At 43.8% G+C, this 144179-nt stretch overlaps 3 protein-coding genes and 1 non-coding gene across 7 annotated transcripts; all 4 read left to right on the top strand.

Moving 5' to 3' along the window:
* Positions 1–7345: 7345 nt before the first annotated feature.
* Positions 7346–16777, top strand: RPL38 (ribosomal protein L38). Of its 2 annotated transcripts, none has more exons than XM_048491121.1 (5): positions 7346–7446; positions 7649–7676; positions 9001–9061; positions 14592–14714; positions 16695–16777. In XM_048491121.1, exons 2-5 carry the CDS (start codon positions 7674–7676, stop codon positions 16718–16720), a joined length of 213 nt encoding a protein of 70 aa, XP_048347078.1. In that variant the 5' UTR covers positions 7346–7446; positions 7649–7673; the 3' UTR covers positions 16721–16777. The 2 variants fall into 2 exon arrangements, with proteins under 2 accessions (XP_048347078.1, XP_048347077.1); XM_048491120.1 differs by having other exon boundaries at positions 7372–7446; positions 7653–7676.
* A 15594-nt stretch (positions 16778–32371) lies between these two features.
* TTYH2 (tweety family member 2) lies at positions 32372–103599 on the top strand. 3 transcript variants are annotated; one of them, XM_048490584.1, is made up of 14 exons: positions 32375–32588; positions 64872–65044; positions 74656–74767; positions 78763–78983; positions 83051–83146; positions 83487–83559; positions 85410–85479; positions 86807–86862; positions 87432–87524; positions 89371–89463; positions 89550–89692; positions 91212–91397; positions 94999–95077; positions 101203–103599. In XM_048490584.1, exons 1-14 carry the CDS (start codon positions 32457–32459, stop codon positions 101281–101283), a joined length of 1608 nt encoding a protein of 535 aa, XP_048346541.1. In that variant the 5' UTR covers positions 32375–32456; the 3' UTR covers positions 101284–103599. The 3 variants fall into 3 exon arrangements, with proteins under 3 accessions (XP_048346542.1, XP_048346541.1, XP_048346543.1); XM_048490586.1 differs by lacking the exon at positions 32375–32588 and adding an exon at positions 71330–71577 and having other exon boundaries at positions 64913–65044; XM_048490585.1 differs by lacking the exon at positions 94999–95077 and having other exon boundaries at positions 32372–32588.
* An 8305-nt stretch (positions 103600–111904) lies between these two features.
* On the top strand, positions 111905–137638 carry DNAI2 (dynein axonemal intermediate chain 2). Its single transcript, XM_048490546.1, has 14 exons — positions 111905–111965; positions 115219–115409; positions 119517–119678; positions 119821–119942; positions 120241–120383; positions 120994–121107; positions 124613–124752; positions 125888–126010; positions 129705–129928; positions 130825–130960; positions 132421–132567; positions 134530–134757; positions 135391–135435; positions 137514–137638. Exons 2-14 carry the CDS (start codon positions 115227–115229, stop codon positions 137532–137534), a joined length of 1788 nt encoding a protein of 595 aa, XP_048346503.1. The 5' UTR covers positions 111905–111965; positions 115219–115226; the 3' UTR covers positions 137535–137638.
* Positions 135797–135871, top strand: TRNAA-GGC. Its single transcript has one exon. It is a non-coding gene; the product is annotated as a tRNA-Ala (tRNA).
* Positions 137639–144179: the final 6541 nt, after the last annotated feature.

Raw genomic sequence — 144179 nt, 5'->3', positions numbered from 1 at the left:
TTCCTGACTGTGATCACGCGTTTCCTGCAAAATTCTTTTATTTCAAGGAGTGAAAAGAAGTATAAGTAACGTTGTAAAACAGCAAGAGAAAAAGTGCCAGGAGCTGTGAGTCATGTTTTATTTTATTTTCTTAAACAACAAGAAATGCAGCAAAATGGCTTGATGGAAAGCTGAAAAGGACAGCAGGGGACAAAGCTAGAATGTGGCTGAGCATGACTAGCTTTTCAAAGAGCAGCCCAGAGATCTCTTGAGGACCAACTTTGGCTTCCACACTCCTTTAATGTGACTAGGCAATAGAAGATGACCTGCTGACATGGCAAGGTTTTGCCATCAACTAGACACAGCAAGGACACAGGATAGAACCTCGAGATTCTGTTGGGAGTATAAAAGGAAGCAAACAGCAGACTAATTGGCACCAACTCATGAGTTCGTTAGATACTTTTGGTGATCTTTTTTTTTATTATTTGTACCCTATCTTTCTCCCCAATGGAGACCCAAGGTGGCTTGCATCATTCTCCTATCCTTCATTTTATCCTCACGTGAGGTAGGCTAAGCAGAGAGACTGCGACGGGCAGTTGCGTAGCTATAATGGGGACATCTGGGGACAAACATCCCAGGCGCCCCCTGATGAGTCATGTGCGGGGGGCAGAAAATCGCCTCCCAAACTTCTGTCCCACCCACCACACACACACCCTGGCAGCCCTCGGCCGTATGGGCCGAGTGAGAGGGGGCAGGCTGGCTGAGTCATTGGCTGACCTGGAGGCTGGAGCCTGGGCTGCATGGAACAGCCAGCCGCCCAGGCCCCGCCCCCGCCCCTCCGGCTAGAGCCTGGGCTGCACATCAGTTGGAGCTTGGGCTGCGCGGTGCTGGCTCAGGTAAGTGAATGCAGGGGCGAGGTTACCATGGGGCGCAGGGGGTGCCATTTTGCCCCACTATGCCTCTGATGATGGGCCCAAGGACACCCAGTGAGCTTCCGTGGCACAAGTGGGCATTTGAACTAGCGTCTTTACCCAGTGGTAGGATTCAGCCAGTTCGCACCAGTTCTACCTAATTTTTGTTGAGTTTGGTGAATTGGTTGTTAAAAGCGGCTTTCTGAGCCCCGGAGCAGCCAGGTGCCTTCTCACCCGGCTGCTTTGAGGCACTAAAAGCTCAGTTGTTCCCTCTTCCAGGGGAGGGGGAGCGAGGGGGCTTTCAGAGCCCTGGAGCAGCCAGGCACCTTTCCGCCCAGCTAAAAGGTGCTAAAAGGTCCATCGTTCCCACTCCTAGGGGAGCGAGGGGCCTTTCAGAGCAGCGGCAGCAAGGCCCCGTTGCCCCCCTCCACCCCCACAAGAAGTTCCTCTGCAGCAGGTAAGTAGGCAGCGGGGGGGGGGCACTCGGCAGGGGGGCAAACCGGTTGTTAAATTATTAGAATCCCACCACTGTCTTTGCCCCCTTTTCACCTGCAGAATAATGCACTTTCAATCCACTTTCACAATTATTTGCAAGTGAATTTTGCTATTCCGCACAGTAAAATCTAGCTGCAAAGTACATTGAAAGTGGATTGAAAATGCATTATTCTGCAGGTGCAGAAGGGCCCCTAGGTATTAGCCCAACACTCGTAATGACTACATCACACTGAGTTTATAGTGGCATCTGAACACAGCCTATGTTGCCACTCCCATGGAGCAGCAGGTTCAATTTCCAGAACAGAAACCACAAACAAGAGAATTGCCTGGACATGAAATAATTTTGTCAGACTTCCTTAAATGTTCAAATCAATACAGAAATGGTAAAATTAATCCTTATTGCTCAGTTATTTAAACTTTTAATGCTTTACATCCCTATGTTGAAGGAGTTTCTCAGACTTATTTTATATGGATAACACTGAAAAGCTCGGTCAGTGGTGTACCTAGGGCAGTGATGGCGAACCTTTTTGAGACCGAGTGCCCAAATTGCAACCCAAACCCCACTTATTTATCGCAAAGTGCCAACCCGGCAATTTAACCTGAATGCTGGGGGTTTCGTTTAGAAAAAAACGGTTGGCTCTCTCTTCCTCCGCCCCACCTGCTCGAGCAGGGGTCAGCCTGCTCTAGCCTCCAGCAAGTCCCACGCGCACCGCTCTGTGCCTCTCTAGCATCTCTGCCTCCTCTGCGCCCACCCCCCCAGGCAGCAGCCACCCAGAGCACAGGCACCAGGCCCGCCAGCCAAGTTCTCCTTGCTCACTGCGGTGTGTGCACGTTGTGCTCAGTTGCCCAGGTCAGTCTAGATGTGTGTGGGGGTGTGTGTGTGATTTTTCCGCCCCCCCCCCCACATGAGGAACTCTGTGTGCGTGTGCCCACAGAGAGGGCTCCGAGTGTCACCTCTGGCATCCGTGCCATAGGTTCGCCATCACTGACCTAGGGGGACAGCTAGGGCATACAACCCAGGCACCATTTGCCTGGGACACATGGGGGGACATTTTGGCCCCCTCCCTCTGCCCCCTCCCTCTCCCCTCGCCCCAAGGCCAGGCAAACTTTTCTTCAGATGCCTCGAGGCCACCAACACACATGGTATGGGGGCAGGGACAAGAGAGAGAACACTCCCTCCCTGGCCTTGTCTCCACCCCCAATGTGTTGCTTGCCTCAGCGCCATTCACACAGAGGAAAGTAAGGTGAATTCCTCTGTCCGAGTGGCACCAAGGCCAGCTACACACAGGAAATGGGGACAAGGCCAGGGAAGGAGCGGGGGGGGGGTGGCGGCAGTGGGGGAGTTTGGCTGGCAGCTGGGGGCTGGGCACCAGGGTGGGGTGTCATAGAATTTGCCATACAAAGCATCTGTTTTCTCCTGGGGAATTGCTCTCTATAGTCTGAAGATGAGCTCTAATTCCAGCGGATCCCCAAGTCACACCTGGAAGTTGGCATCCCCATACCAGCGACTTGCCTCACCTCTAGATGAAGAAACAGCACTTAGTAATCTGGAACTGAAATAGCTAGTCTCTGCTTAGTGGCAAATCTAGGTTTGGTCTCAGTCTTCTCTCTTGAGTTTTTGTCACTGGCAAAGATAATTTTGGTGGCTTGTCCTTGGTGATTTATATGGTGCCATCCCTATATAAAGCAGGCTTTCATTTGCAGCCAACTGCGATAAAAAAGGGTCTTTTTAATCTCCTCACCTTGGGGACTGCAGCAGTGCTCCAGTAATTACTTTTAGAATATATGGCCATTGCTTTAATTGCTCGGTCCTGTTGCCTGGATCTGATGCAATACAGTGAAGACATCAGTCACTTTATCTCTTTCTGGTTTTTCTCCATTAAGAGGTATGAAAGTAGACAGTCTAGCCACAACAGGACAAACAAGAAGGCCAAAAAGATCAGCTGTGGAGAAGTCAACTAATTAGAGTACCTTTTAATGATTAACTTTAAATGCTTACATCAATGTGAACAGTTCACCAGAAAAACCTCTCTGTTGGGCTCCATGAAGGCTCCTGCATATGGCCCATAGAATGCATACGGCCCATGTTCACTTTTGCTTTTCAGTTCTGTTGTACTGCCTATTTAAGAGCTTCAAAAACATATTAACAACTCTTGCACATACCCAGAGAACTTTATCCTGCCTTTGTCATGATTGTGGCTTGCCAGGCAATCAAAAGTCAAGGCTGGCCCTTGAGGGGATCTTCTGATTTTTCCACATAGTAGGACTTCCCTTGTCCTTTTTTTCAGTGCCCTTTGCAACTAAGCTACCAGGGAGGTCAAAGGTTCTTTCCCGTCAATTTACAGTTCTGCGCGTCCATTCTATGTGACCCTAGTGGCTAACTTCCTACCCTTGCAAAAACAAACCCCTCCCCTTATAGATTCCTATTGTTTAGGTTTTATTTCTCAGGCAAAGTAATTTGGAAAAGTTAAGTATAATTTGCATGGTTTATTCCAGGCACACAGTGTGGGTTTTCACGGTACAGACTTCTTTTATTTTGGGCACAAAGTTCCTTGCTTATGCTTTTGTAAACCATTTCAGATTGTTTTAGATTTCTGTTCATTCTGTGGTCAGCTGTAATCATCCAACAGAACGGGGGAGAGTCTGTATCCGTTGGCTCAGAACTCTAGCCTGGAGCCACTGATCCAAAAATAGAGTTTTTCATTGAAAGGTATCAACACATAATGTCTGAGGCCATGGCGGGGGCACTAATGCCAACTATTTTTTAAATTTAAAGGGACTGTACTGTCAGTAACTCATTTTGGATTTTGTGCAGGTCATTATGATTTATAGTATTTAATTTCCCCCAATATTTGCATTCTTCCTGCCTTCCACAACAGTCTGTCAGATGTTTATCTCTTCCTGCCCACTTTTTTTTTTAATTTGAAACATCCATCTGGCAATTGCCATGACTGGAGAGTTTGCAATACTGAATGCATTAATGGTCTGACAGCTTTATCGATTTCCTCTCCACCACCACATAATGCAAGATATATACAAGCCGATAGGCTGGCCTCCTGTCCCTTACTCTCGGAAGGGCTGGTACACTTCTCTGTGGCTAATGTTCCCTTTCTCCATCACATTTTGATAGATTGGGAAATGCCATCTTTGTGAGACCGAAGATGGATGCTTCCCTGCTCCAAAATCATTTTCCCAGACTTGTGGAAATGTCCTCATTTCCTTTGCTGTGGCAGATAAGGCTCGGGTGGTTCAGAGCTGTGGAAGCTTGGAAGATGAGAGATACTCCTGCTGTCTTCTAGCCGGAACTCTGGAATCTTTCCCATTTAGATTAAAGCATTTTAAGGTTTTATCTTAATTTAAAAGGTTAGAACAGATCAAATGCTTCCCCCCCTCCCCTCCGCCCAGAGACGATTTCACTGATAACATCTTTTTTTACTTCACGGAGATAGGCATGTGCAAAGTTGCATGCACCTTTTTACTTGGGCATGAGCCACTGATGACTTTGAGTGTTTTGCAAAAAATAAACATTAATATCTTGTTTTGCATTGCATTATGATGGGGTGGCCCCAGGTTTTTGTGCGCCTCTCACCAACATAATGCCATAGGATGGGCCCCCTCCCAAATTCTGCCTACTGAGTTTCCCATGCACACAAACATCCCAGAAGCAACACTAATAGCTGGCCCACCAATAGGATTTTCTGACCTGTACCTCAGATTGGGTGAATCACATAGATACCAAAGAGCACATTCTTACTATGTTCAGGCCGCAGCAAAAATGGCTATAATCCTGCCACAGAACTATGTTCCTGCTTCAGATATTTCAATAATTCAGTGGTAAAAGATCTATTGTTCGAGCAGACAATTGTTCATAGCAATCATCAAGCCTTTTTTTATCTTCCTGGCAGCTTATCATAACCAGGGAATTGCCAAAGAAGGGCTACGTGACATCAGTGAATGTCAGTCAGTGCTGTCTGCAACTGATCTTAATTCCATTAAAAAAGAATTATGTCCCCATCCAACACCTACGGACATAGGTTTTTCACAGTTCTTTAAGACAGAATAGCAGATAGCTAATTGGCCTGCTTTCTAAACAGAACTGTGCAATTATGCTTACTTTTGCTGTGGATTTTTTTAAAATCAAGTTTTACAGTTTATTTTAAAAACTATAATCAAAGTGCCCTCTTGTGTCACACTGGTATCACTGCAAAAGGAGTAAGTGTTGCAGGACAGTTTGCTCTAAAGGCAATTAAGAATGGCTACAAGGGCAGATAAATGAGTCAAGGCATGAACAGAGAATTTGTTCAGTTCCTCTTTTTGCTGTAGAAAGGAAGACTGAAATGACCATTAAAACACTATGGAGCCTTTCAAGTGTATGAATATTGAACACAACCCCATTCCAGCAACGGAGACTGACACACACAAAGTTTTCTGCTATGAATGCTCATCTGGATTCTTACACCATCCACATTATGTTCACTTGTACCCTAATGAGTTGGCTGAATCCACCTTTTGATGCGAACGGAGAAGCACATTCCTATCTAGTTGTTACATGTAGCCGTTACTCCATGATTAGAGTTACGTTAGAGCCTATATTTTAACATTACAGGCCTATTTTACAGGGCTTTTGTATTTTAGTAGTGCAGGCCTGTTCTATAGGGCTTTTGTAGGGTTAACATACGTGAACCACATTGAATACTGAAGTGTGGTATGCAGTGTGCCTAGTTTGAAATGCTGTCCTGATTTATTCTCTCAAGACCAAGATTTTGTTACAGTAGCCTGACTGCCTATTGTGGCTCAAGCTGTGGTTGGGAAAGCAGCATAAATACACCACTGTAGCACATCCACGACATGTCTTCCTAATTTTGTCCCCTTTTAGAGTTGGAGGTAGCCAGAGTTGGCCCTCAGAAATGGCTTTAATCTACATAGCCTCACTCCAGTATGTAGCAGGGTAGTTAATCTTTAGAAGAATGAAATTAAGATTGGCTTCAGAGCAGATCCAAAGAGAAAACAGGATGGGGGAGCACAGTGCCTCCTCAGAAGTGATATTCCTATTCTGTATAAAAATCAGTCAAACACACTTTTGTTTGTCACAAAATCCTAATCAAAACAAAAAATCCTGAAATGAGTTGGAAAAAGGGACATTCTGAAACAGTATTGTTTATACCCCATGAAACAGATGGAGCAAAAAGGCTGGCTGCTTAATGTCAGGTGTTGCAGAACGTGAAGCAATGTTCAGGAGTGGCAGCAAAATGAAGTGTGCTGTATTCGCCAAACCCACCCTGGAGGAAAAACCACCAATCTGTTAATCACTTAGAGTGTTTAGAGTCCACTCCCCACATTGCATTCCTAATCTGTGTATTTCACGCATAAATACATGCATCGGATTCGGCACATTTTATATTTATCCAGCAGAAAGATGCGACTGGCCAAGGCTGTCAGCCCCTGTACACGTGTGATGAACAGGTCATCAAAATATATGTTTGTCTCTGGAAATATGTGAAGTAGCTTCGTAGAATCTCATCATGGGCACCCACTGGTCTGTTACGGCAGTGCCTTTCTGGTGCTCAGCGGTACCCCAGTCTGCTCATTTGAAAGCTCTACTTTGAACTTTGCCTGTCCCACAGAAGTTCATTGCTCTGATCATTCTGACTCGAAAGCTGCCCCACTAATTTCAAAGGCGTCTGTTTCCAAATGAGAAAGCACAATTCCCTACCACCAACAACGGTGGCAGAACTAACGACTGGGCATTACTAATTTGCAAAAAAAAAAACGCCGAATAAACTCTGGAACTGCTCGTATTGACTAAGATATGTTACCAATCCAATATAACACTGACTGCATTCATCATTACTAATTATGCATTAATTTTACTTGTTTGCGGGAATAAAATTCAAAATCTTTCCAAGCTACAATAAGCCGACCCGATGCCATTTCGCGAAAGACAATTTTTGTCCCTCTCTAACTTCCGTAGCTCAACCCCTAGCCGGGTTTAATTACCCGGATGCGGAAGTACTTTCTCTTTTCTGTTTCAGGTCCTTCGGCCGGGGAGGCGAGGGTTTGGGTGAGTGACGTTTGAGATCTGGTGCCATCCGTGGCGGGGTTGGTCAGAGGAAGCTGGCTGGGGGGTGGCGGTCGCAGAGGGGTTTGCCAGCAATGTAGTGGGGGAGATTTGGGGGAGGCTGGGGGGAAAGTGCCCGTAGAGCGGCTCTCTCCTTCTCGTGAATCCACAGTTGATCTCGGCCATTTTGATTTTTCTCCTGCAGGCAGCAGTCGCCAGAAGCCGTCGCCATGGTGAGTGCCCGGGGAGGGGCTGAGGGGGTTGACTAGGAAGCCACTTGGGTATACCTTTTTCAGTTGAGATGTGGATTTTCTATTATATGGGTCGGAAGAGGTAATGGAAGTCGCGTTTTTTTTTTAACAGGCTTAGGTTAGTGCAGGGGTCTGCAACCTGCGGCTCTCCAGATGTCCATTACTATAATTCCCATCAGCCCCTGCCAGCATGGCCAATTGTAGTCCATGAACATTTGGAGAGCCGCAGGTTGCAGACCCCTGGGTTAGTGGAAACCTTTTCTGCGCAGCATTTCGGTAGGAGCACGTGTACGCGATTAGGGCGACGAGAAAGAGCATTAATGTAGTTTTATGCCTTAGCTGGTTCCATCATATCGGCAGGGTTCTAAGTTTCTAACAGTTATGAGTTCATTGTTGCTCTTGCACTGTCGTCTGTTGTTTTTTTTTAAGCCTGCTGCAAGAGTTTGTGAGCAACTGTTAGTTATGAGATCTAGAAGAATCCTGCTGGATGGGACCAAGACTACACCTGGTCTATCTTCAGAATCTCATAGTATTCCAATAGGTGTTTCCAGGAAGTCCCTAAGAAGGCCATGAAATTAAGAACTTTTTCTTGTTTGTTCTCCCAGCAATTGGTACTCGGAATACATTGTATCCTTGTTCCCTTACCAAGGCCATTGATAGTTTTCTCTGTTTCATTACCAAGTCTCCTGAACAAGTAGCTACCATCACAATTTGTGGTAATGAATTATGGATAATTATACCCAGTGGGAAGTGTGTTCTTTGTCTTGAATCTACTGCTAGCTGACTTCATTGACTGATCTTGATGTTAAATGATATATGAGGTGGAAAATATTGTCTTTATTAGTATACCCATATATAATTTTATACATTTTAGCATGTCCTTCATCCCCTTCTCCGGTCCTTTTAGGCAAAATCAAACAAAAAACCTTGAAATGGTATAAACCAGAACAGTACACAATATTCCAAATGTGGTTTCACTGTAAATTTATGTAAAGGTAGTATTTCAGTAACAGTTTGCTTTTGCTTTAACATTGTTGTCAGTCGAGGCCCTTTCAGAATTCATATTTATAGGACTTAAATTGTCCCTTTCTCTGAAGACTAAAAATACTCTCTTCATTTGTTGTTATTCCTATTAGTAATTATTAGTATTAGGTGTTAATAACAAAACGAGGTTTTACAGCTTGCAAACATTGTATTGTTGGTATCTGGAAGCTAGGTTCAGCATAGAAGGGAAAGTTGGTTGAGCTGCAAAATTCAGTTACCCTAACCTAAGACATTCAAAGCCCTGATTCTTTACTGATTACAGCCTCGCAAAATTGAAGAGATCAAAGACTTCCTGTTGACAGCCAGGAGAAAAGATGCAAAATGTAAGTCATGATGGCTGACTTTGTGAAATTCATATGACTTATTTTCTCCAAAGGACTTTCATTCGTAGGTAACTTTGTATTCTTTAAATATTTCTGATGCTGCAAGTGTAGCACTGTTTTTGTGTACTGCTTAAAAGTAAACTGAGTACTGCACAGAGAATTGAGAAAAACACCTTTGTTCTTGAAGGTCTATGATTCAGGTACTATTATTACATAAAAAGCAGGTATTAAAAAGCACTAGAATGCTATGATTATATATTATAAACCAGTACTCTCCACAAAATTATTCTGCCACAAAGAGTGCTGAGTGACCTTGAACCACATCTTCTAAACCTATCATAGGGTGGTTATGACAGTAACATGCAGATGCAAAGAACAATATGTTCTGCCCTGATTTTTTTGGTAGAAGGACGGGAAAATGTGCTAAATAAATAATAGGTCAGAACATCTTTATTGCAAGTTTGAATCTGTTCAAGAGGAAGCTTTTCATTTCTAATCTTGTTCACATCTGTCATGTATTCACAAGGTAAACTCTAAGCTAGTAGATATTAATGTCCCAAGATTTTCCATTTTGGGGTGATTTAATGTGAATGCATAGGAAGAAAAGTATACATACGACTGTAAGACCCACTCCTGAGATCACCTTGTACAGAAATTGTATGTGTAGGTATTAAGTGCTGTCAAGTCACTTCAGCGTAGGGTGATCCTATGAATTAATGACCTCCAAAACACCCTGTTCCCAACAGCCCTGCTCATATCTTGCAAACTGAGGTCCATGATTTCCTTACAGAATCAGTCCATCTCATGTTGGGTCTTCCTCTTTTCCTGCTGCCTTCAATGTTTCCTATTACCTTTTCCAGTGATTCTTGTCAGAAGTGATAGAGGAGAGAAAAATATCTGAAGGAGGGCACATTAATCTTTTCAAAGAACTACCATTAAGCCTATACTCTGTGATTGATTTTAAGTGTAGAACGTGCATGGATTTGCCCCCACACACACACACCCCATCACAATGAACACACATCTCTTTTTTGGTATTAGATCTAATGCAAATTTCAAACAACTTCTAGCACTGTAAGCACACATATGTATTTTACAAATAAAACACGACCTATTTCAATTGTCCCTACTACTACCCTTAGGATTGCCAGCCCCCCCCCCCCCAGCCACTAGCAGGCAATGGGGGGAGACTATTAGATCCAGGTTGGGAAACGTCTGGAGATGTGGAGATGGAACCTGTAGAGCAGTGGTTCTCAACCTTCCTAATGCCACGACCCTTTAATACAGTTCCTCATGTTGTGGTGACCCCCAACCCTAACATTTATCTATTTTACAGATGGAGAACACTGATGCAGAGAGTCTTAGGCGACCCCTGTGAAAGGGTTGGCAGGTTGAAAACCACTGCTGTAGAGGACAGGGATATAATGCCATTATCATACAATGCCCCCCCCCCAATCACAATGAACATACATCTCTTTTTTGGTAGTAGATCTACTGCAAATTCATAACGTCTTCCAGCACTGTAAGCACACATATATATTTTACAAATAAAACACGACCTAGTACAAATAAACCAATTTATTGAGCTGTTTTAGCAATATGAAAGGGTATTCTTGCATCTCGCCTGTTACGTCTTCTCAGTTTTAATGGGTTGGATGTGCTTGGTGCAGGGATATCAGCTTCTCAACATCAGGCTGCAAAGCACGAAGAAGTTTTAGACCCCCACATTCAGTAATTTCCAGGTTTTTTCTCTGCTTGGAAAGAAACTGAGTGACTGCACTGAAGACCCTGCTTTACTAAATATGATGTTGAAAAGTCAATTTTGAATTTGTTCTACATTGCTGAGTAGCAATCAGGAAGGTCTTTTTGAGACACACACACACACCCACTACACAAGAGTTCTGCTTTTCCTTTAACAAAATCTTGCCTTACAAAGCGACCATGATGAGGCTCTTTGCCTTATCGCCCTGCCCTGCCCCCCTACACAGTGAGAAGAGTGCTGTTGTTTAAAAAACCATCTTGCCTTGCAAAGCAGTAGCATCGGGAGCATTTGCCTTGACTTCCCTTCCCCTCTCTCCTGGACTACACAGCGAGGAGAGTGCGGCTGCTTTTCCTTTTTGTTAAAGAAAACCTTGCCTTTCAAAGCAGCAGCAAAGCGGCTCTTTGCCTTGGCTCCCCTCCCACCAGGCTACACAGCAAAGAGAGTGCTGTTGTTAAAAAAAAACACTTGCTGACAGGACTTTACCTTGGCTTCCCTCCACCCCCACTCCAGGCTACATAGGGAGGAGAGGGCTGCTGCTTTTCCTTTCAAACTTGCCAGTCACCAGGATGGAAACACAAGACCTTTTCCCCACCAGTTGGCCCAGGAATCCCTGGGCCACGTCCCTACTGCCCCAAAATCCTCTGCCACACCCTACTGCCTCAAAAATTTTCACCACCCTCCTTGATGTTTCCACTGCCCTAAGGGGGGGGTAGTACCCCACACCTCGGGAATCTATCTCGAGTAACTTTCAAGATCAAATCAGAGATGCAAACTAGAGGGGGGAAGTTTAAGATGCGGTGTTGTTTAGTATACTGTCTATGCAAGATGAAGTTATGTTTTCTTCCTAAGAAACGTGCACCTTTGGGGATCGTGATGTAGGTTAGAAATGAGATGTTTTGCAAAACTGAAATTCACAGGGTTCTTTGTAGGAAAACTCATGGGCAGTTAAATGAATTTAAATTGGTAATAGACATATTCCTTGAGTATTTCCAGGATGTGATTTTTAAAAAGCTCCTGTGGTATTTAAAAAGCTTCTTTAGAAATCAGGCCTGCTTTATACATGATCCAGATATTATAATCTATTAAGTCTGTTTGGTTTTTCTTTTCTGGGGCTACCCAAGATTTCTAGGACTGATACCAAGACTTAAATGACTCTGCTGAGAGATGCAATGTTTAAAATGACAAGTTGTAAATGTTGTTTGCTTCTTATCTGAATAAGAGAAGAGTTTTCTCTGCCGCACCAGATTGATGCACAAAGTCTGTTTTATTCATGTATTTTCTTATAATGCGGCTTTTAAGTACATAGTTTGATATTTATATTTTACCCAGAGCCAAGTTCAAGGTTTTCCCCTTTGTGTCAGAAATGTAAAGCAGTAGAAGGAAATTGTTCTCTGCAGTGTTCAGCAGAACATGTTGCTTTGAATGCTATAGCGGTAGAGCTGAAACTTCTCACCTGTAGCAATTTGCTATTATGTATTTGGAACAAAGCATTTCATTGTGTGTTTGAAAAGTGGCGAAGAACAATTTTCCTTTCTAATCGTGTAACATTAGGTTTTAAACGTGGGTGTTGATTGTTTGACATGAGAGCAACGAAAGTGGTGACTACTACACTGTTAGAATTTCACCTTTTGTGCACATTAATGGTTGCTCTATGTAGATAGATTTTTTTTTGCTGTTGAAGAATGGTTTGAGTTTGGCATGGAACAAAACCCCTTCTGATGAGTATGCATTGTGTACTGTATCTTAAGAGCCAGGTGGGAGAATAGGTAAAAGCTCTGATACGTTGATGGTATTCTTTGGAAAAATATCTGAAGATATTTCTGAAGATATTTCACTACCTGTATTTCTTGACAGTGAAGCTGACCTTCAATTCTTGTTCTCGTAGTCTCAAAACAGCCTACATCTAGTTTTGTATTCAGCACAATTTGGTCCTGCACAACAAAGAGATGTGAGTGACCTTGAACATCTCAGGATTTCTAAAACACTACAGGTGTTTTGCTTCTGGGACAAAAAGTGCTATTATAACAGACACTGTTATTAGAGAAAGCATACAGTTTGTGATCCATAAATTGTGGGTGGTATTATCTAAGTTGTACTCTTGGAATAATAGCAGGCAACTGAATAGCTCCTTAAATAATGAAACAGAAAGCCTTGGAACTGTCTTGATTAGTATCACTTAGAGACATTCATTCAGACACCTTTTGGCTTTGTGGCAAAGCATCTTCTAGTACAGGGGTAGGGAACCTGCGGCTCGAGAGCCGCATGCGGCTCTTCTGCCCTTGCACTGCGGCTCCACGAGCCGAGCCCCCAGCCCCATCCTTGCCCGCCCTGCAGGCAGCAGGGCAGGCGCACCAACTGCCCACGGCTGGCTGGGCTGCATCGCGGGCTTCCCCTCTCGCCCGCCCCGTTCGAGCGGGGTGGGCGCTTTCCCGGCAGTTGGCGAGGCCGCGCCACGGGCTTCCCCTCTCGCCCGCCCTGTTGGAGCGGGGCGGACGCTTTCCTGGCAGCCGGCGAGGCCGAGCTGCAGGCAGCAGGGCGGATGCATCCATGCGCTTCTCAGAATGAGCGGAGTAAAAGGTAAAAAAACCCAATATATACAGTGTTATCTTCATTTTAAATGTCAAAAATTATTTGCGGCTCCAAGTGTTTCTTTTCCCATGGAAAACGGGTCCAAATGGCTCTTTGAGTGTTAAAGGTTCCCTACCCCTGTTCTAGTAGCTCACAGTTTCACTTATTGTTTCGGATATCTTTGCCATCCACTGAACGTGCCTCGAGGGAAATTTCTGTTCATATTTAAATCTGAGAAGGAAATTTTGTTTCCTTCCCGTTTTCCAAGGAATTCATGGTGGCATTCATGGCCCCCACCCCATTTTGCCCTCAACAGCCCTAAGAAGAGAGAGCTTCTTATCTGTTAAAATATGCAGACTTTTCTTGTGGCTCAAGGCAGCTTACAACTCGCAGTGAAAAGACTGTAATTTAAAACTGGAGATCTCCCCTGCTCCCAAGACGCCTACCATTTATTCCCTATTCAGGGCACTGGCTAATAAAATGACCTTGCAGTGCTGCACTCATCTCCTCAAGTCAACTAGATTCTGACAATAAATGGGGCTGCTACATTTTAAACCAGGTGTAGTTTCTGGATTCATTGTAGGACAGCTCATTGTAAAGGACTTAATCATCCAACCATGAGGATACAAAAACATAGATCAACAACACAAACACATGGCCAGGTTGGCTGAATCTTAATAAAGGAGAGAGTTGGCCAACTAAATGCAGGTGATAGAAGTCACTCTTGACCACAATGCCAGTCTGCTTTTTAAACAGCAAAAACTGGGTTCGTGAGCAGCCCCAGGTTCTAAACTTGCCCTACAGATCCCACTAGGCATTTTTGTCTTCTTTGCTGAAGAAGTACAGATGTCTTGTGAAGATATCGGTATGCAGAAAAACAAATGGGGGAGGAACAGTCAGGGTTGTATTTGGTCAGCCACAGTGGGACAAGCCAGTCCCCAGTGCTTCTGCTAGGACCTTTTTAGTGGATCCTCTCAGCCCCTCCTGATGGCTGTGTGGTCCTGGGAGGCCCTGATAAGACATACAGTTGCCTTCTGTCCCAGTGGCTTGGTTGGAGACCTGGTCCGAGTGGTAAAGAAAATGTGTTTGAGCCAGAGATTGCCTAACCTTATACTAAGCTCTTGTTGTAGTGTTTCTTGAGTCAGCCTGTTGCTTGAATGTTGTGGATGCAGCACTAACATTAGTGTTCTTGCCTTGCAGCTGTCAAAATTAAAAAAAACAAGGATAATGTGAAGTTCAAGGTGCGATGCAGCCGATATCTGTATACACTCGTCATCACAGACAAGGAAAAGGCTGAAAAGTTGAAGCAGTCTTTACCACCAGGTAATTGAATGTGAGGATTGTTATGGGGAAAGGCTCTAGTAACCTGAGCCGGGGGTGGGGGGTGTTATTCAATTGTCCCACCCTGTACCTGACTAAAATAAGTATAGCACCGAATCAGTTTAAGGAACTTCGGTGACTCCCCTTTTTTTGTTTCATTTGTTTGATCTTAGAGATTATCATACTAAAACCTTTTCAAAGTTCACCCATAGAACATTAGAATTTTATTACTTAGGGGAATAGATAAAGGTGAGGAGAAGGAAAGGAGCAGACCTATATACAAATATTAAGATGTTCAGGTGGCATTTGGCTATTTGGTAAGATTTCAGTTTCTTTCATGTTTCTGAATTCTTTGAAATAAGATAGATTTTCTGGTTGTTATACAACTTTTGACTCAAACTTACACTTAGAGGTTCATTTGTAAACTCTGCTACACAAAACCTAGATGGAATGGAATATTCACCCAACTCCTTTTTAGACTTCCCCAAACTGTGGGATCACTTCAGAGCTTTTGAAGGAAATCAGCCTCAGAATTAATTGTATTTATTTATTTATTTATAAATAAATAAAGAAAGAATTAAGGGTGGGAATTCTTGTCCCCCACAAAGTTTAAATTCTACTCCTGGCTAGAGATCTCGCCATCTCTCTACCTCTATTTTATATACACTGTTCAAGAGACAAATTAGCTGTTTCTTGAACCTGGGGAAGGAATTCTTTTCCTAGAAGTTTATTCCCCTCTTTGACTAGACTGAGGTTCTTTTTCTCCAAATATTCTTTCCCTGCCAACACCAGAAGTCTATACACAGACACTAAACATATCTGAACCCTCTGGCTCCAAGAGTTCCAACCAACAATCCTGTCAGCAGTTCTGAGTTTTAAACTACTGACTCCCAGCATGTCACTTGCACACACAGGCTCTATGAGGAATTAACTCTTCACAGTCAGGTTTTTCTGTCTCTGCATACTTTGAAGTAGCATTATTTAGAATTGAGTTTTTAATACAGTATGTTACTTATGTCTGGTACATCATGTATTAAGGGATGCAGTTATCTGGAGGGCATAGTGAGTGAGAGTTTTGGAAGCAACTAAGGGAAACTAGACACACAATCAGTAGTTTAGAACCAAAACTAACATCTCATAACCATCAAACCACATCAGACTCATGCCATTGGGTTTCTACATCAAGTAAACAATAAAGGTACATCCTAAGCAAAATTGAGCGTGGACCTAACTCACTGATGTCAATGACAACTATAGTTTTTGTTTGATTGTGGCCAAAATATCTGTGCTGCTTGCTTGAGAAGTAACAAATATTGTTCTCCATGGTTCATTTGTAAGTGTAAAGTGTCAACATTGTAAAATCTGGCCTCTAAAAATAGACATTTGTATTAAAAGAGAAAAAAGTCTTATTTGAAGCTGTCCATTTGTTGGCCTCGATGCAACTTAAACAAATGCTATCCTGTAAAGCAATAGCATGGATGAAAACATTTATATTATGAACTGAGCAGAATGAGAAGCAAATGACATGTAATACTATTCTTCAGTTAAGCAGTACATCAAAGAGTTGCCAGGAGGGGAAGTTCTCTTGCAGAAAAAGTCGTACCAGTGTCAACTGAATAAGATTAGCCTTTAAAACCTTTTGTCTAAATGTCACTTTCTTAGGAGGGGAACTACCAGACACCACGAAGGTGTGTCAGCTTGAGCAGTGACAGAAGCACTTGCCATGTAAAATGTCACTGAAATCTAGCCACAGTAGCAGTACATGTCTGAAAAGCCCTGTGAGCGTTCAGGCCACCTGGTTCACAAGCCGGCAAGTCATGCTGCCAGGCACACTCACTGAGTTCTGCTAACCAGTCCCAGCAGCTGAAGTCTTGGCTGTAGTGAACAATCTCTGAGGGGCTGCCAACCTGACAAACAGAAATAATGATGGCAGAATCTCTCTCTCTGTGTGACTCAGCATCTTTATTTCTTCCTTCTCTTCAGGTTTGGCCGTGAAAGAGCTGAAGTGAATCTCCGTCGTTCCTGCAGTTTGACCCTCGTGTATTGTAATAAAGGAATGAATGGTTCTTCCTACTCAAGTGTTATCTTTCCCGGGGTACCTTAGGGAGCAGCAGCTATGCATGGGTTCTGGTCTGCAGTTCTGAAGAGCTACACAAACTGTGCATCCTCTGGGATGTAATGAACTTGGGTCTGCCTTTTGATCCTATCAGTGGTGTTTTCCTCAGTCTCTTGAATCCAAGCAATAGTAAAATGAATGGTGTGCTTTCAATCTGGAGTGGAGACCTTCTAATCGTTCTTATAAAATACTAATAATAGGGCTCTGTGCTGCAGGCAGGCAGGGCATGGTCAGGCCCAGTCTTGCCGGGCAGAACAGGTGGCAGTAGAAGGCAGCTTCATGTGTTCACCGAATGCACAAAAACCTTGGGCTAATGGTTCAGATGGTGTACTTTTTACCACAGCCTAATTTGTGGTAAGGCTGTGGTTAAGGGGCCAAAAAGAAGAAAACCAAAGCTTCTACTACTCATGGAAAGGATTCAGGGGCAGGATCATAGGACTTCCTCTGGCCTTGCAGAAACACAGGTGCAGGCCTAAGAATTCAGGAACTTCATGTCACCATGTTCAGGTGCCTATCAGTACAACGTCAGTGAATAGATCAAGCTGCACAGATTCAGTAACACTAAGTGCACCTTCTGCCTGAGGCGCACATAGGGGGTCACCTCCAGGGTGTCACCACATCTGGAAGATCCGCTGTCATGTGGTGTTGCACATCATCCAACAGACTCAGAGTAATATGTCAACCCCATCCTTCTGCTCGGCATCATTTCCAAAGACAAGGCAAATGGAGAGGTGGTGTATCACCTTCAGAACATATGAGCAATACAAGGTCCATGTATGTCAGCAGTGTAAGGCAGTTTACTCGCTTCTCTTTCATGGTACAAGGAAAGTTCAGAGGGTGGAAGAACAATTTTACTCAAAAACCCCTCAACAGGTGAACAAGAGTAGATTGCATATGGAAGTATGTTCACTCCATAATTCAAACTAGTCACCTCAGCTCCCACCTGACCTCCTTGAGGGATGCTTGCCTCCATAGACCACCCTCCCAGGCAGTTTATTCCATCTTGTGGGGCATCACAGCTTTTCACTATGGGGTCCTACCCCATGATCATTCCCTCCACAGGTATTTACCAATCTGCTAACCCTAGGGCCCATTGGCATTAAGGGGGACTCAGATCTATCTGTGTACAACGAGAGTCAAACCCAGACCCTGGCAGCTACTCTTAACATTCCACTCGAGCTGCAATATAGTCCTCAACACATTTTGGAGAGCATGGGGATAACGTACAAAGTCATTTTTCTGTACACCTAAGTAATCCCCTGAGTCACTAGAGGCCCCTACCTTGAGAGTGACCTGCTTTTGCTGTTTGAATCATCTAGGACCAGTTTACTATTATGCTAACAGTGCGATAAACTTAAATTGCTCGCTATAACCTCTAATAAAATGGTAAAGAGATTAATGGTTAAAACGTGGAAAGGAACACAGAAAACAGCAACAAGAACCAGTCTGGAAATGAATTTGACCATCAACGTGAAATTATAACAGAAGACTTAGATGTTCAGTTTGACCAAAATCAGACACTGGAGATGTGATTTTCTAATAGATAACTTTACGACTGCTAGATCAGGGGTCCCTAACACGATGCTTGTGGACACCATGACACACGCCAAGTGATGTTAGAAAGTGGGCAGAACAAGGTTGGCCTTTTGCCCAGCCAGGCCTCTGACTGATAGTTGGAAATTTGGTAGGCTGCACAGATTTTTTTAAAAATTTATTTGGCAGCAACTAACTACAGCACACGAATCTTCACACTGTGACTGAACGTAAGCTGCAGCAGCCATTTTGTCATTTGCTTCGATCCCTGTGGCAGCCATGGTGTAGCTGTACCTACCACAGTGTTAGAATTTGAAAGGTTCAAAAAAGTTGGGAGGCCCTATGCTAGATTATATGGATCTGATTATATAATTTTTTAGCAGAAAAGTCTTAAGCATCTGGGTTGGGTGCAATCTAAATTTGTAACAGTTGCATGAACTTTTCTGCCTTTTTCCCTCCCACTGCAGCCCAATGATTTACATGAAAAAATTTACTAACCTCCAAGTGGGTTGTGGATGTTTCCTGGAATTACAAGTCATCTCCAGACTACAGATATCAGTTCCCTTGGAGACCATGGCAACTTTGGAGGATAGGCTATGTGGCATTGAAGCCCACTGAGGTCCTCTTCCAAAAACCCTGCCCTCCCTAGGCTCTACCCCCAAATCTCCAGGAATTCCCAAACTCACCCCAAATACAAAGCTACTCCTGGAAGGATAGGGGATGGGTGGAAAGGGGAGATTGGTGGAAACTGCTGTTCAGTAAACCTGTTAGTAATGTGTTGTATCAAATTAGAAAATATTGAAATTATTTTTAGTCAATTGGCAGCTGCAACAAACACCTAAATATTGTAGGCAGGCTCCTCCAGTATGTCTTTGGTTTGGTGAAAATGTGACTAACGTAATAGAGTTGGCTTCTAAAACCGGATTACAGTATGGTGTGACAACTGTTGTTGTTGAACAGTCATCTTCCAACAATGACTTGTACCTTTTATATTTTAAAAACTATATTTAAAAAGCCCAAAATGCACACTTGCTAGCTAAAGGTTAATATTTAGAACTTTCTTCTTATATCTTATGCTGAAACAGTTAATTCAGTTCTTTCTTTCTAAAAATGTGTGCATGTATACCCTCAGGTGTTCAAAGTAGCCAGCCTGACAAATTGAAGCCTTTCTCTAACATAAACAGATCACGTCGATAACAAGTCACTTGTGCAATTATATATTGTACAGGCAAACTGAATACTGTTCAGAATCCTGCCTCTAGGTGTTGCTGTATGTTTAAAAATATCAATTATATGTTAGCAATAAGAAAACAGAAAAGACTTAGTTGCATGAAATCACAGAATGTGAGCTGGGAATGCATCCAAAGATCTCCGCCAACCTCCCCTGCTGCCCTATGGCAGAGTTCTCTGTACATGAAATGCTCAGGTTGGAGAAAGTGTCATACAGTTACAGCCACCTTGTGGTGTAAGTCAACCCTGTGGGCTTGTCAAGGCAAGAGATTTTCAGGGGTGGTTTGTTATTGCTTGCCTCTATGTGGAGCAGGGGTCTGCAACCATGCTGGCAGGGGCTGATGGGAATTGTAGTCCATGAATATCTGGAGAGCCGCAGGTTGCAGACTCCTGATGTAGAGGGTCTGGACTTCTTTGGTGATCTCCCATCTAAATACTGCTAACCAAAACTGACCCTGCTTAGTTTCTAAGATCTGACAAGATCAGGTTAGTATGGACCAGTGGCGTAGCGCCAATGGGGCCGAGGGAAACGCGACGCCCTGGGCATGCACGTGTGCAGGGGCGTGGCCAGAGTGTGGAGGGGCATGTCAGGGGCATCCGTGCCCTGGGTACAGTTCCCCCTTGTTCCGCCCCTGGCATGAACCATCCAGATCAGGACTTGAATCTACACAGAAATGCTAATAATCTTAATTATACTAAGAAAGCCACATTTGATTTTCATCATATTCTAGCTGGGCACTTGCAATGCATTAAGAAACACAAGTCAGACAAGTTGATTGCTAACAACTAAGCAGGTCTGATTAGGCACAACATATTTGCTGCGTGGTGGGGGCAAATGTCAGTTGTAGCCAGATTTCTTGTGCAGATGTCTTTCTTCAAGCCCCACTTTCACTTTTCATTCTCTCCAGAGCAAACAAGACCACTTCTAACATGATTTTAATTTTGCTTTGCTGCCAGAGCTGGCAGACTTGCAATTAAATACAACTTTGCCCTGGACATCTTCCCTCTGCCCACAGCCAGCCTTCCCACTCACTTCCACTGCCCTCTACACCTTCCCCTTCATGCTCCCCCTTCCATGTTGCTTGGTCCTTCAAGTAAAAAAAAGAAGCTCACTCACACAGGGTTAGTCAAAACACACACACCTCTGCATTCTATTGATCTATCAAGATATCGACATAAAAGAGAGTGCTTGGAAATAACAAGGGCTTTGGGCTCACACCACCTTTTCAGTGGTACCTTTTCAGTGGTACAATGGAGGCTTTCTGGTGGCAGAGAGGCTTTTCCGTGTTTTCTGCCTCCCATGCCACCCTTGAAAATGATGGGGTGGAGCAGCAGCAGCACTGCATCTGGGCACCTGGCACTTCAGATGGGGCTGTCCACCTTCTTCTTGGAGGACCTGAAACAAAAAATGGGCAGTACCTCTTCCGCCACTTTTTTACCATTAGTTCGTACTATTGACCCATACCAGTTTACTTTCATGCCTAGAAATGTTAGATAAGGGGAAGCTGTATATTGGTAGAAATTATAGGTAAGGAACATGGTTGACCAGGTCAAGGGTCCGTCTTATAAGCTTGGCTTAGTTCGTAGTAAGTCTGTTTTGAAGGTTCATTAACTTGCTTCTTCAATAATAAAGCTGGATCCACTATTATCCTTTAATTGAGTTAGCAAAGGTCAGTTGAACTCTACAAAAAGTGGGGAGAACAATGTCCTATAAGACTTCCTCCTTCCCAACCAGTACTTTTTTAGGGTTTAGGTTCAGTTTGTTCACTTTAAGCCAGGTAACCACCATGGCCAGGCAGTGGTTCAGGGCCTCTACCATATCACCATGATATATACAGCTTAGAACTGTCAGCATGTTAAAGACAACCTACCCCAAACCTATCAATGATTTGTCCCAAGGGCTTTACATAGAGATTGAAATGCTTCGGGAATAGAATTGTGCCCTGTGGAATCCTATAAGATAGGTCCCTCATCAATGATAATTAATTTCCAATAGCAACGCTTTGAACCAGATCCATGAGAAATGATTTGAACCAGTTCAGTGCACACCCCTTGATATTTACTTCTGCTTCCAGGTATCTCAACAAGATGGCATGATTTACTGTATTGGAAGCTGCAGATAAACCCAATTAGAGCAACAGTGAAGCTCGGTCTTTGTCTACACTCAGATGGAGGTTGTCAATTAACGCTAACAGAGTTGGCCTGAAGCCAGACTGGAAAGGGTCTCAGGTAAATGCCTTATCCAAGAAGACTTGAACTGGGTTTGTTACTTCCCTCTCAATCACTTTGCCCAAAAAGGGCAGACTGGGAGATAATTGGTCACATCAATGTATTGTCGAAGACTTTCACGGCCGGAATCACTGGGGTGCTGTGTGGTTTCCGGGCTGTATGGCTGTGTTCTAGCAGCATTCTCTCCTGACGTTTCGCCTGTATCTGTGGCTGGCATCTTCAGATCCTCTCATCATCCATCAGATCCTCTGAAAATGCCAGCCACAGATGCAGGCGAAACGTCAGGAGAGAATGCTGCTAGAACACGGCCATACAGCCCGGAAACCACACAGCACCCCAACTGGTCACATCGTTTTTCGGTAGGATTTTTTTTTAAAGTAGACCAATAACTGCCTCTTTGAGGTGATTGGGAAGATGCCCTGAGTAATGACTGATTTATAATAGATGCCAAGGATTTGGTCTTTATGGTATGGGCAAGGATCCAGGGTATAAGCAGTGGCTTTTATAGATCCAAGGATCTTGTCCATATCCAACACAGAAACTGGGTCAAAATGATGCACAAATATCCTAGACCAGTGGTTCTCAACCTGGGGATCGAGACCCCTTTGGGGGTCAAACGACCTTTTCACAGAGGTCGCCTAAGACCATCGGAAAATGGTCTTTTTATATTTTATATGTACCAATTTTATGGTTGGGGGTCACCACAACATGAGGAACTGTATTAAAGGGTCGTGGCATAAGGAAGTTTGAGAACCACTGTCCTAGACAGTGTACAAGGCCTTTCTCTGGTGTACCTATGTAATAACAGATATTTAGATCAGAGTGTAGTTTTAATATTTTATCAGCAAACAACTTGGCAAAAAATATCACAGCTAATTATCTGTTCCTGGGACATTAGAGACTCAGATTCAGGCATCAGCAATTTGAATGAGAAGTGGAATGAAAAGCTATGGAGCCAAATCGATTCTGATTGGCACATCTTTCTGCCTTGTTGAAATTGGGAAGGGGACCTCTGTTATTTAAGCTCCAGGCGAAACATAAATATTGATGCTAATGTTTTAAAAGCAGTCTGAGCACAAAGAGAAGATTCTACAGTGAGACACTGGTCTGCAGCTGTGATATTGGGGCAAAAAAGTTCTTTCCCTAAAGTGTTATTGCTCTTAAACTCATGGATCTCAGGTTAGAAACCATATCAGTCATCTTCTTAACTATAGAAAAAGCAAATTGTATTGGTGTCAACTCACTTTTTAAAGAGCTGCGAGGTGCCCAATGGAGGAGGTAGGCCGCACTGACCCGGGTGCATTCTATAACATAAAATAGGCGGGGCCCATCAACTGCTGCCGTTTACAATTCAGGCAAGCCGAATTAGCAACAACTCAGTTTTCTAGACCCTGCTGTATTTTTTCACACAAGGGACTTTACTGCTAGTAATGTATAAAATCTCAATAAAATTATTGTGTTTGGTGCTTAATTATATGTATTTCTAGATATGAAAAAATTAACTGCAAAGAATGCTTAGTGTTAGATTCAGTGCTCCATCAGCTGCTCTCTCTCTCTCTCTCACACACACACACACACACACACACACACACCCTGCTATCCCTTCCAACCCTGGGGGGTTTGTGTCCCATGGTTGCAGGACCTGTAGCAGTGCATATTGAGAGGCTGCAATGAGAAGCAATGAAATCACCCCTTTCTCACATTTCCGCTACACAACCCACCACTGACCGATATGACAACCCGTGACCTTGAGAATCAGCCCATAAAGAAGTTAATTGTGGGTATTGCTTCCCTGTTGCTCAATAAGACCATGTATTGTTCAACAGAACAGCAATAGGGAAGAAAGGGAAAAACATTTGAAGCTTTCATTTAAACTGTCTACCCTTTAGCAGTACATGTTTGAATCTAATAATAAGCACCAAGCTGTTCTTTCTGTCACTGCTGTAGCTCTTCACACTGCAAACTAAAAAAATGTTTCTCAGATAAGACGTTTTAATAAGTCTGCAGGAAACCATGATGATTGGCTTCTGTTTGCTATTTTAGTTGCATGGGAGATTGGCAAACTACTTTTCAAAGGGCATCAGCAAATAATGTTTTGGAAGAAAGGGGAAAATGGCAAGTCAGCCTGGTTTTTTTATCAGAATTGCGGTATAAGATTTTTGTCTGAAAGTGAACTTTGATTCCTGTTTCCCCTTTCAATGCTGTCTGAGTCACCGCCTTGAAAACTTATCTCCCAAATGTGTTTTGTGTTCTGAAGTGTATTGTGGTATTCTTTGCTATCCTTATTGCAAAATCAAGCCGAAAGAGCCTGACACTCACTTTAAATCACTGCTGTCAGATGATTGGGGGAATAACTTCTGGAGAAATGATTTTCCTTGCAATGGGAAATGGATGGACTTGTAATTATTCTTGAAAGCAGGTTAAGTCTACACCATAGAATAACTAATTCTCAATAATGATAGACTTGGAATATTAAAGTTTTCCTTTTTTGCCACCTCCCCATCAGAGCAATTTTGGTTTACTGTTCCACCTCTTATCAGAAGTTAGCATTATGCATGGCAACAAACGCATAGTTCTAACTCTCTGCAGCTGCTTTTCCAGTGTTTTCAAACGAACAAACATTGGAACTAAATAAACAAAAAAGTCCCCTCAAAATCATCACAAATATTACTGCAATAAGCTTACATATGGTTGTAAATAATCACTAGGATCCCCAAATGCTTCTTGTAGGAGCGGCATGCATTTTTATTTGACAAAGGTGGGCTGGTGGCCACCAGCCTTGGTAGATCTTCACTTCATCTGCATCCCTTTGTCCATATTCTTCACTCAGGAGTGATTTAGGGAGAGAAAAGCATTATTTAGGAGAAGCTGCCATTTTCATACTTTCTGAATCCAAGGTTATTAAATCAATAAGCGAAATTATTTCATTGGCGCATATGGCCGCTTTGAGGACTCTGTTCTGCATATGTCATGAATATAAAATCATTTTTAGGAAATCAGGTCCTATTCTGGTAACCTTTTGGAGAACTGCATAGATTCATGTTTATAACATCTAGCATGGACATATGTTTCTTGGATTCTGCCAGTATTTAGCTGTATTCCCACACCTTGGAAGGCATTCCATAACAAGCAGAGGCATAAACACAGGGAAACAACATAGTACCTGATGAAGGATTTGTGATAGCAGCACAAGGCACACAAAAAGGTAATTCATTTATCAACAGACAGATCCTTTTGAATATGACCGTATATAATATAAATGGTATCATTAAGATCAAAAGTGACTAACAGTGTCTTCCTAAGCAAAGTAAGCAGAGGCATAAACACAGGGAAACAACATAGTACCTGATGAAGGATTTGTGATAGCAGCACAAGGCACACAAAAAGGTAATTCATTTATCAACAGACAGATCCTTTTGAATATGACCGTATATAATATAAATGGTATCATTAAGATCAAAAGTGACTAACAGTGTCTTCCTAAGCAAAGTTTATTGGAGTCAGTTGGCTCAGAATGGTGTAACTTTGTGTAGGCTGGTGCCGTAAATGCATCTCTTATAAAGACTGTTGCATCTTTATGCCATTTTCATGACACAGAGTCATGGAGTCAGAAAGAGAGAGAAAGCACCAATCTTACTAATTCTCACTCCCTAGAAAGGAGCTGTGAGTTGGCAGGGCGTGAAAGATTCATTGCATCAGGCTGGAGGCCATAGCATCAGCTGCAAAAGCTATGGGATTTATACACTCTGTTAACCAAAGGCACGGGAAGAGACAAATACGCAGCCAACTACTATGATTCACAGAGGCCGCAAAGCAGAATGGTCCATTAGAAGCCTGGCTAATTTCATGCAGGTCCGCTGAGTAACCATTTCCCCACAAAAGGAAGGTTTTTCAAGAGTTTTTCTCAGAAGTTTATTTTTAAGCAAACGTTTAAATGCCAGTGAAATTTCAGTTCTCCGGTGCTGGGCTAGGAAAATGGAGCAAGCTGGTAAGAACAACAGCAAGCAAAACAACCCAAGGAAGTGAAAATAGAGACTCAAATAGAGAGAAGCAGAAGGAGATGTGATGTGACAAGAACTATGGAGAAATCCTTAAGAATAATATTAGACAAGGTCACAACTAGGCATGAAAAGATATCAGGCAATACACACTAGTGTTAAAGTATTGCAAACATTTAAAAACTCATTTTAATTAATCTTTTACATTTGTTACATAGCCAGAAATCAGTAAAAAGGCACAGCTGTTACAAGTATCCATCTCTATTCTTAACATAGATTAATGGATATATATATTTTAGATTTTGCCAGTATCTACTGGTAGCTATATTCCCACACCGTGGAAGGCATTCTGTAACAAACAGAAGCATATACACAGGGAAACAACATAGCACAAAATCTATACACAGTGTATAAAGCAAACTGAAGTACGCTTTGTCTGCATCAAATGTTAAGAGAAGTAATTCACACACACGCTTACCCCCACGGGTTATAAGTTAGTCCTTTAGAGTCCAAAAATATATTTCCTTTAGTATAAAAATAGAAGGGTGTATTGTTGTGGCACAGCAACATTAGCTAAAGTTTTTCTTTTTTAAATGAGATACAGTCTTCCTTGAATTTTCTCTTCAGGACTCTCTTAGGATTTTTTTCTCTTAAGGACTCAGGCAGAGGCGTACCTGCCAAAGGCATATGGGGTAACCCCTTGTCCCAAGGCGCCACCTATCTGGTCACGTGGGGGGGGGGCAAAATCACCCCCCACAGACTGAAGCCTTCCACGGGTCTGCCTGGTGCCCCTCAGCCCGACCCCACAAGAGGAAGAGGCCTAAGACCAGGAACCGGCCTGCATGGAGGCCGGGGGCAGGGCTCGGCTGTGGGTGGCTGCCCCCCAGTCGTACCATGCCTGCTCCCTGCAGGTGCTGCCAAGTCCACCCCTGGCCTCCCTGCAGGGAGGCCGAGGGAGGAAGGGGCTTGGCAGCAGGCTGGCCCAGGAGCCAGGGAGCCGGCTTGCCGCTGTGGTGCCCCCCCCCTCGAGCCGCTCCCTCCCTCGGCCTCCCTGCTGGCTTCTATAAGTGGGGCACAGTGGGCGCGAGGAGCTGGGCGGGGGGACGCAGGAAGCCGGTCATGCCCCTGGGCACCATTTAGGCCCGTTACGCCACTGGACTCAGGAAAACCTTAACCACAACTGAGACGTGATTGGGTAGCAAAATGGGAAGAGACTTGTAAAAGAGGGGCATTGAAGGGACTGTAGTGTCTCTGAATAACAGAAAAAGAAAAAATATATATGTAACTTCCTTCCCTCAGAATGTGTTTGTGTTACAATAAGCTCGCAAGGAAAGGGCGTCCTAAAAATGTAGTAAAACAAATAAGATGTTAAATGGCTTTAATTTGTTCCATTTGATTAGCCAATGAAATTTAATTTCATTCATGTATTTTCTCTTTGACTCACTACAGGACTCGCTCTTTCTTTACACCTATTCTTGGATGGATAAAATTGTAATACACAACTGGAAGTTTTTCCAGATTCCCTGGGGAATCCGGTAAACTGTCAAACTGAAGTGCTACATAGCAAAGTGCTGAGAAGTGCTAGGTAGACTTAGCCTATATCCTTTTGAATGAAGAATAGCCTCTGCTTTTGCTCCTACAACTGTCTTATCCTGATGTCAGAAACAAATGCTACAGAGGAGGAAAGAGGACTGAAGGTAGCTGAATTAACCACTCCTGCCTTCCTCAGATAAAGGTTCCCACTATCTTGGGTTCTTGTGATATCTCCATCTGTTGTTTCTGCTGATTAGTGGATCTTGGTGGAGGGCAGGATGAGGAATATTGCTTCATCACAGAAGATGAGTTCAACATCCTTTCCTCATTCTTCCTCCCACCCCTCCACCCTTCTCAGGCAGATATTTGTGAACTGCTTGTACACTCATTTTCTGAAGAAATTCTGATTTCCCTCTCTGCAGGGCCTAATGAACTACAACCAAGGGTATTAAAAGAACTAGCAGAAGTAATCTCAGAACCACTTTGAGAATTCCTGGAGAACAGGAGAAGTCCCAGCAGACTGGAAGCGAGCTAATGTTGTCCCCATCTTCAAAAAGGGGGACCCAAACAATTACCAGTCTGACATCAATACCAGGAAGGATTCTAGAACAGATCATTAAACAGATAGTCTGTAAGCACTTAGAAGCAAATCCCGTGATCACTAAAAGTCAACATGGGTTTCTCAAAAACAAGTCATCCCAGACTAATCTTATGTACTTTTTTTGATAGAGTGACAAGCTAGGTAGATAAAGAGAATGCTATGGATGTAGCATACCTTGACTTCAATGAGGCCTCTGACAAGGTGTCCCATGACATTCTGGTAAAATGGCAAGCTGGTAAAATGTGGGCTAGACAATGCTACTGTTAGATGGATTTGTAATTGGTTGACTGACCTAACCCAAGGAGTGCTCACAAATGGCTTATCATCATCCTGGAGAGAAGTGAGTAGGGGGATGCCACAGGGTTCTGTCTTGGGCCCAGTGCTATTCAATATTTTTATCAATGACTTGGATGATGGAATAGAGGGTATGCTAATCAAATTTACAGATGACACCAAATTAGGAGTAGCTAATACTCCAGAGGACAGGGTCAGAATTCAAAATGACTTAGAAAGCGAGGCCAAAAATAACAAAATGACCTTCAACGGAGATAAATGTAAGATACTATAATTAGGCAGAAAAAATGAAATGCACAGATATAGGTTGGGTGACACCAGGCTTGACAACAGTACAAGTGAAAGGGATCTGGGAGTCTTAGTAGACCACAAACTGAATGTGAGTCAGCAGTGGGATGTGGCACCCAAGAAAGTCAATGCAATTTGGGGCTGCCTCAATAGGAGTATAATGTCTAGAATGAGGGATGTAATAGTATCTCTCTATTCTGCATTGGTCAGACCTCACATGGAATACAGTTTGGGGGGCTGCAATTCAAGAAGGATATTGACAAGCTGGAACGGGTCCAGAGGAGGGCAACCAAAATGGTAAAAGGTCTGGATTCCACACCCTATGTCAGTAGCTTAGGGAGTTAGGTATGTTTAGTTTAGAGAAGAGGTGGTTAAGGGGTGACATGATAGCCATGTTTAAATATTTGAAGGGATGACATGTTGAAGATGGAGGAAGCTTGTTTTCTGCTGCTCCAGAGATTAGGGCAAGGAGTAATGGATTCAAGGTTCAGGAAAAGAGATTCCACCTAAACATTAAGAACTTTCTGACAATAAGGGCTGTTTGACAGTGGAATGTGCTGTCTCGGAGGGTGGTGGAGTCTTCTTTTGAGAACTTTAGACAAAGGCTAGATGGTCATCTGTCAAGGGTGCTTTGATTGTGTATTCCTGCATGGCAGAAGGTTGGACTTGATGGTCCTTAGGGTCTCTTCCAACTCTGTGATTCTAACTGCCAGTTCTAACATATCATGCTCCTGGCTCTTTCCTACCCACCCTGGGCTGGTTCATGGTTGTGCCACAAGTGGACAGCAGGCAAGAGCAGTAGTAGCAGCTTTTCCACACATCCAGCCCTTTACACTCCTTTCTGTTCAGCTACTGGCATAATGAGACTGGGCTTATTTATATTCTGTCCTTAAATAAGATTATAGAGCTTCATTTTGGAAACAGTATGTTTCTCACAAGAATGTACGTTCAAATAACAATTTCACACTCACACTTTGTGAAAATGAAAGCAGCACAACTTCTGCTTAGCACCTCATATATCATCCATCGCTATTTTATTGTGGCATTTTTGTAACACCTTAGTTGAAAGGATAAAGGTTTGCTCTTTTGAAATCTTCCTGAAGGTTTCTTCTTACAGCTCCTAACCTACTTACTATGTTCTCAGCCCAACACTAAAGAGCAGGACTTTGTTTTTACACAGTTTCTCCCTGGGTGCTCCCAGCCTACTCAATCATATGTGCACCCAGGGTCCCATCCTGAAAACTCAATTTCCAAATAAAGGTATCCTCAATTTGGATTAGGACTATAGCACACAAGGAGGACATCAGCCCACCCCACCCTGAAGTCCCATGCTATCTTCCTGAACATAGGTGAACCCCTTGGGCTGCTCATTTGCCTTGTGCAAAATACCTACACATACCCATCAGTACACATGCAGTTCCCAAATAATATTGCCAGTTATGATGCAATATAAATAACACTGTTAACAAGCAGGTCTGGATTGGGTTGATAAAAGTAAGAGGGTGTAAATGGTGAAATCTTTTGGCTAAACAGGGATTCATGCATATCTTTTGTCCGGGGATGGGGCTGGCTTCCAGCACCCAGCAGTCCTCTTCATGCCCCTCCCTTTCGTGGACACCCACCATGGATGTCAGGACACCCTGAAACTGGCACTTTGTGAAAGTCAATAAACAACGGCACTTTGTGAAAGTCAGAAACCAAGGCCGTTTCCGCACGGGCAGAAAATGACGGCCTGGAGACGGTAAAAACGCCGTCTCCTCCCAGGGTCAGCCATATCTGGCATCGGGGCATGAAGCTGCAGCGCAGGCGCGCCGCCACCAAGCGCCGCTTCCAGCTGGCTTCAAGCATTGCACAGCGTATTCCCCAGAACGCTGGGAAGCCGTTCTTTTTTGGGAATACGCCGCCAGGGAATGCCGCTGCCGAAGCGAACGGCAGCTGCTTCATCAGCCGCCTCCCCCCCCCGGCCTCGGTATTCATTGTCCAGGCCCTGACTGGCTGTTGTTGAGGCCTGGGGACACGCCACAGGCCTCCGGCCTTGCGCCCGGGCTGGAGCAGGTGCGTTAAGGGCCATTAGGGGCGTCCCCAGGCGGCTCGGGCGACGCTACCGAGGCTCCAGGGATTATCACTGGTCGGCACGGGCGCGGCGCCCGGGATACCGGGCGCTCCGGCTTCTCTCTTTCCTCCGGACCGTAAGCTCATATGGACGTACGGTCCCATGTTGGTCGGGCGCTAAATGCACTACCCAGTTAAGCTTCCACCGTATGCGGAAACGGCCCAAGAGAAGATGCAGGGAGATGTCAGGAAGTTTTGCAGTAGCCAGAGTTTCGAGAGCAGACTGCAGTCCCGTCATATAAATCTTGACTTCAATCTTTTCATGGTATCGAAGTATAGTCATATAGAAGTCATGTTCCACTAGCCTTGAAGTGAATACAAGATCGGTCCACATCCAGGTTCTGGTTACCTCAGTGGACACTTATTATATTATACAAGTTCTTTTTTAGTGTAAATAGGATCTGGAATTCAGATATTTTGATGTACTTTTGAACGTATATTTGATAATATGTTTGATGGTATACACAATACTTACACCAGAGAATCTTACAGGAGAGTGTCGTTAAACTTTATTTGAATATAGACAGCAGCTGCTGCAAACCTTTTCAGTGTATTTTGTGTTGGTTTTCACCATGTGTACAGATCCCCACTTAATTAATATGGGGAAGAGGGCAGGAAGCAGGAACCGGCCTCAGCACTTCCACCACAGGGCAGGATCAACACAGCTGCGGTCAAGCTGCAGTTAGTAGGCCTCAACAGTTCCCCAGACCGCGGCAGGATTAAAACAGCCCTGACCAAGCTGCAGTCAGCAGGCCCCACCCTTTCTTCAGAGTACATGCAGAAGGTCCTACTTTGGACCCTTGGCCATCTCCAGCTAAAATGATCCTGAGCCTTTGAACTGCATATGTTCGGACAGGTCCATGATAACCAAAGAGAATCTCCATATTTGGAGGCAGTAAATCTCTGAATATCAGTGCTAGGAGGCACATTGTTACCAACCTCCAGGTTGGGCCTAGAGATTTTCTACAGCTAATCTCCAGACTATAGAGATCAGTTCTCCTAAGGAAAATGGCTACTTTGGAGGGTGGACTCTACCCTGCTAATTGTCCACCCCTTCCTAAACCCTGCTGTCCCCAAGCTCCACACCTGAATCATCAGCAATTTCTCAACTCAGACTGTGGTCTTTTTGCCCTGCTTTGTAGGCCCACTAGAGCAACCAGTTGACCACTGTGTGAACCAGTGTTGGATTATACTGATCCACCATCTCTCATGCTTAACTCTGCCCTCATCTTCCTTACATGCTAGGTGCAGTGAACCCCCTTTATCTGAGATGCTGGACAGACAATGCCTGTCCGAGTGTATCGTATTGACCCTCTTAGATGACCAATATGATTCAAAACAAAGCTTCATGTGTAAGGATGGGAGCAAGGGAGAATGGAATCAGTCAGAGACCCTAGGGCGGGAGATAGTGTGGTGTCTCCTTTTGACGTCTCTCCCAGTGTGCACTGCTATAAAAAGGCAATATTATATATATATATTTAAAGATGCTTCAGATGCCTAGTATGCTATGGCCGATGGAAACCTACCTCCTCGTGGTAGAGACGTGCGGGACAATGATTGCAAGCCCATTCACGAGAATCAGCACAGCGCTCCAGCGTCCTGCAGGAGGCACCTACGGGTGGGATCGGGATGGAAGGCTTCGCTCTCCAATCACCCCCCCCCCCTCCCCCGGCGGCTGCCAGAGCAGAAGGGGCGGGCGTTGGCGAGAGGTCTCGGGTGGGCGGGCAGGGGCGCGCCGGAGCTGGGCGTGCGCGCGCCGCCGGGTCGGGTGCTGCCGGCAGCTGCAGCTGCGGGGAGAGGACGAGGGAGCGATGTTGCTGGCGGCGCGTGCCGATTACATGGCGCCTTGGTGGGCGTCTTGGCTGCACGGGCTCCCCCACCTGAGCCTCAGCCTGCAGCCCGTGTCCAGCACCTTCCGGCCGAAGGACGCCGACTACCAACAGGTGCGCTTTTTCGCTCGCCCCGACCACGTTTCCCTTGTAGCAGCTGGCTCCCCCGCTCCTACTTCCAGCGTGGGGCTGACCTTGCCTACAGCGCCTCACGTCATCGTCGCCCCCAGGCGAGCCCTCCCACTCGCCGGAGCTTGTGGGAAGGGTGGGCTGGCTCTGCTCTTCGCGGGGTGGAGGGTCGTCTGGGCCGTGCATGTCCACTAAGAAGACCACCCTCCCGAGATAAGCCGGGTCCGGATCCCTTTCCTGGGCATGCCTTCCCTACCATGGCTGCAACTCGCTGCCCCCTTTGTTCCCCCAAATGGCTTCCCTGGGCTGCTAAAAGCTCGCCGTGATTTGCAGCCTATTCCCCCAGCATCCCTATCTGTTCCCATTTAAAAAAAAAAAACACCACTGCCCTCCAGGACCCAGAAATAAAACCGCCTGCCTGCTAGAATTCAAACCTGCTGCAATGCCTCTGGTCCCGCTGTCCCTGGTCCAGCCTTCCCCCAGCACATCAGGGGATAAATCGAGCGTCCTAAGATCGGGCCACCCTAAAGGCATCCAAGTTCCTGAGCAGTCTGCCCTTGCTATTGAGGAGCTATTGGAGGCTTTTTAATGACAAGGTCTGTTTGCCAGACAGCCCTGATTTCTGAGGAGTAAAAGTGATATGAATTGCAAATTAAAATGAACACATTTGTGTAATTTGAACTTTGTAAATATCTAAAAGAATTGGGTTTTAGTGTCAGCATCACACTTTTCCAAAGGATGTGTTTCAATCTGTTCTAGTTCGTGTAAAGGGAGTGTTTTCCCATGGACTTCCTGTATCTAGATTCCCTCCTTTGTCTGCTATCTCCATCCTCAGAACGCATTTTATCTGGGTGTATGGTAGGGTAGAAACCATTGTCCAGTTTTCAGTGAGCTGAATCCCAGTGTGGGATTGTAAATAACGCTTGTAAATAACGCTCCTGTCTGTTAATTTGTGGCTTGCTTTGGATATGCCATTAGTTCTATATTTTGGAATCTATTTTGCAACAGAGTCATCTTTGGTTCTTAGACACTGCTTTGCTTCTCTAATGGCTGTGAAAGAGTTTTTATTAGTCCAATGTATTAGGGGTTTGTATTCTGTAGCAGGGAGTTGCTGAACTACCACTTTGCATGGTATCAAAGGCAGTGTATAGGTCAAGCAAAATGTTAATTGTCCTATTGCTATTAGAAGATTGAATTTTTATTCCGGAAGCTGGGCCCGTCTGCTTCAAGACGTAGGAACTGAGAGCACGCGGTGATAGAACTAGGATTGCCAAAGAGGCTTTTATAAAATCGGAACAATTCCTTAGCAGTGAACACTTTGAGCCTTTAGTGAATTTGTAGGAGTTCTTGTAAAGTGATGGTTCCATATGTAGCTGAGAGGCGAAGCGATTTTCTGAGCAAGAAATTATGTGCAATACTAAGAACTTGACCTTTTTACTCAATGTCTTGTTCCGGGGCTTCCTTGCATGTTATCACAGCCTACCATTTTATGTGTTTTACTGGGCGATTGGAGGCTCTGTCCTCACCTCCACTTATTTGTAACTGGCAGTGAATTGACAACTGTGATAGACCTAAGGAAAACGGTGTACAAAAGCTCAATTTCAGGAGCATGCAGAGGCAGGAAAAACACTCTGACAGTGAAGGGTTAATTCCTGTCAGATCCTGTGTGTGAATGACATGCTGGGAGTGGGTGGAGTTTAAAGCTACTGAGAGGGTTATTGGTTGGAACTGGAAGGTTGAGAGATGTTTGATGTCTGTATAGAAACCTCTGGTGTTGGCAGAGTATTTGGGAAAGGGATCGGGTTTAATCAAATAGGAAAATAAAAATCTTGGGAAAGAAGGTTTTAAAAAAAACAGAGCTAGTTTGTCTCCAGAACTGTGTATGTAGAACAGAGGGAGCTGGCTGAGTGAGAGAGATAATGTCAAAGAAGGACCAGTCTCCAGCCAGGAGGGGAATTTTAAATTTGGTGTGGGAGAAGAATTCCCATCCCTAGTTCTGAGCTGGATTTACTTCAAAAGCTCTGAACTGATCTCAAGAAGGGGCTAATACTCCATTTTGGGCACCAGACCTTTCACATGAACTTTACACATGAATCCCTGAGTGAAAGCCTGAGTCAAAGCTGTATAACAACTAAAAAGTCTATCTGATTTCAAAGAATTCAGAAATCTGTAGCACACAGGTGTCAAACTCCAGATGTTTATGAACTACAATTCCCATCAGCCCTTGCTAGTATAGCCAAGAGGCCCTGGGCTATTCCACTTGTAAAGCCCCTCCCAATCCCCAAACTTCATGATTAGAGGATGATGGAAGAGTGTTTTAAGCAAAACATTTACAAGGAAAATTACTGAAGGAAAATTACAAGGAAAATTACTGAAGGGTTGTTTAGAGACTGCAGCGTGTTGTGACACCATGTGTAAGAAAGGCCTATGATGGTGTCAAAAATATTATATGCCTTGGCTGGAGGCCCCCTGGATTTTGAGCTCCTAGGCTTCTGCCTGCCAAGCCTATAGGTGAATCCTGCACTAGATAGGTTCAATTCAGGCATGTGGAACATAGGGGAAGTTACAATTACACATCTCCACATCAATTTATTGGAAAATTAACCAAAAGAATCAAATAGTCCAGAATGCAGAAGTCTGAGTTCTTACAGGAACCCCTTGGAAGGCAATATAATGCCTGTGCTTTGCCAGCTGCACTAACTCCAGGTCAAGTAGTCAGGTTCATGGTTGATCTTTAAAGCCCTAAATGATCTAAAACAGTGGTGGCGAACCTATGGCACAGGAGCCAGAGGTGGCACTCAGAGCCCTCTCTGTGGGCACGCACAGAGTCCCTCCTCCCACACATCTAGGCTGGCCTGGACCACTGGGCTCGATTATTAGCATTAAACCTAAGTCCTAGTTTTGGGGAAGCAGTGTAGGTAACCCCAGCTAAGCTACGGTTAAAACCCCACTGATTTTCATGCAGTAAAGAACTAAAGCTGCAATCCTTTACCAGCTTGGTTAAGCTGGACATTGGCCGGGCTTGCTTCTGAGTAAACCCCTCCTATAGGGTTCTTGATTCACCCAAGAAGACTTCTGTGGCTGGTTGCTTCCAAAGCAAAGCCAGCGACTACCACCAACCGTTACTTACCCAGAGTAACGCGACACCTCTGAGCCAACTGTTTCACCAGGAATCCAGGCAGCCTAGATAAACAGGGTCTGGTTCTATCAAGCCTTCGCCAGCATGGCCAATTGGCCATGCTGGTAGGGGCTGATGGGAATTGTAGTTCCTGAACATCTGGAGAGCCGCAGGTTCCCTACCCTGTTCTAAACGAAAACCTCAGTATTCAGGTTAAATTGCCGTGTTGGTACTTTGCGATAAATAAGTGGGTTTTGGGTTGCAATTTGGGCACTCGGTCTCGAAAAGTTTCGCCATCACTGATCTAGAACCATCATATCTTGTTGACTGCCTCTCCTATTATTTCCCGCAAAGAACATGGTTATTTGTGGAACACAATCTCCTGTTGGTTCTTCGCCCAAAACTTATCCAGGTGTTCTCAAGAAAGGCTGGGGCTATTTTAGGCTTGGCCCCAGCTTGATTAAACTCTCTCGGTTTAGCACAGTTCCTCAGGGCCTGCAAGACAAGAGATATTCTTCCAGGTATATGGTTGATAACAGCAACTGTACTCTTAAATGACCTCCCCTTCCCTTCCTCTCTTTCCCCCTGCCCCCCTTACTTATTTTTCCCTATAGCTGCCCTGAGCCTGGAAAGGACAGGATAAAAACATAATAACTATAAATAAATAGTTGATAGTCCAAAAGCAAAGTCTTTCTTTCATTAGGACCTCCCAACATGACACAGAATAGTGACCTTTTTTTAATTCTCTAGAACTGTTGAATAATCTGGATGTTGGGCAGGGGAGAGATAGGGTAGAAAAAATGTTTGAAGCCTGCTTCTCAATGCCACATTCTACTTCCTGTGTTGAATGCCACAGGAAGAAATTAAGTGGAGGTGGAATTGGGTTTCACCTTCAGCCTACTGGGGAGAAGAAAACATGTAATGCCTCCTATAACAAGACACCCCCTAGTCTCCTCAGTAAGTGAGCGAGAGAGTGTGTGAGTGCCTCTCACACACACAAGCATCTACCAACTGCCAGTGCCCTGAGGGATTTTTTTCTTCAAAATCTCTCACTGACAGAACAGCTCTGACTGAACAACTTTTAATTGTCAGAACAAAAATGTTAGTAACATGGAGAGGATGTTTAAGAGTTCATATTTCTCTTTCAGTTTTCCTACATATATTTTTTCTAAGAAGCTATCTAAATAGTCTTTAGCTGCTTTTCCAAGGGCACTTTTCTGATAGGTAGGGTAATATCTCTGGAAGAAAACTAAAATAACCTGTTGTAACAATCACAGTAACCTTTATTGGCATAAATAACCAGTTGTCTTTCTGTCACATCTAAATAAAGAATTGGCACCAGAGGTTTGTTAAGTTGAAACCAGAAATTGAAAGATTTTATTTACAGGAAAAAGTTTAAAAGAACTAAACTAGCACAGGATTAAGTAGAAAAAGAATATAGGCACAAAGGTTTTAGAAAGGCTCCTATGTACAAAATTTTGTTTAGTAACTTTTTCAGTTGATACAATTTATAGACGGAACACTATCTTTGTGCCTACCCCCAATGATCCTATTACTTTGACACTAGACAAAATAAATATGTTACTTCAATATAGCTGTTAGAGTTCTATTTGACTATCTAGCCCTTTTTCTAAAAATCTTACTTTTTACCCCCAGGTAAGTACTATACACACAGAGTTCTTTGAACACTAAGACAAACTCTCCCTTAGAGGATCTCTCTCACACAGTGCTTATTATAGAAGGATGGCCGCTCTCCTTGAGGAAGCTCCAATCCACTCCATATAACTCCCCTTCTCTCAGAAGCTTCACTGCTTCATATCTGAGTGAGGTTCTCCACAAAGAAAAAAAAATAACCAAGCCACTGGTGTGATTAATCGGTGTTACTGTGTTACGTTGAACTCCGGGAACTCTGGTACAGATTCTTTTACTGAACTCTGCCCATCCTGGCACTTAATTTAGAGACGCACAGCCCATTCTGAACAAGCCCTTTGCTTCCAGAGAACAGAGCTACCGTCCACTCTTTCAACAGAACACTTTCGCTTTTCAGAACTCTGTGTCCTCAGGTTTTATAACGTTGTGCATTTCTCACAGCCAATCCTATGGAGTTCTAAATTAGCCCTTCAGGTTCTGAACATTCCATTGACAGTATAAGCCCTGAGTGCTTGTATATGCTGCACCTCCAATTGAACAGATGCAAACCAGTACTTAATCAAACATCTCTTTAACATCAGACAGAATGTGTAGGTCTTTTACAAGGCTAGGAATTGAGGGAAAAGATATGATGTGCTAAGTAAAGAATCCCCAGATTGTATTACCGGGGGGAGGGGGGAACAGGTGGTTTGAATCTGATAAGCATGACCTGTTGCCAGACAGTCTTCCTCTAGTTAAACAACAGGTATATTGCTTTGTATGAAAGCTGTTCTAGGATGAGGCCTAGTTATGCTCTAGACATGATGGACAGAAAACAAGAGTTCGTTCTCTTGTTCCTGCAACAAGGAATGTATATGTATCTTTGTTTATTGATTTCTGCATTGTATGTATATATTTCTGGCCTTCCACTGGATTAATCTATCTCGCACACAAGGTGCATGTATTATTTTAAAGTGGGACATGTAGTAGATGACCATAAGTTACTGCCCATTAGCTGTGGGTAAACAGTGGCTGGTAAGGCATGTTCCGGCAGATGTTCTGCTTGCTGATTCTGTATGAAATATGCTGCCCTTTTCTTCTCACGCCAGGTGCCGCAGTGGCCCTTAGATCTCATATATGGTAGTACTTGAATATTGTCTGAGGCTTGTTCATCCCTGTTTCACCTCTCCCATCAGGATGTCCTAAGGGTTATGCAGTTTTAGCCGTAGGAAACCAAACATACCACATGAAACAAAACTGTGAAGGATGGGGTCAAAAGGCCATGAAAGAAAGAATAAACTGTGAACACCCCAAAGTAAACAATATGGATCACTACAAATGTAAGTGATGAGTCTCCCTAATTTTGTTGAGGTAATTTCATGCCTGTAAGTGATAAGATCTGGATGGTGCAGGCTAGACTGGTCTCATCAGATCTTGTCTGCTAAGAAAGGTTGTCCCTGGTTAGTACTTAGCGGGGAGACCACCAAGGAAATTCAGGGATGCTATGCAGAGACAGGCAATGGCAAACAACCTTGGAATGTCTCTTTCTTTGAAAACCATGCAGGATTGTCATAAATTGGCTGCAGTTTGGTGGCAGTGTCCACAAATATAGTGACACTTGGCACATATATTCTCTATTTAAGTGGCATTTGCCAATCCTGGATCTTGGACTCCTTAGACCCAGGCCTCCATTCCCCTTCTTCCTGTTTGAATTGGAGATTTGTAAAGCCTACAAACTACTATCTTTTTAACCTAGTTTGGTTAATAAACAGTGTCCTTTTAACCTCTGAAGACAGGCACAGTATAGAATTTACCTAGGCAGCTTTTATCACTGTGGTAAAAACTGCCTTTCCACATCTGGAAAAAAAAACTCTTCCCAGTTTAAAATGTCAGCACTTCCTATCATAATACTCCCCTCTCAATACATGTCACATTGCTCAGGATTTTCAGTGCAGTTTTAGATGTTTATTCAAGTTGTAATGATGCAAAGTAATAGATTTTATTGATTAAACACTAAAATGTGCATATAAAAACTAAAATGGGCTGAACTGTTGATGTATGTAGTTTTGCAACCTGAACATCTAACAGTTTATATCAAAATATTACTGAAATCTCTGACCTTGTCTAAATTAAACTAGCAGGCAATACAGTGTGCTCTCTGCCTTCAGAACTGGGTTTGCAATTACTTTGCAATTGTTAGCCATTCTAGAGCCTCTGTTATTTCTGCTGAATGTTACAAAACCTCTCTTCAGATGGCTTGCCTTGACATTCACTTGTTTCCTTTTCTGCATCTGGATATCCAGGCTGTTTCCTAGTGCTGAGGCGTTCATATCCAGCTGACAACGACGATGGATTCATACTCTGAAAGATAGGAAATTGTTACTTTTCTCATCTAAGAGACATGCAAGTCTAGACTAATGCCCAGTCTTTTCCCACTTATATTCATGTTATTTTAAAGGTTAAAATACACATCTGCACATGGAGGCACCCTTCTTGCATGTCAGGGGCAGATTATTTTGTACTACAATATAGGCTCTCAAGTGCAAAATGTTAAGAAGCGCCCTCTTTCCATAGCAGAGTGAATCAATTTTCAAATTTTCCAGATTGACATCAGGAAAATCCTTGTGGAAATTGGTTATAACCTGCCCCCTCCCTAAAACAATTTTTCTTGTGGCTATTGGCAACCCAGATTTAAAATCACATCTGTTAGATCATATTTTGTATGGTACATTTGTCAGCTGCTACCTGATAAATGGCTGTGTGTGACCATGGTACTATCATCGTAATAAGTTCCCATGTGTAATTTGATCCCTGCCACCCCTGTTTGCCCATTTCAAAATCTTGAATCCACTGGAGATTGGTTTGTGGGTGAAAGTTTTCTAATTATGCCGGCAGGCATGCTGAGTCCAAACTGGGCTAATTGAATTCAGGGCTTTGAGTAATTCCCCATGTGGCTGAGACATGCACATCTTTGATATGCTGTGAGCTAGCACTGCAGACAGCAAAAGTAGGTAATGGTATCAACAGATCTGGAGGGGGAAGAGTCAAAGTGGTGGGAAACAGCACTTATGCAGACATAACTGCCGCCAATCTGTTGTTGGTGTGCTAAGCAGGCAAACTAATGGAATTGAACAGAGTTTTCAGTTTCGAAAAGGAAGCATGGGGAGGTTTTAATCTTGACCTGTAGGATGTAGATTTTGGGTTTTCTAATGACCTTTATAATAATATGGCTATTGAACTGAATTGGACGAAAGCAGTGGTTCTCAACCTGGGGGTCGCGACCCCTTTGGGGATCAAACGACCCTTTCACAGGGGTCGCTTAAGACCATCAGAAAACAGTCTTTTTATATTTTATATATACCAATTTTATGGTTGGGGGTCACCACAACATGAGGAACTGTATTAAAGGGTCATGGCATTAGGAAGGTTGAGAACCACTGGACTAAAGCAAGAAATTTCTCACACATTTCCTTCTATCCTTTTAGTCTGCAGAATTGGATTGATCCAAACAGAGGCATACCGGGGTAAATGGTGCCCAGAGACAAAATGTCTCTTAGTGCCCCTCCCCCTCCACCTGGGGGCCGGCCTCCCCACCACCCCAGCCTCAGTGCTTATAAAAGTCCTGCTGCCTTGTCGTCTTTGAGTGCCCTCGACCCCGCCCATGGCGTCATCAACATGAGCAGGGTTGAGGGCACCAGGCTCCGCCCCCTGCTGCCATCTTCCTGGTCATGTGGGGGGGCCATTTTTGCATCCCCCACGCGACTGGAAGAGTGGCGTCCGGGGACAAGGGATACCCCTTGTTCCAAGGCAAATACACCACTGGATCCGATCAGGTTGTAAATTGAGTTTTCAGGGTGGTGTAAGCTGATCACAACTCATCATGTCTCTTCAAAAGCTGCTTTGAAAGTTGGAGTCCTCCTGAGTAGTAGCATTCAGTGTGGAGAAAGGTTCTGCAGCTGAAGGGGGAACTGCCCCCACTACTCGTGCATGCACACACACACATGCACGCACGGAAGCTCCTTGGCTCTGAGCCCTGTGTCTTGGGTGCTTAGACCTGGATGGACACAACTGTGGCTTCTACGGCTTCAGAACATACACTACCACTAGGAACAGGTTGCCAGTCATAATTGACTTGCTGAAAGTTACGGATGTGGTTTTGTGGCAGTTTCTGTGAATCTGAAATTGCCTTCTTTGAGCCTTGAAGGAAATGGAATCAAATTAAGGTAACTCGGCAAAACTCTGAACACCTACTGACTTAAGGCAAGTGACTGCCAGCCATGAGGCTTTATATGACATTTGGTTCCAAGATATAGCTGCAAGACATTGCAGTCAAACTGATTGCAGGTCCAGACACGGTCTTTGTATGTGGGTCAGGAGAACAACAAAACAAACACTCCCTCTTTCCCTAAGGGTTTTAGTTGAACTGTCTGAATTTTGTATGACCTCCCCATTGACTACTCAAATGTGAGACACTGGGAGAGTTAAAGCAGGAAAGTCAGTTTCTTTCAGAATGCTGAGTTTATAGCCAGCTAGTAGCCTAGTAAGCCTTCTGTTTTTAGTGATGTGGTAAATGGGAAAAATAAACCTGCTTCAGTATTATAATCTGAGAACATCAACCTATGTATAAAGTATTTCAATAAAGGTAGAAACAGTGCAAGAGCCAGCATGGTTAAGAGCAGTGAACTCTAATCTGGAGAACCAGGTTTGATTCCCCACATGAAGCCAGCTGGGTGACCTTGGGCTAGTCAATGGTTCTTTCATGCAGTGGCAGACAGTGGCAAACCACCTCCAAACATCTCTTTCCTGAAAAACTCTTAGATAGGCGTGGCCAACCCGGCCTGATGTTCATGGACTACATCCACCGTCGCGCCCTGTTTAAGAGTTTCACTGGCCAATTGGCCTTGCTGGCAGGGGCTGATGGGAATTGCAGTCCATGAACATCTGGAGCACCATAGGTTGGCCACCACTTCTCTAGAGGGTTGCCTTAAGCCAGCTGTGACTTGATGGCACACAAACACCAAGAAATGGTGTTGTCTGGGTTTAAAATTTTGTTTTCTGGTCTTTTGTGCTTTAAGTAATTTAATTGGGCCACCAGAAATTTAAATTGATTTCCCAGCACTAGCAAGGGTTATTGGATATGCCTGTTGTTTGTGGCTACCTTTAACAATGCTTGTGCAGCTTTTTCAAAAGCTTTGGTTTTATCTAGATCAGAGGTAGGGAACCTGCGGCTCTCCAGATGTTCAGGAACTACAATTCCCATCAGCCCCTATCAGCATGGCCAATTGGTCTGCTGGGTATATAGAGGCAGATGTGAGGACTGTGTCAAGGAATTTACACTGATGTGGATGGGACCTGCAAAATGCAAGCCTTGCCAACCATTCACATGTTATCTAAAGGTGCTTTGATGGTGATATTTCAAAAAAACCCACCAGGTTTGCAACAGATTTCAGCAAGGCTGGTGGGCGGGCACACGGCAACATATAAAAGCAGGACAATGTTGCGTGAATGCTTCTGAAAACAACATTGCTGTTAGGCAGAACAAAAGGCAGAACTGTTAGGCAGAACAAAGCAGAACAAAGCATGCATGGTCTCCCCATATCTTAGAGGAGAAACTGAACAAGTGACGAAAGTGGAAAATTACCTCTGCCTGGGAATGGAGGCCATGAAAAAGTCCACTTAGGAAATGTGGATAGCCATGATATATGAGGGGTAATGTTAATCATTTGCAGAACAACCACAGGTGGCAATTCTAAAGGCACTATCCTGGCAGTAAGCCTCACTAAGTAACATGAAACCTATTCCTAATTAGACCAGCTTAGCCTTGCTGTCATAAACATCTTTGGTCCAGATATTCCAGTTCTGGGAAAACATAAATAACTGGACTTCCTATAGCAGTGGTCTTTAGCCTATGGACTAAGACAGTGATAGCGAACCTTTTTGAGACCGAGTGCCCAAACTACAACCCAAAACCCACTTATTTATCGCAAAGTGCCAACGTGGCAATTTAACCTGAATACTGAGATTTTAGTATAGAAAAAACAGTTGGCTTCAAAGTGCGCGTTGCTCGGGAGTAAGCTTGGTGGTACTCAGTGACTTTGCTTTGAAGACACTGCAATGCTTCTTACGGGTGAATCACGACCCTAGGAGGGTTTACTCAGAAGCAAACCCCATTGCCAGCAACCGAGCTTACTCCCAGGTAAAGCATCACGCTTTTGTTCTTCCTATTATCACATGACGAACTCTGTGCACGCATGCCCACAGAGCGGGGTCTGAGTGCCACCTCTGGCACCCGTGCCATAAGTTTGCCACCACTGGACTAAGATGAGGCAGTATAGAAATCACTTATATAAATAAATATGGGTCATGTGAGTTGCAAACCCCGCATTCTGAGCCCCTGTAGAACCACTATTCTCCCCTCCCCTGCTTTTTGGGTGGACTTGCTGTTAGTGCAGGCCTTGACAATTTTTTATTTTATGAGCCACTCCAAAAAATTCGGAGCCAGATTTATTGTTTAGCCTTCAGGGGTTTGTATTTTAATGACAGCACTTTCAAATTAGTGCTATCACAAAACCTAATTTTAAACTCTTCACATATTGTCATTAAAAAAGAACTATAAAAAAAGTATTACAGCATTATAAATAAATATGGGATAATTCTTAATTGTCAAGCACAAAAAGTTAACCTCTGTTCCAACACCTAAATTAACTTTGTGTTTATTGAGAATCACCAAGAGCCATTTACAATGACTGCTGAAAATACTAGACGCCGCAACAAAATTTCTAGGCCCCGTGGTGCCTGGGTTTTGTCGAACCTACTCTTTCTGTACCTGCGTAAAGGGCGAGGGCACCATATCCTCTTCTTTGCAGATACTCTGAGAAGAGTAGCAGAATGGTGAGGTGAAGTCACTCAGAGATAAAGAGGATTCCTTTTTAGTACAGGCAGGGGCAGGAAGCCCCCCTCCCTCCATTAAACCTACACCTGAGTCAGTCATGTCTCCAATATGCTGCATGCATGTTTGTGTTATGGAGTCCCTTCCCCAGGAAAACTTTTGAAAGTGGTGAGTTCCATGTTTAGAAGTATTGGGCAGCGGATGGGGATGAGAGGTGATGATCCGGGCAAAGGGAGAAAGAGGCTTTTGTTGGGAGGGGAGGGATCTTTAAACCTGTCTGTGCTGGATTGTTTCTCCCTACATTTAGGTTCTTTGCCCCTGTCTCTCTGAGTATCTTTACTCGTCGTTCCACTTGCTCAGTTTTTCAGTCTCGATAAATCATTCCTTAATTTTACTATAAATCTGTTTTGAAGTTTGCTGTCTGGCTGAAGAAATTGAGGGAGCCTCATCAATTCTTTAGAGAGAATTTCCTGTTTCACTTCTTCTCAGGCACAGGGTATAACTTTCAGGTAGTAACAGCCAGTCATTTACAATATGGGCCACGCTGCTCAGTTCTGATACCCACTCAGTTCTGATACCCATTGGAAAGTGTACCCCTCCATGTACCTGCCTTTGGGACAACCCTGTGCCATTGGTATGAGGCTGTAATATGTTGCTTCCCACTATAAATTACTATTTCTTACAGCGTGATTTGGATCTGTTTGGGCTGAAATGAGTATGGGGCCATAAGGTGGTTCACCTCTTAAGTAGCCATTTACAAGATATTCTTTGTATATTCAGTTCTGATTCTAATTGTTGCTTAAGGTAGTGCAGACTATTTGCAAGTTGAAAGTGGGGATCCTTGTCTCTCCACTGAGTTGTTTACATAATGCCTATGTGGGGAAACTGCTGTTTATTCTTGAAGCTCTGTTTGCAGAAGAAAGGACTAATGTTTTCTTGGATTAATGTTATACTTACTATATATTTGTGCGTGTGTGTGTGTACTTTTAGCTATTTCTTGAGTTCAGAGGAATAGTGTGTACTTTTAGCTATTTCTTGAGTTCAGAGGAATACCAGGTACTCCAAATAGCATCATGCGTTGTATCAGTTTCTAGTCCTGCCCCCCCCCCCCAAACATGGTAGTGATAAATGGAAACATTTGATCTGTGAAATCACAACAAAAAAATAAAAGAAGCCAGCTTGAAGGCCTTTCCCAGAGCAAATAATGAAGGACTGCCAAATTAAAATTTGGCTTCTGTTGCACTCCAGTGCAGATGTACTGGACTGTCTGGCAATCAAGGCTTAGAGACTTTGCAATTGTAGCAGTGCTTACCCACTTAACTTGGCACTGCTACTTCTTCTGTTTGGCTCATGTACTCAGTACAGTTGTAGTGAAGCGAAAAAGGAGCGGATCTTTAATGTGAAAACATCTGTACGTCTAAACCTTTTATTCAGGGACTTCCAAGAAAAATGGCATTTCATCCAGTTGAGCCACTGAGTGCTCCTAACCATTCTTGCTGAAAGGAGCAATTTTTGCTGGCTTGTAGAGCGAGTTTCTCTCTGATCTCACCTCCTCAGATACTGGGGATCTTAAATTCAACAGGTGAACTAGAAAAGGTTTGATATAGAACCACTAGTTCTGAGAAAACCTAGGATCAGCAAGTCTGTGGTGGCCCCTTCCGCACACACAGAATGATGCAGATTCAATCCACTTTCACAATTGTTTGAAAGTGGATTTTGCTGTTCCGCACAGTAAAATCCAGCTTCAAAGTGCATTGAAAGTTCATTATTCTGCATGTGTGGAAGGGGCCTATGTGAGCTGTGAGCTTCCAGAAGTAGCCCTCCCCCTCCCTTTTTCCTCCCTTCTTCCTTCCTTCCTATTTTCCCAGTTCCTTTATTTTTATGTAGTTTGTCTGATATAATAGTTTTTAATTGTATTGTTGTCTATGTTTACTTATTTTTTATTCTTTTAATCTTTCCTTTCCTGTAATTTTTTGTTGGCGAAATAAAACATTATTTCAAATAAGTAAACCTTTTATCCAAAAACTCCTTGTGTGTTTCCAGATCAGTATGCCTTCAGTGTGTAGTCGACCCACGCGGTCAGCGTAAGAACGAGACGAGACGCGGAGATAACATCTGGTGGAGATCGCCAGCAGCGGGAGACCGGAGGTCCGTGTTCCTAGCGAGTCTCCCGTCTGCCGGTTCCTGGCACCTTTTATTGTTACTCTATCGGGGGCGTGTAGGAGGGAAGACTGGGGGGGAGTCTCCGGGAGAACGGGAGGCTGGAGGTCGGTGGGTGGGGGACCAACGTTCTACTACGGTGCTGCTGGGTCGGCAGTGCACTACTACACAGTGTCACCCAGTCCTTGCATGAGATTTTTCATGCCCCTTTTCACGTGTTGTCTTTGGGACATGAATTCTGTTTCATCTCATCTGTTAAAGACAAACACATTTAAAATACATTGACCTTTTTGTTAGGTGACTGATAGGAGCTGTATTTCATTTAATGTGGATTTTTACGGCAACTTTCCTCCAAAGAGCTCAAGCTGGCAGACATAGTCTTCCACCCCACCCCATTTTATTCTCCTGACAACCCTGAGAAGTAGGCTTGGTTGAGAGAGAATGACTGGTCCAAAATCTTTGAGGCAACTTAATGGGAGAATGTGAATTTGAACCCAGGTCTCCTTGGATGTGCTCTGGCTCTCAAGCTACGACACCATGCTCACTTTCTGTGCTCCTGTTGTTAATGTGTGCTAGAGCATGCAGTTTATGAATTGAGATGCTTGGAAACCCAGACACAACCTCATGCTTATGGCTGAAGGATGCTTTAATAATTCACTGACGCCATCTTAAAAATGCTTCTGATGGCAGGCTTTAGGGTTTTCTAGCGCCGAAGACTGTATCAGATTAAGTCATCTGCACTGTAATTAAATGAAAAGCATATCCACCCACTGAAAATTCTGAAGAGGCTGAATCTTTCAGTTATCATCTGACAGCAGCTCGGAGTCTTTACCATCAGTAGTTTTAGTGAGGAGAGATTTTCCATTAAAAAAGGATGTGAGTGTGCAGCTGAAAATCACGGTCGTCTTGTTAGACTGTGTCAGAAACAGCTCCTGATGAGGTCTTCGGGGCGGGAGGAAGAGCAATGTTACATCAAACCACACAGAAACAGAGGAAATGCTCGTGCAATCTATGGTTGTGTTGTACTTTCTGTTTGATATCTGTGCTTAGCTGCAGGGAGGAAAGCTTCTAGCCATTGTGGGCAAGACGTGTACACAGGTGCCGAAATATTGTGTGACACCACTTCAGGTGAACCCTAATGCATCCAACAAGATTAGGGTCATTATATATCATGGCTTGAAATTTACCTCAGTCATGCCACACAATTTGCACTAAGTGTAGCTTAGTATGAATGATTAAAATTACAAATTAAAAGTTTCTAGGGATCGTGGCTGTAGAGATCCTTTGGAGAGATGAAAGAAAATGAGATCATGTGGGCTAGGGAACAGGGGATGTGCAGGTTGTACCTTTGCCAGCCGGCATAACCCAGACAATATCCTGAAATGTCCATTGCTTTCCAAGTCTCCTATATCATCTGTGGGTTGTGCCAAGTCCTGCTAAAAATGTCATAGTATAGATAGGTGTAGAGAATATGTTCCACTTCCTAGACATCGGTATCAATTTTAATGTAGCATGTATGTCCTGGGGAAAACATTTCATTTCAAAACTATGCTTATTTGGCTGTTTCCTAACGTACCCATTTTGTTCCAAATAGAGAGTTCTTGTGGACGCAAAGCAATTTGTAGTTAGCAGTGGCCTTAATCTACTTTCCTATTATGCTGCAAGTTTATACGTTCATAAGCCTGAGAGTCATATATCTGTTCAGATACCACTTTCTCCCCTCCCCTTCCAGAATCACCTGTGTTGAATGAGAGCTGCAGAAAATAAAAAAAAAATTAGAATAGCTTTAAAACTTTAAAAAAATAAGTTCCACTGTCTCTTTTCCAATTGATTTCAGGGTTAAAACTGTTCAGATATTGCTTTCTCCCCTCCCCTCCCAGAGTCACTTGTGTTGAATGAGAGCTGCAGAAAATAAAATGTTTTTAAAATAGCTTTAAAACTTTTTTAAAAATAATAAGTGTTCTCTATTTTCTTCCACTCTCCACAGTAAAAAAAAAACCTAACGAAACTGGGAAGGAGGTGGGAATCTTTAGGTGAAAATCTTGTCTTTGCATTATTGGGATAGTTAGCAGATCTCTGTAACTAGGTCTTTGTAGGCTGCGGGTGGCTGCTCCAAGGACCAAAGGTGTCAGGCAACACCTGTGGCCAGAGAGGCATGTCTTCAGCAAGGCCACGGGGCTTTATTTCTCCTGCTTGAAAGCAAATTGTGGTTTCTGTGGAGAGTTTGAAATGGTGTTGTGTCTGGTTGGAGGCTCCCTGTGGGGCACCATGCCAGGATAAAATTGAGCTGCCATTTATCAGCTTTTCAATACATATGGATGACAATTGGAGAAGGAAGTGGATGAAATTATTCCCTCTCCTACTGTTCCCCCCCCCCCCAATTCTCTGCTGTGAGCTCAGGACGGGAAATGACCCAGGTGGGAACATAGAAAGGCCATACAGCTCACTGTTGCCGCTTACAAGCCTGGCAGCTCTTGGAAAGATTTGTGCCAGCAGGGGAGCAGTCTGTGGAATATGGCACAGCTGGCTGCTCTGGGGAATTCGCAATGCTTACCCTTCCTTCCCAAGGGCACTCTGTGATGCTGGGGAGATATGAACCGAATGCATTTCCTTGCAGACTATGGGGTCTAATTTATTTGACTGCAGCTTCCTCTTCTTGCTATTTTGACTGTAACAGGATACAGTATACTGTCAGGCAGCGTATCTGTGTGATGTGGGCTGGTGAATTCAAGAACATGGTTCCTCCCCCCCATCCCCTGCACTGTTTAGTTCAGGACTCCTAAATTCTGAGCAGTCATAACTCTACAGCAGGGGTCTTCAACCTGTGGCTCTCCAAATGTTCATGAACTACAAATCCCATCAGCCCTTGCCAGCATGGCCAATTCTGATGGGATTTGTAGTCCATGAACATCTGGAGAGCTGCAGGTTGCAGACCCCTACTCTACAGCCTTCTAAACAGAATTCTCTCTACTAATGCTTCACCAGTCTTATCCCATGCACATGATGAAATATTTCCCAGCTCTCAAAGAAACCGAGGTTAGTACTTTCTCACTAAACTGTAATTTCAAATTGCTTATTAACTTGCACTTGGACAGGGGATATCTGCTGTATGTTACGTGGAGAAGCCCAGATGTGAAGAGTAATAGAGTCTTAGTTCCATTTTCTATTAAGGAAAGCTGCTTTTGATTGATTTGGAGTGGGGAAAGGATGCTATGGATATGCATACAAACACTTACCTTGTTTACTATTTATCTGTTCCAAATCAAACTATCTTGTTCCTTTCCCCCTCTATGTGGACACCAGTTTGTAATCTCCAAACCATGTGTTTGAAAAGCCAGTGGGAAGGAAATAGCTATTGGGGGAGAGGGTAAATTGGAGAAGGAAAGGGTCCCCATCAAAAGGGGAGTGAATTTGCCTGTGGGAGTGCCACCTGCAGATCGTTCCTTCCTGGGACACTTGCCCCAGTGGAGGGGTGACTGTGCCGGTGTGTGTCCACTATGGTCCTCCCTGGTGCTGGGATGCAGTGCTGCGTTCCCATTACTCTTTCTGTTGTTGAGATGGTAGGGGCACAATGCAGTGGAGTATCTCTCCACCTTAGTCGACATCCCTCCAGCCATTAGCCACCTTATGCCGCCTAAAGGAATTCAGACTTATGGCACCTAAACAGGTGGCATAAATCTATGAAGCGCAATGGGAGCTTCTTGGCAGCGGGGAGGCTTTTTCACTTTTCAAGCTTGCCCACGCCACCAGGAAGACTATGGGAATGGCACAACTGCAGCACTGCAGCTGGCTGGCTGGCCTCTTGGATGGGGCTGTGAGTGTTCTTTTCACTAGCCATTTCTACCCTCCATATACCTTCTACCCAGAGTCTAATTTGCTTAATGATAATGAATTAATGATAGGTAATATATAATTATTGTCAGGAGTCTTTTACACATACACACATATTTCTTCCCCTCCTAGAAACGGAACATTTTGGTAGGTTACAAAAGCTAGCTGGGCTTCAGTCCCCCAGCCAAAATATGGTTTGAGGCTGAATTTTTCAATGGAATTAGGCCCCTCCCAAAGTGCAAGAGTCACTGCAGGTAAGATGAGAATCGCCACTTTACACGAAAGACCATATTTTTCCAGTCCTGTGTACTCAGTGCTTTTTGTAACTCAGATACCCAGACCCTGTTTCCAGTATGTTCTTCCTTTGCATGGGTTGTTTACAGATGCTGCTTTCTTCCTGCAGATGTGAGCTTGTTTTTCAGTAGAGATAAAGATCTGTGTATTGATGTGGAATAAATCACTGGCCTTCAGTTATAGTGTCTGTTTGTTATTGGAAGGGAGTAGCTAGTATGAGTGAATGTTTCAAATATTTGGTCACTGCCAGATCATTTTTTTATGAAACTTTACTTTTCCAGAGTGAACTTTTTGTGCCATGGCACCTCTTACCCTTCTGAACAGAATGGGGAGTTTGAATGTGAAGAATGAGACTGACAAACTTTGACGTCCTCTCACAGTCAGCACAATTAGCAAATATATCTCTGCTCTTTTTTTCAAAGCTTATTTTCAGGAAAAAAAATTTAATACATATTTCTTGTACTGCTTAAAGAATCTGAAATGCTCAAATAGCCATCTCCCCCCTAGGCCATCCATGGCATTTAACTTTTGGATCCTAGACTCCACTGAAACACTGATCAAATCTATGGATCCCCTCCTTAGAAAAATGCATATAAATATATATATACACAAAAATTCACATACAATCTTACTTACCGGTAGCGTCTGCTTCCTCCACAAAAAAATGAAATTAATCCAAATTGTGCAAATAAAACAAAGCAAGCTTTAATTCTGCTCGAAAGTAAATTTCAGTGAGAAGGCTGCTGTTTGACTTGAACAGGAAATTGAAATTGTGGAATGGTCTTTAATCCGGCATCCAACTGATTTCAGCTTTTCATTTTGATGGAAATAATTGCTGAGAACTCTAACTTACAATGAACTCTTGAAAAGACTGGATTTTACCTTAAAACTCAGTGAACTGCTTTAAACAAAGAGACGTCCATAATCACAACGGGACAGTATGTTATCTTTTATTCATATCAATGGGAAACTTCTCTAGTTGTTTAACATGGCACTTATGATAATTGTATGTTATCTTGGCTGTGTACAGTAGCATCCCATGACACCCTGCACTTTTGGGGAGTGAAACAATTCCTTAACATAATTTGACATTTAAAGGATTTTCTTCCAACAAGGCACTTTTCAATGTATCAGGAAAAATAATTTTTGGAGTGCCCAATTTGCAGACCCCTGAAGGCCATCCATAGGAGATCCATAGGTCACATGTTAAGAACTTCTATCCTCAATGTCCTTTGAGAAATGGGAAAAAACCCTATGCCTTTAGGACTTTTTATTTACTCAGGCTTTTTTTGATGGTGGTTAAAACATCAAAGGTGAATTTAATGATGTCATCTCATGACTTCAGCCTCCGATCCAAAGTTCTTGATCTCTGCGGAGAGAGCTTTGGTTCCTGACATCCAAACTAAAAACCAGCAAGGCTTGCTTTTGTTCTTCTGTCACTTCAAATGAAAGGTCTTCCTTGCCTCAGAGGGGTCTCCTTGTTAATAAACACTTGCTGTTTGTTTGCCATTAAGGGCTATGGATCCGCAGGAAAAAAATATCCCCCATGACCTTGGTACAGTCCCATTTGACATTCCTCATCATCCAAACTGCTTCCCCCCTTCAAGCAATTGTTGTGAGGTTCTCTGCCTTAACAATTTGTACCTCCCTTCACCCCTCTACCCCTGCTTATGGGAGCCTCTGATTTTAATCAAGCCTGACAAAGCATCCTTCTGTCCCAGTGAGTAGATGCTGTGTTTGACAGCAGCTAGGGAGAGGCCTGCAAAGCTGCTCTGTGCCTGAAGCAATCCTTGTGATTTCTGAACAGATTCCATCCCGTTAAGGATTAGGTTCGGTCCCCTCTCTCCACAAGACTAGCACTGTGTTTCCAGGCTTGGTTGATGAAAAGCAGCCCCACGGTCTCTCTGTGAAGTCAGTGGGACAAACGAAGCTTTGATTTTGGGAGAGTGTGTGGGAGACTCTCCTCTTTTCAGAGAATTGCCTTGATGTGTCAGTTAATAAAACTCCCCTGCCTGCAAACCATAGCTCTAAAGCAGCACACATAGCCTATATTTAAATGTGGCCAAGTAGGAGTAAAGACTGCAGTTTCCGGGCTAGTTTTGAGCTTATCTGCTCAAGAATTTTCTTTCATTCCACAAGCCATAATTTTAGGGGTTGAGGGAAAACACACTGAAGTTTAATTAAGCATATCATAAATATAAATAGAGTGAAAATAGTATGAAGTATAAATATAGAAGTCCAAAAGGCAATTTGAATGTGCCCCACTGACCACAAAATGGAAATATCACTCCAGCTACACTCTCTTCCATTTTTGTTTCTGTGCCCAGTTGACATGCCGGTAATAAACGTTATAAGTCCCAAATGGCCTCGGCTTTGTGAGGACTGACATTACATGGTGCATTGCTGAACACTCCCAAATCATCTTTTTGGAATTGACCCTTGTAAACTTGTATCTCCACAATCCCCCATTTAAGGTTTTCTGGCTATCAAATGTGGACTTTGCATAGCGCTGTCATCCTGCTTGGAGCCTGGCAAGATGGCCCTTCCCTGCATTCCGGTCTTCTCTTCTCCTGTGTTTTGGGAAGCACAAAGGGGAAAGATCCAGTACTTCTATTCTGTTGCGGACTCAGCAGAATTTCCCTCTTCCGGGTTCTATGCTGTCCTGACAGATGGGTTCTTCTGACTGCAGAGGCAAAGCTGGAGAGTTTGTGCTTCCGTTGGCTCTCAATTTGCATTTTGGAGTGAGGCTTCAGCCTAAATTTGGCCAGTTGCAGAGAGTAGGAATGGAATGAGAAGCACCATTCATCGGTTTTTGAGTCATGGGCCATGAGACAATCCTGCCCTCTGCTCCAGGAAATAGCTGTTTGCTGTTTAGGAAGCTATTGTTGGCTTTACTCACAGCACAGCTGTGTTTGTTAGGTCTGTGAGAATCTTATTGCAGGACTAGTAGCAGCATATATCTACTATGTTCTCCGTAAAACGCACATATGAATTTCTTATTGGTGTGGTATCTTAAAGCACAGTACTTTAATTTTCCTGTTTCAAGTGTTTGTCTATGTGAACAACATATACAAAACCCTAAGTATTTTGTCTCCTCATTGCATGAGAGGATGCCCTGAATGTACTCAGAAGAGGAGAGAGCCTGTTCAACTTATTTACATCTACATAAATTTTTATAATGGATACACTTTAATTTGAATGTCATATTGATGCTTTCACAAATTTTGGAATATTTGAGATGAGACAAAAATAAACAGGAGGAACAGTCTGTTTTACTTGCAAGGCTGTGCCCTGAGAGGAGTCAAGAGTCCACCAAGCAGCAACATAGATTTATCCTTCAAGCCAAGACATTCCCTGGGCCCCAAAAACTATTCTCAACAGGCCTTCCTGTAGTGTTCTGCACCCTAGTTCTGCCCTCTGCAGCATCTGTTCAAAACATAACTCTGTATTAGCCACACAAGTTGACTTCTGTGGTACTTAACAGTTGGAGTTAAGCATTACCATAGAATGAGTGCAGTGATTTTACAACACTGTATAGTTCATTCTGGAATAATTTGCCGTACGTTATCCGGAAATGTAGCCTATACTGTCACAACATGAACGTTTTGACATGAGGAAGAAGAGTGGGATTTGTGTCAGGGAAATACTAATTACAAAGGGGTAGTTGTGTTGGTCATAACAAAGCAGATGTCCAGCAGCACCTTAAAGACTAACAAAAACCTTGGAATTCTGGCCAAAGTTTTTAACTCACAAATTGAGGGAGCTTCTGTAGAAAATGCTGTCTCCATGTGGGGAAAATGAGCCACTATCTTGCTCCCCTTTTTCTTCTCATTGCTACTACTACCCTGATACTATTCAGCACCCTCCATGGGATCACCCAATGCTGATGCCACCAGGGAGTATTACTTTATCATGGCAAGTGGCCAAGACAGGTGGGTAAGGAAATGTACAGATTTTCTCTAATTAAACAACTTTATTTCTACAAAGCAAAAACTCTGCATACTACAAGACAGAAATAAGTAAAACAAGCAAAAGGAATGTCACTAACTAGGTGCTTAAAATCCGTGTGTTTGCCAATGATGTCTTAAAGAAAGTCACACCAGAGAACTGGTGTAGGTTACTTAACGAAGCTTTTGGAAAGGCCAAACTACTTAAATTGTTATCAAGGTAATTATTTTTCTCCTTTCAATAAGGTACAGCAGAAAAGTTTTCCAAATATGAATGATTGACCTATTAAACTGAAGCTAGTTCACCTTGCAATAATTTCATTATTATCTATGTATCTGGGTATTTCTAATAGTAAAACCAAATCAGTAATTTTTGATATAACTGTAAAACTAATCTGAAAATTTATTTTTCAAAAAAATGAAACCTTCATCTGGTTGTAAATATTAAGGTTATACCAGCAAGAATGAGATGTTATGTAAAAAAAAATGATATAAATCAAGTCTTACTGACTAGTGACTTAAATTGTGATTGTAATTTAAATATAATCCACCCTGGTCTGGTACTAGCTGGCAGAGGGGGTGGAACTGTGGTGGAAAAGAGATGGTATGTGAAGGTGAATCAAGTAATCCCAGTCATCCTGGCCAGATCCACCCACCTCCCCATTTCCGCACCTGATACCCATCATTCTCCTGTCCTTCCCTATGACCATTTTTTCCTGCTTTTCCTGGTGTCACCTTTAATGGATCCACTAATAACAGCCAAGATTCAGAATTTCCTCCAGTGGAAGCAAAGATTCTGACCGTCCTCCAATCACAGGGCATTTTCAATTCCTTCAGTTACAGGCAGAATACTGAAATTTGGCCCAGTGACGGAAAGGCTCCAAAAGGCCACTAATGGAGGGGATATAAAACCCAATAGTAAATGCCCATGCCACCAATGGAGTTTGGCCCCAATAGTAAATGCCCATAATAAATAGCTTCTACTAGGAATCACCTACTTTGCTAGTCTCGTGAATCCTTGTGTCTTAGCTGCTTGTAGTTCAGTAGCTCCCCGAACTTAGTTTTAATATTTCTCTCTCTCCATTTACCTATGCCCTTTGCGCTTTCTCTGATATTTTTATATCTTCACAAAAGGTTAAAACTCAAGTGTTTCTTCCCTCAGTGCTTTCTAATCAAAGTATTTACCTGAGGTACAGTTTAAGCTAATTTATTTTATTTAGAACATTTTTATGCTGCCTTTCCATCTAATCAGAGCCCCCCAGACACGCATTTCAAGCACGGGCAAAAAAACTCATTGACACAAAGGTGTGAGAGTATACACATGCATTCAGAGTGTTTCTGGTAACACCCCCAACCCCTTGCATATTCCTCATTCCAGAACATAGAACTGCACTTGAGGTTTGAACTTTAAATCTGTAACCTATGAAACTACCTTATACTTTCAAATAATTAGTCTGTCAAGGTCAGTCTTGTCTACTCTGGCTGAGACTCTCCAGGCACTCAGGGCCAGGTGTTTTTCATCACCCATTGCCTGACTCTTTTCATCAGACATGCTGGAGATCGTCCCTGGAGCCTTCTGCATACCAGGAAGATGCTCTACTACTGAGCCATGGCCCATCCCTGAGTATCTTCTAAGCAGATACATAAACCAGAGGATGACCTTAGCAGAATTAGTGGTGCAAGGAAGGATCACCCATTGGGCACCAAAGCGATGTCTGCATAATTTCTTGATGAATTCTGTCTTGACACAAGAGAAAATTATGAATCAAGTTGCGTCTTGAAGCCCAGCTTATATAACCAACCAGCATAGGTCTAGTGGTTAAGAGCAAGTGCACTCTAACCTGGAGAACTGAGCTTGATTCCCCGCTCTGCCACTTGAGCTGTGGATGCTTATCTGGGGAACCAGATTAGCTTGTGCACTCCAGCACATGCCAGCTGGGTGACCTTGGGCTACTCACAGTTCTTCAGAACTCTCTTAGCCCCACCCACCTCTCAGGGTGTTCATTGTGAGGAGGGAACGGAAAGGAAATTGTAAGCCACTTTGAGTCTCCTTACAGGAGAGAAAGGGGGGATATAAATCCAAACTCTTGTTCTTCTTCAGTCTCCCTAAGAATCCATATAGCATTGCAAATTCACAGCATTACTATGACCTGTTGGAGTGTTAACTGCACCACTGTCTTTTTTGCTTCCTGGCTCTTAGTCATGAGCCGATTTTCAGTCAGTTGCCCCCTAATGAAAAGGGCTCTGTGTTCTCTGATGGAATGGAGAGATTAAACAGTGCTTTCTGGCAATAGGTGACAATCAGTGCTGTGTAGTGCCATGATAGTACAAAAGCATTAGATATGTTAGAAATTAAAATGCACTGCTAGCTCTGCTTACATCACACACACACACACACACACAGAGAGAGAGAGAGAGAGAGACGTACGTATGTAGGGGGATACTCCTTTTCCTTTCTTTAATTCTTATGAACCAGTCTGTCTTCATAGCTCTGTTCCAGCACTCTAATCACTTCACTATACTGGTCTCCTTGACTAACCAGCTTTTAATAATGAGGCTCTTTTGGATCTGCCAGTCAGTGACGTAACCAGGCAGCCCTGGGCAAACCCGTGGAAATGGGCAAAACCTGAGTTGGATCCCCCCCCCCCCCCGCCCCATGGGCGGCCACTCCACCATGACCAAATTTCTTTTTGCACCAGGACATTGGTGCCTGCAGGGGGTGCATTTTTAGACATATCAGCACGTACCTCAGAATTTCAGCATATCATCGTAGGAGATCGTCCCATAAGCTACTCCCTAGGTTTGGTGAGGCTTTTAGTCCAAGGAGTCCAAAGTTATGGACTCCTCTGCAGCAGGTGCCCCATCCCCCCATTGTTTCCAATGGGAGCTAATAGGAGATGGGGGCTACAGTTTTGAGGGTCCATAACTTTGGCCCCCCTGAGCCAAACTGCACCAAACTTGGGGGGTGCTTAATCATCTCCAGATGATAAGCCCCAAAATTTCAAAGCTTCGACACATCAAAAAAAATGCACCCCCTGCAGGAACATCCTGTAACTCTGGCTCAAGAATCTTTGTTCTGCATTGAGTTTTCTGCATTCCTGTCAATGGGGGTTGCAGGCTGTGGGGGGCACATTTCTGAAGGCACGGTCTCAAAGCTTTCGGGGTCTCATAAGGAGACTGCCCTAATGATCCCCCCCAAGTTTGGTGCAGTTTGGTTCAGGGGGGCCAAAATTATGGACCCTCAAAACTGTAGCCCCCATCTCCTATTAGCTCCCATTGGAAACAATGGGGGATAGGGGCACCCCCTTTGGGAGTCCATAACTTTGGACTCCCTGAACCAAACCTCACCAAACTTGGGGGGTAGCAGAAGGACAGTCACCTGATGATACGCCTAAAAACTGCGCCCCCTGCAGTCCAAAAATGGAAAACCACTAAAATACCCAAAAACGAACCCAGCATTTTGATGCCCCCCACAAGGTGATGCCCTGGGCAGCTGTCCACCTTGCCCAATGGGCATTACACCAGTGGTTGGGGTTGGAAGTTAATTAACCTCTATTTCAGTTCTTCCACCAAAGCTTTCTTTCCCCTGACCTTCTTGTGTTTTATTTTGAGGAGGGGGTGCACTGCATAGTTAAGCACCTGCCTGTCAGTTTTGGCTGAATGAGGGCTAATAAACTGAAGCTTAACCTTGACCAGATGGGGATGCTATTGGTGGGCAGAAGGACTGACCCAGGAATTGAGGTGTCTCTTTTTTGGATACGGTTTCAATCCCCCTGAAGCAGCAAGTTTTGGACCCAGGTCTCCTCTTGGAGAAACATGGGGCAGCAGTGGCCTGGGGTGCCATTCACCAATTGGTGAGCCAGACCTTCCTGGGCAGAAAAGACCTTGCTACTGTGGAACATTCCCTGTAACATCTAGGTTAGATTACTGTGTTTGGAGCACCCGTCATGTGAGGTTGCAACCCAGGAAACGGCCTTCTCAGTTCACAATGCCAAAACTGTGGAATTCTTTCCTCAGGGAATTCTGCCTCATCACTTGTCTTCTGCCAGTAAGTGAAGACTTTTTTTGTTCGTTTCATTTGATGTTCCCTTGTTGATGCTCCTTCCTGTCCATGTTTTAATTTGTTGTGTTTATTGCCTTTAAAGTTGATTTTTAGTATCTGTTTAAACTCACTGCCTTTAGAAGAAGAAGAAGAGTTTGGATTTATATCCCCCCTTTCTCTCCTGTAGGAGACTCAAAGGGGCTTACAATCTCCTTTCCCTTCCCCCCTCACAACAAACACCCTGTGAGGTGGGTGGGGCTGAGAGAGCTTCGAGAAGCTGTGACTAGCCCAAGGTCACCCAGCTGACTGTGTGGGAGTACACAGGCTACCGTAATCTGAATTCCCCAGATAAGTGTCCACAACTCAAGCGGCAGAGCGGGAAATCAAACCCGGTTCCTCCAGATTAGAATGCACCTGCTCTGAACCACTACACCACTGCTGCTTAATTGGGTTGAATGTTTTCCACAATGACCTGTCTGCCCCCCCCCCCCCCGCATTAATGTAAGAATGGAAATGAAGAATTGGAAATGTCTCATTTCTCCAATTCTCAAGAATTGGAAATGTCACATTTGACACTGTCAGAGGTCTTGGAAATGTCTCATTCTGGCTTTGCATTTGCTCACAAAACGGGTATAAATTCTACAAGTTAATAAATCTGATTAGGAAACAGACAGGAGTAGAATACATCAATTTTGTACCTTCAAGTCCTTTATTTTGCAGTTTGCTTTGCTTCTGCTCCCACATAAAACAGATTGTCTCCCTTCTGCTTCCCCCCTCCCCGGCCTCCTGCCAGATGTTGTTCAAAGATTGGCACCAACCACTTTGCTTGGAAGGAAATGCATGCACCAATCCCACAGGAGCATTTTCTGATAAATTTTTTCCAATATCTTGCTGCGCTTGACTGGAAATGTAGCCTTTTGCTGGTTATGTGACCTCTAGCTGATCGCTTGGCGTGCAGTCCTGCCCTTAGCACACCGGCTAAGCCTTTGATTAGTTTAATTTTTGCTTTTTTTTCCCTTTTGAGTCAGAGCTAGGATACACATTTTGTGCTGCTGTGTTATTTCCCTGTCCCCATGTGCATTTAATGCTAGCCTGTCCTTAATTCTTCCAGTATTGAGGCTTGGCTTCATATACAACACATGTGGCCTGGTGGTTGAAAAAAAAAGCTTTGTGCACTGAGGGGTCTGCCTTAAAGCTGTAACATCTGGCTAGCTTCATATATTCCAAATGTGGCATGTCCTTGCTGCCAAAAATTATTTCTCTGTGGCAGTTGGATGGTTTTAGGAAGAATAGCAGTAAATAGAAAGAATGGTCACAGCTAATCCAAAAGGGCTACAATGACTGGTCTGGTCTGGTGGCTTGGTGCTGGGGCTCTGCTACCAGAAGGATGAACTATAGACTTAGTTGAGCCATTTTTTGTGAACAGCCACCTGTTTGGCAGCAAGTAAGCCTGCTTATTTTTTTGTAAACTGGAAAGCAGCTGGTTCTTATTCGTCATTTGTGCTGTAAATTACTAACACAGAGAAAGGGTAGCATGCATTCTGAAAATCTGTGAACTTATTTGCAAGGCTGAAATAGCCATCCAAAATGTTTCCATGTTTCTCTGTTTTCCTCTGTGGTTCCTAAGCCGGCAAAGGAAAATCAGTTTCCTTGCTGAGTTTCCATGAGCCTCTGTCAATACAGTAGCAGTCCTTCTTATGGGCATTGATAGTGCAGTCCTGTACAGAATTAAGAATATGTGTTTTGGATCTGCATTGGAGTTAGAAGTTAATTATCTCCATTTCCAACCCTCCCCCCTCCCAAAGCCTTTCCCCTGACCTATTCTGTATTTTATTTTGGGGAGGGGGTGCACAGGTAAGTTTCCGCCTGCCAGTCTTGGATGGATAAGGGTGCTGGCATTGACCTTTAAATCCCTATGGTTAAGAACCACCTGCTCCCATATGAACCTACCTATCCATTGCAGTTTCCATGAGTCTCCCGCAATCCAGCAGCAGTCCTTCCTATGGACATTAATAGTGCAGTCCTATAAATAGTTAATGCTAGTCTAAGCCCATTGTGTGTGTCTGCATGCATCATTTGTACTTGAAAAGTATCATCACCTCCAGTTTACATGATCTGTGCTTCCGTCCTGTGAATGTTTGCAAATCTAAACTTGGCATAATTAGTGTGAGCCTTAAGCTGCAAAAAAGTAACTGCTAAAATGTGTACCTGAAAAATTAATACTATTTGAATCTAATATATTTGAATATAATATTTCCTCTCCTAGGCAAGATGTGAATAGTGAATTCTTGGTCACCGTATTCTTCAAAGGTTGTCCTCATCTGAGTTGAGCTGTAATGTTATTCTGTTAATTCAACCATTAGAGAACGACCTTATATTTTTAATAGCAATTTAGCAATTTGCTGGAATGCACATTTACTGGGGTGCCAGAACAAAAGTAACAGTGTGGCATAATATAACAAAACTTTGGTTCTCGTCTGCCATGGTTTGTTCCTCTCTGTAGTGCAGTACTGCATCTGCTTAAAAGAAAAGAACCACCAAGCACATATGTTGCTAACCTACCAAAGAGATATATGAATAAATTAGAGCACTGCCTTTTCTCTCCCAGATACCGTTGCTTCATCTTGGGCAGCATTCCCAAGGCTGTTGGAAGCAGTAGATAGGGGTGGGTAATATGCAGAAAAGCTACCCTGTAACTTTAAGTGTGTGATAACGGGGCTCTCTGGTGGGACCAGTTTGTCTAGAATGCAGAAGATACATGCTGAGGCCAGCAATAATTGTTTGGGCTACCAACATAGTAATGAAAGCGAGCATGGTGTAGTGGTTAAAGTGTCAGACTAGGACCTGGACAACCAAGGTTCAAATCTCCACACATGCCATGGAAGCTTGCAGGGATACCTTCGACCAGTAATACACCATCAGGCCTGACCCAGGCTAATATTTGGACAGCAGACCTCCAAGGAATACCAGGATCATGACAGGGAGGCAGGCAATGGCAAGCCACCTTTGAAGGTCTCTCGTCTTGAAACTCTATGGCAGTGGTGGCGGTTCTCCAGATAAAGAGGGATTACGGTTTCATCAGTTTCGCCATGGGCCAATTGGCCATGCCGCAGGGCCGGGGATGGGAATTCAGTCCATGTAACATCTGAGTGCTGTGCCGTCTGCCACCACGGCTCTATGGGCTCACCATAAGTCAGCTGTGACTTGACTGCAAAAACACCACCCACCAACATAGCAATATGTTTGCACAGCTTAGTCTATTGTTTCTCTTAGAGGAATAGTGATATAAAATATGATGGTGAATTTTTGTGTGGCAGTACCTAGGTCCCTTTTCCTTTTGGGAGGTGGCAACTCAAACTTAAGATCCTAAAAAACTCTGTGGCTGGTAGATTCTCTGATGTATACAACACAAGCAAAATGAGCATCATACAGCTTCTACTGAGTAAAATCAGCTCTGGAGATAAGTGTATTTATTTTGCAGAAAACAAGGTTTAAATACTGCAAGGGCAATGACGTCTTCCTCTGAAGTAGCTAATTTGAAACCAGCTTGAAATTATTTATTTTAGAACAGTTGCTTCAATTTCCCCCAGGGATGGGCTTAATTGAATCTTTTTCAGATAGTTAATTTTCAAAGCTTATTACAAAAGAGGCTATTCCAAGGATTTTATTGCCATGTCATAGTGTCCCTGTATGAGTATCCTCTGTACCCATGTAGCTCCTAATTGATGGCTCTTGGTGATCTTGAAATCTTTGTTCCACATCAGAGGTCTGCAACTTGCGGCTCTCCAGATGTTCATGGACTACAATTACCATTAGCCCCAGCCAGCATAGCCACTTGGCCATGCTGGCAGGGGCTGATGGGATTTGTAGTCCATGGACATCTGGAGAGCCGCAGGTTGCAGACCCCTGGTCTACCTAGACACAACAAGGCTTGATTTACCTCCAAGGGAAGAAAGACAGATGCTTAACCAAATGTTTTGTTGTCCTACCTAAACAAAATACAAAGAGTAGCAAAAGAAGAAAAAAGCAAGTAGCCCCCAAATACAAACTCTCTCAGTCCTAAACAGCAAAATATGGATAGCAACTCTAAGTTCAATGGCAAAATATGTTACCAATTTACTTATGGTAATCCATGTATTTATTAACTTACTTCACTTATCCCTTGACTTTCTCCCCAGTGGGGGCCCAAAGCAGCTTCCATTGCTCTCCTTTTCTCTGTTTTATTTGCCCAACAATCCAGGCAGGTAATTTAAGCTGGAAGATAGAGAGTTACACAGGTCACCCAGCAAGTTCTGTGGAAGAACGGGGGTATGATACTGGGTCTCTCAGATCCTAGTCTAACATTCTAACTGTTATACCACTCTGTAGGCCTTCTGTTCAAGGGTATTTCAAACCCCTACATCATGTTGACTCTCAATAAAGACATTTATTTTGCAAAATCTTAGCATCCAATTGAGATTGTCTAGAGAAAGACTAGCCAGAAGAGAGAGAATGTGGGGGTGCCCCCAAGAAGATGTAAAAATGGGGGGGGGGCAGTGAAAAAAATGGGAGTGAGTTCTTATCATGGGAGGAAAGATCAGGGAGTTATGACAAGTTGGCAGTGGAAGGGGTAGCCAGCTGAAAGGGTAGGATGTTAGAGCTAAAGAGTGAGGAGGGGAGGTAGGACATGAAGGGTAAGGTACAGACAAAACAGGTAAAACAAGACAAATTGGTTCATATTCTGCCTGTCCTGAAGAACTGATCTAGTCATCTCATGTCAGTAGTAGAAGAAGGGTTTGGGGTAGAAACTGGCTCCTATGTTGGCTATGGAAGAAGGTCCAGGAAGCAAAACCAACTCAACATGGCAGAGCTTGGTCAGCCCCTTTTCTCCCATCCCAGAGTTTTGTGTTGTAAATTTATATGGACTCTAGTATAACTAATGCCATTAGTCAGAGCCCCTTCTCTCATGGGGTGGCTTATGTACTTAGTAGTCACCAGTGATGAACAGTGCTAGATTTCTTGTGGGGGAATCATGCTGACCAATGCCCGGCTTGGGGAAATGCTGGTGAGTCTGGAGATGAGATTCTCTTGCCTGGCTGAATGTTCAGATAGATTTTCAGAGATACGTACACTGTAAGGGATATTTCTGAGTGACCTGAAAGGTCAGCTTGTCGTCCTGTAAGTACCACGATTAATAATGGTCAGGGTTTAAGGGTCCTTGGAGAGTCAAAAAAGGAGTCTGGAGTAAGACGTGCCAGAATTCTCCTAGCAATGCTACTTCCTCTTGCATTCACATCTTATTTCATATCATCTAATCATGATTCATTCACTTGTTTGATATTAAAGATGTTACTCTCTGTCACTCTGGCTGCACTATGCTTGAAGATCTAGGGGAGCTTCAAAATGTGCTTCCTGGCTGGGGAAGAGGGGGGAACATGGGGGGAACAAATGAGGGCTTATCTGTGTGTTATTCCAATTTGATAAATGGAAGCTGAGAAAAAGGAGAGTAGGAGTAATAGAAGAAGAGTTTGGATTCATACCTCACCTTTCTTTCTTGTAACGAGAGTGAAAGGGGATTTCAAGCTCCTTTCCCTTCCTCTCCCCACAACAAACACTTTGGCCGTTTCCGCACGGCCCATAAACGACGGCCTGGGGGCGGTAAAAACCCTCTCCCCAGGGCGGCGTCAGGCTGCCCTAAACAACAACCCTTTAAAGGGTTGTTGTTGGGGAGGAAGCGTCTTCCCGGCGGCGCAGTGCGAACCGCGCCGCCGGGAAGACGCTGTCTCCCTCCTCCGTCCGACTCACGATGTCCTGCCGTGCGCCTGCTGGCCGTTGAAGCCCTCGCCCACACTGTCCTCGGACCTCCAGGAGTCGGAGGGCAGCGCGGGCGGGGCTTAGACGGCCAGCAGGCGGAGCACGAGGACAGAGGCGGCTCGTGAAGGGAGCCGCCTCTCCTGCGGCGGCCTCTGCTTGGCCTGCTCGGGCTTCCGCCCCCACGCCGCCAGAACTCTTGGCGGCGTGGGGGCGCCAGGTGGCCGTGCGGAAACGGCCTTTGTGAGGTAGATGAGGCTGAGAGAATTCTGAAGAACTGTGACTATTCCAAGATCACCAAGCAGGAATGGAGGAGTGGAGAAACAAATCTGGTTCACCAGATAAGACTGCGCTGCTCATGTAGAAGCGGAGGGAATCACACCTGGTTTTCCAGATTAGAGGCCACCTGCTCTGACCCACTGGGAAAAAGGAGAGTAGGAATCATTTCCTAAGTGAGGCATTCATTCATTTGTGGTGATAAGTCATGGTAGTTTTATATTCTGATGTTTACGTTTCGGTGGCTAATTGGTGCTCATTATACCTTTTCTCTTTCTTGTTCTGCTCCCAGTCCTTGCTCGTCTTAGCCTTGGTGGGTGCTGTCTTTTTGGGCCTCAACTTGGTCTTCCTTGCTATCTATCTGATTTGCCTGTGCTGCTGCAAGAGAGAGGAAGAGTCTGAGACCAAGAAGCTGAACTCCTGCTGCATCACCTGGACTGCTGTGGTTGCTGGCCTCATCTGCTGGTGAGTTCAGTTCAGCTTGGTTGGGAAACTGGGCCTATGATGTGGGGGTGGGGGGGATTTTTGCTACTTTCATGCTGTAGGCTTGCCAGGTAGGTGAGGCCTGGAGATTTCCCAGGATTACAACTGACCTTCAGTCTATCCAACATCAGTTTCGCTGAAGAAAATGGCTGCTTGGAGGGTGGACTCTGTGGCATTATACCCCTTCCCCACAAGGCTCCACTCCAGGAATTTCCCAACCCAGTGCTGACAACCCTATTTCACAGACAAATTGTAACGAAGTCCTGTCAGTGGAATCATATATGGTGAAAGCAAGTTTTCTCTGAACACACATCTTTTGTTGAACTGCTCCTTAGGAACAGGCAGCCTCTGTCTGTGAAGAAAGCTCATGTAGTTGCTCCTCCTGTTGGAGGAGAGGGCTACCAGGATGTGTCCTCAAGGCTCATTTGAGTATGAGACTATGCCCAGGGAGCCATCCCAAATTGGAACAGGTACTCCAACATTGTTCTCAGGAGCATTACTCAGTGACAAGATAAGGAATCCTTAGGGTGTCTAAATGCTAACTTCTTCATTTTACCTCTGGCCACCTTATGTGCCAAGAAGGGATGGGTAGAGATGGAGAAGAAACCATTCATGATAGAGTGCAAGCAAGATTTGCACTGTGGTGTCTCAGAAGAAAAGCCACAGTCTCACATCTCCTGTCTTCTTCTCCCCACAATGCTTTTGTGAAATGAAATACTGGTGTGAGAACATTGTGTTTTGACTTTCTCAGCCTACCACTTGTAAGTGGGGAAACTCACCTGACAGGTAATGTCATATGTTTTTCCTTTCTGAACATTCAGTGGAAGAGGAAGAGTGCTGCCAAAATCAGCAGCTGTATGTCAGCTGTAAGTTCTTGTTCTGGGCTCATCAGGAAAGTCAGTGTGAATAGGGAACTAAATAGAGTTCGTTCATTTTTTTTGCAAACCAGAGGGGGATCATGGTTTGAGAGGGTAGGATCTCAGAGGCTCAGGTTCAAATCCCAACTTTGTCATGAAAGCTTACTGGGTTACCTTGCGCCAATCACTCACTCTCAACCTAACCTGCATCCCAGGTTTCACAGGTTTGTTTTAAGTCACCCTGAGCCTTGTTGTGACAGAAAAGGGGAAGTGGAAGTTGAATAAAATATAGTGAAATAAATAATAAAGGATTTTTCTGGGGATTTTAATGGGGGAGAGGAGGACAATATAAGCCACTTTGGGTCTCCACTGGAGATAAAGTGAAAGCATAAATGAAGAAATTAAAAATATTCACCTCTTCTCTTTGCTTGTGGGATATTTTGTGATATTGAATGGCATGGGAGAAGCATTGTTACGTGAGAGAATCCACACCACCCGCAAAGAACTCGTACCCATAGACAAGGAGTTGCTACTCCTCCACATTCACATCAGCCAGAAAATGACAAGCCAGGACTGGGACAAAATCAACACCCTGGGAAATGGACAATATATACCCATCTAAAGATTCCCTTCTCACTGGACACAGTGTGTAGCACACTTCTCTCTGTGATACACCTCTGAAAATGCTGGCCACAGATGCAGGTGAAACATTAGGAACAAGATCTACCAAACCATGGCCACACAGCCCGGAAAGCCCACAACAACCAGTTGAATCCAGCCATGGAAGCCCTCGACAATACATAAATATCTTTCCTCTTCGTAAGAAACGAAGCTTCTTTACACAGATCTGGTTTTCCACATGTAAGCTATAGATTCAGGCCATAATATATGACAAAAGCACTCATTAAATATCTGGCACAAATAACTATATAGCCAGTTTTCCCATCAGGGTTTACCAGGGTTGCTCCTCCAGAGTAGTGGAGTTTACTTTCATTGCCTGAAGGACAGTCACGAATTAATATGGCTGGATGAGAATTTTGTCTTTTATGCTGGTAGGGTAACCACTTAGCTTGTACCAATCCAGTTAAATCCCCTGAGAAATAAAACTGCTTTGTTACTGAGAATACAGTCCATTATATCAAATCCCCTGGTTCTTGCAGGAACCCACTTTGAAGCTAGCAAAAAACTAATGTCCTTAGAGGAGAGCTTTTTCCCAGTTACATTAAGGAGGAGGTGGCAGTGGAAAGTGGTTGTGGGCCACGGTTCAGTGGCCAAGTAAGTGCAAATGCAACTCTCCATCAGTTCCATAGTCCAAATGAAAACTTCTAATAGTGCTCTTTCCTCTCTCCTTCCATGGGAGAGTCTGTTAAAAAATAAGGTGGATGTGGGCAGAAGGAGGCAACTCTGAGGCAACTCACTAGACTGAAGAATGTCCAGTCTTCCACTCTGGCTTTTCCTGTATATTTGTTAACCCCAACTTCCCCCAGTCACATAAGAAGGGTTGGTAGCGTGTGAACTATGTGCTCCTTGAAAGTCTCTTCTTTGGGAACCTGCTAGACCAAGGCTGTAATTATTTATGAAGTTGCTTTTTCATAGATATTTGACTACACCGACAAGACACAGATGGAGATGAACAGTGATGGTTTTTGAAGAGAAAATAAAATATTTAACAGTGTAAAGATCTTATGTAGAAATGTTTAAGTATTTAAAACAAACTGCTTCTCAACATCACCCTCATAGGTTACAAACTTTCCCAGTAAGAGCAGCCATTTTGCCGCTGAGTGGAAATAAACCCCGATGGCAGATTTGATTCCCTTTTCTCCAGGCAGATTACTTCACTGAATTCAAGGCTGCTCTTTTAACCTTGCAGAGCTCCTCTCCACAAGACCTGTCAGTTAGGAATGAGGAACCATGCATAGGATGCTTAGTGGCCTTGCTGAAAGAAATTTTCTTCCCTGAGTTGATCCCAACCCCTAACTCAGACCTGGCTAAAATGACGCTTTTATCCAGGGCCACCATATTCCATTTGAAGATAAACTTCCCCCCTCTTCTCCTAAGCGGAGGCTGACTCTGAGGAGTTCTGTGGGTTCTGATTGACTGACAGCTACTTGGATTTCAAAGTCAAAATCACAACAATTGATTTGGAGACCTGGAGGAAAGAAGAGACTTTCAAGGGATGGTCACCCAGAGGAATTGGAAATGCTGGTGATCCAGACTCATCTTTGCTCAGCAGCTTGTGGACTGACAGTCTTCTGTCATCCTGACCAGCTAAGCTGTCACTGGTGTCTATCATATGTCAAGGAATGTTTTAACCCATCTTAAAGAGAGGGAGAGAACTAATGGCTTAGAGAAACTGAGAAATTTCTGGCCACAAAAAAGTAAATACGCTATTTCTTTTTCATAACTGGGGTTCTTAAACTACTTGGACAGACTTTCCAATATGGAAACAACCTGCATGCAAATCAGTCAACATGGAGGAAACTGCAGCCTCAGATCTGCATTATACTTTTTTTGGTGTGCCGTGTGTTTTCTAGAAAATTTGCAAAGCAGTACATTCCTATACAGAATTACACTATTCTCGGCCTATTGACCTCAAAATACTAGGAAGGATGTAACTCTGCTTACATATGTGGAGTATCCCTTTCGTGTTCATGACCTTCTCAATCAGCTCATTCAATTCTGTTTCCAGGGACTTTCCAACAGTTTTAATTCTTAATTATTTGAGGGTGATTCTAGTTTCCAAATTAAGAGGACGGAATGATTTTTTCCCCTTTTATTCTGTTGGCTGAATAGAACTGTCTGTGTCCAGTAGAAAATATGCTGATGAAACCGGCATGCCGTTCCCATGACTTGTTTTCTTCCCTTGCCAAGGCACATGACTTGCTGTGCCTAGAGGGTGTTGGAACTCATGGTGTATTGCATCTTTGCAGTATCATAAATGTATAAGTTGTGGATGAGATGGGCAGAGTAATGTATATTAAAGTGCTTTTTCTATCCCCAGGGTGCTTTGATTGCTAGCACTACAATGAAGAGAAAACTGTACACTGACTACTGGGCACTGGACTTCTTTGAATTTTAAATGCCTAACAAATCTCTGGTCTAGAGTGCAGCCCTCTGCATCCAGTTCACTTTTATAGTGTCTGCTTGCAGCATGTTAAACAATGCAGAATTTAGGCAAATTTTGTTGGGAATCCTTAAAGATTGAAGGCCCTGGCTCATTATGCATGGAGCGTTTACCCTGAGGTTCTTCACATTGCAGTGGGATCGCAGTGGAGTTTCCTCATGATTCTCCGTTCACATGCACAGTGTGCCCCACTGCCTGCTGTTCAGCTTGCCCATAAGTCCTCTCTCCCCCATATGGTTTGCCACCTCCTCAACAGAATGCACACAAACACACACATACCAAGAGAGACCAAACCTGGCCAGAGAAAGGGGAGAAGCATTTGCTTGTGATCAACATTTTGCTGTGGTGTTTTCTTTACCTTCTTACTCTTTCTGTCTCTCTCCCTTCACCCCCTCCAAAAATAAAAATTTGGTGCAGCTTGGCTATAAAGTGACCCAGTCCAGGTTTACACATTGCACTGGGCTTCCTGTCCTTCTCTTTTGCAGAAAAGTTGACTGAAATAGATAAAGGGAAGTCAGGTGGAGGCTGGGCAAGTGCAACTAGGAGGGTAAGAGGGTGGAGTGGTTGGAACATGTGAATCAAGAAAGGGGAAGGGGGCAAGATGAAAGCCCCAGATGCCCCAGGGAACAGCTGCCCAGATCTGACAGGGAACCTATCTTCCTGACTCTACAAAGCTTGCGGACAAGAGAGGCAGAGGACAACCCAGTCAGACACCCCAAGGCAGAGGACAGCCCAGTCAGACTCTCGGCATCCCACACCTGATTCTGGCCACCACCATGAAGGGAGTTCCCTCAGTCATGCTCCTTCCCCAGCCAAGCCCCAATGTAACTCATAAGATTGCTGTTATTTTTTGGAAGCCATTTAATTTTTATATAGAGATTCTTCCATATTGATATTGCAAGGGCTCATTATTTCTCATTGTTGTCAAAAGCTGGCTGACTATCCCTGGAAATGCCTGAGGGAAGTAGTGTGGGTTGGGGGAGATCGGAAGGGGCAGAAACCTCAAAGCTCAGCAAAACATTGGGGTTTCCCCACTCTCAGGAACCGGCAGGGCTTCTGGAATCTGCTGTACTGCAATCTACATCTGCAACCAAAACTATGTCCCAAAGGAGATATACCTTCACTGCGGGGCAGAGCACCAGTGTATAATCAGCCCCTGGGTGTTAGATGTATTCTTTTCAGCCTATTACATTAGATCAGTGAAACTGTCTTCCTTCCTCCTTCTCTTTCAACCCTTCCCTTCTACTCACTCCCCAAATTTTGCTGTTGTCACTCAATCTCCAAACACTTCTGAGATGGCAGAAAGGTCTGTGGTGTGTACAGTGTAATATCATTCCACCCTTCCAAATCAATAGGTTTCAGTTTCAGGACATAACTCTGCTTAGGGCTGCACATGCTTGTCCGTGGGGTAGGCTACTCATGAGGAGACAATTTCCTGGGGGGAAACGGCTTTGGGCAAGCTGATGGTAACTTCCTGGTTCTGACCAAGACATAATGCAGGGAACTAAATTATTAATGTAGTAAGACAGAAGGCTGCTGCATTGGGGAAGAATGTTGACATACAAGTCCAAAGTCTGACACAATAGATCAAACAAGAAGAGAGCCATGAGTCAGTGGTAGAGCATCTGAAGATACCAGGTTCAGTCTCCGGCATCTCCAGTTAAAAGGTTCAGGTGGTTAATGGTGTGGAATGCATCAGCCTGAGTCCTTGGAGAGCAGCTCAGTCAGAGTCAACAAAACTGACTGGATGAACCAATGGTCTGATGCAGTGTTAAGTAGCTTTTTATATTCATGTTAAAGGAACTTGTGTGTGTAGATGTTTATTTTTCCCTTTCTGGAGGACGTAGATAATGAATGGGGAAGGATTGGATGTTAGTCCCTGCTTGCTTGTCGTTTTCAGGGGGAAACAATTTGAAAGTATGTAATATTCATTATGTCAGTCTGTGTGAGGACTTTTCAATAATGTGAGGACTTTTCAATAATGTATTATCAGACCACAAGGTATGCCAGTAGATATATCTAGTAAATTGCATTTCTGCCAGCGTTACCCATGTGCACAGTCTATGATTCTGTCGTAGTTGCAGTTTGAGCACATAACTCAAACTGAGCTGACTGTAGCCCACAGCAATGTTTGTACATGGACAGTGAGGGAAAACCTGCATTACTAATATGTTAAGGTAGAACGCTGCCCAATTGGTAAAGCAACGTTAAAAGTGTCAGTGCTTAAACACAGTACGATACATATTTTTTCCAGATGTGAAAAAAAATTCATTTTTTTAATCTCAGGCTTCAAAAACTATCCTGAAAGTATCACAACAAACCTGACCATTAGAAAAATTCCCACACGAAAGCAGTTTTCTTCAGAGGCCACAACATACAACATGTACTGAACATGGGGGATGGACTGTATTCTTTGAAGAGTTAGGGAAAGGACCACAATTCCAGAAGGATATTGACAACCTGGAGTGTGTCTACAGGAGATCGAACAAAATGGACAATTGTCTGAAATCCAGGCCCTTTGAAAAAAGACTTAGGTATGTTTAGTCTAAAGAAGAGAAAGTTAAGTGGTGACATAACTATGTTCAAATATTTGAAGGGATGTCTTGATGACAATGGAGCAAGCTAGTTTTCTGCTGCTCCAGAGACAAGGACACAAAGTAATGGATTCAAACTAAGAGAAAAGAGATTTCACCAAAAATTAGGAAGAACTTCCTGATGGTAAAGGCTGTTTGACAATGGAATATGCTGCCTCAGAATCTCTGTCGTGGAATCTCCCTTGCAGGGTTTGAAGAGAGGTTGAATGCTATTTTTTGGGAGTGATTTGATTGTGCGATCCTACATGTAGAGAGTTGGACTGGATGGCCCTTGTGGTCTTTTCTAACTCTATGATTCTATGACCATGGCTATGTGGTTGATCATCAGTTTTGCTCACAGAAGGTTCTTAGTTCAATCTCTCACACCTCTGGTTAAAGCAGTCTGGTTAACAAATGCTGAAAAAGAATAAAGTTGTCAAATTTCCAGAAATTTTGAAGCCACCACAAAAAAGTTCTCCCCACATTTTTCTCCTTAGAAAAAAAACTGAAATTTGGTGAAAATTGAAATGTATGCAATGCTTACTGTCCTAGCAAACCTAAATTAATTGCATTATTTTAAAACATAAAGTACCCTATTTATAACTTGCTTAAAATTGCAATATTTGATACACTTGTAGAATTTTAAAGTTATTAATACCTCATTTTCTTATAGGCAAAATTGCAAATGTACCCAGTACTTGAGAGAAAACGGCAAGCTGATACGTCCTACCCTGTCTTATCATACATGTCTTAATTTTTGCTATTTGGTTAAGGGAAGCAAAGCTCTCATTGGACATTTAGGTTTCCCACTGAGGCCTTGGTGCAGTTTCTGCCCCACCTCCTTCTTTTTCTTTCTCCCTCCAGAGAGGAAGGGGAATAAGCTACTTTTCAACCCATTTTGTGGATAAAGGTGTCACACTGATTTGAAGAAAGAGGTGAAAAGGTCTACCATATCAGGACAAAAGGACAATAGAACGCACACAACGGCTGAGAAGTAGTGAAAGCCCTACACACTCCTTTCGTGAAGATATCCTCTATAGTTGCAGAAATGTATCTTGGATTTAAGAGCTATATACATCTACAGCATTCACATTTTGTCTTCAAAAGCACTTCACTAATTCTAAAAGAAAATATATTTCATAAGTGGGGTTTTTTTCATACTCCCCAAAATTTCCAGTTGGAAAAGCTGGGAAAAGCTGGAAATCTCCCCCCCCCCCCACTCCCCCCAGAATTTCCCAGTTTTCTCCAGACCTTCCCATCTCTAGAAAGGACCTTTTTCTTGAATTCCTTCCCTCCAAATAAACAGTGCTGTGCAACTATTGTTGTGGGCTTTCTGGGCTGTGTGGCCATGGTCTGGTGGATCTTGTTCCTAATGTTTCGCCTGCATCTATGGCTGGCATCTTCAGAGGTGTATCACAGAGGGAAGTAGTAGAGGAAGCCCCGCCATCAGAGTCCCTGTGGGTGGGATGGAGAACCTTCTTGTACAAAGTCAGTTTTAGGCACAAGGCTCTTTCCTGGCCAGCTTTGGGGTGAGTAGGGCACATGCCTTGCATGATGCCACCACATGCCCTTCCCCAAGCACAGCAGAAATTCAAGATGTTCATCTACTTGAGCCATTTTAAACCCACAGGTCTAGCATTTCTAGCTAACCTGACAAAATAAATGTGGAAAATTAAGACTACTTTCTACTATCATAACACTAATGAAAGGAAACACTAAAACTCTTAACTAACAATATCACAAAACCTTCCTCAGGGGAAGAATGATGGAGCTCTCTGGAAGACGTCCTACCCTCAAGGTAGAACAAAAAGAAGATAACTTTATTTTGCGGGTGTTTAAACCACTGGGAGCTAGGAGGGCATAAACCGCTGGAACTGACAAGGCACCGATCACCCTACATTTGTAAAAGGGCCCCTTTTACAGGGATTAACCTATTATCTAATGTAAACAGGACTGACTGGAAAGAGGTCAGGGACTGACCATAATGGCTTGGGGGAAGAGGAAAGCTGCCGTAGTGGGTGGACAGCAAAAGGACTGCTCTGTAAAGGCAGTTCAATTTCTTTAGAATATTTGTGCTCAAGTGACAAGAAGCACCTTGTTTTACCATCTCGCTCCAATTCTATGGTTTAAAAAAGGATACAAGAAGCCAGCCACACTAGGAATTGAAAACCAGTTCCCGCCCAAATGCTGAGATATTTAGGCCAAAAGGCAACCTAGACTAAGCAGATTATGAGGAGAATCTGTTGAAAGAAATACTGCTCTGGATTATAGCTGCTCCTTGGTTAAGCCTCAAGAGAAGGAATGCAAATGCAGTAAAGAATGCCAGGTGGTCCAGAGAGCTCCACGAGAAGAAATGGAAAAGTATTCCCTTCCTCTTTACAAGTATTGTGGCAAGAAACTTCTCTGTGAAAACAGCATTTACAAATTATCTCTTTGTCTCAGGGTCCTTATATTATTAAGGACGCATCACAAGATGGTTAAAAGATGGCAGCCCTCGCCTCACACAAACTATTTTAAACATCACATGCACAAGGACTCCAATCTTTCACAGTGTCTAAATACATTCAATGTAATTAACTTGCTCCAATTTTGTACTCGCATTACCATAGAATGAAATCCCCTTTTCACATATATGCATATGTTGAAAGGATGGGGGAAATCTACCATTTCACTACTAGCAAAGCATAGTGCATAGTTTTTGTTCCGTATTAGTACTGATGGGTTCATGCACTTCTCCCTTTCCTAAATTGAATTTTTGTGCACATTCTGAACATTGAGCAGGATGCAGGAATCCTTTTGCAGGGCCTGTTATGTGCCTTTCTGGTCAGCATGCATCATACATCTACACACACACACACACACACACACACACACACACACACACACACTTTAAGAGTCATTGATTTGAGAGAATCTTCCTATTCCCCTTTGAGCAGATTTGTCAGTGAGGACTTCGATAGCGTTCCTCACTATAAGTAAAAACTCTAATATTCATGTTCCCTTCTCTTCTAACCCACATTTCTCTTTCCTCCCACATAGTGCTGCTGTTGGCATCGGTTTCTATGGCAACAGTGAAACCAACGATGGGGTTTATCAGCTGATCTATGCCCTTGATAATGCTAATCACACGCTCTCTGGGGTTGATTCACTGGTAAGAAATTTACAGGATTGATTTGTGAAACTTTTGCCTTCATCTGAGGTCCATAGAATCAGTGGGAAACTCAAGGTTGGCATCAGGAGACAAGGCAACCATTGTCCTGTCTCTCCCTGGACTTGGCAAAAATGTGAAACATCAGTTGTTGAAGCATTTTTACCTCCATCTTGTCAGAAGTTTGACCTCTCTCCTGCATAGGCTGTCTCCACTTGAGGGGTCTGGACCTCTTCCGTGGACAACTTTTATTCTGTGTGAGGAAAAAGATGAGAAGGTCTGTGGAGTGCAAAGCGCTTGTGGCTCCTGTTGTTTTCACATCAGTTTTTGTGAGAAAAGCTGCCATTGATACTTCTCTCTTTCTAAGGTCAGTCTGGCAACTAGGTTTCCGCCTTTGATGTTGGAGTGAGGAAGCTAAGGCTCAAGGCTAGGATGGAGAAAAATGTATCCTCAATAGAGCTCCAAAAAAGGAATCAAGAGTTTGACTCTTGGCTCTTTTGCACGATCCTGTTGTCATTCTCCCACCTCTTCCAGGAATTCCTGGGCTCTTTGCATGCTCTTCTTGTGTGGCCCCTTTGTTGTACTGGCTAACCCATTCTCTGCCGTCATGGATGGGTTTGGGCTAGCCTCCCTACAGGCCTCAGAATGAGAAGGTGAGAGGTTCAGGCATCCAGGTCCTTTTCCTTCTCCCCAAGTGACCTCATCTTTGTACCCTCTTGCTCTCTGGTCCTGTATCTCCACCCTGTTTTCCCTGTTTGGCTTGGAAAGCTTCTTTATATTCGACCCTTGGCCCCCACTTGGCCCTAATCCAGGTTTGACCCCACCTCTCCCTCAAAGTGATAAAAGGAGGGTTGGGCCTTGATCTCAGGGTTTTCTATCCTTTACTCTACCTCCTGGTCTTTGAAAGTATCACGTCTAGCCTCCCTCTGCCATCATTTTCTTACCCTGGCCTTTTCTGGCTACTGGCCCTCACCCCTACAAGCTGCTGCTTGGCATTCTGGGTTTCCAGACTGTTCTCTGGCAATGCTGGGGGGGGGGGGGGCTTACCTGATTGGGGCCTATCATTGCCTGCCCTGCTGGGCTGGCCACTTCTCCTGGATTCCCTTCTGACTCCTTCTCCGAGTAAGGGCCCTCCTGGGTTGTTTTGACTTGCCCACCAGGAGAGGGACTAGTTCTGGGTTGGGAGCCAGCCCCGGAAAGACTCAGTCTGCCATTGCCCTCATAACCAAAATTGTCCTGAACCAGAGAGGATTGCTAACCATCAGATGTGCATATCTATCCATCCCATCAGATTTGGACATTATCATCAGTTTATGGTAGGGTTACCACTCTGAGTTGGAGAATACCTTGAGAATTTAGGGGACTGAGCCAGAGGTGGATGTGGTGGGGGAGGGGAAGGACCTCAGCAGTGTACAGTGCCATCGAGTCCAGCCTCCAGAGCAGCCATTTTCTCCAGAAGGAACTGATCTTAATCATCTGGAGGTCAATTGTAATAGCAGGAGCTCTCCAGATTCCCCCGGAGACTGGTAACCCTATAAAGATAGTTTTCTGGGCACCTTGGGTTGGACCCAGTCTAACTTTTCCTCTACCAGAAGGGGAGATATAATTTCTGGCAATTTCCCCTGCCTTCTACAGACCTTTGGTTTGCCCCTCATGCCATCCTGCAGATTCCGTTTCTCAGGAGCAACATTTTAAGGAGAGCAATGGACTGCTGTGGAAGGGGGAGGGAAGGCAGGAAAGTTCAGCTCTGCTGGTGGAAGTGCTTCTGTTAGTGAGAAAATTAGCTTGGAACCAACCCCTTTTTTTGTCAGTTAATGATTCTTCTAAACAATTCCATGTAGTGTGCAATAACACAAGGAACTGGTTTGAGAGGAGTCTTCCTAACCTCATGGAAAACCTCATCAATACGTCCTTTCTTCAACAGCTATAATCTGCAGATCCTTACAGACTGGTCTTGTCTTGGACAGCCTATTGTTTTGTCTTTGGCAGGTCACCAGGGTAAAGTTCTGTCTTCACCGGGCATGGGTCATGCTGGCAACTTCCCCTTTGCTCCACACTTGGCCAAGTTGGCTTCACAGTGGTGTCAGTGAAGGTGGAGTGATCAGGGCAGGCTGTCTTTTGCTGTCCATACTAGTTGTCAATAGACAGGAACTGTGCAGCAAAGCCCTCTCTTTTCTCTATAGTGGTAGTTCTGAATCATGCCATGCCTTGGCAGTCCCTTGGGGAACAAGACTACTTGCCAATAACTGTCTTTTTCAATCAAGGGCTGTACCCAAGGTCTCCTTTAGAAGACAAACAAGAGGCTGATGAATCTTCCCTGTAGTGTGTGAGAGATGCTGCTCTTCCTTGTTGTGTTCTTTTTCCACCGAGTACTGCCAATTTCCCATTTAAATCCTCACTAGCTCCATGTCACTTGTTGTCCAGGATGGTAGGGATGCCAGCCTCCCTGTGGGACCTGCGGATCCCCTGGAATTACAGCCCATCTCCAGACTACAGAGATCAGTTCCCCTGGGAAAAGGGATGCTTTGGAGGGTGGACTCTGGCACTGAGGTGCCTGTTCTCCCCGGGCTCCATCACCAAATCTCCAGAAGTTTTCCAACCTGGATCTAGCAACCCTTCACCCCAATTCCCCACTGGTGGCCGGGGGGAGCAAGCAACCCTGATGCTGATTCACCTTCTTTTCTGGAAAGGAGCCAGAGGCCCTGGAAAAGTTCTTCCAAAGCCAGCAGGAAAGCAAAAAGCAGCTCTTTTCTCCTGGGCAGCTGTGCTTCAGCACCCATGGCTGTGAAATGAATCAGGGTTGCTAGGGTCTAGGATTTATTTAGCTCTTCTTTTTTAAAAAAAAAACCCTTCCTTCCTACTACAAGCTCATAAAGTAGATGCATTCCAACTGTGAAGAGGAGGAGGGGGGTTTGGATTTATATCCCCTCTTTCTCTCCTGTAGGAGACTCAAAGGGGCTTACAATCTCCTTTCCCTTCCCTGCCCCGCAACAAACACCCTGTAAGGTGGGTGGGGCTGAGAGAGCTCCGAAAAGCTGTGACCAGCCCAAGGTCACCCAGCTGCCCTGTGTGGGAGTGCACAGGCTAATCTGAATTCCCCAGATAAGCCTCCCCAGATAAGCCTCCACAGGTCAAGCGGCAGAGCGGGGAATCAAACCTGGTTCCTCCAGATTAGAATGCACTTCTCTTAACCGCTGCGCCACTGCTGCTCTTAACCGCTGTGCTACTGCTGTTAAGAGATGAGGTTACAGAAAAGCACTGGAAAAAGGGAAGGGCTAGTTCATTCAGGTTATGGTGTTGTTGCTCTGCTGACCCAAGCATCAAGAATATTTCTGCCAACTGTACAAGTCTCAGCTGTTTCCTTGAACGTTTATTTGAACAGGGTTTTCTTTATTGTATGCTCTGGGGCTAGGCTAAGACAGCTTCACAAGATGGTTTGGCACTAATGCTGGACTGAGAGAACACCGTTTTCCAGTTACGATTATTTTAATTTTGCTTTGCTGCGTATGAGTGGCTGTCACATTGCAATAAGAGGGGTTGTATAGAGTCTCCTAGATTGGAAAGGGCTGCTTTACTTTGAATATTTGCTCAAGATAAATTGGCATAGATGAACTACCCATTACATGCTTCAACCATTTTCTATTACAGAATGGTACAAAAGTAGACTTTGCTTATTCTTTTACTGCATTTATACATGAAGTGATAATTCTAACTGTACTCTTGGGATATTTTGAGTGTAGAATGGAGGGTGGTAATTTTTACTTAGCATGTGAAGAACAGGAATGTAATTTTTGTACCCAAGAGAGTTCACCCAAAATACAGATATTTAGTTGGGGTTTTTTTTCTTATAATAACAATTGGAGAAATCTCTTTGGCCTGTCAAGATGGAAGAATGGTCAAGTTGATGTTGGCTACTCATTCTGCCCCTAGGAAATTTGTGTATGTAAGAATATAACGCCATTTGTTCTCATAGTTCTGTTATTACCCTTTTATGACAGATCTCCGGCACTGCTACACACATGAAGGAGACCTTGGAGCAGCATATGGCTCGACTAAATGAGATCTTTGCCACTCGTGGTGACTATGTGCAGACGCTCAAGTTCATGCAGCAGATGGCAGGCAACATTGTCTTGCAGCTCTCAGGGCTCCCTGTCTGGGAGGATGTTACTATACGCCTGTCTCAGGTGACTACTGAAATCAGCACTGTGGAGTATTACAGGTAAGGAAGTGTGGATTCTTAAGAAAACCATAGAGACAGGCTGCCTCGAGCGGCAGCTTCCCTGAAGCCAAGCTTTAGACTTAGAGCCTGCAAGAAAGAAAGCATGAGTTAGTGAGGGGGACGAGACTTCACGACTCACGAGTAAACACTGCAGATCCGTGGGGGGGACCCGCATATAAGTCAAGGGGGGCATTTTTCAGCCTTAAAAAAGGGCTGAAAAACTCGACTTATATGCGAGTATATACGGTATTTGTAATGCTTAGTTATATCTCCAACAGTATCAACGATTCCTTTTAAAACGCCGTTTAAAAGCTTTCATAGTTCCAGTTGGAAGCTTTATTATTTTGCATTTTTTTAAAATAGCATGTGCTAGATAGATCTAAGTGAACTTGGAACCCCAAAACTCCCTCAGTGAGAGCTGGCTTCCTGGAAAAGGATTGTCCATCTAAGAGCTCTGGTGTGACAAGGCTGATAATGTGGTGAAACAAAACAGAAGTCTAGTAGCGCCTTAAAGACTAACAACAGTTATTCCAGCACAAACTTTTATGAATCAGAGCTCACTTCTTCAGATACAGTGAACAGAAAGAAAATCATTTTCCTTATATTTTTCCAAACTGTTACAGAAGGGAGGGATAAGCAAAGAGAGGCCTGCTATCATAAATCAGGTATGATTCTCTGTCAGGTACCTGAACAATTTAGTTTGTTATAGGTAACAGATTATGTGAGGTCAGAGATTTTAGCCTCTCTTCTGCAATGAAGATAAACAGAAGTGAAATAAAGCAGGCTAAATGACCAATTAATTAAGGACAGAGGCATCTGAAGCATGGGAAAATTAACTGACATCAGTAAAGGATCATGATATAATAGAATATTTCAAAAATGGTTTATTAATGTTTCTAAGAAGTGGACTCTGTTCAGTCATTAGAAACTGAGTGAAGAAAGACAACGAGGCTCCCCTTCTGCCTGCTTAAAGCCTGGGGAATGCAACCAAAACCTAGCCACACTGGCAGTGGCATCACAGAAGGTTGCAGAGGAAAGTGTTCACTTGATGATCCTATCGTGCAGCCAGACTAATTTTTTCAGCTTTCCATGGTTTGAGAAAACGAACCTGGCTAAGCAGGGGACAAATATACACTCGCTTCACTGCGCCTCCAGCTGCAGGGTGCATTGAATTCCCCGTGAAGTTTTGGGATGTGTGTGATCTTTCAGTTTACAGAATGTACATTCTTACTATAGGTTGTTCAGGAAAGCCATCTTCAGTAAGTTGCTAGGGTTGGAATATATTAGTGGGGGTGGGGGCAAAAATCCTCCCACTTCTCCCCAGTGGCCTTTTTCTTCCAAATTTAGCAATTTCCCCAGGAGAGCAGTGGTGGACTCCAAGCTGCGTTCTGCTTGCGCCCAGTTCTTGGCAGCAGAATTTTAATTGGGTCTTTGTTGACTGCAGGCAGTGATTAAAAGGAGGAAGACTCCTCTGATCTCACCCTTCCCCTCCTCTATAGTGGTAATGAAGCAGAAAATCACTTACTGTGAGTAAAATGAAAGCACAGCAGCATCTGCAGGGTAGCAGAGATATACAGCCACCAGTAACTGGAAGGGGGGATTTGCTTACATGGCTCACAAGAGATGAGACTTGCCTGCATGTCACTCAGATATATAGCACAATGCGAGCTGCAGTGTGTCATGGCAACATCTGCCCCTTCAGAACAAGGGGGCATCTTGTGCTAGGATAACTGAAGAGCCACCAAAGCTGGGATACTATTTGTTGCTATACATGCTCTGCCCTGACCTGGATAGCCCCAGGTGGATTCTAATCTGGAAAACCAGGTCTGATTCCCCACTCCTTCACCTGAGTGGCAGAGGCTTACCTGATTAATCAAGTGTTTCCGCACTCCTACATTCCTGCTGGGTGACCTTGAGCTAGTCTCAGTTCGTGCAGAACTCTCTCAGCCCCACCTACCTCACAAGGTGTCTGTCGTGGGGAGAGGAAGAGAAAGGAGCTTGTAAGCCACCTTGAGTCTCCTTACAGGAGAGAAAGGTGGGGTATAAATCCAAACTCTTCTTCTTCGTCATCTTGGAAGTAAGCCAGGTTGGCCTGGTTAGTATTTCGATGGGAGACCACCAAGTAAGTCCAGGGTCGCTACGCAGAGGCATGCAGTGGGAAACCACCTATGAACTGTCTCTTGCCTTGAAAATCTTACAGGGTCACCATAAGTTGACTGATTTAACAGTGTGTTCCACCACTGTCACACATGCTTTGCTTTAAATAGCCCTACACCAAAGTGATTCATACTCCTTGATGAGGAAAGAAATGGGCTGGGCTCTGTTCTTCAGATCCATTTTTTAAGCATGTGGGCAGCATAATTTGCTTCGGCTGCTCATGGGAATTGCAAAGGACTGTTCAGAAGACTTAAGGGTAGGTGGTGGGGCACATGTTTGGTATGCATAAGGTCCCAGGTTCGGTACTAAAAATGATTTTGCCAGAGGGAATTGGGAAAGGTCTTGGAGAGCCACTGCCAGCTGAAATGAACAACACTGAAGTACCAAACTGGTATGGAACACCTTCTTATATCCTACAACACAAATAGGGAACTTGGTTGGCTCAGCTTGGCTCCATGCATAGGAAAGGGCTCCCTTTCCTACTGAGATGGGGAAAAGCTGTGGCTCAATGCTTTGCATGCAGAGTGCAGTAGACCCCAACCCCCAGTTGAAGGAATTCAGGATGCAGGTATTTAGGATGACCTTTCTCCACCTGAGACCCTGGACAGCTGTTGGCATGCTGAGCAGGATGGACCAGTGGTCTGGATTAATATAAGGCAGCTTCATATGTTAGTGACTCCTCAGTTCACAGACACACATTTTCAATATTTCATCAGGCATTTTGTACACACTTGCAAGCCTGTTTTCATAGCCTTTGTGGGCAATGAAATGCTGTCATTTTCCTTCACTCTGCACCCAGTGTGGCTGGAATAACAAGAGAGAACTTGTAGGGAAATTGCTTTGATCCCCCAAAAGTGAACTGGGAAAGGCGGCTTCATTCCAGGCTGCTATTGTGAGTAAGTTGTTGTAAACTACTTCTTGTGGTAACAAGATGGCAAGAACCTTGATTCAGGAGGATGCAAGCAAGGTTGTTACCACCTTATCTTGATAACTTCTAGCTGTAGCAGTTGCTGCTTGTCTTTTCTGCATTGTGATTCCTATCACATGAACAGGGCACGCAAGACTAGCATAGTATCTCATTTATCCATTCAACAAGCTTCTATATAATTGTATCTGGAGGGGAGTTAATGAAGAAAGAAAAGAGAAGCTTGTTGTAACTTTGTTTTCAAGCACAAGAATTTCACAGCATTTGTAAACATGCCTGCAATGAAAATTGGACTTCTTCCACACAAATAAATCCTTATGGATCGACACACTGCATTTTCACACACTAATGGCATCCACAAAAATATGTCCCTGCTCCCAAATCATTGGTGCTTCTTTCTATGATAGATATTACAAAATGTTCAGGAAAGGTGTCATTTGAAAAAGAAACTGGAATTTCTCTCTGTGTGTGTCTCTCTCTCTTTACCATCAAGTGACATCTGAATAATGCTGACCCCTGGTGGAGGCAATGTGGTTTGCCTCTAAGTCACGACCATGGTATTCCTTGAAAGTCTCCCTTCCAAATACTAGCATGAGTCAACAGTTCTTAGCTTCTGATATCTGACAAGATCAGGATAACCTGGGCTCTCCAGGGATTTTCTAGTGTAAATGAAAGCCCAGCTGATCCCTCCATTTATAATGCAGCCGCAGTCATTCAGATTCAGTCCGTTTAAGTGCCATAATCCTCACTTTCTTGATTGGTGTGTCAACAAATCTTTACAAGAGATGGGGCTGGACTTTTCATTCATGCATATTTTGGGAAAATCCAGCAGGAGTGCTGTGGAACTAATCCAATGCAACTGAGGAACAGTACTTCTGATTTATTGTTATCTGTCTGCCATATGTCCTGGCTGCCATCAAAGCACTGATGCCTAGAATTTCTGCAGGTCTGCAGCTGGGTCTTAATCAGCTTCCTTTCTCCCCAGGTGGCTCTCCTACCTCTTGCTATTCATCTTAGATCTGGTGATCTGCCTTATTGCTTGCCTGGGGCTGGCTAAACACTCAAAGTATCTGCTTATTACGTAAGTACCCACTGCCATTGCATGGGGTGTGTTAACATGCATAAGACCCAGGTGTCTGGCATTGGGTAGAACTGGAGAGAATGATAGCAGTGTGTGTAGTCACTGGTCTGCATCTAGGTGGGATAGTGACCTGCCTCAGAGGGGTGTTGTAAAAGCTAGTGTGACAAAGATTACATTATAGAAAGGGGAGTGATAAATGGTGCAGGCAGCTGCGGGATTTCTGAGCCCAGCTTTGGCCAGGAAAGGGCATGGTCTGAACATAAAAAATAAATTGTTCCTAGCTTTGCCTTCCGAGTAGACCCCCATTTCTGTGCTCTTTCTGTCTGCCTGTTGTCCATAGGATGCTGTGCTGTGGGCTGTTCACACTCATTCTCAGCTGGGGCTCCTTTTCAGTGGATGTTTCGGCAGCAGTGGTAAGCACAACAGTAGCCGCTTGCTTTTTACTAACCAGTTTAATGGACTAGTAAGTAACAAGTAACAAGCCTTTATTGGCATAAATAACCAGTTTAATGAAGTTGTGGTCAGTTTGAGTGCTTGAAACAATAGCTCAGTACGTCAGGAGGGCTCTGGGTCAGTGGTAAAGCATCAGCTTTGAGTGCAGAAAGTTCCAGGTTCAATCCCTCCCACCTCCAGGTTTGTTTGTTTTTAAGGTCAAATAATAGGTGACGGGACAGACCTTTGCCTGTGGTCCTGGCAAACCACTGCCAGTCTGAGTAGACCAGGGGTCTGTAACCTGTGGCTCCGGAGCCACATGCGGCTCTTTCAGCCTTATACTGCGGCTCCGCGTGGCTTGGAGGTTGGACGGTAGCGTGGACATGTCCCTCCAGCCCTCCAGAGCAGTGCTGGAAGGAAAGGTGAGTGGAGGGGCCGAACTGGAGGTGGCTCCATGCGTGAGGGCGCTGCTTTTCGTGTCCCCCCCACTCACCTCTCCTCCCAGCACTGCTTTGTAGGGCTGGAGGGACACGCCCACACTGCCCTCCGACCCCTGGAGGTAAGAGGGTAGCGTGGGAATGTCTTTCCAGAGCAGCCGCCATCCCCCCTCTGCCATCCCCACAGTCACCATCCCCCCTCTGCCCCAAGGAGGAGGAGGCTGCCTGCTACGTCGGGCAAAGGGGGTTTCCCTGCCCAGCGCCACTGCCTCCAGCAGAGAGTGAGGCAGCGGCACCAGACAGGCTGCAGCCGCCATCCCCCCTCTGCTCCCTCGGGCAGAGGGAGTTTCCATGCCCGGTGCCTCCGCCTCCCAGCCCTGAAAGGAAAGGTGAGTGGAGGGGTTGAACCAGAGGCGGCTCCATGCGGAGCCACCTCTCCGGCTCGGTAGATCTTTGGGGCCATGAGAAAAGGGTCCAAATGGCTCTTTGGGTGGTAAAGGTTGCCGACCCTTGGAGCAGACACTGCTGACTTTGATAGGCCAGTCTTCTTATTTGGCACAAGGCAGCTGCATTTTGCATACTTCTTCTCCAGCTAATGCAGCATCTCTTGCTGGTAACTGGGGGCTGTTTAAGGGGAGCTTTCCAATGGGTAGATGCAAAAGCCCTGCTGATAGAGCTGCATTTAGGTCAGGGCAAACACTTTGGTCCTCTTGCTGCCCTCCCACATTCAGGATAATATAACCTCTTGGTTGCTCACATGCCTTGGAATTCCAACTGCTAGCCTGATTGTGAGTACAAAAGTACACATTATTAAAGGGTGTGAAGCAGTCTTGAGACTTGGGCTGTTTGTTCCCTTAGGCTGCACTGTATTATATGCTGGGCAGCATGACTTCAGAAGTCAGTGACTTGGATCCCACTAGATCTGCCAGTGTAGCGTTTTCACAGAGGAGGACTTTCTGACCCGGCCCACACATTGTAACCCACTGAAATTTTGTTTCTGGCTGTGGTTGGGGACCTTCATAAATAGCACAGGGTGCAAATGGGAGGATCTGTAAGTGGGGGGTGGGAATCAGTGGAAATCCACCCGCCCAGCCAGTGGAAGTTCTCTTCCAATTTCCCTGGTCGTGTTTCCTGACCATTCTGCTTTCATCTTCCAACACCACCATGCCAGAGGCTGATTTGTGACTTTCAAGCATGATGGTAACGTACTTCTTGTGCATAAATGTAAATGCTAATGCAGGGGGGAAAGTCAGACAGCAGTTGTTGTTTTTCAAAAAGCAAATGTTCTTTTTATCATATCAGATTCATAATACAGGTATGGGAGATGATCTGTTTAAGCCTCACATGTAAAAATGCTTCCTCGTTCCACTCCTTTTTTATGCTGATGCTTGCAGGGTACCAGTGATTTCTGTGTAGCCCCGGACAAGATCATCCTGAACATGACACAAAATGGCCTCAGTGCAGGTAATGGGTTTTGCTCTTGGCATGTTGATACGAGATTCCCAAACTCTGCTTCCAGAGCCACTGGGTGAAGAGAAATCACCACTGGCAACAGTTTATGGAACCCAACTTCCAGCCCTGCATAAACTTACCCTTTTTAGCCTGGGTAAATGCATTAGCCTTGACAGAAAATGTGGAGCATCATGCCGGAGTCCCTCTAATCCAGAGACTACGTCCATGTGGAAGAAGAGACATTAAATCATTAACTAATTTCTTCTTCAGTTGAGGCTTAAATTCCACTAAAGGGTATTGTTTTATAACACCTCTTGTTGCTAAGTTTCCTGTATGTTCACATGATTTTCATCTCTTGTTCTTCTTGGTTGGTAGCAATAAAGTATTTACACTTTAGTTATTCTTTCTGTTTTTATGTATTGTCTACCTCTAGGGACTTTTTTCAATATGGAATAATTTGGAATTGTTTTTTGATTCTTCGCCCGTGTGCACACAGCACACAGCACACAGCACACAGGCGCTTGAATTTCTGAGTGGGAACAGGGGATGGAGCAATTCAGGGAGACTGGGAATGGGTCTGCTGCTGCTCCATCACTTTACCTAGAAAGGGAAGATGAGAGATTGGGTGTTAATTAACAATAACAATTTTATCTAGGGATTTTTTTTAAAATAGTGGTCAGATAACTGCCTGTTTGAATGCCTGAGGGAAAGTGACTGATTTATGATAGTAATCAAGGGCTAATTTATGTGCTTCTTGCATGATTTTAGCAGCCAGGATGGGCAAGAATCCAGTGCACATGTGGTGACCTTCACAATATCCATCACAGTAACTGGGTCAAAATGGTCTTTAATCAGGCCAGATTCCTCTGCCAGCCCTGTATTACTGGCAGCATTCAGGTCACCAGCAGCATTCAGGTCAAACCATATTCATGTTATTCTAAACAACAAAGAACCTCCCAGGAGTATCACAGCTAATTGTCAATTCTGGAGACAGTAAAAGTTCATATGTAGGTGTTAGCAGGTGATAGGACACCTTAGACAGTTGAAAGGGTCCTGAGGTAGCTGATACAATGGTAGCAGCTGCTCCTAACCACGATGCCACACTGACTAGCACCAAAAGCTCACTCTTCTGGCCATCTGCAGACTTTAATATCTGCTAACAAGAAAGAAAATACAAGCTCAAACCACAGTTTTCTAGCTGGACCAGATGCTCCCAAGAATTTCTGTCCCTTCGCTTCTAGGGGGTGGGTGAAGCTTTCATCTAAACTGGAGGTTGCTAAAGCTTTGTTGAACTACAGTGGGTGCCACTGATGCTTTCCCCTTGTGTTTTTATTTGTAGAGATCGTTCGCTATTACCTGTATTGCAGCCAGAGTCTGACCAGCCCCTTCCAGCAGGTACGTACTTGAATGGATGTTCTCCCATCAGAGACCTCCACACTGCTGGTGTCACTAATGAAACCTTACTGGGCAGAGAAGAAAATGGTTTCATTTCAGGAATTAATGTAACTTTCTCATTCTCTCTTTGGAAAATTGAGTCCCTTGGTTCTTTCCTGTGAGGTCTGTCCAAGGAAAGGGACTCATGAGTATGATACCTGAGCAAAATTTAGGCATGATGGGTTCCTTTGAATGCATGCCCTGCTTATGGCTTCCCTAAGTCTTGGTATGCCCCTGTTCTGGCATTCCAAGGCTGTCAATGGAAGGGGCAGCCATTCCAAATAAGCTACAACATGGTTGTTGGGGAACCCTGAGTAGAGAGATCCATATTTTTGTAGCTTTCAGGAGTATGGTATTTGGGGTCTTGCTTGGCAATTAAGGCCTAGCTTCCAGAATTTGGAAGAGGATGATGTCGACCTGTTTGTTTCTGGGCAATGATACTCTAGTACTTGGGCTATAGTACAGGATATTAGGACCCGTAGCCTGATGAGTCAAAGCTGGGGTCATTTTGTGTCATTCTTTGTTCACAGGCTCTGACCATCTACCAGCGTTCTCTCACTACTATGCAGATCCAGATCCAGGGACTGATGCAATTTGCTACACCCATTTTCCCTTCTGCTGAGGTAAAAAGCACATATTATCCTAAAGAGCAGTACATGACCTTGAGGAACCATCTGTGAAATTTACTGAATGTACATTGAAACAGCATGAGGCAGACCCAGAGTTCCCATCAGATCTAGCAGGTCTCCAACTGTTATTGCTACTGAATCCAATAGGTACTATACCTCTCCTGTGGTGTATTTAACTACTCTAAAAGCACCTAAACATTGGAGGTTTTTATTCAGGCACAATTCCATGCCCTCCCTTTAGCTGTCCTTGAAGGCCAATTCAGAAAGACTCCTTATTGGGAAAGAAAATGTCCCTGTGGATCTGGGCATACTGAAACAAGAGAACATGTGTTTCTCCATTGACAGTTCCATAAAAATATACATACTGGTTTTATTTTGCCACTGCTGTATGGATTTCCAAGTCACACAGGTCAATTTTGTATTTCCCTGGTTCTTAGAGATACCGATCCTGACGTAACATACAGTGTTGCCAGGTTTTGTGCAGCAGCACTTGAAGTATGTCACAGGATGGTCTGTGTTATAAAACAGGCTTAATGAATACTACGCTTGTCTTACTGGAATGTACTGTGACCTAATAGTTATAGTCTTCTATTTGCCAATTTATTGTTCTCTTATTTTTTTTCCTTTTCATATTTATGCTCTTATCCTATCCAACTTATGTTCCCATATCAGTTTTCTTCTGCCAGTAGATTCTTTTAGATACACATTTACAGTTTTAATACATTTTACTCTTTTATTTGCAGGTCTATGACCGTAATAAAGATTGATTGATTGAATATACATTTAAAACTGGGCCTCTGGACAAATTTATACTTTCTCTTAGGTTAGCACTATAAGGGATGCAGCATTTAGTATGCCAGTTCTGCTATAGGCAGATTGAAGTGCTAGCAAACTGGAGAAAGAATAAGGCATGCAGTTAGGAATGTGTAGATGCCTTCAACATAAATGAGCCAGGAGGCCAAACCATCTGGGCTGCAACTATCTTGGAAGCAGTCCCTCATACCATTTAGTAATTGCAGATATGGGGAGGGGCCATATCTCAGTAGCGAACCATCTGCTTTGCAGAGGTTCAATCCCTGACATCTCCAGTTTTAAAAGGATTGGGTAGTTTTGCCTGTTCTGAGTGTTTCCCAACAATTGGGTGCCCCCCAAGTTCTAGTTTTATGGAAGAGAGAGAAAAGTCTCACTGTATTCTAGTTTAGTTTACATTTTATTACAGGCCAGCCAAAAACATTCCTTAAAATATAACTTACATAAGAAGACAAACCATGAATTCGACAAAAATAAGATTATTGAATAAAATATTCCTAGATTTCCTCGTTTCCTGGTTTCTGATGGACTTGGCATACCGAGGCACAGAACTTCACTACCTGTCCAGAGACTGAGAGGTCTTTATCAGACAGAATCTTTCCTTCCCTTAGCAATCTGTCTAGCACCAAACCACTTGATTTTTCATCTCGAGATGAAAACATATGTGTTTGGCCAGGACATGTCAAAGACTGCTTTCTCTTAGACTGATAGCTGCAGTTTTGCTTTCGAGCAAAGAAACTGCCAAATAGCCTTCCAAGCCACATTTTCAATATGTAATTGTGCTTAACAAAAGATGAGGATAATCGTAACAGTTACCAGAGCACGTTGTGGGAGATTCAAGATTCTTTACAGGATTGTAGGAAAAATTCTGGATTATGAATTCCAGTTTTGTCTCTACTGCTGGGTGTACTTTGGGATATATCCACCCTGGTAGAACTGCTGAGCCATCCTACTGAATATGTTGTTTGGTTCACTGCTGCCAGCGTTTTATTTACGGCCAGCCTCCTTCACCAATTTCCCCTCGCTGCAGAAACACCTCCTTGGCATGCAGAAGCTACTCAACTCCTCGGAGACCAGCCTCCACCAACTAACTGCCATGCTGGACTGCAGGGGCCTGCACAAGGTGAGCAGGCAGCAAAGCTATGCATTGTGGTTTGAGAGCTCAAGCAACTGGCAAAGAACTGATTGGTTCCTCCCCACTGATTACAGGATTATCTGGATGCCTTGGTTGGGATCTGCTATGATGGAGTAGAAGGCTTGCTGTACCTCATCCTCTTTTCTCTGTTGGCTGCCCTGGCCTTCTCCACCATCATCTGCGCCATGCCACGTGCCTGGAAGCATTTAGCCAGCAGGTAAGATGTTGAATGGTCTGCCTGAAACAAGCCCTGGGAGAAGAGAATGTTGCCCATTTTGGAGGGTGGTTTTCTTTGTGGTAGCCTAAAAATGAAAAAAAAAGTGTGTTGTGATTTTATTTTTTCAATGTGATACCTCTGTGTGCTTGCTTGCTTGTTTCTGCTGCCTCTGATTATGGAACAATATCATAAGAACTTCATGGAAGTTTTTTTTTCTCCTGCTTTGATCACAAATCACATCACAGTTTCTGACAAAAAGCATCCTAAATACTACCAAATGGGGATCCTCCATTAAACCTTGAGGTTCCCTTGCAAAATGTGGGGTTACTAAGCAACACTTCTGCGTGATTTCCTAGAAGCAATTGAGGAAGGTAGTGAGTCTGTTGCCTAGTAACAGACCCACATATGTATATAGGCCTTTTATGCTCATCACTAGCAGCAAAAGTCCATTGCCAGGAAGGGGGGAATGCAGTGGGCTCTAGCAAGCATTCCCCCTGCCCCCCTCCCCCCACAATGATCTGAACTGTTGGTGCCCCCCCCCCCGCCTTAATACTTATCTTTGCAGAGATCAGTGCAAGCACAAGATTGAGGTAAGTCTCAGAGGTTCTGGATGCTGGCTGATGGGACGGTGGGAGGAGACTTGCTGCTTTGGGGGTGGGTTTGTTAAGGAGGGCGGAGAAGGTTTCTGTGGAAAGGGTGGGAGCGGTGAGGAAGCGGCCAGTTAACCATCGCTGCTGTCTTACCGGGTGTGGGGTTTTTGGGGTGGGGGAGGCCTTCAAAGGAGCCATGGCTTGCCACTGCAGCCCAGCTGAGGCCAGGGAGGGGAGGCAGGGGGCCCAATTCTGGGCCACTAAGAGATGGAATGCAGGAGGCAAACGTGCAGCCAGTGAGTGGGCAAGACACACTTCGTGAATCTAGCCCATTAATTGGCTGCAGGTTTGTCATCGCGACGAATCTATCCCTTAGCAGATTATTGTTTAGAGATGAACAAAAAACACAGAAGAGAGAGAGATGCAAGCAAGCAGAAGGAGAGAAGGATCAGCTAAGGAGAGGCCTGCACCCTTGCCCATGCAACTTTATGTTCATCCTCGTGGTTTGAAACATCAACTGCTGATTAACTTAAGACCTCCACAAGTCCCACTTTCAACATCAAGTCAGAACTGGTTCTGGTGCTTTTTTTGTAACCTGTGAACCAGGGTTTGAGTTCTCCTGTGTAGAGATAATTAAATCTGTGGTATTTCTGTCATGGAGAAGGATGGAAGCAGTTTTAAAATGTCACCGTCATGTACTGATGCTTGGATAAGAAACTCCACAAGAAGGAGATCTCTAAAATACCGGGTTCTGCTGCTTCCACAATGTCTTTACTGGGATATCATATCTTTCTTGGTTTTGCTGTTGTCAGTCAATGCTTTTCTGTGTATGTAACCACTTTGTTGGCTGGGTGCAACCATTTTCTGTGCATGGTGGGCTCAGTTGGACTCTTGCCTACTTTTATCGCATTGTTTCTCTTCAACCCCAGGGACCGCGAATATGATGACATAGATGACGAAGACCCTTTCAATCCACAAGCCCAGCGTATTGCTTCCCACAACCCCACACGTGGGCAGCTTCGTAGTTTCTGCAGCAACAGTAGCAGCCTGGGCAGTCAGACCAGCCTCCACCCTCCTGCACAGACCATCTCCAATGCCCCAGTGTCTGAGTACATGTGAGTAGAAAATGTCAGCACCAGTATCTTAGGCTTCCAAGCCTACATGTAGACCTTTGTTGATCCCAAGGTTACTGCAGACATGGTCCAAGCAATTTGGCTGCCTCCCACTCTGCATTCTCCATATGCTCCATTCTCCATGCACTCCTTCTGAGACTCATGGGCCACTTTTCCATATGCTTCCTCTCTCATATTCATTTGACAACCATGATGTTTCTCCATCCCATACTCCTAACAGCTGGCTGTAGTATCCCCAATAGACTAGATACCTGGGGCATATCTTCCAACTACCAACTGGATGGATCAGCTCTGGGCCCCTCAAGATTTTAAAACTCTACAAAGCTTGTCTTGTTGCAGAGGGGAATCCCATGTATAACCAACTGGGCAGGCACTCTAGAAGATCTTCTCAAAGGACTTGTGGATACCATAGGGAATGAAAAATAGGGAATTCCATAGGGAATGAAAAATAGATTAAATGGGTAAAGCAATACCTTTTTGGGACCAAATGTTGTCGCCTGATACTCTGCAAGTATTTGGTGGTGTCCATTTACATGTCTTTACACCAAACAACCCTGTTTAAAGGGTAGCACTGTTCTGTGTGTTTGCTATCTCATTATCTAGATAATTCTTTTTGGAATGACTGTGTCAGGCTTTCATTTGATGAGAAAGACTTCCCTGTTTAGCTCCGTACTATACCCTTTCAGCTGTTTGTTTGCTTGCCTCTCTTCTTGAGAGATTAGCTGCTTGATTGGGAAAGGATGAGAGAAGAGGTTGGTCAAGGAACAGCAATACAGGCGAGTTCTTTTGTCAGACGCAAGCAAGATGTTACAGGAATTGGTTGTGGTGGTTTTTCTGGGCTGTGTGGCCGTGGACTGGTAGATCTTGTTCCTAATGTTTCACCTGCATCTGTGGCCGGCATCTTCAGAGGTGTATCACAGAGAGAAGTGTGCTACACACTGTGTCCAGTGAGAAGGGAATCTTTAGTGGGGTATATTGTCCATGTCCCAGGGTGGGGAACCAATCATTAAGTGTTTGGGTGGAACTTGCTATTCAAACTTTCCCTTTACACTAGACAGTGTGAAACAGACTTCTCTCTGCAATATACCTCTGAAGATGCCAGCCACAGATGCAGGCGAAACGTTAGGAACAAGATCTACCAGACCACGGCCACAAATCCCAGAAAACCCACCAGAACCACTTGAATCTGGCCGTGAAAACCTTTGACGTTACAGGAATTGTGTGGCTGCTTCAGCAGTTATTCAGCAGCCAGAAAGATGTAACTTGGGCCTCAGTCGTTTTCTGAACGTGCTCCTTTAGCAGTCATGGGGGAGGGGGGGCAGAGTTGGGGATTGTACACAAAAAGGTGTTACACAAAAAGTGAGAGACTCCAGTTCTTGATAGGATCCAATACTAATAAAAAGGAAATATGAAATGTATCTTAATTATTCTTCTGAGGCCAGTTTCTACATTCACTATACTTTGTCAGTTCTTCACTTTTCATGAGGTCTGATTGTGCATATCTGAATATGGATGCCAGTTATCTGCATTATACTACTTTCATTAGGATGTGAGGAAGCATCAGCCCGGCTGCTTCAGCAATACTCCCACTCTCCCATGCACACCTCCCCCAGCAAACAGTCCACACCCCTCTCTTTACGTTTAGGCTCACTGTTGAGAGCAGAAGACAACAATCAAGGTGTTGAGTAAATTCTTTGTTGTTATTTCCTGGTCCCTGATGCTCAAGATGAGACTGAAGACTTATTGTATGATAGATCCCCTGAAGAAACCACAAGTAAAATGCATCAGGATTAGAAAATAACAGTAAAAATGTATTCAACATCTTGATCCCCTCCTCCTCCTCCTCCTTCTTCTTCCTCCTCCTACTGCTGGCGTGGCCCTGACTTCTTCATAGGCTCCCTGTTACAACATGTCAATGTATGTTGAGAATATTATAGGTGTTTTCACAAATAGATGACTTTGTGGCCTTCTTTAGTTATAAATGTCAAAGAGGGTTGCTTATGAATGATGGGGATTTCTTTGTAGTGAAAAAGAACCACTTAATCTTCTTATGCAAAATCCAGATGAAATTATAGGACTGAATCTAATAATGGCTTAAACAATTTAAAAATAAACTCTCAAATTGGTATTTCAGTCTGTGCCAATTTTGACATGACAGCAGCAAAGCTGTTCCTTGTTATATGTATATAGTATGTTTCAATATGATTCAGTCCCATAATTTCATCTGGATTTTGCTTGCTGCATATGCTGTCCAAATGCCCCTTTTAATCTGCTCATTCCAGATGTGGAACAAATGGAGGCTGATTCCAACACTCTGTTTCCAACATCCTATAGAACAGTGGTGGTGAACCTATGGCACTCCAGATGTTCATGGACTCCAATTCCCATCAGCCCCTGCCAGCATGGCCAATTGGCCATGCTGACAGGGGCTGAGTCCATGCACATTTGGAGTGCCATAGGTTCACCACCACTGTTCTATAGAACATCCCTCATGCAGAAATGTACCACTTAAGGATGCCTGATTGGAGGGGAGGGGAGGGGGAGAGATTCTTTAAATAGGGAGTTTCTGAAATAATACAAAACCTTTGGGCAAGTTTTCCCAGTTTATACCACCAGTTGGTCCCCTGAAAGGACTACACTGCATGCCTGTTGTAGAATTGGCAGAGTGCTGTTGAATCACTAATCTTAACCTTAGGGCAGAAATGTCAACCCAGTAAATTGTAGTGGAGTAAACCGAGACAATCCCTAGGTCAGGCATAGGCAGAATAGTCATCACAATCTGCTTGTCAATCACTAGTCATTTTCTAGTGGACTAGCAGAGTTGTTTCTTTCTGCTTCTTTCCTATGCCATGTCAAGGGAAGAGAGAATGTGTGTATACTCTTTTCCTTGGCTCATACTGTCCTGCCTTTCGCTCTCCAATGGCACTGGCATAGTGTAGCAGGAAGTGAAGAAGAATAAGAAGAGTTTGGATTTATATCCCCCCTTTCTCCCCTGTAGGAGACTCAAAGGGGCTTACAATCTCTCTTCCCTTCCCCCCTCACAACAAACACCCTGTGAGGTGGGTGGGGCTGAGAGAGCTCAGAAGAACTGTGACTAGCCCAAGGTCACCCAACTGGTGTGGGAGTGCACAGGCTAATCTGAATTCCCCAGATAAGCCTCCACAGCTCAGGCGGCAGAGCAGGGAATCAAACCCGGTTCCTCCAGATTAGAATGCACCTGCTCTTAACCACTATGCCACTGCTGCACCAGTGAATGCTGGTGTGGCTCTGTTTCCCTCAGTAAGTGTCACAGGCAAAAGATAGAGCTAAGGGGAGCCGAGAGACCATAGGCCGAAGATGTGTGCATGCTTTTTCTCTCATTACCTCCTGGTGGCAATATAGAGAAAATGGGGAGACTGCCATTGGCCCCCCCCCCCCGACAGACAGCTCATTGAGTTAGCCTCCCCTTCTTTCTTCTTCATCCCTCTCCGCATTTAGGATGGCTACTTCTGTGGGAACTTCAGGGGATATTTCCTAGCCAGAGGCTCACAACTGAGGACATTTAATAATCTGTCATTTTGACCTTGCTCCTCTCTACCTGCAGGAACCAAGCTGTGCTCTTTGGTGGGAACCCACGCTATGAAAACGTCCCACTGATTGGAAGAGGATCGCCTCCCCCCACGGTACGGTGGGCGTCAGAGGCCAAATCATTTTTATAACACTCTTTTATTTCCCTCTGCTTTTACTAACCACACACACATTTTTAACTGGGACGAGAAAGCCTCCTGCTTTTGTCAGAAGCTTAAAATAGTTTTGTTTCTGATGTTAGAGATGAGGAAAAGAGCAACTTTTTTATTTTAAAAAAATTGCTGAACCAACCTCTCCAAAAATGACAGTCCTGAGCCTGAATTTTGTATCTGCAGGAAGATGAAAAACTGTTACAGGAAGTCCTGCCTTTTTGGAGGCTGGCAATCCTTGTTCCCACAGATGTTTAGCTGCAACGCCTGCCGACAGCATTGGGTGTGATCCATTGAGGCTACATCCTTGCAGGCTAGCTGTGGGCAGCAGAGTGGCAATAAGAGAGCAACTGCATGATTTATGGCGTTTGGTTCTCGGCTCACCATTGCACCTGGAACCTGTTCAGTGGAGGCTGTCCAGCAAACCCATCACATTGATGGGTTTTCTCATTGATTTCTACTCCTTATCTTATCACTTTGTTCACACAGTGCCATATTTTAATTATTTTTTCCTCTGCACACTAACGTTTCCTTAGTTGCCCTGTTCCTGGAGAAAAGAACTGCACGTTGTAACCATCCAGAAGATTATCATTGCTTGCTTTTTTGTGTTGATAAACCTCTCACTTTTTTCTTTAAACTTGGTTTCACTGTAAGCAAAAGTACCTTCATTCAGTTTGGCATACTATTCCTTTGAAACACATCCTGCCTGCTAATATTTGCTTTGTTTTTGCATCAACTCTTTTGGAATTATGTTGCTCTTCAAGAGTTGGTTATTTGTTGTTGGATTTTTTAAAAAATTGTTGTATCTTTCCTTGGTTTGGGGCAGGGGGTTTTGTTTGGTTTTTGCTTTGTTGTTTTTTGACTCCCTCCTAAAGATTTTCCACAATTTTCAGTTCCCTTTGCTGTGAATTTCCTTTCCCTGTTAGCAACCATAACAGTTCCAAAATGAGGGTTTTCAAAGGTAAAATAATCCTAAGAGCCTCCAGATGTTCGAGAGCCTTTATCATCCCCCCTGCCAGCATCATGCTGGCAGGGGATGATGGGAACTGTAGTCCATAACATCTGGAGGGCTGCAAGTTTGACTCCTGTGTGTTAGGCTTTTACTTGTATTCCCTTGATGTATATGTTGGGGTTAGCAGATCTGATAAATTTCCCTACTGGATAAAATACTGGATAGAACTGAGGAAAAAAGCAAAACCAGGGGACACCCAGAACTTCAGGCTGATTGTAGTTTTCCCAGGTAATATATTATGTCTATTTTAAGTACTGTTGTTTAAAATCTTGTCTTAGATGTGGGAGGGAGGGATTTGGATAAACACACAAATGCACAATTATGCCTTATATTTATGACAACTGTGTTTCTTTCACGAAGTTATAAAATGATGGTTCTATGGAAAACCGAACAAACAAATGTAACTAAATGACTAATGAAACTGAGCTGAGGTGAATTTGTATCCCAGTACTTAACATGAGCCAGGGTACAAAGGTATCACGGTGAAAAATCCTCTTTTCCCCTCAGCTAAAGGGAATAATAAATGGTAAGTAATTTTCCTTTGGGGATATCATGCAACGGAGTAACAGTGATGTCTTTAAAAGGCAAAGTGATATTTCCACTGACTTGAGTTTTTGCCAGAAAAGTACTCCCAACATCCAAGACAAGGTAGAAAAAAACATGAAAACCAATTAATTAATCTTTAGTATAAATGGTTTGCAATCTTTATCACTTGCCTGTGCAGCAGAATCATAGTAGAAAAATCTGCCTCCCCTTCAAATACTGTTTCCATGATCAACTAGTATAACCTGATGTAGTAAAACCTCAACACTCCTTGTTTCAGTACAGTTTACTGGTGGGGCTGTGCCCCCTCAATGGGCTGAATCCTTCAGATTATTCTTCCTTCCTCCTTTGACCACTGGAAATCTTGTCTAGTTTTCCCCTCTCTGCCTGTAAGAGCCAACTTGTGGTAGACCCATTTGACTACTTGTTTAAAGAGTTTAGTTTGAAACTGAAAGCAGGGGAAACAGGTCAGGAAGCATCGATCAGAAGGCAGACAAAAGAGATTTGTAGCCACTGCAGCTACTGCTTTGCTTTGGGTTTTTTTCTACTGTTCTGTAACAAGATTTTTTTTCAATTGGATATGTATTTGTCAGAGAAAAAATAATGAAAATTTCCACTTGAACTACTTCTCAAATAGTGAAATATTATTCATTAGGCGTGCTTAATGCAAACAGAACCATATGCCCACTATTTGGCTAAGAAACATATCCAGCAACTAACTTTTGGACTTATTTTCCCCATACCCAGAACTTTATTGTGGTATTGCAAACCATATTTTTGAAATCTGTGCATTGCAGCATTCAGGCCTGGCCTACAACAGAGGTATCATCTATGGGGATGACATGCACACAAAATGATACCATAAATGGAAAAAGAAGCCCTCGTTTGTCAACAATATGTTGAATAAAAGGCAGGAAAAGGACTGGGAAATTTCTGCTTTGGACTCAGGTCAATATTTAAAGAAAATATATTCCTATATCTGATAGTTACTAGCTCAGCTTCAAATGAGACTTTGTTGCAGGGGAAGTAGAAAGAGCTCAAGTGCCTTTACTCTTCCTTGTCCTTTGCATATGTTCCTCATCCAAAAAAGACCTTACACTGTTCACCCCAATGTACAGGCAGTTTGAAGGCCTCTCAGCAGAGGTGGGATCCAACCAGTTCTCACCACTTTTCTAGAAGTGGTTACTATTTTTTTCTGAGTGCCAAGAAGGGGTTACTAAAGCAACCTCCCTGCCCAATAGCCCCATTGGCGCTACGCCACTGTTTGAATCCCACCACCATCGGAACCTGTTATTAAAATTTTTGGATCCCACCACTGCCTCTCAGGTAGGACATGTTCAGCTTTGGAAAAGATAGACAGGGCAGGTGTCAGCATACCCCAAAGTGTGGCAGCTGCTGGGGGCCAGGACTTCCACCCAGGGGCTTGGACTTCCAGCAAGGTCTACTGAAGCCATCTGCCTATAGACGTTGCAGAACCTCTTATGACCCAAGCTTCTGTCTGCATAGGATGTCCAGCATAGCCAGGAGGATGGAGGAGTTTGCCACAGAGACGGTGGGTGGGGCTTGCAAGTGAGTGAGCTGGCTGGGAAGGTAACCAGTGAGGAGGAAGTATGGGAGGAGTTGACTGGAAAGAACAATATGAGCATGAGACAAGGCAGCAGGCAGGGCTCGGGCATTCCCTGCCCAGGGCTGTCCTGGGCACACTCTACCCAGGGCATCCCAAAAATCTGGAACCAACCCTGTATCGAGCTATAGAAGAACAGGAAATGGAAGGCACCTGCAATTCCTGTTCCTTGCACATTAGTTTTTCATCTCACACTGACCTAAGCATGTCCTAAGCATGGGTTATCAACCTAAGCATGGGTTATCAATGTTCAAATGGGTCCAGGGGTTCTCCCAGAACTACATCTGATCTCCTCACTGCAGAGATCAATTTCCTTGGAGGAAAAGGCATCTTCAGTGGATGGCTCCATAGCACCACCCCCGAACTGCCAGGAATTCCCCAAGCAAGAGTTGGCAACCTTAATCCAATGCTAAACCCAGGTCTTGTCTGCAGCACAGACTAATTTAGGCTTTGTGTGTGGTATGGAAATCCCAGTTCACTGTACATTGGTCTTGGGTGTGTCCCTGGGTGATGATCCGTAATGGGATGTTTTAATTAGGGGTACATATTTGTATGTAAGAAAAGGAACAGCTCCTTTATTTGCAGCTGTGTCCTTGATGATAGCAGCTCTCAGGATTTTTTGTGGTATTGTGGCTTTATGGAAATAGAAGATTCAGGATGTCGGCCAGAAAACCTGTTACCATGGATTCCCATGCAATGAGGATTCAAAGCCTAGGCTGTGCAGAAGGCTGCTTGAATCAGGTTGAGCTGAAATTTGAATACCGGCTGGCACAGTTTCATTTTTTAAAGCCCAAGTGACTATTCCACCATCTTTTGCGAGAACTATTTTTAAATAAAGTCTTTATGTGCTGGAACTGGGCCAGCTTTGAAGGTTCCAATCTCACTGTTGCAAGTGTGTGCAGTTGTTGGGAAGGTCCAAGTTTAATGTGAAGCTAAATGCTGCTAGATTAATTCCAGCCCGGCCCTCCACATGCACACACAAAAACCCCAGAACAATTTAAATAGGATTTAAATCCCTCGGGGAAAGACTTGAAAACTTTTTCGAGTTCCAGAAAAATGTTATGAATGATTTTTTTTTCTTTAACAATGCAGGACTTTCTCCCCCTTCACCACCACCACCCTATAGATATGCATTCTCCTCCTAGCTCTCAGCCTTATGTATTATTCCTTGTTTGTTTTATTTTTATTTTATAATTTGATTTATAGGGTGCCCTGCCACGTGCTGGGCTCAGGGCAGCTTACAACAAAGATTTCCAAGTAAAATTAGTAATCAGCGATCACTTCCCATAGTAATTTGCCCAGAGGCACCATAAAATCAGTTCCAGACTAATGGAGGAATGAGTTAAAGGAAATAGGAAATGGAGGGGTGGGGTGGGGTGGGGTGGGGAGAGAGAGAGAGAGAGAGAGAGAGAGAGAGAGAGAGAAGGAAAAATACTCTGTTCCCACTATTATTGCAGTTTTCATTATGTTTGTATTCTGACCATCCTCCAAGGAACTCAAAGCAGTAAGCCCAGGTTTTGTTTTTTGGGGGGTGGGGGGTTGTCTTGTTTTATCTTCCCAATAACCCTGTGAAGCAAGGTTGGTTTGGAATTAATGATCTTCTGAGAAGTATCCACTCAGGGCCTAATTCTACAATGCACTGTTTCTGGGTCCATCCCAGTGTTGTGCCAAGTGGATATTAACTGGGCGTTCCTGCTGTGTCTGCTGGGAATTCCTGAATAGAACTTAGCTTCTCAGGCATGTGATTGCTGATTCAGGTCAAGACCATAGTATATGTGAAGAAACGTCTTAACCCTTCTGCTTCCTCACCTGTTTTCCTGACTTGAAATGGCCTCGAGAAGCCACTCTTTAGCTTTGGGGAAATTCACATGTAGCTTATTGATGTATGGGTAATTTTCCAAAGTGGTGCAAGTAGAGGCTCCCTGGGACCATTTTAGGTTGGGCAGATGGCATAGGGCAGGAGACTTTACTGCCTCCTTCTCCACGCACTGTGGTACTGATCCAAACATGCATGAGAATCCAAGTTCCAGCCAGAAATTCCTAGCATACGTCAGCTTGGCAGGTGCCCAAACAGATTAACAGTGCCCATGTAGTGCATCACTCGTTGCTGAATGCAGTACACATGTGAAATCCTTACAAGAGATAAAGGAGTTTGAAGGGAATACATGTGGATCCTATCTAAGAAGCATGTGACAATTGTGTGTTCTGTTGTGGGTAGGAAGGATCATTTAGAAAGGAGTTGTAGTATGTTCCTGTTACTAGATGTGGGAACCTCAACAAGAAATCACAGTAGTTACATATTCATATTCCTAAATGTTTTTAGAGCAACTTGAACGTTTTTGTTTGGGAGAGATGAATTGGTGTGATAAAAAATTGCAGGAAGATTTTGTTGCCTGTTAGCAGGTATAAATATTTTGGTAGCAGGCATTCACCAAACCAAGCACAGAATTGTGCTGAACTGTTGAATTTTTTTATAACAGTCTCTTCCTCTCCTAGCTTTTACTTGGGGAAATTTTTAGATACTTGATTCTGCTGGATATTTCTTCCCTCAACTTGCCTCATTATCGTTCCAAAACGCTACCAGGCATAGCCCTCAGCTTACTTTATCTGGATGTCTTTCTACTGCCATCTCATTCCCACCTGTCTGACTATCAGGATATATGTGGTTCTGTTGCTTCCAGCGACATAGAAGATGAACAAGTTTAATCTAAGCTTACAGACAAATCAGGACAAATGTTTATGGTTTTGACACTACTGTTATGGGACTTTATACAAACATATGTAAAGTCCCATAACAGTCGTAGTAATCCTCAGCCAGCCAGCCAGCTCCTTTATTAGCAGTTGAAGCTGTGCAGTATAACATGTTTCTTCCTGTCTTTCTTCTCTCCTCAGTATTCTCCAAGTATGCGAGCCACCTATCTATCGGTTAATGATGATCACAGGCGACAGTACAGCAACGAATTTCCAGCCTAGCACCCAGCTTGTAGAGCAAAACCCTCAGACAATGTTACTATAGTGGGACCTGACCAAAACTCAAGGTGCGTGGACTGCAGGGAACAGGAATGCCTCCATAGTGAAATGGTAGAGAAGGGCATTTGGAGAAGGCATCAGCTGATGAAGACACCCACTGGGATCCTGGATAATCTTCCTAGAGGGGTATCCTGTGTGTTCAAACTGGCAGCTTTTGTTCATAATTCTTAGTCTTCCTCTCTTGCACACATCAGATGGTACCCCATATCTCCAACCTCTGAGCTGACTGCTCTAAAGTCTTCTCCTGATCTTATCTCCTGCTCTTTTCCTGCCATCAGTGCATTGTATTCCCCATCCTCTTTTGGGAGGGAGGGGGCAGGGAGGAAGAGATTTGGGACTGCCTCAAGTTTGTACAAAGGCTATTAATTCCTATTTTCTTTTCCTTTGCACTGACCTTTGGGGCTGTGTCGTCCTTGGTTCGCAGTGTGTTTTGGGCTTCCTTTTTTTTATTAGAGCAGATAACAAGACCAGTACACTGTACAAGTAAATAGAATACTACATGTGGTGTACAATGGCCGTGAGGGAAACAGGAGCTGGCCACGAAACAGAATGCGCCTTGCTGCTGAGTCAATGCAATATCAATCACTAGAGTGGATTTTGCTTCTTTTTTTCCTGGAGAGGTCTTTTCTCAAAGCCTTCTGCTGGCTTGGCATTGTACTACTTGAGCATTATGACCCTCCCTCTGTAGCGGCAGCTCATTGGAAGATACGGTACAAGATCTGCACAATATTTTCCCTTCCTTACCAGTTTCCTTTGTTTGTGGGATTAACGTGAAATTCACCAGCCATTCCTGTGGTGGCCTCAGGTATTATTTGAAAGAAACTGATTTTTTTTTCATTTGTGTATGTTTCTAATTTGTCATTTTTTTAAAAAAATTGTATGTTATTTTCTTACCAGCGTTTATATCAGCTATCCAAAGAACACAAACATAACCTGGACTTTTAAAAAGTTTTTTTTAACGGAAGGTTACTCATGATTTTTATACATTCAAGAATCTTTTGCAGGTCATTCCCCCCCCCCTTTTTTTTTGAAACACCATTTTCTTAGGGAACAAAGCAAAATTAGCTCTTAAGCTGCTGCAAATATTGTATGTGAGAAACCTTTAACAAAAATTCTTTATTGTCATTCTGTTGGGGACGGGCGAAGTAGCATGGAAGAACCAGGTCTGATTTAGTGTGTAATGGCTCTAGATTGCTGCAGTGATGATGGTATTGACAAACAATGCTGTTAGCCCATTTTCTCCTAAACAATGACTGTCTTCTTTCTCCTGAGATGACAGCAGCTTATGGCTATAGAGGATCTAGGAAGTAATTCCAGCTATCAACGCTTATCAAGAAAACCTCACTAAACTATAACTTCAGCGGTTGTTCACATGATTTCAGCTGTCAATACAAATAGAGCCTGATTCTCACTTTTTTGTTTGGCTGTTGAGTGGACGTGATCTTCTTTGACTTTCTCAGTCAGAGAAGGGGATGTATCCCCAGGTAGCAAGACTGGATTGTTGGGAGAGGGAGGAGACTTCCAGGGAATCAAAATGAGTCCAAACGGATGAGATGGGAGTTTCTTCCACCCACAGGTACTCTGGTGCTGTCCTTTTATGGGCCTAATTTTTGACTTCTGCCTAAAACAATTTAATTTTTTGCAAAATCATCAAGGTTTTATTTGTTTAGGCTGTGATGAATTTGCCCAATAAACCATTAAAATGTTTGAAAGCAATATTATAAACTCCTTCGTGGTAATCCAAGGGGATGGGTCCTACCTATCCCAGCACAAACAGCCACAAAATACTCCCAGACCTGAACACTACAGCTGAGACTTTCCAGATGGTGTCAGTTACTGGAGCTTTGAACCTCACATCCTTCAGAATCACTGACATCAACTTCTTTGTAGGAGTAACAGTGGTAAATGCTGCAGAGATACAACAGATTTGCCTTCCTGTGCACACGAGGCTACATGGAGGTTTTAATTACTTGACAGCAATGACTCACTGTGTCTTTTATCAAGGATAACTTGTACATATCATGTATGGTGACAACATTTGTACATCCATCTTATATGTGACTGACTTCAACTTAGGGCATGTGGAGGGGAAACCCTGATCTTATGCTTTTAATCTTCTCATTGTAACAGCACCGTTTAAAACTGTTTTTTAAAAAAACGCATGTGAACTAACCTTATCTCAGGCTCCTTTCAGGGCTATGCCTGATTTGTATGTACTGGCTGGGAAGCAAACAAATAAAGACTTGTACTAAAAAGTGACCTTTCAGTATTTGGATTTTTATCCTTCTGGACATAGGCTCTTGCCATTATTACATATGTCTCTGAGGTATGACAGTCTCAGGAGTTGAAAGCCCTGAGAAAATCAGGTACCTTTGGCTTAAACAGACACACAAGTTTTAACATTTGCATGGTATTTAAGCAGCACTGTCTGCACAAGGTCATAGGGAAGTATAAATGTCTATTATCAGAGGACCTGGTAATCTGTTCGGACTGAATCACTCAATCGACAGTAAATATAGCTTCTGTCATACAAACTGGTAAGTCCTTTCGAATCCTGGGATGCTAAAAGAGCTTTCTCTTTTTATGAAAGGCAGAATGAGTTGCAGAGTTACAACCCAGAGTAGCATTAGAATTATGTTATAAAGTGGTCTGCCACTTAGTAAGTACCTGTTTAGTTTTGGGGATTGGATTTGTTTGAAGCTGAATATACACAAACCCAAAGTAATTATGATCTGGTACCCTCACTGTCGTAAGGGTTCAGCCCTTTTCCAGGAATTCAACCTCTTTTTCAGTTGTGATTCTCTAGAGACGTTCTCAGACCTGGAAATCCAGATTGTAGCAGTAGTCAGTAATCCTTTTAAGTCTACGATATCTTTGGCTTTTTTGCATGTTAAAGGTAGTCCTCGGTGCAAGCACCAGGTCATTACTGACGTCACATCACAATGTTTACTAGGCAGACTATATTTATGGAGTGGTCCCAAGTCAACTGTGTCATGCCTGATTAGGGTCAGGAGGACAGTGCATGTGGGACTTCAGCTTTCTTCTCTGTGCCACTTTCCCAGCTTGAAACAGCCTTGGGCCGGGGAGGTACATCCTAGGAAATTTGTGAGTTTCCCAGGTTACACTGTCTGAGAGTGTTTAAGGTTGGGAAAACGGTACAGGCAGGAAAACTGACACCCGTTCTTTACATGCAGCATGTTGCTGAACCTAATTAGGTACTACATGTAAGGGAATTGAGAAGAAACTAATTGACATATGATTGAGTTACGTCTGACACAAAATGAAGACCCAGCCTTGGTAGTCAATATGTACGAAGAGTTGTAACTCCTTTTTTATCAGAAGCAGCTTTGGTAACTGGCATTTACACTTTCAGAATACTGATGCTAGACTACTATGGTAAGCTGCCTTTACAGAGGTTGAAGCTGGTGCAAAACACTGGTATCCTGATTTGCGGGGGGGGGGGGGGGGGGAGGTATTACCCCACCATTATAGCATGAAGCCTTGATTTTTGTTGTCTTCTGAGACACTTTAAAATGCATGGATGTTGCAGTGTCCCTGACGGATATTTTCCCCTGTGTTCCCCAGAGATATTTTTCAGAAGGTATATAAAACTTTATTGAGCTAGGTTTTAGTATATAGACACATATCATAGGGTATGTTCTGGTAACAGGAAGCGCCATATAAATCAGTAGCTTGCGACAAATTTTTGCTTTTGATAGTGTAACAATTTAAAATGTGATGTGTGTTTCTTTAAAATGGTAGGAGAGCAAGGTGACTGGTTGTCAGTCACTGGAGAGTGGCTGTGAAGAGGGTTCTGAAGAGAGAGGGAGAGGTGCTGTCTGTGGTAAACTTGTAGTGAGAAAGGGGGCTGGTGATGTTAACAGCCTAGTGTTATATGAACTGTAGAACTGCCCCAAGCAATAGGAAGAAACCTTGAGAGACTGGAAATGGAGTCAAGTGCTGACAGGGTCTCAGAGATGTAAAGGAGTGAGAGAGTGGATTGATGCGAAGCGGAAGTCACCTCAGCAGAATTTGTTCCCACAGACTGTTTTGTTTATTGTAAATTGTTTCTTGAAACCTTTAAGCTAAAGAACATATACATTAAAAATTAATGTGTTAAATGTAACTTGGAATCCCACACTAGTAATTTCCTCAGGACCATGTAGCCCTTCGAAATGGCTTTAGAGCTCGGACACACTAGGAGGAAATAAAGTTTGGAATTAAATTCCTGGTCCGAGTGATATATGGATATGGAAATAAAGAAATAAACATTATTTTGCACACATCATACACATTTACAAAGGAATAAGAGAGTGATCATCCAGATAGCTTTGCTACTTTATAGAGTAGCGCTAATTACTACTTTCCTCTGAGGTGTGTTGCTTTTCTGCAACGAGATTTTCAGCAGATGGCAAAAGATTGGATGGAGTCCCTGTACAGTTAGGAAGGAAAGCTCAGTAGCCGTATGCAGCCATATGTGTCTAACTCTGTGGTATTATGAGTTGTCGTGGACTAAATACCTCTGTACAGATGGTCAGTTTCACTTAAATGCACCTTCCCTAAAAAGTGTCCATTCTTTTTCCTAATCTCAGTGTACATTTAGCAAAATACAGTATGTTTGAAAAGAGTGTGTTTCTGATTCTCCTGCAAATCCACTGACATGACATGATCAATGTTTATACAATAAAACTGTTTACAGCTGTTTCTGAGCTTTTGGTTGGGGTTCTGGAGGCTGCCTGGTATATTCTATAGCAGTGGTTCTCAACCTTCCTAATGCCGCGACCCTTTAATACAGTTCCTCATGTTGTGGTGACCCCCAAGCCTAACATTTATCCATTTTACAGATGGAGAACACTGATGCAGAGAGTCTTAGGCGACCCCTGTGAAAGGGTCGTTCGACCCCCCTAAGGAGTCCCGACCCCCAGGTTGAGAACCACTGTTCTACAGACATAAATGACTTTCAGTAACAAACTGTTATTAGTTAAAATATCATAGAAATAGGAAACACGCACATACACACAAGAGCTCTAGATCTCCAGTTATGCCTTTTGGGGTAAAAATTTCCCTTAGTCAATCAGCAGGATCACATGTATCACTTGAGACTGTAGAACAGTAGTGGCGAACCTTTGGCACTCCAGATGTTATGGACTACAATTCCCATCAGCCCCTGCCAGCAAGGCCAATTGGCCATGCTGGCAGGGGCTGATGGGAATTGTAGTCCATAACATCTGGAGTGCCAAAGGTTCACCACCACGGCTGTAGAATGAGAGGCTGTGTGTGAGAAAAATTATTTTAAACAAAAAATAAGTGTGTTAAAAGTTTCTTCTTGCCTTGTGCCATCTGATGCACTGTTCATTTTAATGCCTATGTGAAGGAAACTATGTGTGTCAGAGCTTGAACATTTAAAACATTGTTTAAAGAGGCTGTTAATGATTGCAGCAATAGCTGCTGCCTTCTCAACAGCTGGAAAATGTTATGGCAGAGGTTTGACCACATTGCAAGGTTTGTGCCTTAGAGAGTAGTGCCACCTTATGGCAAAAACTATTCCTTGCAGTCAATGCAAGGATTTGGCCTGGATCTATCCATGATCATTATTAGTCCCCAGTAATTCATCTGCATTTTCATTAGCTTTTAGCTCACAGGGAGAGCATGTAGTTAATCACAAGAGGTTTAAAGAGCATTAAACATCAGTAAATGGAAAGCTTTTATTTCTTATGGGTTTTAGAAAACTAACTATTGTTGCACATTTCAAAGTGCTGCTGAAACCAAATTATTTTTTAAAATGTTAGGTAAATGCCATTTGTGCAAAGTGAACCAGGAGGCAAGTTATAACTCAGTTTTAAAACCTGTTTTGGACATAGCTGTCCTATAAATAGTTTGAGTTGTATAGAGGTTACTGTATCAGAGTAGTATCTGGGAGACCCATGTTCGAGTGGACCAATCACACAAAACTCAGCCTAACCTACCTTACAGGGTTGTTGTGTGGAGAAAAGGGAGAACTAAATAATCCACTTTAGATCTTCATGGGAGGGCAAGGTGAGGTATACATGAAATTAAAAAAATTAAAAAAAATTGAAAGCCTGTTCAGACATGCCCCACACCTGCTCAAGCCACCTTAATTTTATTTATTTATTTTTACATATTTTTATTTATCGATTGCAACAATCCCACCCCCCACCCCCCCACCCCTGCACCCATGGGAGGCCAGTGATAGTATGGTCAGGCCAGTTGGCTAGATGGAAATGCCTGGTGGGAAAGCTCCATTTTGCAGGCCCTGCGGAACTCATTCAATTCATGTAGGGCCCTGATCTCACAAGGGAGCTTATTCTATCAGGTAGGGGTCTGGGCTGAAAAAGCCCTGGCCCTTGTGGAAGTCACCTGGACCTCCTTTGGGCCAGGGATCTCCAGTAAGTTTTCCTCTGATGAAAGTCTGTGCTTACTGCTCCCAGGTTTTCTTTCCAGTTAATACCCAGTGGTTAAAATCCAGTTACCTTTCAGCAGCAATATGCTGCTCTTTGTTGCTGGCCCCAAAACAGAAATGGTTTTCCTGAATGATTATATCCTGCAATTAATCATCTGTTGTGCTATATGATTTCCCCCCTTGTGTACAGTATCTATTGTATTATAGTAATCGTAGCTGATAGGTGAAAGAATGTTTGTGATTTTATGTTGTTGGCTGATTTGTACTGATGAAGAAAAATGAGAAATAAGACTGATAAATAGATCAGTAACATTTTTAGGAAAGCTCTTAAGGTGCCTCAGGAAAGGGGCAAGCTATCTATGCTATAGTTTACTTTGGAAGCTACTAGAAATAAAATTATATTCTCAGAAACTCATCAGCAGCCTTGCAGCAATACATGATCTTTAGTAATCCAATTTAATGGCCCTGCACGCCTTGGATAACGATTTGATAGTGACCCGCAAATGGGTAACATTTGTGCTGAAGAATCAATGGCATTCCATCTGGTTCTCTTGCTGTTTTCTGGCTATTTTGTGATACCCACAAAATCAAACCCAAATAAAATCATGTTGAAAGAGGCTGTTCAGGTGCCCTGTGAGTTTTGAAATCATTTTTTTCCTTATCTTTATGAATGTGGAAAGCTGTTCAGTTCCATTTTTCTGACAATGACTCACACTATTTTTGTTCTGAATGGCTTCCAGCAACAGCACATTTTCATACTGATCCTTGTTATGCATTCTGTTCCATTATTCCATGCTGCTTGGAGCAGTGTCTTAAACTGAGCTGCAGGTAGTTGATAGCTGTTTTGATAGTGAATAGGGGTGCTTCTATGACTGTTGGCCGCTCATTTGGTACTCTGGTAACTCACTAAGAGAATACCCCCCCCCAAAAAAAGTAGTCTTTCCTGCCTGTTTTCAGTTTCAAACACATGCCACATGCTTGTGGCAAACAGCTGGGTTACAACTGAGATCTGTTCCTTTGTGAAGCCTGCTGTCAAAAGCTGCTCTCTTCAATCAAAATTATCTGTCTTTTACAAAGAGATATTTTAAAAACAAAGGCCAGCAATGTGAATTTCAATTGACCTTGGGGTACTTGGGAAAGCTGCAGCTGACTTGCTACAGGCCTGGTGCACAGGGTTCTATTCATTTTGGGGTAGATGATAGAGCTTCTAGTTTAGAACTCCTGATTGTCAAAACAGGAGTTTATATGAGGTGATTTCACTTGAAAGACAAATTGTGTGACATTCTCAAGAGTCCTATAGGTAGAAATGAGCAAGAGTGGTGTAGTGGCTCTGGTCCAGTCTCATACTGTCGGCTTAGCCTACCTTACAGGACTGTTGTGAGGACATAGGAGAGGGGGAATTGTGTAAACTGCTTTGTTTCTCCTCTGAGGAGAATGGCAGAGTATAAATAAAGTAAATAAATAGGACCATATGATAAGCAGTTGCAGCATGCAATTCTCATACTGTGCCCTTAGATGGGGAAATATAATCTAGCTGAATGAAGAGGATACACTCATGTCATCTTTGTTCCTATCCATCCAGTTAGGGTCCTTTTTTGTGTCCCAGATTGTGTGGGGAGGTGAATTAATGTTGCACCTGTTCTATAATCATATCATTTGTGTTCCTGCTCTCATTGGCAGTTTCACAGTCCCTTTACCAGCCGGCTGTCTCATGATGACAAGTCAAGCAGGATGGAGTACAGTACTTTGATTAATGTTGTAAACAGACGACAGCGACAGGAACAGCAGGGCTGATCAGGAAGCTACTGGGGGGAGGGGGGAAGAGATGTAGCTTTGTATTCCCATTTCTAAGATTAAAATTGTCCAGGATACCTGCTGCTGTGCTTTTAAGACTGGCAGGTGCTTTTTGTTCCTGAATAAGTTCTGAATTCATTTGCAGATTAGTTTTCATCATCTAGAACACCTGTGCCCCAGTAGTGTTTAAAATGTTAGGCTAAAGCACATAAACACCAAAAAAATCTTAACAGAGATTTGTCTATTTCCAATTATTACAGTCATCTTAAAACTGATGATACTCCTAAACCAGCTGGGTCCTGTGCTCTGCTAAGCTTGTTAGATAGTTTCAGATCAGAGTCAGATTGTGGCATGTAACAGAGGTGGGGGGGCTGCTTCAGGATGGGGGAGAGGAACCCATCTAAGACAGAATTTCCTGTGTAGCAAACAAATTGGCACCCTTCAGCTCTCTTTTCTGTCTGCTCTCCTTCCCCCCCGCCCCCGCCTTAACCTTGGGAACAGTCAAGGTGCTCGCTGCCATCAACCTGGTCTGGGAATTTTACTATTTATTGGAGCGGGCCCAAATACCCATTCTTTCCTTCTAATTATTTGAGCACTATGCTCTTGGAGAAGGGTGTGTGTGCCTGCTGCCCAGATGTACAATTCTACCTGAGACTTTTTTATTATTATACAAGGACTTTATTTAGTACAAAAGCAAAGAAATGCAAACAGTTGAAAGCAACTTGTAGCTTTCAAAATATTAAGTAGCGGGCTAAACTTTGGCCCCAGAAAAATAGTCTCATGGGTTAGCAGAAAAAAGGAAAACAGTCAAAACAATAATTATATTCTTAACACAATTACTTTGACTTGGTCCATCTATTTGCTTGATCCAGACCATATCCCAGGCCAAACACTTCCCCACCCCCAGCAACCACCTGGCTGAGCAACTCTAGGAAATGCATACTGAACTATTGGGGAAGAGGTAGTGGTGGGACTCAAATAATTTAACAACCGGTTCAGGTGATGGGATTAAATAATTTAACCACTGGTTGTTTACAAGCAGCATTTTAATAACCAGTTCAGCCAAAGTGGTGCGAACCTGCGGAATCCCACCACTGGGAAGAGGGTTTTAACAATTTCCACAAACTCCTCCGCCCTTCCTCAGGGTTGGTTACAATTTTCCCTACAGAATGTGGAAGGGCTTTAATACTGAGTCCTCACAGTCCTTGGAGAGCTTTAATCAAAGAGAAATTCCTTACTGAGAATAAATTTCCATTAGGCATATGGTGCCTGCTACTGGGTCTAAATGCCAAAGAAGTTTACTTGACAACCCTTAGGATAATGTATTCGACAATACATTAAACCTTAGGATCCTTAAAACATAGAAATGCAATGAATGGTTCATGTCACATGATGAGGTCCTGAATTATGTCAGTTTAAGAGACCACATATGGTGAAAATAATACTTTTATTATTATTATAGCAAGGGCACTGTTAATATAATTAGGAAGGCAACTGAAGGCACAGTCAGCCACTGACTTAAGTTGGAGGTTTTACTTTTCTTATTCAGTGACCATATTGCGAAGCCCTGACTCCATTAATTCATCCCTAATTCTGCACAGCATATTTATAAGGAGTGGCAATGGTTATAAATGAAATAGTTTTTCCTTATGAAATGAGTTCATTTGTAACGATTGCCACTGGTGATTTCCATTTATAACGATTGCCACTGGTGCTCTTTCAGAAGAGTTAAATAAATGGGGCTCCGGCTCGAACTCCCCCGAGAGCTGACCGGGAAATACTCCCTGTAATCGCACATGTCCGTCAGAATTTTACCCCGGGGCTGCAAAACAGAGATGCGTTCTCATAATAGCTCCTCTCCGACATGGTGCCCTAATCAGCCCATCAACATTTTTTATTTCACCCTTCCTGCACAGCTTTGTGCACGAGCCAGGTGCCCAGCATCCCGTCCCAATTTTATTGTTCCAATGTTGTGGGGCAGATCAAGTTTAGAGAAAAGGACCATCTCCCAACCAAGGCGGGATTCGTGGCTGAGTGAGATTTGACCATAGACTTCCCAAATTCGTTTTCTATTTATAAAAACGGGACACAAATTTATTAAGATTACAACGCGTTATAAATATGCTGTGCGGAATGTCCCTTAGTCCAGTAGTTGCATTACTACTCAACGCTGCCATAGAGTCCTTAACTCCTTATGCCAATAAAGGTTATGAAATGAAATCAGTCATGAGAACTTGCAAAAATCATGTCGGAAAGCCTTTCCGCTCCTCCCCTCCCCTCCAATAATGAATTATCGCCACGATGCTCCATTATCTCCGCCCAGCTTGGCACGTGACCCTTTCGGAGGTTGCTAGGCAACGATTAAACACCATTCCAATCGGCGAAAACTGCGCTCCGAGAGAGGAGCCGGGTAAGGAAGGGGGCGGCGGGGAAACTCCTTGCGCAAAGACGCGCAAAAGCACCCCCGAGCCGCTGCACCGCCATTTCTCTCCCTCTTAACCTGCGGGACCTGTAGAGCTCAGCCCCTTTGCCGCATGCTGAAGGCTGCGATACTCTTTAACCCTCCCCCCTCCTTTTCCTTGTGCAGTAACAAGCACGTGGGCAGAGTTGCCAGCTCCCGGTTAAGAAATACCTGGAGATGTGGGGGATGGAGCCTGAGGAGGAAGATTTGCGAAGGGGAGGCACTCCAATGGGGTGCAACTTACAAACCATACACTCCACTATGTAAAGTGGCCCTTTTCTCCAAGTGATTTGATCTCTGTTGCTTGAAGATCAGTGATAGTCACAGGAGATCTCCAGCCCCCGCAGGGAGGTTGGAAACTCTACATGCGAGAACTCAGACCTTTGTGCTTGCCAATGTTCATCCCACAATGCTGATTGTGACGACTTAGTGCAATGAAGGAAAAGACGTTGAGCTGTGATACCATAAGAAAGAAGAGGCAACATTCAGGCCAGGCAGATCTATAGTCAGAATTTTCTTATGGGTGCGGGAGGGGGATAAATGAGGACAGTGGTGGTCAGCCAGTCATTATTGACTTTATTATTTATTTATATGTTATTATTTATTTATCAGTTTTTTGCTGACTTCAAGCAGGTCAGGTGGAATTCCCTTTCAAATGAGACCCAGGCCCTGAGGGACCCGGCTTAGTTCCAATCCAGCTGGCCTTCCTTCCCCGCCCTTTTCTTCACCATTGTTCCCCCCAACCACCTACCACCTTTCCCCTTCTTCCCTCTTCCTTGATTACAGCAGCGCCATCTGAAATTTAGTCTTTGCCTGGCCAGGATTTTAAATGTTTTAATTCACATGCTTGAAGAGAGTATTTATCTACATTCTACATCATTTTAGCTGCCCTGAGCCTGACTTTTGTCAGGAAAGGGCAGGGTAAAAATCAAATAAATAAATACTTTGGACTCAAAATGGATGACATGATAGAGAACAATGTGATTGAATCGCTTTGGAGATCTAATAAGCAATGCAGTAGGACTAGCATTGCAAAAATTAGAAAAGTGCAGAAAAGTATCAGACATGCCACATCAAGCAATGCAGAAAATGGAATTACAAAAAAAAAGGTGCTGTAAGAGCATGAAAGTACAGCATATCAATAATGTATATAGCATATACTGTGACACAAATTGCAGTCCTGTTTTATATTAGTGTTATAAAAATGCCCTCCCCATCAACTGTTTTATATAGTTTGCAGAATTGAAAAAGTGTGGAGCCTTTGTTCCAGTTACTGAAGCCTGAAACTGTAAATACAACCATCTTTTCTCTGTAAAGTCACTGGCTCAATCCTTCTAGTGATGCTGCCCAACAAATGATCACATTAAGAGGAAAAAGGAAGGAAAAACAAAATGAAAACATTAACAAGCCAAAATAAATTATTCCAATATATCGAGGAAAAAATTAGCTGCAGTGGTTACAATCAAAGAGGAAGAATTATTTAATAAAAATATAACCTTCCTGAATTTTGCAGGAAGCAAAGAAAAAAGGATGGACCTAGACCCCTCGTATTTAGGACAATAAAGTAGAATATGTTCTATAGTTTGAACCTCAGAAATACTGTGGGGACATTTTCGTTCTTGTTGAGAACAAATGGTTAACATCAGCAACTGACCATACACATGCATTTCCTGTTGTTGCTCCCATTTTGTGGAATGGACTTTCTGGGGATGTCAAGGAAGTTCCCATAACTCTTGCCATTCTTATTTATGATGTAAAACAGAATGGCTCAAGAGAGCATCTTTATAAAAGTAATAGGGCTATATGATGATGGAATGTTCAGGAAGGACCTTTTATAAAGGAACAGGACTGTAGACTATCACTGTATGTTATGCATTATCTGTTCACTGTATTCTTCTGCTCTAACTGTATTGCCATCTATGTTTGAATTCCATTTTCTGCATTGCTTGACATATCAAGTGTAATGATTTTTACTCTGTTTCAAATCTCTTGTCTTATTTTATTGTTTACTAGATGTCTCAATTGATTGATTGCATTTATTTGCACAATTCCATTTGGAGTTTCAGCAAGGAAGGTAGACTGTTTTACTGCACTGGCCTCTGCCTGGTGGAACACTCTTCCTTCGGCCATCAGGGCCCTTCGGGGCCTTGGACAGTTCCGCAGGGCTTGCAAAATGGAGTTGTTCCACTGGGCTTTTGGGGAGGCTGGTCTCTGACCTGCCACCCCCCACCTCCGCCATCCCTTGCACGATATCATAACTGGCTGCCATTACTATTGTGCCCAGTCCCCTCCCAGGGCGGGTAGGAGGTCTTTTTTCTGAGTTGTCATCTGTTGGTTTCGTTGTGATGCTACATATTCTGGTTTTAATTATTAATTGTAATTATGTTTTAATGGTGTTTTACATTTGTACACTGCACAGAGCCCTTCGGGGGTGGGTGGTATATTAAGCCCAATAAATAAATAAAATGCATCGGATCAGGCCGTGAGTAGGATTATTTTCTAAATGAGCACATATATTGTCAAGCAGCAGTGGCATGTTTTCTGAGCGCCCAAGAGGTATGGAATCCTTTCCCAGCAACCTTCTGTCTTCACAAATTCCACAACCCTCCTGTGCAAATAAGATTCCTTTGGGATAATATGTATTAGCAAAAAAAATTGTGTTTACTTACCACTGGGCCTAAATCCCTTGTTATTTGTCTCCTGTTCTATCAAAAGTAATTTCTAATTGTTGTCATGGTAATTGTGTTTTCATAGACTCCTTGAACCTACATCCAGAAAAGTTCACCACTGCTTTTGGCACTGGGCAATCACTTCACCTATACCAGGGGTCTGCAACCTGTGGCTCTCCAGATGTTCATGGACTACAATTCCCATCAGCCCCTGCTAGCATAGCCAATTGGCCATGCTGGCAGGGGCTGATGGAAATTGTAGTCCATGAACATCTGGAGAGCCACAGGTTGCAGACCCCTGACCTGTATGGATTGCTCCTCACCACCTTTCATTCAGTTAGCAACAATCTGCTGCTTCCATCTTTGGGAGGTATCATGCCAGGCCTGCTACAAAGGCTACTTCCTTCCTTACACAATGTTGTTTTGTAGAATGCATATTTTGCATTGAAATAACAATAGTTAAAAGTGATATCAAAGGAGTGATGTGCACTTTTGCTCCCCCTTCCCCTCTCCCCCCGCCCCCCCATCTGCAGTGGGCACCATGGAGATTGTATATGTTTATGTGAAGAAGCGTAGCGAGTTCGGACGACAATGCAACTTTTGCGACCGGCCAGCAGAGATCAACGTGGATATTCATCCAGATCCAATGCAAGCTGTGAATTTTATAGAAAGAGACCCCATTGATATTGGAGTGCAGTGTGCAAGTGATATGTCAGAGCATGAGGTACAGCACTTCAACTATCTATTGCGTATGAATTTTCTGCTTGAGAAGCCTTTTACAATTCAGTGGGTACTACGTTACCCTCCAACCACAGAAGCCTCTTTCCGACTAAAGTAGAGAGCCAGCATGGTGTAGTGGTTAAGAGCCGGTGCACTTTAATCTGGAGAACCGGGTTTGATTCCCCACTCTGCCACTTGAGCTGTGGAGGCTTATCTGGTGAACCAGATTAGCTTGTGCATTCCAACACATGCCAACTGGGTGACCTTGGGCTAGTCATAGTTCTTCAGAGCTCTCTCAGCCACACCCACCCACCCTAGGGTGTTTGTTGTGGGGGGAGAGGGAAAGGAGATTGTAAGCCCCTTTAAGTCTCCATACAGGACCCATAAATCCAAACTCCTCCTCCTCCACCACCCCCTCCTCTTCTTCTTCTTCTTCTTCTTCTTCTTCTTCTTCTTCGAGGAAGATCCTCCTAAGTTCAGAGGAAGGCTCCTTCGGCTACAGGAAGCCTTCCAACTTCCCTTAGTGGAGGGGTAGAATATAGTTCAGTGTAATCTTTTGGACCTGCTAAAATAAAAAGTGGAACAAGAAAACCAAATGCTATACATATAATTAATTTTTTGTAATTAATGGCAGGGATGTAGAATGGTATAGTATAGCTTGATCTTGAAAACTAAATTAGATTGGTACTCCAAGGAAGTCTCTGGAGAGGAACACAACGGCAAACCACCTCTGCTTAATCACTTGCCTTGAAAACTTCACCAGAGGTTGCTCTAAGTCAGCTGCGACTTGATGACACTTTACATGCACCCACTCACAGGCAGAAACACAAAATGAATGGCAAAACCAGAAGTGGCATTTTCATCTAAAGTTGTATCTTCATAGTGAATGGTCACTTTTAAACTGTTCTTTTCTTCTTCTAGTGATTATTAATAGTTTGGCATTCAGTTATTACAAGGAAGAGGGAGCCATGCCTCCCACGTTTATTCTAATATTGTAAAGTTTATCTGTCAGGCTCCCCACCAGCCATGGGAAAGGAAGTGCATCAGTGATTTCTTTTTCTCAGTCATTGGTCATGCTTGGAAATTACTATAGCCTTAACCCAGTGGCGTAGCGCCAAGGGGGGGTGCGACGCATCAGGCGTGCGCTGGTGTGGGGGGGTGGAGGGGGCGTTCCAGGGCAGGGGCGTGCAGGGGTGTGGCAGGGGCGCAGGGTACACCCATGCCCCGGGCACAGTTTCCCCTCACTCCAGCCCTGGCTTAACCTGACTAAAATAATATCTCCCAGGTATGGTTTCCTTTGCCATACTAATTTCTTTTATCCCGGTGTTGCTTCTGAACACATGGGAACTGGATATTTTTGAAGCACTACATAACCCTCCCAAACCAGTGATGATAGTTTAATGAATGTCTCTGCCACAAGCAGCAGTTCTTGGTTCAAACCACTTTCCACAGTCTATTAAAATAAAATGTCTGGCTCCAGCCCTAGAGCAGCCAGCACTGCCAGGTCAGCCAAGCAAGTTGTCCTTCAAGGGGAAAATTAAGTCTCATTTTCAGGGTTACAGGAAATGAATTAATGAAACCAGCTGCTGGAGTCATAGCTTGGTAGCAGAACTTATGCTTGGTGCACAAAAGGTCCCAGGTTCGGTCCCTGTCATCTCCAGTTGAACAGTCTTGGGAAAGAGCTCTGTGTGCCTGAGGAACTGGAGAGCTGCTGGTAGTCCAAGTGGACATCATGAACTGATTCTGTACAAGGCAGCTTTGTATGTTGATGTGGCAGCCATTGCAGGCTGATCTGAATACACCGTAGTTCACCCTGAGGTTTCTCCAACAAGTTCTGTCCATAAGAGGAGGTCCTGTAGAGACAATAAGCTCTGGCTGTCTTCCCAGAGTAGTCAGACTACTACAGTTGAAAATTATTTATTAAGTTTGTATCTTAATTATTACATTCCTACCCCCATATGGTACCTTCACGAGAACCCTGTAAGGTATATTAAATTGAGAATAGTGACTGGCCTGAGGTCATCCAGTAAATGTCATGGCAGATTGAGGATGGTCCTAGCACTCTCCAGTCCTCATTAGCCACTAATCTGTTACCCAAAATGGTAGGGTCCGTACCTTTTACAGTGGGGAATTATCAGGATAGACCTTGCTTTGCAAGAGGGGGCAACTACAAGATCTTCCCCACCTTTGTTTTTTATAGGTTTTCCTCTTTAGAAATCCGCAGGAGTCCAAGAGTAAAAGTTTAATAAGTTTTGTTTGGAAAACGTAAAATAATAAACGTGCAAGCACACAAATGGTAACGCAACCACACGGAGAATTCAGAAAGTCCTAGGATGTAGGTACAGTTTAGGGGATAGATCTGGAATGGATCGGCGTTTTGTGGGGAGAGGCGATAATAACCTTATCTAGAAGAAGAATGGTCTGAGAGAAGCAGAGTTCAACACCCATGTGAGACAGAATAAAAGGCAGCACTGGGAACAGTATAGCCAGACCAGAGTGTAGTCTAGGAAATACTGAACACGAACTGCAAGGTGGGCAGTCTAGTTATAGGAAAAATCGAGCCCTCAGGAAATGCTAAGTCCAAAGGTGGCTCTTGTCCTTTGGAGGAGGACAAAAGGAGGAAATTTAACTTAATGTCCTAAGCCTGGGGAGCATCCAGAAATGATTAGATTTGAGGTAGAACTGATGAAGTCACAGCTCCAGGGCTTTTTTGATTCAAATGGAGTTGATCTTTCCCAGAGAAGTCAGGAAGAAGATAAGATTTGTGCATTGAAGCATAAACCTTGATTGCATTAGAATATTCTTTGTTGAACCAGAGGCAGGTGTGCTGAAGTCCTGAGGCCGAGACTGGTTTCCCAGGCTAGGCTTTGTCTTTCCTGATTGTTTTAGGAAAGGTGAGGCTGGCTGTCATGCCTTTTAATGACTGACAGGAGACATCCCCAGGCAGGCCTTCTCCCTATTGGTACCACTGAGTCACCTTCCATCTTTGGCCTGTACTGCTAGGGCACTCTATAGGGCAGTGATGCGGCTTAACCTTTCTTTGCAGACCGAAAGTGCCCAAGAGCTGCAACCCAAAACCCAATTTATTTGACGCGCGAAAGTGCCAACACGGCAATCTAAATCCTGAATACTGCCGAGGTTTTAGTTTGTGAAAAAAAATTATGGTTGGCTCCGGAGAACGTCGCATGCTACTTTCGGGAGTGCTTGGTGAGAGTAGTCGGTGGCTTTGCTTTCAAGCAACCGTGGCAACTCTCTTCCAATGTGGGTGAATCCACCTAATTCTAGTGAGGAGTTTACGGCATTCCAGAAGCAAGCCACATTGCCAGCAACCGAGCTTACTCCCAGGTAAAGGATCATGCTTTAGTTCTTTGCAGGAAAATCAGTGGGGTTTAACAGCGCTTAACAGGGTTTCCTACACTGCTTCCCCAAAACTAGGTCTTAGGTTTAATGCTAATGTAGAATTGAGCCTAGCTGCCAAGGCCAGCTCATAGATGTGGAGGATTCCCCACCACCACCACCTGATGAACTCTGTTTGCTCGTGCCCACAGAGAGGGCTCTGAGTGCCACCTCTGGCACCCGTGCCATAGGTTCGCCATCACTGCTATAGTGGAAGTTTCACAGGTAGAGACACTGCTTCCTAAAAACAGCACCCCCTCCCCAATCTCACCTTGAGTTTGGCTGGTCACAATTCTATACCATCTCTGTAGCCAGCAGGGTTTACACTGAAGTTTCTCCACATGATTCCATACATGGGAGGGATCTCCAAGTGAGAAGCATTTGGATATACTATAGCCTACAGTGGTTGGCATATGAGCAAACCAAGTTTTCTTACAGTGAGTCAGGCCATCCATCTGCCCATCCATCCACTGGTGTTGCCTTCTCACCCTAATTGGTTGTGGTTCACAGTTTTGTTCCTTTATCACTGTTGAGATGCAAGGCCATTCCCCCAGTCAGTGTTCTCTCTATGTGGCACATTGTACTAGGTGCTTTCATGTACACTCACAATGGGAATTAACAGCCCTTGTGGTGAATGGTTGTCTCTAATAGAACAGTTTGGCCTCTAATGGTAAAAACACTGAAGGCAGGGGTTTTTTGTTTTCCTTTGAAATAGGTTAATACAGAACGGTTTGAGATGGAAACTCGGGGCATTAACCATTTAGAAGGTGGCTGGCCTAAAGATGTCAACCCTCTGGAAATGGAACAGACAATTCGCTTCCGGAAAAAAGTGGAGAAGGATGAGAACTATATTAATGTCATCACACAGCTTGGCAGCGTAAGATCCTTTGCGATACCCTATTTGTACATCATTCTACAGCAAAGCTAGGCAGTGCTGCTTTGCAGGCTGGTTTTCCCCAGAACATTCCAGAGATGGTTGTCTGGCCGTCCATTGATCGATTCCATTGCTTATTTTACAGCTGATGGATCACTGCATTAAACAGAATAATGCCATCAATATCTACGAGGAGTACTTTGAGGAAGAGGAGGCAGCAGGGATTACTGATGAGCCCCCATCGGCAAAAACGATCAATGTTTTCAGGTAACTCTTCAGCAGTCAGGATTTGTTCCTAATCCATTCAGGTTGAACAGTGACCAGGAGCCACATACGGTGCTTCTGAGTTCTGTTCACCAATCTGGCACCCACCCCATGGCTCAGGAAAACGGACAAGGACGTTAGCTGGTGGGCTTGAAACAGCCATAACCAGAGAAACTGGAGGATGGATAAGCTGCAAGCCTCCCTGAGGTGCAAATTTCATGCAAGTGCAAATTTCATACTCAGTGAGATTTCACTGCATGACCTACGAGGTGCCATTACCTTCTGCTTTATTGTCCAAAAGGGACCCAAATATAGTGAAGAGAACAGCCACACACCTTTCCTGGCATCCTGACAGAAGTCGGAAACTGGCAGTAGCCTATTCCTGCCTAGAGTTCCAGCGGAATTCGAAAGACATGAGCTATGACTCCTACATATGGGACCTAGGTAAGCAAGGGACAGTAGAAACTGGGCCTGCTCAAAGGTGTAGCTCCAAGGGGGTGGGGGAGGGCGCAATGCATCGGGTGCACACCCCTGTGTGGATGTGGTAAGGGGGGGTGTTGCGGGGCAGGGGCGGAGGGCACCAGTGCACCGGGCATTTTTCCCCCTTGCTACGCCTCTGAGCCTACTTCATAATTATGGATAGGGCTTGGTTGGGGCTGATGTTGACTGTGTTCTGCAGAGTGCACTTTAATTGCTGCCATGTCTGCCCTGCATGCTGTGAAGGAGGCCGAACTTTTCTCTGATCCTGAGTTTGGTTGGCCATAATTCAGCTTCTAAAGCTTAGCTGTACTGCTTCTTCTGCTTCTTGTTCCTTTGTCCTTCCCCTCCGTGTATCTGAGCTGTCAGGTGAATTTTTTCCATTCCCAATTCGAACATGTTTGGGAAAGGATTATTGTTGAGGCAGCCGTGTGTGTGTGTGTGTGTGTGTGTATATGTGTGTGTGGAGAGATGTTAAATCTTTTGCTTTGTACATCATATATATGTAGAATGTGGAGTCTGAAGGGGAACAGTGCATTTTTCCCTTCCTTGTCACAGTACATTTTGTCTTTCTTAGAAACCCCCAACAAACCAGAAATGGTTATTCGGCCCTCCTCACCCCTGATCTGTTTGGAATACAACCCCAAAGACTCGCATATCCTGATTGGAGGATGCTACAATGGACAGATTGGTAAGTGAAATAGATGCACAATGAATGATTGAGTGGTGTCATTATATTACATCCATTCTACACTTATTTGGCTTGAGCTATAATCTTCAGTCAACAAACCTTGAATCCTAGAGTGCTGAGATGGAAATAAAGGAAGAGGGCTGTACAAAATGTAGCATGTACTTTGAAATAGATAATATATTGTTGGATGGACGTATTCTTGCTCGTTTCAGAATATTTGTAACTTTCAAACTGCACATGAGTTTTTCCTTTTTTGGATCAGCCAGCAATAGGTATTCAAAACTAGAAGTAACAAGAATTAGACTGTGTGTTCTTCAATATCCAGGCTTAATGGTTGTTGTCAAGAGCTTTAACTAGTTTGTTGCCTTTGCAGGTGTAGAGCACACTCCCCAGAGTTCTCCATAAGAGTAGCTATTGCAAACAATTGTCTAGCTCCTTTTCTTCCCCTTCCTTCTGGGTTGTTTGGTAGAGCTATCATAGTACAAAGGGTAACAGCCTCATTGTTCCAGTCAGCTATACAGAACTTCTCCATGCTGGTTGATTCTAGCACAGTAGCTCCTTAGAGAGCCAGCGTGGTGTAGTGGTTAAGAGCAGGTGGATTCTAATATGGAGAACCTGGTTTGATTCCCCATTCCTACACCTGAGTGGTGGAGGCTTATCTGGTGAACCAGATGTGTTTCCACATTCCTACATTCCTGCTGGGTGACCTTGGGCTAGTCACAGTTCTTTGGAACTCTCTCAGCCCCACCTACCTCACAAGGTGTCTGTTGTGGGGAGAAAAAAGGGAAAGGAGTTTATAAGCCACCTTGAGTCTCCTTACAGGAGAGAAAGGTGGGGTATAAATCCAAACTCCTCCTCCTCCTCATAATTTGCAAGGTATGAGCTTTTTAGAGTCAAAGCTACCTTTGTCAGATATGAGTTGAAACATAGATCTCTGAGTCGTTGTATCCCAGTCAAAAGGTTGGAGAGGTGTTGCGCAGAAAGAACTAAGAGCGCAGCAGTGCAACGTGCATTGTAATCAGGTTGATTACAGAAGAGGGAAAATGGGATGGAGAGTTTGCATTTGTGGGGTTGAGGCTGAGAGTATACACATTTTCTAAATAAATAAATAAACAGTGCAAGTTCTTGGGCCAATTGGAGTTTCTTTTCTCCTCACAAACGAGAATTCTAAATCTTCATTTAATCGACTCCCAGTTTACAGGATGCAAACAGACTCCAGTTTTTCCAGCACCTGCATCACAGTGAACTGGAGTTTTGATTCAACAGTTTTGAAACTAGGAAAAGGCCTTCTGTTGCACTCCCTAAATGAAAGGAGACAGGAAGGACCATGCAGACATGAGAACAAACTATTTGTTGTGACATCTGAATGCCGAAGGGACTAGCTGCTTCACAGCTGCACAAAATTACTGCAAACAAAACATAAATCTCTGACTACACACACATCTCTATTTTGGATAGGCACTGACCCTGTCAGGAATGGCAAATGAGATAAAATGGCCCTGGGTCTCCTTTACTGATCATTCGTCATTCTTCACTCTGTGCCATAAGTACTCCTGGGCGATCCTGTTCCCCACCGGGATTGGTTGTGCCAATCTGTGCGAATATTGAACCCTGCCAATAGGATGTTTTAAAGCCGCCGCTTGTCTTCTGTCTAGCTGCATGCCTTTATGGAGGCACAGTGTGAACCAGCAGGTAATATTTGTAACAGCAAGAGTATTCTTGAAGATTCAGTTCAGAGTGGAACTTGTATGAGACATAGCTGCTTCTCTGCAGTGTTCCCCAGGAGGCACACAGCCCCCCATTCTTCCTAATAGCCCTGTTCGATTAACAAGAATGATCTTGCATTACTTTGTTAAGCATTCCACAAGGCCCCGCTTTGCCAAGCCCATTTATGATCTTCGTACTCTTTCAGACATATGTGCCCTTTGATTTAATTTTACTCCCTTTATATTTTGGTTGCCATTTTCAGCTGAAATCAGATGTGACAGGGGGTATGTTACAGAGACATTATCAGGCACTCCATAGGTGATTGAAGAGAGAGTTGATCTCACTTTGTCCTTCACAGGACTCCCCAGGCAGGCAGTTATGGCCCAGTGAAATGCATTCTGTCACTTCCACTTCCTTAATTATAACTGAGCTATAAACAGCAAAGGCCTCTTGTCTGCAGAGATCTTGGCCAGCTGCCTATTTTTAAAAGGGGGGGGGGGTCTTTTAAGGATCAGGCAAAAGGATCACAAAAGAAGTCCTGTCATTAGCCCTGTGGAGGAAAAAAAATATTGATGCCTCATTTTTGTCTGTCTTGTTTGTTTAAAGTGACATAACAGTGTGGGGAGCACATAGTAATTTGTGAAAACACCCCCCTGTTCCACATATGGCCCCATTTGAGTTGAGTTATGCATGGCTGTAGTTGAACTCGAAATACTCTGGGATTATTTGGTCATAGATCTTCCAGTGTATCGTCTATTCATTCATTCATTTGTGATCTGCTGAGTTTCAAGGTGGATTACCATGCTCTAAAAACAATGCAGTGTATTCGTAATATATACAATGAATAATAATGCCACAAAACTGGAGTATGCCATTGGATAATAATGAAAGAAGACATCCAACAGACTATGCAGTATGAAGGGGAAGGAGAAGAAACTGTTTAAAATTTTCACATGCAATTAAAATTAGAACCCTATTACTTTAAGACAAAGTGTCACCAATTATAACTTTTTGATCATAGATCACTGCTGATATCACTTTGAGGGTTTTAATATCCTTAAATCATACAGCCAGCAGACCAATGACATGCGATTTGCCTGCAGAGGGAAAGTGTTAACTGGCTCATTTATCTCTGTCAATGCAAGAAATACAGGGAAAGGCACAGAGCATTTCCTGGCAGCATTAGCCAGTACTACTGAATCTTAAAACTGTTCCATTTTCTATGTCTGAGAATCAAATGTAAATACTAGATAGACTGGAATGGATGCATGACAATTCTGCCTTTGTATTCCATTTATTAGACACAGAAGATTTCCATTCATACTAAAATAGGCTCATAGGCTGGCATCGCTTTTGAAAGCACTCCCAAGACGACTGGAGTGTTGAGATTAGAGTGAAGAACTTAGACAAACCTTTTGAAATTATTTTCCCAGGAGCTTCATAGATATTAAATAACACAAGCTAGGACATAGGTGTCAAACTCACAGCCCTCCAGATATTGTGGACTACAGTTCCCATCATCCCCTGCAACCATCATGCTGGCAGGGGATTATGGGAACTGTAGTTCATAACGTCTGGAGTTTGACACCTGTGAGCTAGGATCTCTAGTCCTGTAACAAATCAGTTTATCCTTTTTAAGACACAGGAGAGGATCACTGGAATTTTTAATACAGAACAACTGACAGTGTTGAGGAAAGAAACTGTGACCTTCCGGTACAAATCCCACAACTGAAAAAGGGGAAGGAGGAAGGTGTCTAATTTGTGGTTAGGTTTCTTGACTATCTTTCCTGCCCTTCAGCTTACTGGGACACCCGAAAGGGAGCTCTGCCTGTGGAGCTGACCGTGGTTGAACTTGGCCACCGGGATCCCGTGTACAATGTGATCTGGCTGCAGTCAAAGACTGGAACTGATTGTTTCTCTGGCTCCACTGATGGGCAGGTAAGGGGCCGTTTGTAACAACAAGCCATAGTCTAATTGGTGTTTTTTGCTCAGGAAAGGCAGCGGAGCACCCTGTGCCATGGAGAGAAGCATACCTTACCGTGACATTCCTCTGAAGATGCCAGCCATAGATGCAGGCCAAACGTTAGGAGCAAAAGCTACCAGACCATGGCCATGCAGCCTGGAAACCAACCACAGCCAGTGGAGCACTTTGGCTCTTACTTTACCTGTGTTTAGAAGTCATAGGTCAATTATGCACATGTTTGCTGCATGGTGGGGGTGAATGTCCATCACAGCAAAATTTCTTGTACTGACATACTTCCTCAAGCCTCACTTTCACTTTTCATTCTTTCCACGGCAAGCGAGACCACTTCTAGTACAGTTTTAATTTTGCTTTGCTGCCAGAGCAGGACAGATTTGCCAGTGAGCACAGCTTTGCCCTGGACCTCTTCCCCTCCTCTCACAGCCAGCCCGCCAAGTCTTAACCTCCCACCCGCCCCCGCCCCCACTCTCTGGGGCTCTCATGCTACATTTTCAAAAAGAAACATTTAGATAGGGCTGCTCAAAGCCTGAAGGGACAGGCTGTCAAAGTTTTGGAGGTTAAAATCTCCTTCTGGGCACTTGAGGGCAGAGAGTGTGTCGCGCTAACGTATCATTTTCACCCCTGCAGTTCAGTGATTCAGAGAAGTAGAAAAGAAGGAGGCTAAGGAAGAGGGCTGAGGTGAAACATAGGTGGTTCAGGGAAGTCAGGAGTTAAGCTTTCTCAGGCACAGTCAGTGCAGCTCAGCTTGTTCCTTCTTCTTTTGGAAACACTAGTTGGAAAGCAGATAGGTATCATATAGGACCCCAAAACAGAATGAGCACAAAAGACTCCAGCTCCATGCTGTAATTGTTAGGGCAGCGGATCAGACATTAGGTTTTTGTGCTCCCTGAGGCTTTTTGCAGTTCACACAATAGCCGAATCATTTGAAGCTTTGTTTCTGAGGTAATCGTCCATTGCTTTTCATCTCTTCCAAGCAATAGCAGAAAGCGCCATGAGATGACCTTATGATTTTTTTCTCAAATGCAGGCAGTCTGAAACTACCATAATGTGGCCCAAAAAGCAGCAGCAATTTTGTGCATTTCTGTTTGCCAGGTCTTGTGGTGGGACATTCGTAAACTCTCTGAGCCCACTGAGACATTGGTGATGGATATCAGCAGGAAAGGAATCTTGGAAAATGCTTTAGGAGCCATTTCACTGGAATATGAGCCAACCATGGTGAGTACTTTCTGAATTCTCCCCTATGTGTTTGCTCTAGGAAAGCCTTGGCTTCGTTCCGCCCCATCTGGTGGAGGGGGAGGAGCTTGGGGAAGAGGCATGCCTTGTGCAAATGCATTTGCCCCCTCTGCTGCATAAGGGGCAGCCACACGGGTTCAGGGAGCAACCGTGTGGGCATCCAGATGCCTCCCAGCTCGGCAGCAGCAAAACCCAGAAACTGTTGCCACTGTGGGGCTGTGCTGGCATCCAGTTTGTTGCCAGTAAAGGGGGGTGGGACAATCGCAAGGTTGAAGCCAACTATAATTGGCTCCTTCCTGGGCTTCCATGCCATGGGCACTATAGCTGGCACCCCAGACTTATGTCAACCAAAAGAGTGATGTAAGTCCATTTAGCCTCATGGAGGGTTTTTAGGTGTCTAAGGATGTTTTCTGTTTTTTCTGCCTGCCCACACTACCTGAAAGCCCTCTGAAGGCAACAAGGCAACATGGCAGTAGCACTGTTCCCAGCTGCCTTGGGCTTCAGATGGGGCTGCCTATCTACTAATTGCACTATTTCTCACCTTTTAGTGCTATGATCACTTGACATAGCACATGAATAGGTAACTTACAAATATGCTTCTGTGCTGGGAAACAAAGGAGATAAAGGTTGTACTTGACCAGACGTATGTAACCCACGGGCATATAGAATATGCATTGGCTCAAGGGAGTAAAATAAGCCAGCTTTAGAAATGTCACTATGAAACATTAGAGTTTTGCTTCCAGTGTACACACTTAGGAATAGTGGCTCCAGGTTGGTCCAAAGCAAAGTCCCAAAACAGAAGTCATGTAATATTTTTTTAAATTAAAATCAGCCAAAATGACACAAAACCGTCCAGAAGATTGCCGTGGATTGTAAAAATGTGTATAATACCCTGTCTTAAAAGGCACTTTGTGATCAGAGTCCTAGAAGGGTATTAGTGCACTAGCAGGAGAGTTGTTGCTGTAAGTGTTCAGTTCAAAGACAATCATACAAATCATGGTTTGCCTTGGTTGGATTGATTTCCTTATTTTGCTTGAGGGGGAGAGATTACCAGAGAAAAAGCCAGGAAAGAATCATTAAATCAGGGTCTCTCCATTCAGACGTCACTCAGAACCTTGATGGGCAACTAGCATTTTCTACACCAGAAAGGAGCAGTTACTTGTCAGTGGTTGGTCAGAGTTCAGGTAGATAGTTATTTTGCCCCTTGACAGACAATAAGGCATCATGTTTTATTCAGCCCTAATGCTGAATGAGTGCTAATGAGTCATAGTCATTGCAAAGTTGCTAAATACGTTTTAGAAGTGCACACATGGAAGGAAAGTCATACATGTTTAAAAAACTAGAAAATCAGTGGATACACAGGACAAGGTATGACAAATGAGCCACCCCTGCCAAGCACAACTGCCTGATGTGCTGCTCTTCACCAGCCATGCACAGGGCTACTTATCCCTGCAACAGACTGCATACAGGATAAAAATGCAGGCCATTACAAAATAGGGGTAAGAAAGTTGCTGAAGTGGTACTTCCCATCTCCTGCTTCAGTACTCTCATGAGGAACAGCATTGGTAAGAAATTCAAATTGTTTTAGCCCTGACTGCATATGAAAACATCCAGGGCTTGGCTATGTAGGTCCAGGATAAGCAAAAATAGCCAAACTCAGTTTGGTGCAGTGAGAGATGGGGAAAAAGCCAATGAGTTATTGCTTCTTTCAGTCAACAGTAGCAAAGTAGCAATAATTCCATGGAATCACTTAAAACAATAAAAAGAATATTCAAAGTGATCCAGAGGCGTAGCTCCAAGGGGACAGGGGGTGCAGTGCACCGGGCGCGCATAGTGAGGGCGTTCCGGGGCCTTGCCTGGCGTTCTGGGGCAGGATGGGGGCAGAGGACTCCCCAGTGCACCGGGCACTTTTCCAAACCCTTGCCATGCCTCTGAAGTGATCACTAGTATGACAGCTGCAGCTTGTCCCAGAGGCCAGTCAGTTCATGAACACCATAACAGAAGATCACCAATTATTAAATAAGGGCTAAAGAGAAAGACCCAACGTGAGATGGATTGACTCTATGAAGGAAGCCATGGCCCTCAGTCTGTAAGACCTGCACCAGGCTGTTAATGAGAGGATGTTCTGGAGGGCATTGATTGATAGGGGTGCCGTGAGTTGGAAGTGTCTTGGTGGCACTTAACACACACTCTGAGTGCGCAGCATTAAAAGCCCTCAAGTACTTTCCCCTTAATTCTTTCAGCAGTCTGCACCTTGTACAGATGTTTTTTAAATGCACTTCGGAAATTAAATTCAGCCCCAGAACATTATTTCTGCTGATTGAATGCAATAATGATTTGGAGACTGCAAGTGCTAATGAATTTTCCCTCACCAAGCTGGGCAGTCTGTATCTGTGGATAACCAAAAATGAGAGAAAGTGTCCAAAGACATTGACAGTGTAGGGAGTAATTTCATGAAGGCGTTGAATATTCCTTTCATGTACCTGTTACCTGAACATCCTTATCATAAGCTGAACACAGATCTATTACTCAAATTCAGTTGAGTGCTACTGAGCTTAGCAGAAAATTTAACCTTCCCAGGGACTAACATTTTATCTCCTGTAGTTACTGTCTTAAGACCCTTGTTTCCTCTTTTTCTATAGAAGTGAATGAAATAAAGTAGCGTGTTGTCTTCCTTTCAATCTCACCTGAGGTCTCCGGTATCATACCAGGGCAATAATGACAGGCAACTGTGTCTTGTAAATTGGAATTTTACAGGGGAATCATGTGACTCTAAATACCAATGTACTGTAGAAAGCATTTTCTAACATTATGTTCACGTTTCTTGTTCTAAAATGGCTGTTATTTAGAATGGGTTTAGGAATCAGTTGCTGTTTGTAATGGGTCTAATATCTACAAACAGTATGGAATCCATTTTGATAGATATCTTTATCTCTTTATTACATGGCCAAGCAATCTCCTAATCGCTGAGACTGCAGGTTTGCTGTGAACCAGCAGGGAAGCTAAATTGATAATTACACTGTGTATCCACCATCCCGCCCACCAATCAAACCCCACTTGCAAGGAAGATTTGAAAAGAGCACAACTATTTAGAGTCTGGGGAGCATAATGAGAATGAGATTTAGTTTTTGTCACAAGGAAAATGTGCTTCTTCCCCTTACTCGGGTAGGCCTGCAGTAATTTTATTTATAACCATCAGTCATCCTTTTTAGACCAACATTCAGAGTGTATCCGAAAATAAGCAGTATTTTGTAGCCTCTGACCTGTCATTGCATGGATATAGGCAAAAAGCTAATGTAAATTGGGGGGGGGGGGTTAACTTTGTTAAAGGACTAGCTAACATTCAATAATTTTATGAAGTAGTATAGTAAATGTGTCATGCTGGTGAAATTTTTATCAGCTGTCTTAAACTGGAGTAATTCTGGGTAAGAAAGCATTGTGAACCTGGCAGTGCCTGTGCAAAATTCCTTATCCAGGTTCTGTTATTTTCTTCATTTGAACCTTCTACCAATATTTATAGAAATTATTCATCCAACATCCCTGGCTTTCCCACTCTACGTGATTAACTAGAAGCAAACAGAATTATCCAAGTGTCTTGGGGGGGGGGTCTTTGTTCAGTGAAGGAGAAGCCCTGTGTTCAAGTAACAACAGTGTTCTACTGTGTTTCTAATAACAGCCAACCAAATTTATGGTGGGGACAGAGCAAGGGATAGTGATTTCCGGCAACCGCAAGGCCAAGACTCCTGCAGAAAAAATTGTCAGCACGTACAGTGGACACCATGGCCCCATATACGCCTTGTCTAGGAATCCTTTCTACCCCAAGAATTTTTTGACAGTTGGAGACTGGACTGCACGCATCTGGTCAGAAGAGAGCAAAGAATCATCAATCATGTGGACCAAGTAAGTAGCGTCTTCTTTTGATCTTTTTCCTGTCAGTCATGTGGCCTCCAGGTTGGATTACTGAAAACATGTTCTATATGAGAGCTGCCTGTAAAAACAACTTGGAAGCTTCAGCTGGTGCAAAATGCCTCAGCCCATCCCTTGATAAATGCAGATCAGTATAAACAGACTGCCCCATTCTAAAACATTTGCATGGTTTACTATTTTGCTACCCGGTCCAATTTAAAGTTCTGTTTTTGATGTGATAAGCCTTGGGCCCTGATTATTTTATGTGTAAGCCCTTTTGAGAGTTGAAAAGGCCTTTGTTGAAAGGCATATTATATAGTTTCCAAATAAATAAATAAAAAGATAACGGTAATCCTCAGATCAGGATAGCTTGGGCCATGCATGAGTCTCCATTGAATATCTTCCTGGGTGTGGAAGTACTATGAAATCAACATTCTGCTTCATTCCTGAGATTGGAGGCAGCTGTATAAGGAGGATGCAGAGAAAATGAACAGGTGGTATGGGAGGTAACAGGAGAATCCAGAGGGCTATAGTTTAAATTGATGTCTGAGTCTTGCATAAGTAATTCTATTGACACTTTCCTCTCTAGTTTCAATAGTGGAAGCTATTGAAATAGAGAATATGGAGGTCAAAAGCCAGCCGCTGACAATATGTTTTCTTACTCCCAAGAGGTACAAGGGAATGGCTGAATTTCTGTCCTACAGAAGTGATGAAAGGTCGACCCTACCATTTTGTCTCATTGGCTGCACTTTTAGTGTCTGATGCTGTTCTGTGAAGCTTTGTTCTTTGTGTAAAACTGCACTCTCCAATAATCAATGAAAGCAGGTTTTTTAAATGATTCCTTTGGGATGAAACAGCACAGCCCCAATAAACACTGTATTTTTTGGCAGAAAGCACATGTCTTACCTCACAGATGGTTGCTGGAGTACCACCCGGCCAGCTGTCTTCTTTACCACCAAGATGGATGGGACCCTTGATATCTGGGACTTTCTCTTCAAACAGAACAACCCTACCCTGAAGCTGAAGGTAATTCTAGAAAAGCAATTCCTCCACTTTTTAGTCTCCCGTTCTTTTTGTTCTTGGAGGTGGAATAGTTATTGGAAGATCTTTCTGCTTGGTGCATATGTTGAACATAACTGAATGTTGGAGTGTTTCAGCAGGACTCTGATAGTAGCATCTGAACATGCTGTTGATTCATTTGTTAAAGCTGTCAGTGAATATGCTCAAGGCATGAAGAAATAAACTGGCAACTTACCTTACTTGTTCACCTGAGTACATCACGGTGCTTGAAAGTAACAGAAGTGCTGATTTTTTAAAAGATTACACGTGCTTGGCTTTCAAACGCATATAATTCCTGCAAAAAAAAAATTCAAATCCTAAACAATAAATGGCTAAGAGAATGGAATGTCGGGACAACGAACACTCCACAAAATGAATCCTACTCCCCCATTTTGGGCGACATTCCATCCCCTCCTGGAGGCCCCCAGAAACCTTCCACAGGCCCCCCAAAGCCCTCCCGCCTCCCCTACCCAAGCATCCTCATTCCACCTCCCCTCATCCCAAGCCTCACCTTTCCACTCTCCCCACCCCAATATTCACCTTCCAACTCTCCCCCCACTTGAAGCCACACGGTCCAATCCTCCCAACACCCCAAGCCCCATCTTCCAACCCTCCCCCACTCCACCTTCCCCCACCCCAAGCATCACCTTGCCACCCTGCCCCGAAGCCTTGCCTTCCCTCTCCAAGCCTCCCTCCACCCCAAGCCTTACCTTCCAACCTTCCCTCCACTCGAAGCCTCACATTTTCACCCCACGCCCTAAACCTCACCATCCAACCCTCCTGCCACCCCAAGCCTCACCTCACATTTTCACCCCAAGCCTCCCTCCACCCCAAGCCACTCTGTTCCATCCTCCCCCCCACCCCAAGCCTTGCCGCCCTCCCCCCCAAGTTTCTCCTCTCCACCCTCCCCCTATTCTCACCTACCGCAAGCCACACCTTCCACACTCCCACCCCCCAGCCACAGACCCAGAACCAGGTAGGTGGGAAGCGTTGCAGGGGAGTGGGGCTCTACAGCCCCAGTAAAGCCCATTTCTTCCTCTTCCACCCTTTGCCAGGGCCCATTGCATCTCCCCTGCAGTGGGCTTTGCTGCTAGTGTTTTATAATGTGGAGATCGGTTTTGTTGTAGTAAAAACTTGTGAGTGAAGCCATCCTTGCTGTGTAGATAGGCAGGTAGGGGTAACAGAATGGCATCTAAATAAAAACCTAAAAAATCGCATCTAAATGGCATCTAAATAAAAACCTAAAGAATCGCAGGCACTCTGGTGTCAGTTTGTTCTTCTGGGATAATTTATTTGTTTTGTTTCAAATATTTACACCCTGTGGGCTCATCGTTTTATGACTCTCAGAGCTGCTGAGATGCTGAGGACCCTTGTCCTTTACTGACCTTTTAAACTCCTTCTTTTCTGAATTGGCTTTTCCTTCACAGGTCTGTGATGATCCTCTCTTCAGCCTACGTTTGCAGGATAATGGCCGCTTTATTGGCTGTGGTTCCAAGCTGGGCACGGTGACACTGTTGGAAGTTTCTTCAGGCCTGTGCACTTTGCAGCGGAATGAGAAGAACTTGGCTTCTGCAGTGAGTGGTGACTCTTGCCTCCAGCTCTTTTCCTTGGGCGTTGCCACATCCACTTACTCAGCAGTGTCAAAACAATTGAGTCTGAGGGGCTAAAATCTCACGGCCCTTCCTGCAGGCCAGCCTGCTAATGTATTTGCAACATTAAGAGGGATCTATATTATCCAACTGTTATTCCTTAAAACACAAAATTAATGTCCATTTCTTCTGTTTCTTACTCACCACCTTTTAAGGTTTGTTTATAATCCAATGCACTGTTTTATTACATGGGTTGTGGATATATTTCCTGGAGGAAACGCTTGTATTATTGGAATAGAATGATTTCTTGGTCCTAAAAACATAAAATGCCAGTTTCCCACCTCTTGGCTTGATTATTATAACTATGTGAAATGTAGGTCATGTCAGTGCCTTTACTAGTGATGAAAGATACAGATCCCAACTCATTCCCTTACAGTTAGTAAAGTACAGTTAGTATCTATGGCTACCAATCTTGATCCTCCTTGATCTGAGATTGCAAATGCCTTAGCAGACCAGGTGCTCAGGAGCAGCAGCAGCAGCAGCAGCAGCAGCAGAAGGCCATTGCTTTCACATCCTGCATGTGAGCTCCCAAAGGCACCTGGTGGGCCACTGCGAGTAGCAGAGTGCTGGACTAGATGGACTCTGGTCTGATCCAGCAGGCTAGTTCTTATGTTCTTAAGAAATGTTGCATATTTTATTTTTTTATCTCATTAATTCCTCATGTTTTATCCTGTCCTTTCTCTACTGTGCTCAGGATGGCAAACATGGGTTTGTCCAGTTGTTCTCCCCCCACCCCAACAATCCTGTAAGATAGTTTTGATTGAGAGATACATAACCTTGACAGCTGAACAGGAGTTTGTATTCAAATCTCATGCATCTGGGGCCAGGTGTACACATGATGTATGTGCGGGGAGGGATTTTGAAGGGGCCATAATCACATCGAAACTACACTAATACTAACATATGCATTGTTAACATGCCAGCAATTGAATGTAGTCACAATACATTTTATTACTTGTTTATACTAGTTTGTGCATGAAGCATATATGGCAGCAAAATCAGTGGAATAACACACACACACACACAATCACAAGCTCATTCCGCACATGCAGAATAATGCACTTTCAAACTGCTTTCAGTGCTCTTTGAAGCTGTGCGGAATGGCAAAATCCACTTGCAAACAGTTGTGAAAGTGGTTTGAAAATGCATTATTTTGCGTGTGCGGAAGGGGCCACAGTTTCTGTGCAATAAAAGTGATTGGAGGGAAGCGGGAGCCCCCCCCCCCCTCCCTGCAATACCATTCCAATCCTTTTTTTAAGAAATAGAAACAATTCCCTTCGGCTGCAGTGTGGCTGCAAGGAACAGGCAAACTGATGTGAACATGTGACAAAACATATTGTGTAGTTTGCCTCATACTGAGTTGCTTGAACACTTCTCCAAAAGGAATTGTGAAGACTCTCATAAACAAATGAAGACACTTGGCTGCAAGGGAGTGGAAAGAAACAAGCAGGGATGAAAGACAAGAAGACCTAAGGCCCTAACTACACGGTTCATTTTTCTCAGCACGTCCCCAGATTGTGTAAAGAGGCATGTTGTGAAGTCCTGCACTTCGCAGGTATGCATAAGTTCAATTTGTATTGGAACTGTGGAGATGGTGAGTTTAGATCTTTCCCCGGTTCCATTTCCCTGACCTGAAACAGGTCCCTGAGGGTTTGTGTGTAGTGATCAGGTACACGTTACATTTCCTAAATAAGAAAAACCGTTTTCTTCCCCCATGCAGTCATTTCAGGTCAGGAAAATGACACCAAGGGAAGGTCTAAGCTGCCTCTCTCTACACACTGCAGTGCAGGTCCAAATCATCCCCCCCCCCACACACACACACACACACGTACATATATCTGGGAAACATGTACCACCATTTCAGCCGCAACCTTTTGTGCATCACAGATGTTTGAGCGGGAAACAAAGCGGGAAAAGATTCTAGAGGCCCGGCACCGTGAAATGCGGCTCAAAGAGCGAACCAAAACTGAAGGCAAGGAGGAAGAGGTCAAGGAAGAAATACAGGAGGAAAAGCCTGAAGAAATCCTGGCCCGAGTCCAAAAAGAGTTCTTTGAGGTCATTGAAAATGAGCTCAAGCGCAGGGAACGAGCTCGCGCTAAATTACCGACAGACCAGGTAAGGGGGCCATTGGCCGGGGAAGAAGGAAAATTCTGGTGACACACTTCTGAACCTCCATTTCATAGTCAGAGCAGCAGAACAAAGAGTATAACACCCAGGCAAGTTTATGCAAACTACATTAGGTTTGTGTATCCTAACTCTTTGCAGGATTGCAGCCATATTTTCTAGAGTTCCTCTTGAGGCTAAATAAAGGATCCTGTTAAACTCTAATACTACATCTCTTTCACCTGTAGATGAGAATACTCTGCCTCAAGGTGCTGTTTGTGCCTTTATCACTGATCCAAGGGAAAATACTCAGCTGGTGTCAAGGTAGTTTAGGTTCAAGGTGCAAAGAACTTATTAATCAACCACACTAGCATCAGAATCTCTCAAAAAGCTACTAGAGCAGGGGTAGGGAACCTGCGGCTCTCCAGATGTTCAGGAACTGCAATTCCCATCAGCCTCTGTCAGCATGGCCAATTGGCCATGCTGGTAGGGGCTGATGGGAATTGTAGTTCCTGAACATCTGGAGAGCCTCAGGTTCCCTACCCCTGTACTAGAGCAAAACAATGTCCAGTAGTCTGAAATGTTATGAACTTTTCTGCAAATGATTTCAAGTCATTCAGTATATTACAATCTTACATTTTTCAGGATCGGGAGTTTGATGATGAAGATGATGAAGATTACCTTCCTAAGGTCAGGATTGTAAAGTCTAAGCACACCTTTGTAGTTTTAACGATGCACTGTCAGAAGGCTTTTGTTACTGGAGTTCGTCTGCTGAAGGGGAAGGTGGTGGCATGTATATTTTCTGAGACAAAGGGCTGGGAGGCAATCTGTAGTAAAGAAGTTAATCACAATTATTTTGTTTAGCAGGTCACTAGGTGATCTGGCAGAAATAAGTTCCAGTGAGTTTATGATATGATACGCCCCATTCAGAAGTAACCATAATTGTCAAGTGTGCTTTCTTCTTTCTCTTTCCTTAGAAGGCACTCACAAATATAAGTTTCCAAACAATCCTGACAGCTTACATGGATGGGAAATATTACAGTGTTCCATGGGAGAGTCTGTAGCTCAGTGGTAGATCATGTGCTTGGCATGCATAAGGTCCCAGGTTCAATCCCTGGCATCTCCACATAGTAGATGATGTGAAAGACCTATACTTGAGACTATGATGAGCTGCTGCCAAGTCAGAGTAGACAATACTGAACTAAAAAGACCAATGGTCTGACTCTGTATAAGGCAGTTTCATATGTTCATTATATCACTAATGCGGTATGTGTTTTTAGAAGCGGTGGAGGATATTAAATACTATTGTCCCCCTTCATAATGCTTCTAGAGCAGATTTCCTTCTACGTTATTCATTTCTTATGCTGCAATCTGTTCTGTGCTTTCAAACATGTTCACTATTGGGTAGGTGTAGGAGCACAAATGATATCTTTGAAGAACCTTCATGTTGATGTATTAGGTATTTTTTCAATACAATATGGTTTTTATCTTGTCTGTAAATTTAGGTTATATTGTGATGGCCAGTGATTGTAAATAGTAACAGATTAAATTAAAAGTTTAAACACTTCCCAGCTAAGTAAGTTCATACTGACCAATAAATAGTAAAAAGAACACCCCTAAAATAGAAGCATCTTTTAATATTCACTAGGCCACAGTTCCCCCTGACTTGGTGATATTTAAGGTATACTCACATGTCATATTTATGTTTCAGCAAATAAAAATTATGAGTTGGATCCAAAGATAATATAGCTCCCTTCTGCCAGCAGAAGAGGGAGCAATATTTATAGAACTCACTGAAAGGTTGCTTCTGGGGCCAGGGGACCCTCAGGGACAGCATGGGGCCAAGTGAAGCCCTCCAGGGGAAAGAAAGAATTGTTCACTGGCAAAAAACCATCTTGAGACTCAACCCTATGTAGGCTAGGCTGAAAGAGTGATTGCCCCAAGGTAAGCAAAGAGCTTTATGTTCTCATTTACCCCGCTGTATCCAGAACATGCCCATAGGTTGTTGAACAGTACTTTCCATTTCCTGCCTACCAAACAATCAGAAATGTGAAACAACCTACATTATCATCACTAGATGTTTTCCCCTGATCCAGAGGTAGTGCAGTCTAACATATCATCTAGAAATTCATTTGTAGGCATATAGGAGCTTGCCTTGAATGATGGTGATGATCATACTGTGGATGCATTAGAAGATCTTGAATCTGTAGTTACCTTAAACAAATATGTAGGATTCCTAGTTCAGTGCTGAGTTCCATACCTCTGTTTTGTTAAAGCATGATGTGTGGACACATCTGTCATGACAGCATTTTAAAACAACGTCTGATCACTGCCACACCAGTTGTACAATCACACTGATCAGTAATGCTCAGGACTGATTTCCACAGTCAACAAAATTATATGGTAGAGTTCCTCTGGGACTGTACCACTTCAGATCTCTCACTTCAGGAGACATATTACATAGCTGAGTGATCTGCATTTAAAAAAAAAACCCTACATGTAGAAATTACTGCACGAGACAATGAATTTAGGATAGAACTGGTATTTTTACAAGGAAGAATCACTCAAAAACAGGCTCCCTCCTGTAGTCAGAAGTGGTATACACCAGGAAGACCTTGCCATGTGATTTTGCTGACCTTGCGGTTTGGTCCTCAGTATTGTCACTTTAATCCAGAAATCACTGGGTTATTAGAAACTGATCTTGACAAGACATCACCTCTTGTGAGAACTTTGAAAATTATCAGTTTCATTTTTCACTTTGTTTACAGGAGGAGCCAGAAGGGGAGTGAATGCAGAGCCTGCACAGAAATCACTTATGTGTCATTTTGGACTTTTTCCTTTCCTTTTTTTTAACAAAATGGACTGCATCAATAAATGTATTTTTATTCCTTTTTACTCTGTTCTCTATTAGTCAAGCAACTGTCCAGCTGAGCCTTGAGTGTCTTTGCCATGGAAACTTGTGGTAATGTTCAAAATAAGAACGCCAAAATAAATGACAAGGTAGTCAAGATAGATATTGGACAGAAAAAGAAGCTTCAGCATGTAGAAGAAGAAGAGTTTGGATTTATACCCCACTTTCTCTCCAGTAAGGAGACTCAAAGGGGCTTACAATCTCCTTTCCCTTCCGCCCCTCCATCCCACAACAACAAACACCCTGTGAGGTGGGTGAGGCTGAAAGAGCTCTAAATAAATGTGATTGGCCCAAGGTCACCCAGCTGGCAGGTGTTGGAGTACACAAGCTAATCTAGTTCACCAGATAAGCCTCCACAGCTCAAGTGGCAGAGCGGGGAATCAAACCTGGTTCTCCAGATTAGAGTGCACCGGCTCTTAACCACTACGCCACACTGGCTCCATGAAATATTGCATACTGGCAATATTGCATACTAGCACCATGAAATATTGCATATTGAAAAGAAAACTCCACCACATTGCATAGGGCAAACCAACCCTTTTCCTTCTATCCAAGGAGGAACAAAATGTTTTCACTGAGTAAATGGGAAATGGGGCACTGTTGCAAAAGAGAAATGTGTTGCTGTTGCAGTCAGTGATGCACTGCATGCAAGGAATGGGTGGTAATGATACTATTCTGCTCAGAACCGAGGTAACCTTCTTTACATGAGGTGGCCAGTTTGGATCACTGCCTTTCAATAAGGAAGGATACAAAGAGAGTATGGGGGAATTCTGAGAAGAGCCCCGCACACATGAAAAGAGGGCGAAATGGTTTGGAAAGTCGGGCATATGATGAAAGGCAGAAAAAATGGCATGTTCGGTGAAGGCGGTAGAGGGAACAGAAATTTCCATTTTTCGTTACTTCAGCCCATTCCCTATATTAGATAGAATTTGTTAAAAGTCTGAGGCGGCAAAATCTTGGATTTCAGACTAAGACAGCAGACTAGGATTTCAGAAAGTTGAATTTTTGAACATTGTTCCACATAAAACACCTCTGAACATAGTAAGCAAGATAGGACACTGAGGACTGTTCTAAATCTTGCTTCACGAAATGCTAGTTTACTAGCTGCAAGGCAGTTTTTATGTCTCACAAAATATGACTCCCTGCCTGCATCTGAAATGTACAATCTCTAGGATCTGCCACTGGAGTGTATAAAACCACTTTAAAAGGTTGCCTTTCTGATAGGTAACACAGATAATAAAAGAGGCAAGTTTCACCACCTCTGCCAGTTTCAATAGTTTCCCAATCAATCTTCTGTTGTAGGTTTTGATGAAGTTTTCCATTTTTCCACATACAATATTCTCGCGGCTGATACCATATATAAAAGCAAAGTTCCATTTTTCCCCCAAACTTTTGCCTACAAAACCCAAAAGATAGGCCTCTGGTTTCAGCTGTATTTCAATCTTTAAGATTTTATTGATTATGGCATTAATTCGTATCCAAAATTTCATCTTTGTGGGTTCACTGTGCAGTTCCACATTGAGTCTGCGTACCCGCTCAGGCCAGCCACAGTAGAAAACTTCTCTAGCTGAAAAGAAGCCGCTCACTCCCCCAATCCCACAGCTGAAAGTGGGAAAATTCCATCCATACCTACAACAGAAGATTGTTTTGTGACACTGCTGGACTTGGAGGGGATGTCAAAACTTACCTCTTTGGTTACAGAAAAGAACTTCTCTAAATCCTTGATTGCATCAAACAGGAAAAAAATGATGATTTGAGGCTTTAAAGAACAGAAAATCAAGGGAAAGGATATAGAACAGAAAATTGAGAATTGTTTTAATGATATTAATTTAGAGTTAATTTATATTTTGAATGTAAGTAGGGAACAAGTGGTTCAGTGTGATTATACTTACTGTGCAGACGAAATGAGGAAGAGTCCTTGTATGTATTTTTTCTCCTTTTTTGTATTGTTGTTTTTTATGTCATTTAATAAGTCTTAATTAAAAATATTCCTCAAAAGTTTGCCATTCTGAACTTAAGAACCATCAAGCACACTGAGAACCAGAGGAGGCAAACTCATAGTGGTTCAGATATCACAAAATTATTCTTATGATGAAGTATTATGGCACAGTGGACTCCATTATACAGGAAAGCTATGAACTGTTGCTGGTTGTTGCTAGAGAGAAATTGGATATAATCCTGCCTTGGGAACTCGACCAGTACGGGAGTTAAATTGAAGAGCTTGAAGTGCCTGCCAATTCTATGTTCTCCACTTCAATTGCTCCCTGCCCACTACTTCTTTTCTAGATTGTAGGTAGAAATGTGTCAGTCCTTCTACAGTTCCAGTCTCTGTAACAGAAAATCAGTATTTTCTGTGTAGATGTTATGAGTGCCATTCTGCCAAATCGAGGTGGGACTTAAGGTAGTAAAACTCTATTGTGTTCAAAAGGATTGTCTATTATATTTAAATTGTTGATCTTATGTATTGTTTTAATTGATTGTAAGCCACCCTGAGCCTGGCTGTGCGGTATAAGTGTAATACATGAAATTAAATTAAATTAAGTAGGCAATATCGTAAGTATAGAGACACTCGTGTACCATCTACATGGCCAGATCCTGCCTGTATTAGTGACAACTAAAAACATGAAGATTTTGCCTGCTTCTGAGCTCAGAGCGGTCAGCCTGCTTGCTCTGCCTGATGTATAAGCCAACTACAACTTCTTGTTTGTCCTTCAAGAGGTGATAGAAAGCATCCTCCGTTTCTTCTCAGCCCTTTAAACTGCACAGGACACTGGTTGTGGTGGGTTTTCCGGGCTGTGTGGCCATGGTCTGGTAGATCTTGTTACACATAACAGACTTCCCTCTGTGATACGCCTCTGAAGATGCCAGCCACAGATGCAGGCGAAACGTTAGGAGCAAGATCCACCAGACCACGGCCACACAGCCCGGAAAACCCACCAGAACCAGTTGAGTCCGGCCCTGAAAGCCTCCGACAAGACACTGGAAAGGACACGTTCGCACATTGCTGAACCACATTATGTAGAAGCAGCAGCAACCATCCAACCCAAAGGGGATGTCTGCTGTCATGGAAATGTCAACATATCCAGCCCTTTTTATGGCAGGGCCTCAGTTCTGCCAGTCTGTGGCAGGTGAATTATTAAAGGGACGATCATCTTGCAGCTCATGCAAAAAGCCTCCTCTCTGAAATGGTGGCAGAGGGCAGGAGTAACGGAGAGGAGTCCAGTTACAGTGTTCCACACATACCCCACTGCTCTGACAAGGCTGGGCCCCTGGGAGAAAGGGATTCATACTGGTGTCGTCTGCCCTCATCTCCAGGTTGTGTGAAACAAATTGGCCAGAGAACCTAAGTGGGAGGTGGCTCAGGACGGAAGACAGAAACAGTTTGTAAGAGAAGAATCACTTCTATGCAAATATTCCTTTTGTTCCTCAGCTGCCTCTGGTGAAAAAGTTTCAGGAGGCTTGTGAAACAACACCAAAGCCTGCTTACTCAAGGCAGAGGTAGAGGAGCACACATACACACACACACACACACACCATGAGTAACAATCCCTCTTTCAAACAGCCTTTACTTTTCTATTATTGTCATTCCAGATCCTTAGGGAACCCTTCATGGCAGGTGCACCCAGGATCCCTTGTGATGTAGCAAAGGATTCTGAGGGCGCAAATAATGCCTTGCCTGCGTCAACCAGCTAACTTTGACTCTAACAGAGTCCCAAGGGACGATTCCCAAAGGTTTCATGAGAAAGCTATCTTCAGCATTTCCATTCTCTGTGCTATTTCTGAAAAAATGACTTCATGCTTGATTGTTCCCAGAATGTTTCCAGTATACTGTCAGTTTGTTTTCATGGAGAAAGGTGGCAGTAAATTAAAAAAAACCAGTCTTTAAAACAGTTTTTCTTTCTGTGGCTTTTGTTGTGTGACTTTCTGTTAACTCTCTGTTTTGCTATGGGTAAGTAGAAACATGAGCACATACACCTAGTTACCTAAATGCATAGACAAATGAGTAGAACGGCACCCTTCCCTTTCAAACTCCAAAGCAGGCCTCCCACAGGATACAGATTGAAAGATGTGGGCAGGGTGATCCTCAAAAAACCACTGTAAGCAGCCTGGATTGCAAATTCCAGGCAAGGTTACCAGCTGATCAGTTTTTTACCAGCATGACCAAGTTTCCCCCCTTCTGACTGGCTACCCAATGAAGAGTCTTTCTCATAATGGTGACAGTAGGAGACTGGCTTTAAAACTTATTTATTGGGATGATTCAGACAACTTTGGAAGAGATCTGTGAGTCCCCTTGGGTCTTACGCAAAGTCATCTGATTTGTTCCAGTCAAGAGGGAAAAGAGCCAGGATGGTATTTGAGATTTACAGACCTTTGTTCCTGCTGTTTTCCTGCTCTGTTCTCCGTGCCATCTCCCCCACCCCCAACACAGGCATAATATTCAGCTGAGCCAAGGGGGAGCCACTGTCTTTCGTGTCTGCTTTACATGGGTGTTGTGAGGATGAATCAGAATGGGAAAATACTCTGAACCCTGGCAGACATTGCTGAAACGATCATTGTTTTAAAAAGATGGAGATTCAATTATGAAGAAAAGTGCACTTGATCAAGTTCTGCCTGACGGGCTGTTAAATACACCACATTCCTTGCTAAGAGTGGTAAAGCATTACACTCCCAGATTCAGTGACAGAGAGCAGGAGACAGCAAATTTTGCTTGCATCTCCATTCCCTTTACAGTCCTGCTAAGTTACTCTCACTTCCTCCTATTCAGGTGGTCACAATTGAGAGTGACATAAGATGCCTGCTTTCATCAAAGTATTTGATCACTGGAACTTCCTGTCGTAAGCATGGGTAACAATGATCTTGCCAGGCCTGGTGCTGGACAAGCTCAAAGATAGCATGGTGAAGTGGGGTTGCCAACTCTGGGTAAGGAAATTGCTGAAGCTTTGGGGCAGAGCTTGGAGAGGATGAGGTTTGGGGAAGGGAGCTGGCTCAACAGGGGTGTGATACCTCAGATCCCATGCCCACCCTCCAAAGCTGCCGTTTTCTCCAGGGGAACTAATCTCTCATCTAGAGAGCTAGAATACTGGAATGACACCATGACCCACCTGGAGGTTGGTGACCCTCACTGGTCAGAAGATCAGAATGTGTTCTGGGCAGGGACGTAGGTAAAGAAGGGGTTCACAGGTTCAAATCTCTCCCATTACATGTCCAGCTTGCTTGAAACAGTGCATGGAACGGAACAGCCGGAAAGTCAGCTCAGTCACTGAACTCACCCCATAAAAAATCTATGTCACTGGTTCTGGGAGGCTTTGAAACTCCACTTTTCTATGGAAGATCACTGGGTGGCCTTGGGCCAGGTACGTTTTCAGCTTAACCTTCCTCACAAGGTTGCTGTGAGGATAAAATAGAGGGAGAACAATGCTGCAAAGCCAGTTTGAGTCTCCTTTAGGGAGAAAAGTAAGAGAATAAATAAATAGTCTGGAAGGTGGTGCTAGTTCCGCTACTGATGGGAAGGGTTTGGACAGGTACCAGGAGGACATGTAATAAAAGAGTTAGACTAGACTGGTTCTGTAAATAAAATACTTTGTGTTATTTCTGGCCCCTTTCATGAATTCTTATTTCATTATCATAAAGGGCCAACACAAGGCCTTTTCTTTAGTCCCAAATTGTGAGGACAAAATGGATAAACTCATTGGGGAAGGGGGGAGTGCAAAAAATACATGGTAAACAAAAAGCACCCAATGAGTAAAACAAAACGTAAATCAAAATGTCTGTTAGGGATCTGTACAAAGCAGACCCACACTGGGAAAGATGGAAATAAGTGTGTGGTAGCCAGCTGTTGTGCCTCTTGTATACCTTTTTTCAACTCAAAGATGACAGGAGATTTGAGAATTCCTCCACCATTTCCTGGACCATCTTTGTTCTAGAATGTTCCGTGTGGGTCCCAGAATTAGGTATGCCCCAGAACCCAAGTGGAGCGCTCTGTAACAAAGATGATCCAGGAAATGGTGGATGAATTCTCAAATCTCCTGTCATCTTTATGTTGAAAAAGGTACAGCACCCATCTTCCTGCAACATGGATTAAGAGGTCTGTGCCAGCCTGAGGCTCTCCTCGGGCACTTTTGCCCATGCAGAATAATGCACTTTCAATCCACTGAATTTTACTGTGCAAAATAGCAAAATCCACTTGCAAACAATTGTGAAAGAGGCCTGAAAGTGCATTATTCTGCATGGGCAAAAGGGTCCCTTTTGGTCTCCTAACTCAACATCTTTACTCATACATCTGCTTTTCACCTTTTCCACTGCGGCCCCATCGCCTTCCACGTAGTGGAGGAGAGGGGGCTGCGACACACTTCATGCGTGGAGGGGCACACCGGTGGTGACCCCCTGGTATGGAGGTCTGAACTTCTGGGCGCGTCTGAAGGGCTCCCCTTCTCCATCCCTCAGTCGATCACGAGGGCCCCGGTTCCCTGAAGCCTGACCGGCAGAGGGCGACTGCCAAGAGCCAGCCGGAGCCGGCCAATTG

The sequence above is a fragment of the Sphaerodactylus townsendi genome, linkage group LG03 (genome assembly GCF_021028975.2).
Source record: "Sphaerodactylus townsendi isolate TG3544 linkage group LG03, MPM_Stown_v2.3, whole genome shotgun sequence".
In the NCBI taxonomy this organism is placed as follows: Eukaryota; Metazoa; Chordata; class Lepidosauria; order Squamata; family Sphaerodactylidae; genus Sphaerodactylus; species Sphaerodactylus townsendi.
Note: the sequence above shows the minus strand (reverse complement) of the source record. Positions and strands in the feature narration are given on the sequence as shown.

Excerpts from the sequence above, each read along its gene's own strand:
- RPL38 (XM_048491120.1), top strand. The coding sequence starts at position 7,387 with ATGCGGAAGTACTTTCTCTTTTCTGTTTCAGGTCCTTCGGCCGGGGAG. Across the intron at positions 7,447-7,652 it reads CCGGGGAGGCGAGGGTTTGG|CAGTCGCCAGAAGCCGTCGC; the intron begins GTGAGTGACGTT and ends TCCTGCAGGCAG. Across the intron at positions 14,715-16,694 it reads GAAGCAGTCTTTACCACCAG|GTTTGGCCGTGAAAGAGCTG; the intron begins GTAATTGAATGT and ends CCTTCTCTTCAG.
- TTYH2 (XM_048490584.1), top strand. The coding sequence starts at position 32,457 with ATGTTGCTGGCGGCGCGTGCCGATTACATGGCGCCTTGGTGGGCGTCT. Across the intron at positions 32,589-64,871 it reads AGGACGCCGACTACCAACAG|TCCTTGCTCGTCTTAGCCTT; the intron begins GTGCGCTTTTTC and ends TTCTGCTCCCAG. Across the intron at positions 89,693-91,211 it reads TGGAAGCATTTAGCCAGCAG|GGACCGCGAATATGATGACA; the intron begins GTAAGATGTTGA and ends CTTCAACCCCAG.
- DNAI2 (XM_048490546.1), top strand. The coding sequence starts at position 115,227 with ATGGAGATTGTATATGTTTATGTGAAGAAGCGTAGCGAGTTCGGACGA. Across the intron at positions 115,410-119,516 it reads GTGATATGTCAGAGCATGAG|GTTAATACAGAACGGTTTGA; the intron begins GTACAGCACTTC and ends CCTTTGAAATAG. Across the intron at positions 120,384-120,993 it reads CTCCTACATATGGGACCTAG|AAACCCCCAACAAACCAGAA; the intron begins GTAAGCAAGGGA and ends TGTCTTTCTTAG.